Here is a 137,055-nt window from a genome sequence, read left to right as displayed (position 1 = left end):
TTTAGGAAGGAGAAAGGTTTATAACTGGGCATTGTGTGAGAGTTTAGGAGGAGAAATTGAGGTCAAAGTTATCTTATTGGGCAAACCTAACCCCCTTCATCAGTAAAACACAACCCAGGCCTGGGGGCTGGCAACACTGTTGTGGAACATTCTGGTAGCCCAAGCTGGGGGTAGGAGTGGAACATGGTGGGGAGGAAGTACTGAGGTCATGTGGTCCTGTGGGAAGGGTTTGCTTCCTGAAAATCAAGGGTTCAATTACCTGAGCAGCTCAGAACCCTGAGCAAGTCCAGAAACTTCTCTGGACCTGCTTTTTTATTTATTAGATGGGGTTGTTGGTGGGGAGTAAAATGACTGTCACAGTAAAGAGACTTCATAATCTCCTACTGAACTCTCCTGCCAGCTGGGGAACAGAAGTGGGGGGGCACCCCAGGCTCACCCTCTAGAGCATAGGTTCTCACTGGATGTAATTCTGACTCCCCAGGGACACTTAATAATAATATCTGATGGCATTTTTTGTTGTCACAACCTGGGGGTAGGAGGCTATGGCACCTAGTGGGTGGAGGCCAGGGGTATGGCACAACATCCTACACATCCAGGGCAGACCCCACCACAGAGAGCACTCTAGCCCAAATGTCAACAGTGGGGAGGTTGAGGAACCTTGTCCTAGATTGTCAGAGTGAGGCAGGAAGGACACTGACAAGGCCCATGCACAGAGAAATGGTCTGGAAGGGTCGAGTGGTGAGCAAGGGGAAGGAAGGGGACAAGAGAGCCAGGGGGGCCTGTGGAAGGGATGGTGTTTGGGGGTCCCTGGGTGGACAGCAGGAGCCATAGAGGGGAGTCTATTGACTATCTGGTCTGGGACTGCAGGACCTGAGGGCAGTGCAGAATTTCAGGCAGACACAAGGGTCCTGACCCTAGTGCCATGCACAGGAAGTTGCCTGGACAATAGTCGGGATTCCAGGAGAACTTGGAGGAAGGAAGATAACAGAAAAGGAAGGAACTATGGGACATGGAAGGATCCAAGAGAGTGGGTGAAGGGTCAATCAGAATGGTGGCCTTCCATTTTAGAGAAGCAGAGACTCTCTGGAAGTGGGGTTCTGCAGAATGAATGAGTTGGGGGGATGGGCCCTGGCCGGTTTGGCTCAGCGGTTAGAGTGAGTGTTGGTCCACGAACCAAAGAGTGGAGAACCACCCTGGTTCGTCCCCAGCCCTGGTCGGGGTCATGCGGGAGGCAACCAGTCGATGTGTTGCTTTTACTTCGATGTTTCTCTCTCTCTTTCTTTCCCTCTCTCTCCCTCCCACTCTATCTGAAGATAAATAGAAAAATATCCTCTGGTGAGGATTTAAAAAAAAAAGAGTTAGGGGGATAAAGAGGAGGGTAGATTGTGACAAAGGCCTGGCCTGGATATGTCTGCAGACCCAGGTTTAAATTCCAGCCCTGCATTTTCTTTCTATCTTTAAAATAAAAAAAATATTTTCTTTATTGATTTTAGAGAGAGATAGAAACATCAATGAGAGAGAACATCGATTGACCACCTCCTGCATGCTCCCCACTGGGATTGGGCTCACAACCTGGGCATGTGCCCTGACCGGGAATCAAACCAGCAGCCTCTTGATGCATGGGTCGATGCTCAACCACTGAGCCACACTGACCAAACTAATTTTTAATTTTTAATGGATTTTTAGAGAGGGAGGGAGGAAGAGAGAGAGAGAGAGAGAGAGAGAGAGAGAGAGAGAGAGAGAGAAATACTGATGGATGTGAGAGGGAAACATTGATTGGCTGCCTCCTGCCCTGACCAGGAATTGAACCTGCAACTTTTCAGTGCATGGGATGATGCCCAACCAGCTGAGCCACACAGGCCCTCAGGGCCAGCCCCACACTTGCCATGGGAGGGTATTGAGAACCAGGATAAGGAGTCCTTCGTGTCACAGCCTCCATTTCTTCATCGGAACCATGAGCACGAGGAGATCGGTGAGGAGATACTAGAATGCTGAGCACATAGTGGGCACTGATGGAGGTACAATCCTTCAAGATGATCCCAGTGGAGAAGAGGGCTGAGTAGGCAGTGGGGTGGTACTTGACCAAACCCTGTGGTTTTCTGGAAACATTTTAGAGCAAGGAGGCCTGGGTGTAGATGTTAATGGGTCCCAGACACTTTAGAGTGACACAGTGATACTCCATGAACTTCAAAGTTCTTTCTCCCCAAAAGGGACATTTATTAGAACTCAAAGATCCCCAAAATGACTGTCCCTCAGAAACTGATAGCAAAAATAAAAGATGCTACCCCACTCCATGACCTGCCCAGCTTGGGGGTGAAGGGGGGCAGCCTTGGAGCAACTCTGATGCTTCTGCACTCCCAAGGCTACCGCATGAACCCCCTGCCCCCTGGCCCCCTTGCCCTCCCCACAACCATCCCCTCCTCCCAACCATGAACCACCCCCTGCCCCCTGGCCCCCTTGCCCTCCCCACAACCATCCCCTCCCCGCAACCATGCTGCTAGGCTGCTCAGAACTGGCCAGGTCAGGGAAGCCAGAAGAAAACAGACGAGTCCAGGTTGTGGCCTAAAAGACAGTAAGGGGAACTCAGGGCAGAGTTGAGGTGGATAGAACACAGGCCCTGCCCCTCCATAAGCCTTGCCCCGCTCCTGGACCCCTCCCTCCTCAATGAGGTTCCTCTCTCTCCCTCCCAAAGACCCATCTCCTCAGCGCCCAGCCCACCACCCCGCAGGCAGGCCACCACCCCAGGCCTTAACTGTCCCTGACTCCCTCCCATCCCTCTCCAGCTCCCCCTCCTTACCCGCTGGCTTCCTGGGACCTCAGGCCAGCAGAGCCTGGAGGCTCACGGCCAGGAGTAAAGTGATCACACAGCGGCTGAGGATGTTTCCAGAGCTGGTGGAGCTGTTTTCCCCTCCTGAGGCCTCATTTTCTTTTCTAGGGTGAAGATGGGGACAACTCAGGCAGTTGCCAGGCATGGCCCACTAGTGTGGGGCTCGTCATCCCTCAGAACCTCTTCTCCTTCCCCACCAGGTCACTGGGGAGGAGAGTGAGCAGCTGCTACCCATGGTTGGGTGAGGGAATGCCACTTTGTCCCCAGAGCAATGGGAATTTGAAACCTAGGGGATCCTGGGTCATGGGGTTGGGCTGCAGGGACAGGGGTGGGGTGGGGTAGACGGGGTGTGGCTGGGGGTTTGTGTCCCAACCTTAGTTCCTGATCCAGGGATGTCTTCAGCTTCTGCTTCAATTCTTTGATCTCCTCTAGGGAGGGACAGAGAGTGTGTCAGCACCATAGCCACGCCGCTCAACTGGTCTGGGGAGAGGACCCCACCTCTGGCCCCACCCTCCTTGGAGCACACCTGGAAAACTTGGCATGCCCCCTTCCTACCTCCACTGGAGTCTGTCCTGTCCCTCTTCTGAATCCAACCCTGGGACCCTCTCTCCTCCCTCTTCTTCAATGCCTGACCTGCTTCTCCAAGTCCCCTTAATGTAACCCTGGGCCTTGTGTTTTTCTCACCTTGAAGCTTCTGCACTAGCTCCTGTTGCTTGCGGCTCTGAGCCTTCTCCGTCTCCAGGGAAGCCATCAGGGTTGCCTGGGATGCAGTGGAAGGGTGAGGGTGTTGGAAATGGGTTCTGTCTTTGGCAAGGTTGGCTGGGGTCCCTGGGCCCTGACCCCTCCCCAGGCGCTGGTGTCAGAGGGGTTCAAGTCCAAACTCCATCCAGGGTTCCCTCCAGTCCTCTTTGAACCTCTCTCACCTTGGAAAATGACCACAACTTTCCATCCTCCCAGGGCCACTGATAAGGGTGTGATCGTCAAAATGGGAATTTCAAGCCCTCCCCATAGCAATTTGGAGGCTCTCCATGCCCAAACCCTAGGAGAAATTTCCAGATTTCTTGGGCTATTGTGCAAGGAGATTTAGAGGTCCCCTCTAATCTAGAACACAGCGAGATTTCTGAACCCAAGTTAGATGTCCAGTGGGAGTTTCAAGGACCTCCATGTCAAGACCCAAGTGACAGTTTCAGCCTCTTAGGGATGCAGTGGAAATATCAAGAGCCTCTGCCTTGCCCTGGTCAGGTAGCTCAGTTGGTTAGAACATCATTCTGATACACCAAGGTTGTGGGTTCAATCCCTGGTCAGGGCACATACTAAGAATCAAGCAATGAATATAAGTGGAACAACAAATCAGTCTCTGTCTCTCTCTGTCTCTCTGTCTCCCTCTCTCTCTCTCCCTCCTTCCCCCATCCTATCTCTAAAGTCAATAAATAAAAACAAAAATAGATAAATAAAAACTTTAAAAAATTAAAAGGAGCCCTTGCCTTCTTCAAGATGTGGTGAGGTCCCCATCCTCACACCCAGAGGGGATTTCTGCTTCTCCAAGATTGTGCCCAGGGGGAGTTTCTAGCTCCTCCAGACCAATATCCTGGAGTCTGGAGATTCATCTGCATGTTAGTGAGGATACTGAGGCCCCTTATTTGGGTGCTCTGGGGAATTTAAGGCCCTGCCCCACACCAGCACCCCAGAAGAGTTTAGAGCTTCCCAAAACCCTGGTGGGGAAATTCAGGTTCCTGATATCGGGGCCCAGGGGCAGTCTCAAGGTCGATCTCAATCTCTACCTAGACCCTGGGCATCCCCAGGCACCTAGACCCTGGGAGTCCTCCCAAGCACAGGGCCCTCTCTAGGAGTGGCAATGGCTTACCACAGTCTGGTTGCAAGCAGCAGCCTGGGCCTCAGTCTCCAGTAAGACATCCTGGGCTCGGGTCAGCTGGTGCTCCAGGAGGTGGGTGCGGTTTCGACACTCCTGCTCAGCAACGAGGCCATTCTTGCAAGCGGTGCTGTTGAGCTTGACAGCCAAGACGATCACGCTCACTAACATACCCACCGATAGGAGCACTAGGAACACTACTAGCCACCGGTGGTGCTGCACCCCCTTCTCTGAGCACTGGTCCATGGATAGAGGCCTATAGTGGTAAAAAGTGGGAGCCATGTAGTGAGGTATAGGGAGCTTAGTTGAGATTCAGGAAAGGAAGCTGGAACCTTGTATTGTTTGGATCTGCCCCCTTATTAGCATAGGAGCCTTGCTGACCAATGAAAAGTTCCAAAGATGTCCCCGACTTAGAGATTTTTGAGTGGGGGATTTGCAGGAAGAGGACAGTTTCACTTTCCATTTCAGTTTCCCAGAAATGATGTGCGTTGTTACGGCCAAATTATGGCCTTGGCCTTTCTGGGCTGGGTGCTGCCCATGACTCCTGTGGGAGGGGAGACCCCATCGTGACTCCCTGCCCTTCTCCTGTGTTCCTGAGGGTGACCATTGCAGTTACTGAAAGCCTAGGGCATGCCGGCCTTGTGTTCCTGTGTACTGGGACCTGAAGAGGAGGAGCTGTCATTGGTCCAGTCCCCAGCTGGAGAAATTGAGGCTGAGAGGTGAGTGGTGGAATGGAGGTTGGCAGGGCCAGGGTCTGACCAAAAGATTGGGTTTTGTGTCCAGCAGTCTCCGTAGTGACCCAGCAGGAATTCACTTAGCATTCCTGCTGTTGTCTCAGAGGAGACCATAGGGAGCCATGGAAGGTAGCAGAGGAGGGACATTCTTCTACCTGGACCCCTTAAAGCCAAATGACAAGGGATGGGAGACAATCTTGCTAAAGAGTCCTAGAGGAGCTTGCGTGTCCCATGAGCAGGACCCCAGGTGCAAAACACAGCCTTGGGTAAAGCTGACTTACTTGAGCAGCACTGTGCTGGCCTTCAAACTTTAGGGCCAACTTGGGACCACAACTGTGGGTCAGAGGCCAAGGCTGTGTGTGAACAGCCCTGCCTCCCTGTGGGACTCTGGGCAAGCAATTTCCCCTCGGCCTCACTTTCCATAGCTGTAAAATGGGGATAATAATAATAAGAACAGCCCTGGCTAGTTTGACTCAGCACTTAGAGCATCGGCCGGAGGACCAACGAGTTGTGGGTTTGATTCCGGTCAAGGGGACGTACCTCAGTTGCGGTTTGTCCCCGGCCCTCGGGTTGTGCAGGAGGCAACCAGTCGATGTGGCTCTATCACATTGATGTTTCTCTCTGTCTGTCTGTCTCTCCCTCCCTCCCACTCTATCTGATGATAAATAGAAAAGTATCCTTGGGTGAGGAATAAAAAAATAAATAAAAATAACAAGATCATTTTCATGCCTCCCTAAATTTTCCAAGGTGGCGGTGACTCACCTTGCTCTAGTCCAGGCCCTGCAAACAGAAGGTGTGTGGTATTTCCCTCTAAAACAGTTATACCACCATTCTTCTGGGTTTCACTCAGGTTAAGGTCCAAGCACTTGTGACAAAGCTTGATTGGGAGCTAAGAGGTAGAATCTCTGGGAATGTGATGAGAACGAAGAGGAGGGTGTTGTGATCATTGATGATGCAGCCATGCCACTGAAACTCCTTAATAATAAGAAAAGCAAAAAAAAAAAAAGCAGTGTGCGGTGGAAAAATACCTTTTCCTTCCACCTTTCTAAATTTTTCTAGTTAACTTGAGACAGATTAACAGGAGAAAACCAACTTTATTACATATGACTTATTTTTTTACCTATGACAACTTTTTTACATACTTATATTGTGCCATAAGAATATAAGACCCTGGGACAGATTGGACATTTGAGACATAGGTGCCATCTGGAGTTAAGGAGAAGGGGGAGTTGTTATGAGAAGGCAAGCCAGACACAGACAATCCCCTTATCTCACAGTGCAGAGACCCCTGCCCCTGGCTCTTGTGCCCCTTACATCCAAATCCGCCAACTGCCTAAACTACAGCGGAACTAGAAGCCCCCAAACACCCAGAGGCTTATGTATAAAAGGGGCTGGAACCTGGGTGAGGGGCTCAGCCTTTGGCGGTGACTCCGCTGGGCCAGCACCAGTGCGCATTCAAGAGCCCTTTTCTAATCCTCTGAGTGGGTTGCAGTCTGTCTCTTCCTGCTGATTGAATTTCTGCTACAACAGTTTGGGACTTGAAAGGGGAGGAAGGCAGTTCACACATGAGCAAATGTTTGGTAAACAAATGTTTGCTGCGCCATCTGTAACAATGGGACTTTGATCTTTTCACCCATTGGATTCCTGGACAGGGCACGTGCCTGGGTTGCCCACTTGATCTCCAGTAGGGAGCCTGCAGAAGGCAGATGATCAATGTTTCTATCTCTCTCCCCCTCTCCCTTTTCTCTCTAAAATCAATAAAAACATATATATATATATTTTTTTTTATTTATATTTTTAATCCTCACCCGAGGATATTTTCCCATTTATCTTCAGATAGAGTGGGAGGGAGGAAGGGGGAGAAAGAGAGAGAGAGAGAGAGAGAGAGAGAGGGAGAGAGAGGGAAATATTGATGTGAGAGAGACACATTGACTGATTGCCTCCTGCACGACCCCATTCAGGGCCAGGGACCAACCGCAACTGAGGTACGTGCTCTTGACTGGAATCGAACCCGAGACTCTTTGGCTCGTGGGCTGATGCTCTAACCACTGGGAAAACCAGCCAGGGTGTGTGTGTGTGTGTGTGTGTGTGTGTGTGTGTATTTTTTAAAGGGCCTTGCTAGTTTCCTTTCTGTCTATCACACCTAGTTCATATTAAACTATAGTTATCTGTGATGATCTCACCCTTCCGGGAGCTGGTCCTCTTCTAAATTCCTTTTAGGCAGTTAGGGGGAAGGACAAAGCCTTTTCCTGAGTCTTTCTTTTTTTCTTTCCTTTTTTTCCTTTTTTCCTTCCTTCCTTCCTTCCTTCCTTCCTTCCTTCCTTCCTTCCTTCCTTCTTTTTTTAAATTGATTTTAGAGAGACAGGAAGGGAGAGGGAGAGAGAGATAGAAATATCGATGAGAGAGAACATTGATTGGCCGCCTCCTGCATGCCCCCCACTGGGGATTTGGCCCACAACCTGGGCACGTGCCCTGACTGGGAATCGAACCGACAACCTCTTGATACATGGGTCGATGCTCAACCACTGACCCACACCGGCGGGGCGAGTCTTTTGTTTCTTTAAAATAACCAGCTTAAAATAATTAATATCTCCAAAGGCATATTTTGCAGTGGCGAACTCTGCTCCCCTCAACAGTAACAACAACCCCAGCTGACAGGGCAGTCGGGGATTCAGAAAATGTTTGTGATAAGAGAACATACTCCCGCCTAGCTTATTGATATAGCAGCCAGCTTCCTGCAAAAGGCCAAGGGAAGTATGCAGGTGTGGTTAGTGCGGCTATGGGATATGTGGGGTGAGGCCTTTTCTCTGACCTGCAGGCGGCAGAGAGAATGGACAATGTTACCACACACCCTGCCCTCTGACAGCGCCTGCGTGGTGCTCAGGGGATTTAAGGTTCTCACTTCCTTCCAGATGGGATCATTTTATTCTGCTGGGAGGCTTGGCCCAATAAGGGGATCTTCCCTGGGCATGTGGTATAACAGAATGAAATGCTCTCTCTAACTCTTATTTCTAATCTGCATTTTTCCCATGGCCTTCAGGTGAATTCCTGCTATAGGTATGTTAATTATTAGAAAAAGTCTGAGGCTTGAACTTTTGGCAAAGATTTGCAGGAGCCTCAAGACCTAACCAGATCAGCAAAGGTCAATGGAGAACTGGGGAACAAAGAGATTTAGAGAATTCTGTGCTCTTCCTTGGATCCCTGTTGGAGCCTACATGCCACACACCTCTTGCCTATTCTCCCTTCCTTGACATAAAAAACAAACAAACCTGAATTCTGGGCTCTCTTAAGATGACTTTGTGGGAGCTTTAAGGCCCCCCTCTCTCAAGCTGGTGCCTTCTTGATCAATAAACCTTTTCTTACTCCAAACTCTGATGTTTTGAATATTGGCCTTTTTTTTGAAGCATCAAAAAAAAGCACACAAACCTTGACTCGGTAACCGTGGGACCATAGAAATCAATAGAGGAGGGCCCTGGCCGGTTTGGCTCAGCAGTTAGAGCATCCGCCTGCGGTCCGGAGAGACCTGGGTTCGGTTCCCGCTAAGGGCATGTACCTCGGTTGCAGTTTGTCCCCGGCCCTGGTTGGTCGTGCGGGTGGCAGCCACTCGATGTGTCCCTTTCACATCGATGTTTCCCTCTTTCTCTCTTCCTCTCCCTCCCTCCCACTCTGTCTGTACCAAAAATGGAAAAATGTCCTCGAATGAGGATTAAAAAAAAAAAAAAAAAAAAAAAAAAAAGAAATCAATAGAGGAGGAACAACACATTCTTAGGGAGCTGAGAATGATACAGGTCATCTACGCCTCTGTTTTTGAGGCCCTTGATCGGACCACATTCACTGAAGGAATGAAAATCAAGATACTTCAGTCTGCCACCAGCACCTGGTAAGGAATACAAATATCCACTCTGAGCCCAGTAATGTGACTGTTGGGAGAAAGCCCCAAAAGTCTAAATTCAGGATCAGTTCCAAAGAACTGACACATAGCTTTATTCATATTCATAAAAGCTTTTTTTTTCTTTATCCTCACCCAAGGATATTTTTCCATTAATCTTCAGATAGAGTGGAAGGGAGGGAGAGAGAGGGAAAGAGAAACATCGACATCGACAGGCTGCCTCGCACACAACCTCAACTAGGGCCAGGACGAACCGAAACCGAGGTATATGCCCTTGACTGGGATCAAACGTGAGACTCATTGGTCCTTGGGCCAACATTCTAACCACTGAGCCAAACCAGCCAGGGCCATAAGAGCTTTAATAGGAGAAACTTACATACAAGAGCACAACAGCTGTTTCATCCCAGTGGTGGCTGGTCAGGAATAAATCCATACTCCACCCAGGTCAGGATCCCCTTTTTTCTGTTTGTTAACCCTTACCTGAGGATATTTTATTCATTGATTTTTAGAGAGAGTGGAAGGAAGGGAGGGAGGGGGAGAGAGAGAGAGAAAAACATCGATGTGAAGAGAGACATAACCCGCACAACCCCAACTAGGGCCAGGGATCGAACTGCATCCGAGGTACATGCCCTTGACTGAAATTGAACCCACGACTCCTTGGTCCACGTCTGCCCACTTTTTAACACTTCAGTGCACAAACTTGAGAGAGTAATGTGTTGTTGAGACCTTTGGATGATATACGTGACTGAACCCAGGTAAGATCTCTATATAAACTTTTAAGATTCTGGCAGGCGGTATGAAGATCTACTCATCTTAGTGTCCAAGGCAAGCCTCATATATAAGTTCCCTTGCTTAACTGCTACCTAACAATCTGTAGTGGTCTGCCTCTTTTAGACATCTCTACTTGACTTCTGGGTATGGGGGCCAGTTTCAGATTTCACCAGGGGTACTACTGAGGTTTCAAACCAACATCCTTCCTAAAGTGGTGGAACTAATGGGGTAATTCAATGGGAACGCATGGTTTGTTCATTTCTGTATCTCATTGTTGGGTCACCTTTTCCAGGATGTTTCTTTCAGGCATTGACTTTTGAATTTCATATAGTTTTCACATGTTACTAAATATTCTTTTGATTTCTTGCCCAAAATCATTTACAAATATAAAAACCCTTCTTGCCCTGGCCAGGTAGTTCAGTTGGTTAAAGTGTTGTCTAGATATGCCAAGGTTATGGGTTCGATCCCTGGTCAGGGCACTTACAAGAATCAACCAAAGAATGCATAAAGTGGAACAATAAACTGATGTCTTACACTCTCTCTCTAAAAATCAATAATAAAAAAGAAAAACTTTTGTACTTAAAAAATACAGTCTTAGCTCACAGGTCATACAAAAACAGGCAATGGGGCAACCCATGATATTGTAAAAAACTGGAAAATATAGAAGAGTAGGTTATATTATGTTCTCCTAATTGTCCATATTTTCCCCCTGAGGGGTATAAAAACATGTTTCCATATTAAATACGTTTATATCTCATTTTTTAAAAAACCACTAATGGTGCCCAGCTGGTGGGGGTCAGTGGACTGAGTGTCCTCCCATGGACTGAGAGGTCCTGCTTTGATCCCCAGTCAGGGCACATCCCTGGGTTGTAGCTTTATCCCTAATAGGGGGTGTGCGGAGGCAGCCTAACAATGCTTCTATCTCTCTAAAATATCAATAAACACATATTAAAAACAAACAAGCCCTGACTGATTTGGCTCAGCGATAGAGCACCGGCCCATGGACCAAGGAGTCACGGGTTCTATTCTGGATAAGGGCGCAAACCTCAGTTGCGGTTTACCCCCCAGCCCTGGTCGGGTCCTGTGGGAGGCCACCAGTCCACGTGTCCCTCTCACGGGGATGGTTCTCTCTCTCTCTCAATTTCTGTCCCCCCCCCCCTCCCTCCCACTCTATCTGAAGATAAATAGAAAGAAAGAAAAAATCCTCAGGTGAAGATTAAAAAAACAAAAAAACTAATTGTATCTGTGAACAAGTACTCCAGTTATACCAAGTTTTCATGGCTATGGTTGTCCGTATTTTTCGTTACTTAAACTAACCCATTAAAGTTTCCTTGGCTTCCCAGAACTAGAATTATGGATTTTCCATATTTCTCCCTTAAATTTCCCGAGAAACCCAGAGAAGGTCTCCACAGATGCTCATAACGCAAGGACTTCTGGGGAACGTAGTTCTGGCTTGCAGCGAGCGAGGCTCCTGGCGCTGAGCCAGAACATTTCCAGAGGAAGTTGCTGGGCGGGAGAAGGAAGGGAGATAGTTTTCCGCAAACGTCTCCGTTCCCGGCGCACCACAGCGACGAATGGGGGCCTTCGCTCCGCGTCCCCACGCGATTGGCCCGCGGCTTTCCGAGCACCGGCAAGTAGTGCTTTACGAGCCTCGCCCTCGCAAGGCCATCTGGGAGTTGTAGTTCAGGCCCCTTCCTGAACTCGGCGGCCGGGCGGCGGCACCCAAGTCCGAGGCGGTCCACCGCCTTCGGCACTTGGCTTGGAGGATGGATCCCGGACCTGACGCGGCGCCGCTGGCTGGCCTGGCCTGGTCGTCGGCCTCGGCGCCCCCGCCGCGGGGATTCAGTGCGGTGAGCGGGATCGGGGGGTGGGGCAGGGGTTGAACGGGGGCAGGAACTGAACGGGGGCATTGGAGGCTGCGGCAGTGCAGGCGCCTGGCGCTGAACGACGTCTCGCCGTAGATCTCCTGCACTGTGGAGGGGACGCCCGCCAGCTTCGGTAAAAGCTTCGCACAGAAATCTGGCTACTTCCTGTGCTTCAGTACCTTGGGCAGCCTGGAGGTAAGAGGCGCTCCCTCCGGGAATCCCGGGATCCGCCCACTTCCCGCGTCCATTCGCCGGGCCCTACGCCAGGCGCGGCGTCCCCGCAGCTGGCTGACTCTGTTCTTCCCATCCAACCCCCAGAATCCGCAGGAGAACGTGGTGGTCGATATCCAAGTCCTGGTGGACAAGAGCCCCCTCCCGCCGGGCTTCTCCCCGGTCTGCGACCCCCTGGACTCCAGTGAGGCTGTGGGGAGGACCAGGGAGAGGGATGGAGGGATGACAGGCGCGCGATTTCTGAGCCTCGGTCACCCGCGCGATACACTGGGTGCTGACAGGGTTGGCTGAGGACTAGGAGCCTGTTCCAGGGCGGGGTAACGGGCCCTACCCTGAGTAAAAATGTGCAGTTGGTACAGTCTCTGTCCTAGAGTAACAACAGCGATCTATTTTATTACTGTTGCTGCTACATCTTCTTACACCGTAGCCAAGCTAAACCACACGCAGTTCTGTTTTTTTCATTTCCAGGCTTTTGCAAACTCCGATAACCAATACTTCACACTGCCCACTCCTCCTCCCACTCCTCCTCTTCTGGCCCTCAGAAGCCTTGGAGCTGACCTTCCAGCTCTGACCGCCCTGCTTTCTAACCGTCTGGCTCTCCTCGCCTCCCACCATGTCTTGTCATTTATATTTGATTCTCAGGGTATATCTACTGATACTGAAATTAGCAAACATTTTTTTAATATCTTTTTTTTTTTTTTGATCCTCACCCGAGGACATTTTTCCACTTTTTTTTTGTTAAGATAGAGTGGAAGGGAGAAAGAGGAAGAGAGAGAAACATCGATGTGAAAGGGACACATCGAGTGACTGCCACCGGCATGACCAGCCATGGCTGGGGACAAACTGCAACCGATACGTGCCCTTAGCGGGAACGGAACCAGGGTCTCTCTGGACCGCAGGCCGTCGCTCTAACCGCCGAGCCAAACCGGCCAGGGCAGAATTAGCAAACTTTTTATGTAAAGGGCCAGATAGCAAATATTTTAGGCCTTCCAGGCCAGGTGATGTCTGTTGCATAATCTCCCCCCCTTTCGCTCCCCCCCCCCCCAACCCTTTAAAAATGTAAAAACCCAATCAGAAAGAATATTGCCCTGGCGGGTTTGGCTCAGTGGTTAGAGCGTTGGCTGCGGTCCAGAGAGACCCGGGTTCAGTTCCCACTAAGGGCACACACCTCAGTTGCAGTTTGTCCCCGGCCCTGGTTGGTCGTGGGGGTGGCAGCAGCTTGATGTGTCCCTTTCACGTTAATGTTTCTCTCTCTCTCTCTCTCTTCCTCTCTCTCCCTCCCACTCTATCTGAACAAAAAATGGAAAAAAATGTCCTCGGGTGAGGATAAAAAAAATAAAAGCCCAATCAGAAAGAATATATGTACCCCTATGTTCGTAGCAGCACTACTCACAATAGCGAAGATCTGGAAACAGATGTCCATCAGTAGACGAATGGATAAAAAAGCTGTTGGTACATATACACAATGGAGTACTATGCAGCTGTAAGAAAGAAAGATCTCTTATCCTTTGAGATGACATGGAGGGACCTGGAAAGTATTATCCTAAGCGAAACAAGCCAAACAGAGAAAGACAAGTATCATATGATCTCACTTATTTGTGGAATATAATAAGCATAACAGTCTGAGGAATGGGGTAGTCCCAGAGACGTGGAAGTGGGGTACAGACTGACAATCCCCAGAATAGGGGGTGGTGGGGGAGAGATAAAGCACAGAACTTATATGCATGTATGCATGAACAATGGACATGGACAACAAAGCTGGGGACAGGGCAGGGAGGGGGGAATCAGTGGGGGGAAAAGGAGAAACATCTATAAAAAAATAAATTAATTTAAAATAAAATAAAATAACAATGTAAAAACCATTTGTAGGGAAACAGGTGTTGGGTGGGATTTGGCTCATGGGCACTCAGTTCTCTCTTAGTCCACAGCTACCCATTCTCACTGTGGTGCCCATGGTCACCCCATGAATGCTTCTTCATGTCACCAAAGATGAGCCTGCCCCAAAGGCTCCTAAAGGCTGCATGGAGTTCCCTAACACCATCCGGGTGACTGCCTTAAACAGTGCCTTGGTGACTATCGTCTTGGAGCCATCTTTTGGTCTCTTCATCTCCTAACCCCCCCACTCTCACCCCGCACCCCTAGAGGCCTCCATGTCCAAGAAGAAACGTCTCTGTGTGAAGTTGGTGCCCCTAGGAGCCGCAGATACAGCTGTGTTTGACATCCGGTTGAGCGGGAAGACCAAGACAGTGCCTGGATACCTTCGAGTAGGGTAGGGCTTTTTTTTTAATTGTAAGAAAATTTATTTAGAAAGTTGCAGAGATAGTAGAACGGCCCTTGGAACTTAGGAGAGGGAAAGGCAGAGGTAATGCACTTTGGGGGAAGAAGGCGAGGGAAAAGCATGGGCTTCCCCCCAGTATCTAGTCTCCTTCCTTGCCCTCCAACTCCCATTTGTTCACTTCTGACCCTCAGGGATGCCCCTGAGGCCTCCTGTCCCTTCTGCCACCTCTCTGTGCCTCAGTTTCTACATGTTAAAACAGGGACAGTTGTATTAGTCTTATAGGGTTGTCATGAGGAACAAATGTGTTGGTGTGTCTGAAGTACACAGCACAGTGATGGGACCCAGCAGTTGCTTATGATGTGGGCTGAGATGCTGAAAGGAAAATTCCCCAAAAGGGAGGGGTCACTCAGAGGTCCAGGTTCCTCCTTTCTTTTCCTGGCAGCTGTCCTCATCCCTGGCTATACCTTGGGTCAGAACCCTCTTTCTTCTTCTCTCCCCATCTAGGGACATGGGTGGCTTTGCCATCTGGTGCAAGAAGGCAAAGGCACCTCGGCCAGTGCCCAAGCCCAGAACTCTCAGCCGGGACATGCAGGGCCTCTCCTTAGACTCACCCAGCCAGCCCAGGTGAGTTCTTGGGCTTGGGCATGAGGTTGGTAATGATGGTCAGGCCTAACCTGAGCTGTCCCATCTCCACCAGCAAGGGCAGGTTCCCGGAGGGGACGATGTCAAGACTCGGCTCGCGGGCCTCCACCCTGAGGAGGAGTGACTCTATCTATGAGGCTTCCAACCTCTATGGCATCTCTGGTGAGTGCAGAGCGGAAACTGAGGGGTGGGGGTGGGGCACCACTGGCCAAAGATTTATACAGCCTGGAAGGGGCAGGGCCAAGGTTGGAACCAGGCCTGGCCCCACCCCATTCTGTAAAGTCTGGGCAGTCTGCCCTGGCCTATGTGGCTCAGTTGGTTAGAGCGTCCTCCCCTATACCAAAATGTTTCAGGTTCGATTAGGGTCAGGGCATATACCTAGGTTGCAGGTTCGATCCCCAGGTGTGGTGTGTATAGAAGGCAACTGATTGATGTTTTTCACATCCATGTTTCTCTTTCTCTCTCTCTCTCTCTCACTCTCTCTCCCTTCCTCTCTCTAAAATCAATAAACATATCCTCTGGTGAGGATGAAAAAAAAAAAAAAGACTTGGCTGGGGGGAGGGAGCATGCCAGGCTGGCCTTTGGGGTGGGGTGGGGGCAGCAGCCAGGCCCCAAGCCCCCTGCCCCTCAGCTCCTTACCCTCCACCCTGTGCTTTCCTCAGCCATGGATGGGGTTCCCTTCACGCTGCACCCCCGATTCGAGGGCAAGAGCTGTGGCCCTCTGGTGAGTCTGTGCCCCGGAGAGCTTGGGTCTGCTCCCACCCATTGCCTTTCTAGCATGGAAACACAGGGACCACCATCCATGTACCCAGCACCCCAGCACTGAGGCCCGTGTTTCTGGGTTGGGGAGGCTGAAGACCAAGTGGTGGGGGCTGGATGGCCTCTGTGTGGAATGCAGGAGTCAAGAGGGGCAATGGGTGTTGGTGGCTAGAGACTGTGGCAGGAAGAGGGAGGGGATATTCAAGTAGATATTGAGGGGGCCCTCCTTGAAGATGAGGGATTGGGGGTTCCAGGCAGGGGTCTAGGCCCAAGACTGACCTGCCCCTGCCCACCAGGCCTCTGCCTTTGCCGATCTGACCATCAAGTCGCTGGCGGACATTGAAGAGGAGGTAGGTTGCTGGGGTAGGGAGGAAGGGTGGAAGGGTACTGGGAGCCCCTCCCCAACCAGGCCACTTCAGTCTCCCCCAGCCATACACCACCTCTCCAGAGCTGGAGATCACTTAGTCCCTAAGTGGTCCCCCCATTCCTCATAGCACCCCCCACGACCTCTCTCTCACCCCCCAGTACAATTACGGCTTCGTGGTGGAGAAAACAGCAGCTGCGCGCCTGCCGCCCAGCGTGTCGTAGCCCCTTGCCTGTTCCAGGGAGGAGGCCCCTGGCCCACACCCCAGGACTGGCAGCTGGCCCACCCTAGCCCATGTTGGGGACCTTGGCAGAGCAGGGCATTCTGGACCCTCAGCCACCTGGAGAGCTGCCACCTGAAGTGGGTGGACCTGGCTGCTGGGTGATGGGGTCTCTTGCCCCAGGCCCTATAGGGCAGGGGTGGGGGCTAGATGTAAACCAGTGCCTTCAAGTCATTTGTGTCAAAACTTTCTGGTGCCCGGAGGCCACACTGCTGTCCTCTTGGCAATAAACACTATGCTGTCTGTTGTCTGGAGCCCTGATCCTGGCCTGGGAGTGGTTCATGGTCTTCACCTTGTGCAAGCTGGAGCAGCCACGCACCCAGCAAATGGGTGACATCCTGGAGGGGAGGTGGCCCTGCTGCTACTCCCTTCCACAGAATGGGAAACTGAGGCTCAGTGAGGCCTGATCCAGGATTCTAGATCACAAAGAAGACCTGGTCATGCTCTTCTATTTTTGAGTATAACAGTAATAATAGTAACAGCTATCATTAATCATGGGGACCATGTCCCTAACACCTTAGACAAAGTATCTCATTTAATCATGTCATAGCCAAGTAGGAAGACCATGTTTTGCTACCATTTTACAGATAGGGAAGCTGAGGCAGGGGACAGCTAAAGTCACAGCTGGGATTAGAACCCAGAGCCTGCTCTTGATCAGAAAACTGTTCTGTGCACCCTTTTCCTCTGCTGCAGTTTAGAGACAAATGGTTGACTCTCATTATTCACACTAGTTCCATTTTATAAAGTTGTGGCAAAAGTGGAATTAGTGAATACTGGATTCTTCTGGAAAACAGGTGGATTTCTACTAGTAGCTCTGGTCACATTTTTGTCAAGTGATTGATACATAACCTTATCTTGTGTGTGTTTCAAGAAACCTTGTTTATTATATACATACTGCTGATTTGTTAACATTGAACTCACTGCCAACAACTGTGTAACTGACACCTGAACAAAGCTAATGGAACACGCATATTCTCCAAAGGCACGTGGCAACCTTCTGGAGCTTAGGGACATCAGATAGCCCTTCAGCACCATGCTTGGGGGCCTTTTTAAATACGAAATGCCAAGGAAAAGCACAAAAAATGTGAAAGATAGACTGCAAAAAAGTCTTGTTTACAGTCAGTGAGCTGGAACCAGAAGGCAGAGTGTCACCTTGTTCCACCTCAGCTGGGAACATGTGCCTCCCAGGACTCGAATGTTTCCCTGCTCTGTGTATATCTTCCAATGACCACAAAAGCACCAGGAGTATTTTAATTTGGGGGTTACAAATAAATTTTAGCCTGTTAGAGAATTTGCAAATATGGAATCTACAAATAATAAGGGTTGATTGTATTTGTGAAATTAACTGCCCCAGGCCCACTGTCTTTCTGTCACGTGTGTGCTTCTCTCTTTTCTGCTCTCCCCTATATCCCTGTAGCATCAGGGTGGCTCAGGTTATGCTGCTGTCAGGAATGCCCCCAGATCTCTTTGGCTCAGAAAAGCTAAGGCTCATTTCTCATCCATGTCACATGCCCATGGCAGTGCAGCAGCAGACTCTGCTGGTCGTGCGGCAGCCACCATCTTCTTGCCCTGACAGTGGAGATGGGCTCAGGAAAGTGTTGCACTATCAGTTAGATGCCCTGGCTAGGAAGTACCTTGTTCAAGTTCTATTCACAGCTCGTTGGCCAGAATGGGTCCCATGGGACCTGAAGGGACAGACCAACCAACTGGACCCTTGGGTCTAACAATGTTGCCTCAGGAGTCTGAGGGGGGAACTGCCCTGCACAAAGGTGTGAGGGAAGAGGGTTCCTTAATCTGTAGTCTGAGGAAAATCAAAGTTCCACTTGAGGGGTCTGATAGGGGAGGCAAGCTTCTGCTCTTCAGTCTAAGGGAGGGGGCAAAGCCCTCCTCTGGGTTCTGAGAGGGGAGGCAAAGCCCCACTCTGGGGTCTGCGGTGGGGAGGCAAAGCCTTGCTCTAGGGTCTGAGGGGAGAGGCAAGCCCCTGCTCTGGGGTCTGAGGAAGGAGGCAAAACCCTGCTCTGGGAGTCTAATAGGAGAGACAGTTTTCCTGGAAGGGGTGGTATCCATGCAAAATGTACCCCCTCCCCACCACACTCAGCTGCCTTGAGAAAACTAGGCCTCAGGTGGTAAGATATCTCCTCCATCTCCCCCTCTGGGCTCTGCCAGCCCCTGCCAGGTCCCGCCCAGGCTGCTCTGGCGCCGGCCTAGGAATTCAATCTGGCTGGAAAGTAAAGGCTGTTTGTTTTCCCTGGTCACCTTCTTGGCCACCCAGAAACCAGCCCCGGATCACTTTCCAGGGCAACCATGTGTGATCGGATCCCTTGGATGACCTGTGCTGGCCTCGGGTCTAACTGGACCAGCCGTCATATGGCCCTGCAAAATCCCAGCCCTTTGAGTCCTGCTGGGCCTGGCCCCTTACAAGCATCTTGGAGGGTCCAGGGCCACATCAATCCAAACAGCCCCAGGCTGAACTGAGATCTTGGGCTACAGAGGGAGCGAAGCCTTACTTTTCCCTGCCTTTTGCTCGTTCCTGGGCACTGAGAGCTAGGCATCACGGGAACCTGGGTACGGGAGGAACAAGGGATGTTTCCGGAGAGACATGGCCCCAGCTCCACTGCTCACTAGCTGGTGAACCTAAGCAGTGACTTAACCTCTGAAATTCCAGAACATTTCATCACTCCAAAAGGAGACCCCATGAGCATTCTCTCCCCCGGCCCCTGGCAACCACTAACCTGCTTTCTGTCTCTCTGGATTTGCCTGTTCTGGACATTTCATATAGATGGAATCATACAGTGTGACCTTTTGTGTCTGGCTTCTTTCACTCGGTGTGATGTTTTCAGGTTCATCCACGTAGCGTGTGTCAGTGCTTCACTCCTTTTTATGGCTGAGAAATATTTCTCTGTGTGGATGGACCACATTTTGTTCTTCAGTTTATGGACAGTTTTGGTGATTGTGACTAGTGCTGCCGGGAACATGCATGTCCAAGATTTGTTTGAACACCTGTTTTCAATTCTTTATGTCTCCTAAAAATTTGTACTCCCACCCTGGTCCTGGCTCTGTGGCTGAGGCTGAGGGGTCCAGCTTCTTGTTCCCCTGACCAGTCCAGGAGATTAGATCCTCTGCACTGGCAGCCAGCTGGGGTCCTTCCTTCTCTTCTCTCTCTTCCACTCTGAGTCCTCAAGGCCTGGGCAGTTCTCGGAAACTAGAATCTCCAATACCTGCTCTGTCCTGGATCCCTATGTGATGAGGTTCCCACCATTGCTGCTGTGTGGCCTCACTTCTTGGGCCTCAGTTTCCCCATCTGTGAGTGGGGCTGTCCTGAAGATTAACTGGGGACAGGAAAGTGCCTGGCCTGTGCCTGCAGTACCAAGCATGTGATAAAGACATACCATTTATTTATTTTTTTTCAATCCTCACTCAAGGATATTTTTCCATCTGTCTTCCTACAGAGTGGAGGGAGGAGAGAGAGAGAGAGAGAGAGAGAGAGAGAGAAAGAGAGAGAGAAACATCGATGTGAGAGAGATTCATTGATTGGTTGCTTCCCGCACGACCCTGAGCAGGACTGGGACAAACCACAACCGAGGTATGTGCCCTTTACTGGAACTGAATCTGCAACTCCTTGGTCCATGGGCCGACGCTCTAACCACTGAGCAAAACTGGCCAGGGCCATACCATTTATTCTTATTTTATCCTCTTTGTTTGATATTCATCATGCTCATCAAGAGCCCATGCTCACTGGACACCCACATGTCAAGTGCCACATGGGATGCTCATGTACATTATCTCTTGACCCCACTCTGCTGGTGAGAAGGAAGTCTGAGCAGCTTCCCAGGGGTGCAGGGAGGAGAGGGCCAAGGCTGGTGGGGCACCTTGGTCTGTGATCAGCTGGGCCCCTACCTGGGGTCAGACTTGGGACCAGTCCTCCTGCTGGATGTTGTCACTTCTCTGCCCATTGGGAAGGGTCCCGGGAGATTCCTTTGCTATGGCCAAGCCTCCTCTGCTTCTTGGGCCCTGGAGTCCCTATGTAATTCAGGAAGGGACAGGCTGGAAAATTTTGGGAGACATCTGTACATTTGAGGTAGGGGTGGGGGAAATCAGTGAAATTTACAGGCATGAAGATTTGTGGGAGATGGTTCCCAGGGCAACCCCGTCTCCCACTCCTGCCCTCCTCACTCTCACTCCTGTCATCCCCCCTTTAACCCAAGCCTGAGCTTGGCCACGAAGCACATTCAGATTTGGTTCAAGTGACATGGAGATAGTGAGGGCCAGAGTTTATTTGCAGTCCTGCAAGATAGGAGTGGGGCTAGGGCCTCAGGAGACTCCTAGGGCTCTGAGTTATCCGCTCCAAGCCCTGTCAGTTCTGTGAGTCCCAGAAACTGGCCATCAACCCATCTTTTCCAGCTACCAGATGCCCCGACTGACAGCAGCGTGGGCTGACACACTGACGACCTATTGTGCACAGGCCCCGGAATGGCTTCGACGGAGTCTCATGGGAGCCCCAGGCAGAGGGACTGCTTCTGTCCCCATTTTATAGATGAGGAAACTGAAACACAGAGTGGTGAAGCCCTCAGCCACAGATCCACAGCCAAGAATCTGGATGTAGTCCTTTGGGCTGCTGTGGCCCTGGGCTGCTCTGAGCTCTACACGCAAAGCTTTCAAATGCTCGTAGACCGGAAGGAGTCGCAGAGACTTGCACTGTCAGCATCATGGGGGATACAGGACCTTGCGCTGATGCTCAGTACTGGCCGGGGGACCCCTGGTGAGGCAGTGCACTTCTCTGGGCCTCGGTTTCCTCATCTGTAAAATGGACGGAGACATTTAGAGAACCACTGCCTAAGCCTCACCCTCCTGTCCTGCCCATCATAGAACTTCATTTGTCTACACAGCTACATTTCCCAGTCTCCCCTTCAGTAAGCTGTAGCCATGTGCCTCTGTTCTGGTCAGTGAGGTATAAGCAGAAAGGTCCCAAGGCCTCCCAGGAAGACTTCCAAAAGATGCTGAGCCAGCCCTGGCCTCTGCCTCTTTGAATGAGGACATGAAGGCTGGAGCCCTGGCAGCCATTTTGTGCCATGAGGAAACCTTGAGGACAAAAGCCAGGCATGCTGTGACCTTAAAGAGAAATCAGGTTGTATTGCTACTGTGGCTGATCCTGGACATATCTACAGAGTGCTCTTTCTGCCGCCTCACACCAGCTCTCTATTCCTGACCCGAGTTCACACTAGTGTGGAGTCTTTCCCTGAACCCCCTGGCTTATGGCCCAACATGCTGCGCATCTCATGGGTGACCCCTTCCCAGTGGCCCCCACCAACCAACAGCATCTGGTGCATGTGGGATGCAGGCAGGCTGCTCTCCTGGCCACCCCCCATAGCTGCAGGTACCGAGGCAGTGACTGAGAGGTTCTGAGGAGTTCTGAGGGGGTCCCCAGGTTCTGGGCAGAATGAGTAGGGGGTTTGGTGGTGGGTACCCTGCTGGGGCTGAGCCCGGGGGCTGGCCTTGGACACTTCAGCAGAGCGGACAGGGTCATCTTCAAAGTGCGGTGGGGACAGCTCATGGAGGCCACGGCGGGTAGCTTGGGCAGCCCGGAGCAGAATGTGGGTCAGCACGGCCACCAGAGCCAGGGCACCCAAGCCGAGGATGGAGGCAGCTGCTGCTCCTGTCTCAATCTCAAAGAGCAGCAGGGCATAGATGGACAGTGCTGAGGAAGGAAATATTTCTCATTTATTCAGTAAACAAACATCTACTCCCCAAGTCCTGGGAGAGCTTCCCAAAGAAGGAGCAGTCATTCAAAACCGTCCAACATGGTAGGTACCTGGATTAACTGATCCAATCTTCTCACAACCCTCAAATATATCATCATGATGTCAATTTTACCATAAAAGGGTAAATTTTGTTATGTGTTCTTTACCACAATTAAAACAACCCAGATTTCAGGTTTTCTGGATCCTTGTGGTTGGCCTTCAGTGAATCACACCTCCTCTCTGGCCTCAGTTTGATGATGTGAACAAGACAGTTGGTAAAGTGCACATAACAAAATTTACCTGTACTGGTTCTCTGTCACTCTGTTCAGCATTCAGTTGGCACCATTCTTTACTGTGAGGACTATCCTATATATTGTAGGACATTTATCAGTGTTTACATACTAGATACCAATAGCACCCTCCTCCTACCCTGTTGTGACAATCAAAAATGTCTCCAGTTATTGCCAAATATCCCCTGGGGTGTAGAATCAGTCCATTCCCTATCCCCAACCTGGTTGCTGGTCTAGGAGCTCTGACCTACCCTTGTGGTGTCAATGATATGTAAAGTACAAGGTTTGGTCAATCAGAACATTGCTTTCCTAGTTGTAGTGATTGGTGCGGGGCTTTCACATGACCCACGCTTAGAGTCAGACCTAAGACTTTTGCTTGGGATATGAAGACTCGGTAATTTTCTTACTGCGGCCCCTGGGGAACTTGTAAGAGAGAAGCCCCGGGCTAATAGAGGACTTCTTGGCACTTTGTGGACTGTTTTTATGCCTTCTTTGGCTCTGCACTCTTGCTTTTGAAGATGTCACATTATATCATGTTTGACAAATTAAAGTGAGGTCAAGGACTTTTTTTGCTCTAAACTTTTTTTTTTTTTTTTCAAATTATAAAAGAAAGTTTATTTAGGAAGTCACAGAGGTAGAAAAGGTGAGCCAGCTTGGGCTATGTGGGCTTAGGAAACAAGTTACAGAGGCAAAAGAAGGGCCCTTGAAGCTTAGAAAAAAGAATGGCAGAATGGGCCTGGGGGAGGAGAAGAGGAAGGGCACAGCCGTGCTCAAGAGAGAAAGAGCGTGCCTCTCTAAACAGTTTTGAAAAGGTCTTTATAGTTATTCTTTTGGCTCTGGTTAGCAATGAATGGAGGACTGGCTGGACATACTGGGGAATTCTTGCCAAGTGAGATCACCTAACCTCAGAAAGAATCTAAGTTGGAGCTGAATTCATGCTTTTTTTTTTTTTATCCTCATTGGAGGACATTTTTGCATTTATCTTCAGATAGAATGGCAGGTCAGAAAGAGAGGAAGAGAGAAAGAACCATCGATGTGAGAGAGACACACGACTGGCTGCCACCCACACAATCCCAAACTGGGCTAGGGACAAACTGCCACCAAGGTACATGCCCTTAGCGGGAACCGAACCCAGGACTCTCTGGTCTTCGGGCTGACAGTCTAACCGCTGAGCCAAACCGGCCAGGGCTGAATTCATTCTTAATTTAATGCTTTATAAAACTGGCATAGCCCAAGCTGGTTTGGCTCAGCGGTTAGAGTGTCGCCTGTGGACTAGAGAGACCTGGGTTCGGTTCCCGCTAAGGACACGTACGTTGGTTGCGGTTCGTCTCCGGCCCAGGTTGGGGTTGTGCGGGTGGCAGCTAGTCGGTGTGTCTCACATCAATGTTTCTTGCTCTCTCTCTTCCTCCCTCTCTCCCTCCTGCTCTATCTGAAGATAAAAACAAAATAAAAAGTGTCCTCGGGTGAGGAAAATAAATAAAGTGAAAACAAAACAAAACAAAAACCTGGCATGGTCACTCCTGCTTTTGTGAGTTTTCTCGTATTTTAGAATGAGGATACTTTATTCTCTAAGTCTCCAAAATTTTTGTTGGCTCATGAAAAGAGTGGAGATTGTAGCCATTTTGTCAAAAGCATGGATACAGACATCTTTACTTAGGGGACAGCAAGTGAAGAGGTGAAGCAAGAGGCATTTCTAACGGCCTCATTTGAGCACCTGGATTCAGTCACACCTGAGGCCAACAATCCCTGATCTTTTCAGATACACGAGTCACTGCATCCACACTCTCACTTTTTTCCATCCTCACCCAAGGACATTTTTTTTTTTTTTTTTGCATTTATCTTCAGATAGAGCTGGAGGGAGAGACGGGGGAAGAGAGAGAGAGAAACATCGATGTGAAAGAGACACATCAACTGATTGCCACCCACACGACCCCAACTGGGGCTGGGGACAAACTGCAACTGAGGTACATGCCCTTAGCTGGAACAGACCCTAGGACTCTGGTCCGAGGGCCGATGCTCTAACCGCTGAGCTCAAAACTGGCCAGGGTGCTCTTTTTTCTTTTGTTAATCCTCACCAGAGGATATGTTTTTTCCATTGATTTTTAGAGAGAGTGGAAGAGAGGGGAGAGAGGGGGAGAGGTAGAGAGAGAGAGAGAGACAGAGAGAGAGAGAGAGAGAGAGAGCCATGGATTGGTTGCCTCCTGCACAGGGGATTGAACCTGTAACCCAAGAACGTGCCCTTGACTGGAAATCAAGCCTGGGACCCCTCAGTGCGTGGGCCAATGTTCTAACCAGTGAGCCACATCTGCCAGGGCCATCCACTCTCTTAAAAAACCCATATCTGGAACATTTTATTAAGTCAAACAACAAAAGTTATGCAGAGTTCCCTGAACTTTATATACTATTTCTCACAATGAGCCCTAGGCTCACATCTCATAAGTACATATTTTAAACATATCTCCTAAACTTCTATTTCTCTATTGTGAGACTAAGAAAAAAACAGTGATAGCAAATCCCTGTTTTTCATTCAACTGAATATTTTTCTTCCAGTAAAACAGATTGTTTATCAGGCTTCCAGGGATTTGTGTATAACAGCATGGAGTCTACAGACCATCAACACATTTTTCAAGATTACAGCAAATATGAGATGTCAGGAGTCTCTTTAAAGAAACTTAATGATTCGATGCCTTTACCAAGCAGGTGTGGGTGAGGGAACACTGATCTAAGGAAAGTTATTACAAGTCAGGGAAGGAAAGAGGGTGATGTGTCTTCTGGCACCCAGCTAATTCTTTTTACTCTGCTTCATGTTTGGGAATTTAAAATTGCATTTCTGTTTTATAAAGCATATTTCCACCTTAAGCCATTCTTGAGCTGGAAGTTCTGATATTTGTAACCAAAATGGTTTTTTGCTAAGGCCAACCTCTGAACTATCTCCCGAAACCACCAAGGGCATAGAGAATTTTGTTCAAACCAAATGTAGTAAACTGATGAATCAGAAGTGTTCTGAAGATAAGTACCATTTATGAATCTCTCCCTCCCCACTGGAGCCAGATTCCACCTTTGGATTTTTACAGGGGTTAACTCAAAATCCTCTTAGCAATTCTATGAAGCAATACATTGTTATTATCCCATTGTACTGATGAGGAAACTGAGGCACAGAGGGAATTTTCCCAAGGCCCCAGAATGAAAGTGTCATAGCCAAGAGCCAACACAGGCAGGGTGGCTCCAGAGTGACCCCAGTATGGGACCATTACCCCTGGCCATCCCAATCCATGGCCCCACACCCCATATCCTATCCCCCAGGACTCACCTGCTAAGTAGACAGTGACCCCGCAGCAGAATAGGCCAAGGGCCACATGTCTGAGGAGGCGGCAGTCGTAGAAAAACCAATCAGACCTAGGAGGGAGGGAGGCAGGAAGAAAGGGTTCAGGAGGTGGAGCTGGTTGGGGAAGGCTGGGAAGGGAGGGAGTGGCCCAATTTTGGGGAAAACAAGATCTATGTGAGGATGGATCCATCCATTCATCCATCTACCCACCTCTTCATCCACCCTTCCAGGTAAATGTTCACCACAATTTACCATCCATCCCCATAGATTATTCAACCATATAGTTACCCATCCATTTAACCATGCCTTATGAATCCATCCACCCATTAATCCATACATTCATCATCCATTCCCCTGTCCCATAACCATCCATATACCTCAGTCCATTCAAACATCAACGAAACAGCTATTATATAGGGACACTTGCTAGACACCTGACTTCCATTATGTTACAGACCATAGTTTATCTGGGAGATGAAGAAACATTAGTTAACTTGCTACCAATGATGATAAACAGAGTCCCAAGAGCCGACACTGAGGACCTAGATTTGAAGGTTGGCGCTCTCTCCCTTCTCCAGTCCCGTGAAAGAAATGGAGGCTCTAAGAGCTGCCATCGTCATTCACCTCCCACCAGTACAATGGAAGTGGCCTCCTCCCTGGTCTCTTCTGCACTTTAGAGCGTAACGTTCCCTCAATGACAAGCACTTTCAACACTAGAGCTAGCTGATCCGGGACTCTCTCTGAGCCTCAGTTGCCACATATGTAAAATGGGTGTGTGTGTGTGTGTGGGGGGGTGTCCCAGCAGTAGTTTCGCCGTTATGAATTTTCAACTAATATAGAAGGGAGGAAGGGAGGCAGGGATGGAAGGAAGGACGGAGGAGGGAAGGATGAATGGACGGAGGGAAGCAGGGAAAGATGATAAAGGGAAGGGGGAAGGGAGGGAGGATCTCCCCTAACCTGAGGCCCAGACCCTGGGCTGGGCGGAGGGACCAGGCCTCCTACCTGCCGGGCCCGGGCCCCCTGGCCAGCTCGGCGCCCAGGTGGCCGCAGAGAGCGACGAGCAGCAGGCAGGTGAAGCCCAGAACCAGGGCGAGCGCGGCGAGCGCGGCGGCCAGCGGCAGCAGCGCCCCAGCAGCGTCTTCGGGCAGCCCCGCGCCCACGTCCAACTCCGGACCCAGCCCGTCAGCGCGCACCCTCCGCAGCTCCGCGCGGCCCGCCTGCAGCTGGAACAGCAGCTGCGCGCCCAGCGCCGCCAAGACGGCCGCCGGGACGCCCAGCAGGATCATCGCAGCCAGCACCCGGCCGCTGTACGAGCGGGCCATGGCAGGGGTCCTGCGGGCCTGGGGGCAGTCGAGGAGTCAGAGATTTGGGGGGGCGGGCAGCCGAGTTGGGGGTGGCGGGGGTTCCGAAGGGGGCAGGGTCTCAGGGGTGGTTGAAAGTTGGTGGGGGTTTCAGGGGCCTAGAGGTACCGGTCGCAATGGGGACGAGGAAGCTCTGCGAAAACTTGAGGCAGTCTTTTCCTTTGGAGGGACCCTGCGGGCGCCCCCTCCAGGCCTCGGGTGCTGGCTGGGAGGGGCCGGCGCGGGGCGGGGCCTAGAGGGGTAGGGCGGCCCCACGAGGGGCAAGGGCGCGGTGACTCCCTCCGGGAATCCCTACAGGTCCCTAAACTCATTAAAGTACCGCTGGCCTAAGCACCTGTTTTAATCCTCACCCAAGGATATTTTTTCCATTTATTTTTTAGAGAAAGTGGAAAGGAGGGGGAGAGGGAAAGAGAGAAACATCAATTGATTGCCTCTCCCACAAGCCCCAACCGGGAGCTAGGGATGGAACTTGCAGTTTAGGACTGGGAATCAAACCCGAAACCCTCTAGTGCAAGGGCTGATGCTGTGACCACTGAGCAAGGCTATTGCTGTTTTATAAAAAAAGAAACTTGGCCCTGGCCAGGTTGGCTCAGCGGTTAGAGCGTTTGGTCTGCAGGTTCGATTCCCCGTCAAGGGCACAAACCTGGGTTGCAGGTTCGATCCCTGGCCCCATGTGGGGGTCATGAAGGAGGCAACTAATCAACGCGTCTTTCTCACATTGATGTGTCTCTCTCCCTCCCTTTCCACTCTATCTAACAATGGAAAAATATCCTTTGGTGGGAATTAACAACAAAAAGAAAAAGAAAAGAAAGAAAATTAAAAAAGAAACTTGGGCCCTGGCCGGTTTTCTCAGTGGTTAGAGTGTCGGCCTGCGGTCCAGAGAGACCGGGGTTCAGTTCCCGCTAAGGGCATGTACCTCGGTTGCAGTTTGTCTCTGGCCCTGGTTGGTCGTGCAGGTGGCAGCCACTCGATGTGTCCCTTTCACGTCGATGTTTCTCTCTTCCTCTCTCCCTCCCATTCTATCTGAACAAAAATTGGAAAAAAATGTCCTCGAGTGAGGATAAAAAAACAACAACAAAAAAAGAAACTTGGCCCTGGCCAGGTGGCTCAATTGGTTGGAGTGTCCTCCAGTACACCAAACAGGTTGCAGTCACAGTCTGGCCAATGTGGATCAGTGGTTGAGTCGCTGACCCATGCACCAAGAGGTCACTGGTTCGATTCCCGACCAGAATACATGCCCAGGTTGTGGGCCCGGTCCCCAGTGAGGGGCATGCAGGAGGCAGCCAATTGATCTTCTCTCTCATCGATGTTTCTATCTCTCTCTCCCTCTCCCTCTCTCTCTCTCTCTCTAAAATCAATAAAGGGAGAGAAAAAAAAAAAGGTTGCAGTCATGGCATATACCTGGGTTTCAAGTTCCACCCCAGGTCGGGGTACATACTGATGGATGTTTCTCTCCCACCTTTCTTTTTTCTTCTCTCTCTTCCTTCCTCTCTCTAAAATCAATAAAAACAATCTTTGGCTGGGGATTAAACAAATAAATAAACTTGAACAAATTTCTAAATAATTCACTTTGATAACCTGGTCTCTATCTGTGGAACTTGCAGTTGTTTGTGATCGCCTGTTTGCTCACCCTCTTTCAAGGCTTTGCAGAGATGTTGCCTCCTTGTCGAGGCCCTCCTGGACCCCCTCTTAGCCCTTCGCTGCTAGGCCCAGTTCTAACCACGGCACTTTTTTTTTTGTTACTATTTTTTTCTTTTTATTAAGTTTATTGGGGGTGACACTGGTTAAAAAAATTATACAGGTTTCAGGTGCATAATTCCACAATACATCATCTGTACATTGTATTGTGTTCATCATTCGAAGTCAGGTCTCCTTCCATCACCATTTATTGCCCCATTATTATTTTTTAAGTTTTAAAAATGGAGGTGAAATTTACATGATATAAAATTCACCATTTTATTTATTTATATATTTTATTTTATTTTATTTTTATCCTCACCTGAGGACATTTTTCCATTTTTTTGTTCAGACAGAGTGGGAGGGAGGGAGGGAGAGGGAGAGGAGGGAGAGGAAGAGGGGGAGAGGAGGAGGAGGAGGAGGAGGAGGAGAGAGAGAGAGAGAGAGAGAGAGAGAGATCGACGTGAAAGGGACACATTGAGTGGTTGCCACCCGCATGACTCATCCAGAGCCGGGGACAAACTGCAACCGAGGTACATGCCCTTAGTGGGAACCAAACCCGGGTCTCTCCGGACTACAGGCCAACGCTCTAATTGCTGAGCCAAACCGGCCAGGGCTATATATTATTATTTGTGAATCCTCACCCGAGGATATTTTTCTATTTATCTTCAGATAGAGTGGGAGAGTGGGAGAGAGGGAGGGAGAAAGAAACATTGAGTGAGAGGGACACATCGACTGGTTGCCTCCCGCACAATCTCGACCAGGGCAGGGGATGAACCTAAACTGAGGTACGTGCCCTTGACGGGAATCAAACTCGAGAGTCACTGGTCTGTGGGCCGATGATCTTAACCACATCAATTGGCCACCTCCTGCACGCCCCCCACTGGGGATTGGGCCCACAACCTGGGCATGTGCCCTGACCAGGAATCGAACTGGCGACTTCTTGGTGCATGGGTCGATATTCAACCAGTGAACCACACCAGCCAAGCACCATTTTAAAGTAAACAATTTAGTGGCATTTGGTTCATTCACAATGTTATACAATCATCACCTCTATCTAGTTCCAGAATATTGTTATCATCCCAAAAGGAAACCCCCATTAGCAATCCGCATTCCCTTTCCCCAGCTACTGGCAACCACTAATTGATTTTCTGCCTCTATGCATTTGCCTGTTCTGGACACTTCTTATCAATGGAATCACACTCAATGTGGCCTTTTCTGTTTAGCTTCCTCCACTCAGCAGAATTTTCGAGGTTCATTCATGTTGTAATGTGTGTCAGTGCTTCATTCCTTTTTATGACTGAGTAATATTCCATTGTATGGATGGACCACATTGTGTTTGCCATTCATCTTCTAGAGGACATTTGGGTTGTTTCCAACTTTTGGTGATTATGACTATTGCTGCTATGAACATGCATGTAGAAGGATTTGTTTGAGTCCCTGTTTTCATTTCCTTTGGGTATGTACCAGGAGTGGAATGGCTGGGTCATATGGTCATTCTATATTTAACTTATTGAATGGCTGGCAGACTGTTTTCCACAGTGGCTGCACTATTTTACATTCCCACCAGCAGTGCCCAAGGGTTCCGATTTCTTCATTTCCCAGCCAATGCTTATTATTTTGTTATTTTTAAAAAAAATTATAGTCATCTCTTCAGCTGATGTGGCTGAGTAGTTGACTGTCACACTCACCAAGAGGTTGCCGATTGGATTCCCAGTCAGGACACATACCCAGGTTGTGGGCCCGATCCCCAGTGGGGGGCATGCAGGAGGCAGCCAATCAATGTTCTCTCTCATCGATGTTTCTATCTCTCTTTCCCTCTCCTTTCCTCTCTCTAAAATCAATAAAGGAAGAAAAAAAAAATTATAGTCATCCTACAGATATGAGGTGGTATCTCACTGCAGTTTTGATTTGCATTTCCCTAGTGGTTTCTGATGGTGAACATCTTTTCATGGGCTTATTGGCCATTTGTGTATCTTTTTTGGAGAGATGTCTGCTCACATCCTTTGCTTATTTTTGAATCTGGTTGTTTATCTTTTTCCCCCTAAACACTTTGCATCCTGCAGTTTCCCAATGTCTGGGGCCCTCTGCTGGTGGGCTGCACCAGGACAGCAGGATGTCTGCCCAAGTGTCCACCAACATGTGTTCCCTTAATGTCTGGGACAGCACTCAGCAGGCCCTCAATAAATACTTGCTGAACCCATGAATGAATGAATGAATGAATGAATGGCCTGGTACTCGTGTTCTGAATTCTTGCAAAATGTGGAATATCAAATCTAGAAATGGTTTCACAGGTAACACATTCCTGATAGATCCAGAATAGAGTAAAATGAGTCATCCTGGCCTTCTGAAAGCAGGGCCTTGCCTTAATGCATTCAGGTCTGAAAGACAGCATAGTCATCTCTTGGGCTTTACAGACTTCCTAGGTCACACAGCTTAGCACAGGCAGGGTGATATTCGAACCCAGAAGCCTGGCTCCAATCCACTGCTCTATACAATTTCACAGACACACTAGTTTTGAATTTCCAGGTCATTTTTCTGACTTGGGGGGTCTTTTTTATTTCAAAATTTTGGGGTCTTCTGGGAAGAGTTTAAGGGTCCTGAGCCCTCAGCCCAGTGTCTTATGGGTAAAATGATCTTGGGGGAAACTATGGGGTGACCCTACAGCTCCAGGTGGGCTCCTTCTTTGCTGAGTGACTTTGGGCAAGTCCCTTACCTTCCATGTGCTTCCTCATTTGTAACAAAAATAAGTTCATTTACTCATTTACCAGGTTTCAGCCCAACATACCCAGTCTCTTCATGATCATAGTTAGGATGAATTTTCCATGATTTACAGGTAAGGAAAAGTCCCAAATTAAGGTAGCTGGGGCTCACTGACTCATTTGGAACAAAGCCCCAGCTCTGTTCCCTGTGTTGAAGATACACGAATTTAAGATAGTTACAGTTATTCATTCGACAAACACTCAGGGGGAGCCAACCCTGTGCTGGCTCCTAGGCTCTGGGGACACAGTGGCAGATATAGCTTGCCCTTCTGGGACTCATGGCCTGGTGGGGAGGTAGAAACACAAGCTAAACTGGAAAAGTAAACAGTCAAGTCCATACAACAGCCAAAGGTCATTATAGCACTGTCTTAGATTTTACCATTTTTTGTTGGGGGCTTGGGGAAGGTAGGTTCACAGATACCAAGACTTAGCCCTTTCATTTGTGTGTGGGTGACTTTCTAGTTTGGGGTATCTGGCTTCAATTTGGAAAATTAATCCTGCAAGTGGATGACACTCTATGGGCGATACTCTAAGGGTGATTCCGTCTGCCTTGGTCAGGCACCAAGTTGTCCCTTCCTCTCTGCAACTAAGACAGGTAGGAGTGGGGATGGAGGGATCATGACTTTACCAGGAACGATGAGACCTGGAGAGGGCCAGAGACTTGCCCACATCACACAGGACAGAGAGTGGACTCCCCTGTCTCACTGCCCAGGTGAAGGCTGGCCACTGAGTGCTGGTGGGAATAAAGATATTATTCATGGGTCTTATGTCCTGTGGTTTGCTCTGGAAGGCAGTTTATTCTAGCCCTGGCCAGTGTGGCTCAGTTGGTTGGAGCATTGTCCAGTACACCAAAAGGTGAAGGGTTTGATTCCCGTCAGGGCACATACCCGGGTTGTGGGTTTGATATCTGGTGGGGGGAATGTGAGGAGGCAACAGATCAAGGTTTCTGTCTCACGTCAATGTTTCTATCTTTCTCTTCCTTTCTTGAAAATATCAATTTAAAAAAATCCTTTTCTTCTGAAAGCTGCAACCTAGTATTAGGTATACAGAATTTAAGAGCCATTATCACACAGGGTCCAATGCACAGGTGGGTTTATTGAGGTCCACAAAAGGAAAACTGGCTGGAACCTGAAACAGGTGGCATCACCGACCTCATCCTCAATGTTCTCATCTGGAGACTGAGGCTTAGGAATGAGGATAAAATGGGGCGCTCACTAGTCCAGTGCCCAGGCCTCCCAGGCCCCAAGCAGCAGCGCCTCACCTTTTCCGGAGATTGGGCGCAGGAGGAGGGGCTTACACTTCATTTACATGTTTGGCTCCGCTTCCAAGAACGCGCCTCACCCTCCCGCCTTCAGGCGGCGCCAGAGGCAAAAGGAAGAGGCTCCTGGTTTGGAGCTAGCTCCAGCCCTGGCTTCTTGGCTGACCTGCCAGATAGGGCTTAGCCTTAGTGTCATTTTCAAGAAAGGAGGCTTAGAGAGGGGAGGTGACTGTCCTCCAGTCACACAGATAAGAAGTGGTTCCAGATTGGAGTTTTGATTTTTTAATTTCTCTATTCTGTTGTCTCTCCGGGAACATTCGGAACCCCAGCATCCATGGCACCAAATATTGAAATGCATCTCGAATAAACTATAAAGGATTGTTGTAGTCTTGCATATGAAATATATGGACAACTCATTTTTTTTCCTTTTTATTGAATTTATTGGGGTGACACTGCAAACAATTCCACAACATGGACAACTCATTTAATGTAAGGTGAGCTAAGCGTTCTCAGCACGATTAATAGGTTTTATTTGCATTTTCCCATTTGGGAATCAGTAACCATTCTACCTCACCCAGATCTTAAAAATATTACTGGGACCCCGGACAGAGCGCTCAGACGCGCGCCTCTGGAGAAGCAGGACAGGCCCTGGGTCCGCCCCCTCTTGGGGAGGGTATCTCACTTAGAGACCTACGTCCCGCCCTAGGCCCCTCCCTTCACCTGCGCTCCGCGTTTGGGGGAGGTCATAAGACTCCTTCAGTTCCCGCCTCGGGCCTCAAAAAGACCCTTACCCCTTCCCGTCGTCCGGCCTATCCCGCCTCCCCCACCCCCGGCCCCCGGCCCCCCGCCTCCCCGCTCTGGCCTCCTGACCAGAACGCAGAATGACCCCTCCCCTCGCCCCGCCTCCTCCCATCCGACCCAGGTGGGGCTCATCTCCTGAGTCCGCTGTGCCTGCCAGCCCCCCCACCCCCAACTTGAGGGGCTTAGAGTAGCTCCCGGCCCCAACCCCCACCAGTCCGTTTGTTTCTCTCCCACCAGAGGCTCAGAACAGCTCCGCCCCCCGCCCCCTCGGGGGTGTTATTACAGACCCTCACTCTGGTCCTCCCCCGACCCGGGCTCAGAACAGCTCCCCGGCTCCGCCTGCCGCCCCGGAGTCGCCCCCTCCACCCCCTCCACGCCGGCCGCGAGCTCCCCGCACCCCCCAGTCCACGCGGTACTTGCGGCGGCGCAGCGGCTCCGTGAGGCTGCGCGGCGCGGGGTCGTCCAGGTCCTCCGGCTGCAGAAAGCTGCGGTCCAGCACCTCCGCCGCCTCCTGCCAGTTGGCGAAGCAGGCGGGACCCAGGCGCCGGATCTCGTCCGCCGCGTCGCACGTGAGCACGTCCCCGCTGGGCTTGAGCACCACGACAGCCGGCAGCCGGTCCACCGAGAACTGGCGTCCGAGGTCCCTGCGGGGCGGACAGGTGAGTGACCCCGAGCCAGGGAGCCCCAGATGACTTCATCCAGTACTTACTGAACGCCTGCTGTGTGCACTGCCCGTGCTGGGCGCTGGGGAAGTCCGGGGCCAGGCCAGGCCACACTGGCCTCTGCGCTGTGCCTCCAACACCCCAGACTCGCTCTCATCTCAGGGCCTTTGCACTGGGTGGTGCCCTCTACCTGGTGCACTCTCCCCAGATCCAGCCTCAAATCACAACGCCTCCCTTTTCCTCTGCTGTTCAGTACCTCTCAGCATCCAACACATTGCATAGTTAATTTCTCCATTTTCTCCCACAAGAGAATGTAGCTTCACCAGGGAACGGATTTCTGTTTTTATTCACTGGTGTCCCCAGTGCATGAAACAGTAGGTGCTCCGGAAATATGTGGGATGAATGAATAAATGAATGAATATTGATAAATGCTATAAAGAAATCTGAGTAAGGGGGCTGGAGGTTAGGGAGGGCCTCAGCCAGCAAGGAGGTGACCTTTGAGCTGACATCTGCAAGATGAGAAGGGGGAGCACTGGGAGAAGGGTGTCCCAGGCAGAGGGCACAGCCCTTGCAAAGGCCCTGAGGTGGGAGGAGATTGGGGTTCTGACTTGATCATGCAGCAACCCCAGGGCCACGAGGAAGAGTTTACATTTTCTTTTCAGTATGAGGAGGAAGCCAGTGAGAAACTGTCCACAGCCCCAGTAGACCCAGGACCAACCCGCTGTCTAGGCCAGAATCCCTCACAGTCATCATGGAGTAAAGGGAGCTACCAGACTGGGCCCATCTCCCACCGTTCTTCTTCCTTTTTTTGTCTTCAAATTATAAGAGGAAGTTTATTTAGAAAGTTATGGAGGTAGTAGAAGTTAGCCAGCTGGGCTGAATAGGCTCAGGAAACAAGTTACAGAGGCAAAAGAAGGGCCCATGGAGCTTGGGAGAAAGGCAAAGGGGGAAACCACCTGTGTGGAAGAAGAGGGGGAAGGGAAAAGCACGGGTGAGCTCTTGTGAGAGGACGAGTGTGCCTCACCCATGATTCTTAATTTCCACCCACATGGTTCCTGGGAGGCCCTTTTCCAGGACTCCACACAGAGAACACATGGTACTTGCAAAATCCCACAGGAGTAGGTTACCAGACTTAGCAGATAAAAATACAGGACACCCTTGCCCAGCCTGTGTGGCTCCATAGATTGAGCATCATCCCATGGACTGAGAGGTCTTGGCTTGATCCTGGTCAGGGCACATGCTCGAGATTTCGGGCTGGATCCCCAGTGGGGGGTGTGCAGGAGGCAACTGATTGATGTTTCTCTCTCACATTGATGTTTCTCTCTCTCTCTCCCTTCCTTTTTCTCTAAAAAATCAATAAAAACATATTTAAAAAAATACAGGACACTCAGTTAAATTAGAATCTCATCTAAACAAATAATTTTTAGTATAAATGTGTCCCATGTAATATGTAATAATAAACTATTATTTATAGCTTGTGTGAAATTTGTGTTTTACTGGGCATCCTATATTTTATCCGGCAATCCTGTAGGTGGGTGGGGGTGGAGGGTGGGAACTGGTTCACTTTCTCCAGATACCAGCAGGGTGGATGTTTTGTTGGGAGGACTGCCTCAAATGAGGTCAGCATTTGGTCAATGTTGCCGTTTCTGGGGAAAGAACCCCTCAGCTGCAGAGGGCAGTGGGAGTAAGCCAGTGTCCAAACTTTAATTTGGGGTGAAGAATGAACTTCTCCATGACCAGAAGCTTCCAAATTTCTTATGTAGCAAAATGAATGAAATCAGAAAAATGTCACGAAGTCTGCAACTCACTTTCAAATGATTTAGCACAAACTCTGCAGGAATGTAGATAAAGCAAATATGGCAAAATGTTAACAGTGGTTGAGGGTTTCCTTGTGTTTCTTCCAACTTTTTGGTATCTTTGAAATTTTTCATAATAAAAAGTTGGGGTTTAAAAAGAATGAAAGTCTGCCCTGGCTGGTTTGGCTCAGTGGTTAAAGCATCAGCCTGCGGACCAGAGAGTCCTGGGTTCGGTTCCTGCTAGGGCACGTACCAAAAAAAAAGAATGAAAGTCTTACTGCAGAAAAGGGAAAAGTTCTAAATTAGCTACAAACTAAAACACCATTTATTGGGCTGCTCATTGTAAAGCTTGATTCCAACCACCTCTGTCTCAGCTCCAGCACCCTCCATGGCTCCCAGCTATGCTGAGGATCACACTCATTAAAGTGGTATTGGGGTACTGCTCCACATGGTGCCTGCTGACTTCTCACACCTGGAATTACTACTTATAGTTCCCTAAATTGGCTATCCTTGGAGCCTATGTACTGTGCTGTGCTCTCTGCCTGGAAATCCTCCCTTTTCCTCATATTTCATCCTCCCAACCTCCCTATCCTTAGAAGTCTCTCTTTCTTTTTATTTTTAATCCTCACCCAAAGACATTTTTTTTTTTTTTTTGCATTTATCTTCAGATAGAGGGGGAGGGAGAGAGGGAAGGGGAGGGAGAGAGAAACATCAATGTGAGAGAGACACATCGACTGGTTGCCACCCACATGACCCCAACCGGGGTTGGGGATAAACTGCAACTGAGGTACGTGCCCTTAGCGGGAACTAAACCCGGGTTTCTCTGGTCCACGGGTGGATGCTCTAACCGCTGAGCCAAAATGGCCAGGGTGAGGTCTCTCTTTTTTTTTATTCTCGCCCAAGGATATTTTTCTATTTATCTTCAGATAGAGTGCGAGGGAGAGAAAAGGAGAGAGAGAAACATCCAGTGAGAGGGAAACATCGACTGGTTGCCTCCCACACGATCCCAACCAGGGCTGGGGACAACTGCAACCGAGGTACGTGCCCTTGGCCGGAATCAAATCTGAGACTCATTGGTCCATGGACCGACACTCTACTGCTGAGCCAAACCAGCCAGGGCTAGAGGTCTCTCTTTAAAGCCACTTTTTCAATGAACATTCCCTGACCCCCAAATCTCAGCAAGGTCTCCCTATTATATCTCTACGTGGCATCCTTCCTTTGTCTCCAGAACATTACTGCAGTTTGCTGATATATATTTGAGTCTTTGTTTCATGTCTATCCCCCCAGTAGGTTGTAAGCTCCCTGGGGGCCGGATGGACATAGGCATGTGCACTTGCCCCTGTACCCCTCAGTTTTTGGTATGTGGACTGGCTGCTCAACTCCACATGGAGCTCTATCAATAAACTAATACTCCATATCAAACTGAAGAGAAAGCTCCTGCACAGCCAAAGAAACCATCATCACTCACTATATGAGAGAACATATTTGCCAATGATACATCCAATAAAGGGTTAATTTCCAAAATGTATAAAGAACTCAACAAAAGGAAGACAAACAGTCTGGTTGAAAAATGGGCAAAAAGCCTGGCCAGTTTTGCTCATTAGTTAGAGCGTCGGCCTGTGGACAGAAGAGTCTCAGGTTTGATTCCAGTCAAGGGCATGTACCTGGGTTGTGTTCGGTCCCTGGCCGTGGTTGGGGTCGTGCGGGAGGCAACCAATCGATGTTTCTCTCTCTCACTCTCTTCCTTCCCCCTTTCCACTCTATCTAAAAATCAATGGAAAAATGTCCTCAGGTGAGGATTTCCACTGCTGGTGGTAATGCAGACTGGTACAGCCACTAAGGAAAACAGGATGGAGTTTCCTCAAAATATTAAAAATGAAGCTGCCATTTGAACCAGTGATCTCACTTCTGGGAATATATCCTAACAATCCTGGAATACCAATCACAAAGAATATATGTACCCCTTTGTTCATTGCAGCGTTATTTATAATAGCTAAGATCTGGAAACAGCACAAGTGCCCATCAGTAGATGAGTAGATAAAAAAGCTGTGGTACATTTACACAGTGGAATACTATGCAGCTGTAAAAAGGGATCTCTGCCATGGATGGTTTGGCTTAGCGGTTAGAGTGTTGGCTCGAAGACAAAAGGGTCCTGCCAGTCAGTGGTGGAAACACAGGCTATGGAACCCCACACAGTAGGGGCAGCACATCCATCACCAGCTTCTTGAGAAGTGTGAATGGGCACAGAGGTCAAGTGGAAGAAGGCCAGAGCTCCAGAGCCCCAGAGCCCCAGAGCCCCAGCTTGCAGACCCACCATGCCCTGGATTTCAGTTCCCAGAACAAGTTCATATTTGCAAATACATCTATTGTTCTTTTGTGGGGGAAAAAAAAAGACAAAAGGGTCTTGGGTATGATTCCCGGTCAAGGGCACATACCTGGGTTGCAGGTTCAATCTCTACCCCGATGCAGGAGGCAACCAATTGATGTGTTTCTCTCACATCTCTCTCTCTCTCTCTCTCTCTCTCCCTCCCTCCCTCCCTCCCTCCCTTTCTCCCTCCTTCCTTCCCTTTCACTCTATCTAAAAAAAATCAATGGAAAAATATCCTTGGGTGAGGATTAACAAAAAAAAGAAGGATCTCTTACTCTGTGACACATGGATGGACCTGGAGATTATCATGCTAAGGGAAATAAGCCATTCAAAGACAAATATCATCTCACTGAATGTGGAATCTAATGAACAAAAGAAACTGATGGACAAAATAGGGCCAGAGGCATGGATGCATGGAACAGACTGACAGATCTCAGAGGGGAGTGCGGTGGGGGTGGGGGACAGGAAGAGTTTAACCAAAGAATTTATATGCATATATGCATGGCCTGTGGATACAGACAATAGTGTCATGAAGGCCTGGGGTGGGGTGGGATAGGGGCTAGGTGAAGGGGGGCAAGGATGGGGAACATCTGTAATACTGTCAACAATAAAAAACAAAAAAGTAATACTTCACTCAGAAACAGCCCCTCCTCCAGGAAGCCCTCCCTGACCTCTACTCCCACCTCACCTCCTAAGGTCATCCTCGAAGGGCAGGAAGAGCCACTTTTTGGGCATGTCCCTGAGGAACAGGTCCTGCTGCTCCTCTGTGGTGTCCTGAGACACATACACCAAGGCTATCTGAGCTGCCCGAAGCACATAGAATTCATCCGTGAGCCGAATGAAGAAGTCCCTGAGGACTGGTGCAAAGGTCTGGCACTCAGGGCATGACCCAGCCCCGAAGAACAGCAGCACCAGTCGGTTGTCCAGCCTGCGGCTGAGTTCCACCTCTGTATCCAGCTCATCCTGGTCACTGTTGTTTTGGATCAGAACTCGACCAGAGAATAGGGAGGCCATGGCAACCCTGGCTAGGACCTGGGGAAAGGGTGCAGGGAACTTGTGTGACCCTGGGCCTACTGGCTGGCTGCTGTCCCAGGATTAGTAAGGTCAGTTTAGGACCTCACTAATCTGCCTAAACCATGACCTGATTCTGCAGAGCCTCCCAGGGCAGGGGGCAGCTTTCTGTGGGCTCCTTCTCAAGGGACACCTGCAAATGCATTTTTAAAATGCACAGGATTGCAAAGGAAACACATCAGACTAACATACGGTGTGAAAACTTATGTGATACTGTGTGTATTTATAAAAATACATGCTTCTTCATGAACACATTAAGTAATCCTGATTCACCAGGGCTCTACTAATTATTGCAGTTTCCAAGTCAAGATGAGCATAAATGGTATTTTTATTAAATATGTTTTTATTGATTCTTTAGAAAGAGGAAGGAAGAGAGATAGAAACATTTACAAGAAAGAGAAACATCGATTGGCCACCTCCGGCATGCCCCCCACCAGGGATTGAGCCTGCAATCCAGGCATGTGTCCTGACTGGGAATTAAACCGGGACCCCTCAGTCCATGGGGCGACACTCAACCCACTGAACCACATTGGCTGGGCAAGCATAAATGGTATTTTGAGGTATCTGCCATGACCAAGATGTGATATGAAATTATCTTCAATTTCCATGGGTGAGTCACAGGACCAGCCTATGCCTGCTTTGACAGGACACGAGAAGACATGCTAAATTCCAATGAGAAGTTGATTAAAATAAAGATGATTTTTTCTTTCCCCAGAATTCTATCTGGACAGCCCACCTTAAGGTCCCCTGGTGTGCAAGGTTGAAAATCATGGCCACAGTATTATATGGCAGCCCCTTACATCAAGAGATGGAACCTAGTTCCCCTTTCCTTGAATCCAGGCTGACTTGTGTCTCACTTTGACCAACAAAATGTGGCAGAAGATGTGAGTTGACAGAATAATCCTTATGTCACCTCCCACTGTCACTGTCTTGGAATGCTTCCTCCAGATGCTCCAAGTCTAGGACAAAGGTCTAAGGTCTGGGCGGTTGTTATTCTCCCTAAATGTTAAAATGTAGTACAGTGTTTTGCAGACCAGCTGGAAACATGATGAGTTTGACAGGAACCTAGCCAGAAAAATTAACTGCAAAGAAGAAATCAATGTGTAGTTAACCAAATAGTGTATATAAACAATGGCTAAGCCTCCCTTAAGGGAAACAGAGCTTTGGATATGAATCCCCTGTCCCATTTACTTGCTTCAAGTAAATAAAACTACCTTGCGACAACCACATCTCATTCTTTAAAAAAAAAATTTTTAATTGATTTTAGAGGAAGGGAGAGAGAGAAACACTAATGTGAGAGAGAAACATTGATCTGTTGCCTCCTGCACACACCCTGGATCAGAGATTGAACTTGCAACATGGGTATCTGCCCTGACCAGGAATCAAACCCGCAACCTAGTATGTGCCCTGACCAGGAATCAAACTCACCACCTTTTGGTGTACAGGATGATGATGCTCCAATCAATTGAGCCACACTGGCCAGGGCCCATGTCTTCTCAAAACCAGTGCTGGGCTTTGAGTTCATTAACACAAGGAAGCCAGTGTAGCCCCGAGGTTGACAAGTCTTTTTAGTAAAGGGCCAGGTAATAAATATTTCAGCTCTGTGGTACATAGTCTCTGTTGCAACTTTAAATTCTGCCACTGTTGCCCCGCTGGTGTGGCTCAGTGGTTGAGTGTCAACCCATGCACCAGGAGATCGCCAGTTCGATTCCTGGTCAGGGCACATGCCCAGGTTGTAGGTCCAACCGCAGTGGGGGCATGCAGGAGATGGCCAATCGGTGTTCTCTCTCATCAATGTTTCCATCTCTCCCTCTCCCTTCCTCTCTCTCTCAAAATCAATAAAGAAAAATTAAAAAAAAAATTCTGCCACTGTCATACAAAGCAGCTCTAGATAATACGTAAATCAATTTATGTGTCTGGGTTCCAATAAAATGCTATTATGGATGCTGAAATTTGAACTTCATAGAGTTTTCATGTGTCATGAAATAGTAGTCTTTTGACTTTTTTCAACCATTCAGAAATGAAAAAAAAAAAATTCTTAGCTCGTGGTGAGCTGGATTTGGTCTTTGAGCTGTGGTTTGCAGATTCCTTTTCTAGCCTATTGGATGAGAGGCCACATGGAAAACTAGATGCCCAGCCAACAGCCAGCACTACCTGCCACACGTCATCCTCTAGCTCAGCCACCCAAAGAATGTTGCAGAGTGATTCAGTTCAGTGAGACCAGCAGAGGAACTGACCATCCAGGCAATCCATGGTATCCTGAGAAAGTTGGTGGCTGTTGTATTGAGGCAGATTAGTAAGAAGCTAGGAAATTACTTGGCAAGTGGAATGAGCAAAACAGACATATAGTTAAACAAGGCCAAGCAATTAACAGCCAGCTAATAAATCACAAGATCTTATCTTCTCTAACCAAGGACACTTAAGAGCAAATGGTTTATATTTCTCTCCCAACCAGAGAGTGAGTAGCTTAAATCATCCTAGTGAAGAAGATAGATGACAGGGACCCAGTTGATGCCTTTCGTGCCAGCCAAACCCCAGAACAGATGAAATCAAGGGAATGAATAACAAAAACAAAACAAAACAAAAAAACCCAAACAATTAGAGCCAGATAAATCCAAGATAAAGGTAAAGCAATGAAGCTGACCAGAGAATGATCCCAAATTCCCCTATAGGCTCATTTTGATGGATCAGCATCTCAAAGAACACACCAGGAAAGCCATTGTAATATTCTATTTAGACTTCCCTGAGACTTCCCCTAAAACTAACACCTTTAGAAAACAGATAAAGACTCTGGAGACAAAGGATGCCAGTGCATGCTCTCCCTTGAGCATGCCCATGCCCCACCCACCCGCCCTTGTTCAGGTGTGTATCTTTGCTTTTTTTCTCCTAGTTTCTAAGGATTTCCATGAGACTTGCAACCAGGGGAGTGGCTGGCAGCAGCAACTCATCCTGGGCTGACTTCCTAAACTTGTCTTCAAGGGCCTTCCTTTTGCCTCTGTAACTTGTTTCCTAAGTCCATGCAGCCCAGTGTGGCTCAATTCTGTTACTGTGACTTCTTTTCCTGAGTCGATGCAGCCCAGCCTAGGCTCACTTCTGCCTCTGCGAGTTTCTTTCCTAAGTCTAGGAAGCTCAGCTTAGGCTCACTCCTGTTGTTGTGATCTTGCCTCTTCTATCTTTTTTGTTGTTAATACTCACCTGAGGATATTTTTTTCCATTGGTATTTTTTCTTTAAAAAAAAAAAAAGTTTTTTTCTTTATTGATTTTAGAGAGAGAGGAAGGGAGAGGGAGAGAGAGATAGAAACATCGATGAGAGAGAACATTGATTAGCTGCCTCCTGCATGACTCCCACTGGGGATTTGGCCCACAACCTGGGCATGTGCCCTGACTGGGAATCAAACCAGCTACCTCTTGGTGCATGGGTCAATGCTCAACTACTGAGCCACACCAGCCAGGCTTTTTTTTTTTTTAAAGCACGTTTTTATTTTATTATTTTTTATTTTTATTGATTTTTTTAGTGAGAGAGAGAGAGATAGAAACATTGATGTAAAAGAGATACATCAATTGGCTGTCTCCTGAACGTCTCCTACTAGGGATTGAGCCTGCAACCTAGGCATGTGCCCTGACCAGAAATCGAATCAGAACTTCTCAGTCCATAAGATGACCCTCAATGCACTGAGCCACACCAGCCGGGCTCCATTAATTTTTCAGAGAGACTGGGAGGGAGCGAAGGGGAGAGAGAGAAAGTGAGCTAGTGAGAGGGGGAGAGAGAGAGACATCAATTGGTTGCCTCCCACACAGCCCTGGTGGAGGCCTGGGAAACCTGCAACCCAGGCATGCATCCTTGACCACAGTTGAATCCATGACCCTTCAGTCCAAGGGCCAGTGCTCTAACCGCTGAGCCAAACCAGCCAGGGCTGCCTCTTTTATCTTAAACACTTCCTTTGTGTCACTGTGCCCAGCTTTAATAAACATACTCTCAAAATTACTTGAACTAGAGTCATAAAATTTTCCTGCATGAAGTCAAGAACCCACACAATCCAGACTGTGCCACTGCAGACCCACCTCGATCCTGGTCTCTTTCTGGTGACAATGTGAAGGCACTGAGTTTGGGGTAATTTGTTATGCAGAGTAGCTAACAAGAATACCTGTTCTAGAAGATTTTTCAGGAAAATGTGGGAGACTCTGAAAGAAACCTGGTATTATTGGATTTAACCAATAAAAAAAACCCCTGCAAAATCCTCATTGCCAATAATTTAATAATACATGTTGCCAAGACTTCATGAATGGGTCCCTTCAGATGTGTCTGTTTCACTTCATTTAGAAACAATTTCCTAGTCAGATTTTCTTCACTTTGCTAGAACCCTGGGAAATCCAGGCCTGTTGTGAATTCAAGAACACAACCATCTTAACAGTGGAGAGCTCTACAATGCTGATGAGGTGCCAGGCTTGTGCCTCAGAACAGCTCTGCAAGGTCCATGCCACTTTGTTCCATTTTACAGGTGAAGCATGGAGGCCAGCAGAAGCTGACCCACATGACCAAATCATCCAGTAAATGACATGTGTCAGGTTGTAGAGCCAATTCCAACTCGACGAAAGCTATCATCCATCCCAGAATTCCCAAACTGCAGCACAGTTGCCGCTTAAGGCCCGATAATTCTTTGTGGTGTGGAGGTTGTCCTGTACATTATAGGAGGTTTAGCAGCACCCTGGCCTCCACCCACTAGATGCTAGTACTGTGCTTCCCCCTTCCCTAGTTGTGACAATTAAAATGTCTCCAAATGTGCCCTGGCCAGTTTGGCTCAGCAGTTAGAGCGTCGGCCTGCGGTCCGGAGAGACCCGGGTTCGGTTCCCGCTAAGGGCATGTACCTCGGTTGCAGGTTTGTCCCCGGCCCTGGTTGGTCGTGCGGGTGGCAGCCACTCGATGTGTCCCTTCACGTCGATGTTTCTCTCTCTCTCTCCCTCCCACTCTATCTGTACAAAAAATGAAAAAATGTCCTCGGGTAAGGATAAAAAATAAATAAAAATAAATAAATAAATAAATAAATAAATAAATAAATAAATAAATAAAATGTCTCCAAATGTTGTCAAGTGTCCCAAGGGGCAGTTGAGAACCACTGTTCTAACCCTTTATCCAACTTTAGTAGGTGAAATGATGGTCCCCAAACAGATATGACCAAGTCCTAACCTGCAGGACCTGTGACTGTGACCTTATTTGGAGAATGGGTCTTTGAAGATATAATTAAATTAAAGATCTCAAGATGAGACTGTGAATCGTGAGAGGAAAAAAAAAAGACACCTACTAAGAAGGGCTCCTGGGGCTAACTGGGCTCAAATTAAAAAACAAAACAAAAACAGAGCCTAGCCCTGGTTGGTGTGACGCTGTTGGGCATCGTCCTATATATCAAAGGGTCTTGGGTTTGATTCCTGGTCAGGGCACATACCCAGGTTGTGAGTTTGATCCCCAGTTGGGATGTGTATGGAAGGCAACCTATGTTTCTCTATCATATCGATGTTTCTGTCTCTCCCTCCCATTCTCTCTAGAATCAATAAAAAACATATCCTCAGTTGAGGATTTAAAAAACAAACAAACAGCCCAGCCGGTGTGGCTCAGTGGTTGAGCATAGACCCATGCACCAACAGGTTGCCAGTTCGATTCTTGGTCAGGGCACATGCCCAGGTTGTGGGCCAAGTCCCCAGTTGGGGGCATGCTGGAGGCAGCCAATTGATGTTCTCTCTCATTAATGTTTCTATCTATCTCTCGCTATCTTTCCCTCTCTCTCTCAAACATCAATAAAGGGACAAGAATTTAAAAAAAATAAAAAATAAAAAACAAACAAACAAAAAAGAGCCTAGCAGCCATTTCTGCACAGAGACCTCTTATGCAAATGCAGAGAAGCCTCTGAACTAGATCGCCTGTCTCTGTGCCCTAAATTGCTTGCCAGCATTGTGTTTCTGCCCAGCCAGTCCTTATAAAGGAGTTTCTGCAGTCCAAATTGAAGCAATAGGACTGAGACTTTCCCATCTGAGGAGAGCCGCACAGCTCTGACCAATCAGAGCAGCTCTATTCTGACCAATCAGGGACCAGGGATGAGGACTTCTGTTTATATAAGTCAGCTCCCCTCTGGCTTAGGGAGTGCACTATCCACTAAAGTTTGACTACTGTGCTTTCCTGACTGTGGTATCTCACAGACACAGAGAAGCAGACCATCTAGAGCAGAGCTGCCTAACTGAAGATGGGCCTGGCCCCAGGGCCACCTGATCTCAGGGAAGCCCCATAATCATGCTGTATGTAGCACTGTGGAGCTATTCCACAGCAGGGCTGTTTTCACAGTCATGTTGTATTACTGTTGAACTGTTTGCACTAAATAAAGTTTCCTTCTTCACCACACACCAAATTGGGTATTCATGTTGGTGTTGAATTGGTGCTGATGACATCAGTTGACAAGACCATCCTGGATTATCTAGAAAGATACTAACTTCAATGAAAAATGTCCTTTTAAGAAACAGAAGAGCCCTGGCCGGTTTGGCTCAGCGGTTAGAGCGTTGGCCTGTGGTCTGGAGAGACCCAGGTTCGGTTCCCGCTAAGGGCACGTACCTCGGTTGCAGTGTGTCCCTGGCCCCAGATGGGGTCATGTGGGTGGCAACCACTCGATGTGTCTCTCTCACATTCATGTTTCTCTCTCTCTCTTCTTCCCTCTCTCCCTCTCGCTCTATCTAAAGATAAATGCAAAATGTCCTCCAGTGTAGATTTAAAAAAAATTAATAAAAACATATTTAAAAAAAAAAAAAAAAAGAAAGAAACAGAAGAGAAGACACACACAGGAAGAAGGACATGTAAAGACAGAGGCAGAGATTGGGGTGATGTGGACACAAGCCAAGGATACCTGGAGCTCCAGAAGTTGGAAGAGGCAGGAAGAATCCTCTTCTAGAACTTCCAGAGGGAGTGCAGCAGTTGACACCTTGATTTTAGACTCTGGCCTCTAGACCTGCAAGAGAAGAAATTCCCTTTGTCTAAGTCATCTGGTTTGTAGTACAGTAAAACCTCAATATAATGGACTAATTCAGGTGAGAGGGTGTCTGTTAAAGCCAAAAGTCTGTTATATAATAAAGTAGGTTTTCTGAATGCCTATGTTAAAAAATTGACAAATTAGTTTGCCTGTGTGTTGTTGTTTTTTTTACAATCCTCGCCCGAGGATATTTTTCTATTTATCTTCAGATAGAGTGGGAGGGAGGGGGAGAGAGGTGAAAAGAAAGAGAGAGATATTGATGTGAGAGGGACACATTGGCTGGCTGCCTCCCACACCAGGGACAGGGACTAACCACAACCGAGACACGTGCCCTTGACCAGAATTAAACCTGAGGCTCATTGGTCCACGGTCTGACGCTCTAACCGCTGAGCAAAACTGGCCAGGGCTTAGTTTGCCAGCTTTCACTTATGTAGACACGTTTGTGTAATTATAATTAAGTGTATATGAAAAGTTTAATTTTACAGAAAAGTTTTCTATATATATTACTGTAATTTTAAGTTTATACTAAATAGGTCTAGTAAATGGGTGCATTCACCAGTCACCTCGAGTAACAAATGCACATAGCTGGGGTGTGGCTTAGTGCACGTGGGAACATCGGCAGGCTTATGTTAAAACTGCAGAAAGTCAGGCCATGGGATGACAGAACCAATTACCACCAGGGTGCAATGTGGTGTGATCGCGTGCTGATCATTCACCAAACATTGTTTACAAGTGGTTACTCTTGGATTTAAATATGTAGACTATAGTTGTAGATATATCTGCAAAATTACTAGTGGTTGTTTTGATTTTTAGAAAGAGTGGAAGGGATGAGAGGAGAGAGAGAAACATCAATGTGAGAGACACGTTGACAGGGTGCTGGGGATCCACCTGCAACTCAAGTACATGCCCTTGACCCAGAATCAAATCCAAAACCCTTTGGTGTCGGGCTGATGTTCTAACCACTGAACCACGTGGGCCAGAGCAGGGCTATTTTAAAAATTTTTAAAGTTTTTCTTTTTTGATTTTTATAGAGAGAGGAAGGGAGAGGGAGAAGGAGAGGGGGAGGGGGAGGGAGAGGGAGAGGGAGGGAGAGAGAGAGAGAGAGAATTATGGATGAGAAAGAACTTCGATTTGCCACCTCCTGCACGCCCCCATTGGGGATTGGGCCCACAACCTGAGCATGTGCCCTGACCGGGAATCGAACCGGGGACCTCTTGGTGCATGGGTTGACGCTCAACCACACCAGCTGGGCAGGGTTGTTTCTTAATTGCTCATTTGGAATCCCTGGGTGAGATTTTGTGAAAATAGGGGAAAACCTCAGTAAAATCAAGTAGGGAGGCCAGAAGGGGGCGCTCTCACACAGTATCTCTCCATGTCAGTTGCAGGCAGTATTGTCAATTACAAACCCTCAGAAAAAGATGTACAATCAAGCTACCCCAATAACCCAGCTGATGAAAAACTGCCATCTCTCTGCACTCTCCATGTTCTCCAATGGACTTTCTCTTAAAACAACCCTTCTTAACTTCCTCCTTTTTCTCCATAAAATAACGTTCCTCTCCTTCGTGAGACTTTACTATGGCTTTTGTTAAAGCTTGCTTGTACCGAACTGAAATTCTTTGTTGTTCCCTATTTTTACTGATGAAATAGCTGTTTTATTGTTAAGGTCAACATGTGTTTTGGAGTTGGGAATTTTTTCTATCTTAAGAAGGTAACTGAGGATGAAAGCTGCTGTGTTGCATGATGTCACTGGGGTGTGGGGTAGCCCTTATGTAGAGGGATAAATAAAGGATAAACAAGAATAAAAGAGGATAATTGATCACTGAAAACACTTTGGATCACCGCTGGAGTTCTGACAGCACCTTACAAAAAAGTTGGGCCCATCAGGTGTGGCTCACTGGTTGAGTATCGACCCATGCACCAAGAGGTTGCCTGTTGGATTCCTGGTCAGGGCACATGCCCAGGTTGTAGGCCTGATCCCCAGTGGGGGGGTGCAGAAGGTGGCCAGTTGATGTTCTCTCTCATTGATGTTTCTGTCTCTCTCTCCCTCCCCCTCTCTCTAAAATCAGTAAAGAAAGAAAGAAAGAAAAGAAAAAGTTGGGCTTGGCCGGTGTGACTCAGTGGTTGAGCATTGATCCATGCACCAAGAGGTTGCTGGTTCAATTCCTGGTCGGGGCACATGCCCAGGTTGTGGGTCAAATCCCCAGGGGGTCATGCAGGAGGCAGCCAATGTTCTTTCTCATCGATGATTCTATCTCTCTCTCCCTCTCCCTTCCTCTCTCTCTAAAATCAATAAAGAAAAAAAATTTAAAAAAAGAAAAAAAAAAGAAAAGTTGGGCTTCCAGAGCCTTTTGGATTTCAGGATTGGAACTGAAGACTCATAAGAGTATCTCCAGGCCCCGGTTTGGCTCAGCGGTTAGAGCGTCGGCCCGCGGTCCAGAGAGACCTGAGTTCGGTTCCCGCTAAGGGTACGTACCTTGGTTGCAGTTTGTCCCCGGACTGGTTGGGGTCCTGTGGGTGGCAACCAGTCGATGTGTCTCTCTCACATTGATGTTTCTCTCTCTCTCCCTCTTGCTCTATCTGAAGATGAATGCAAAAATGTCCTCAGGTGAGGATTTAAAAAAAAAAAGAGTATCTCCAGGGGCTGTGGGTAGAGTTGGGACTATTCAGTTTTGGCTCAGTGAACTTGGTGAAATAAGAGGAGAAAGAGGAAGAGGGGAAGCAGGTGGGAGGGAGAGAGGGAGGGAGAGAGAGAGAGAGAGAGAGAGAGAGAGAGAGAGAAGAGGAGGTATAGAAGGAGGTAGAAGGGGAAGAAGTGGGTGAAGGAAGGGAAGTAGGGAAAGGAGCAAAAAGGGAAGCGGAGGAAAGGGGGGAGGGAGGAAGAAATAAGAAGATGGGGAGGAGGATGAAAGAGGAGGCAGGGAGGAAGGGGTAAGAGGGAAATCAGGTCAAGAAGGAGGAAGGGGTAGAGAAGTTTAGGGAAGAAAGAAAGAGGAGGAGGAGGGAGGGCAAGCTCTGTGCCCACATTTGTGAATGAATGAATCTCAACTTTGAGCTGGTGTGACAGCTTCAGAGCTCAGTTTTTTACCTGTAAATGTGGGTAATCACAATAGTGCTACCTGGCAGTTCATTGCTGACTCCACTGACCCCTGCTCAAAAAAGTAGTGGGCCAGTGGCTGGCTCAGGGCCTGTCCTCTCTATCTGTCTCCTGGGGCCCATTCCACCCACCCTGGAAGGCCCAAAGGAACCAATGACAGCATGGGGGGTGGGTGGGTGAGCGCCTGCCAAGCCTTGTCCTCCAAATGGCTCTGGAAGCAGGCCCAGGCCGCCTTCCAAGGATTGCACTGGGAAGGTCTGCCAAGCAGGGAAGAAAACAAGCAGGGGCGTGGTGGGCAGGAGGGCAGAGGAGGGGGAGCTTGGAGAGAAGGATAGGGCAGAGGCGCTCATGGGTACAGCTCAGGAAAGCAGGATCCAGGAGTCTGCAAAAACAGAGGCTCTTCAGAGGGTCCACCAACTGGGACTAGGTTTGGGGTTTTCACTCTTGGACTAGTTTCTGCCTGCCTCCTGCCTGAGCTTCTAGGAGCCCACGAGGGAGCAGCCAGGACTGAGGCTCTGTGAGCAGCTCCAGGTCAGCCAGGAAACAGGGTGGTGGGCAGCCAGGCTGGCACCGGCTCCACCTGATCAGGATGGTGCTTTGTGGCTTCTGGGTTAGCATTTATGACCTTGGGGTGCCAATAAAGGACTCCTGTAGGAGGATGGGGATCTGGTATGTGGATTTTGTTCTCCCTGGGCTCCTGGGGTGTTACATTGAGATTTACCTGACAAGATTTTGGGATATAGATTTGGGATTAGCTGGATCCTTGTAATATATCTTTCAGACTAGGGTGGGGTTTGGATTTAGAAACTTCTAGGGCCCTAGGCTGTGAGTTTAGGACTCCCAAGGTCCCTGGAATGTGTGTTTTAAGATCGAAGAGGCGTTGGGACTTGTATTTGAAACAAGCTGGGGCAAGAGTTCAGTACAGGCAGGCCCCAAGTGAACTGGGATTTCCCAGGTCCGCCGGGTAGCAACCTTGGATAACTTCAAGGGGAGGCCACGAACGCCGGGAGGCCACGCCCCTCAGCTGCGGGACGCACGTGTTTGCTAAACGCACGGCGTGGGGCTGACGAAGTTTAGTTGTCATGGAGACAACGGCCGTCTTCGCTGGGCCGGTCTAACTCTAGGGTCTCGTTAGCCGTCGCTTCTCTGGCCCAGGCGCCCTCTTACGGTTGTGGCCTCCGGGAGGGGGGCAGGTCTGGGTTCTGAGGCTAGGGAGCTCCTAGCCAGACAGGTGGAGCGGGGCCTAGGGCGCTATATATAGGTGGACTGGAGTGAGTCCCCGAGGGTGGTGACAAGGCCTAAGACTGGGGAGGGGGCCGGTAGCCAGGGATGGAACCTGGGGCTGGAATGCGGACCAGGTCCGTGGCTGGGGGCGGTGTCTTGTTCCGAGTGGGCGGTGCTTGTGCTTTTGGGCGGGGCCAGAGGCCAAACGTGAAGGCGTGGCCCAATGAGTGGCGGAGTGGTACAGGCGGGACCTTCGGGAAACCAAGACTTGTTGCTGGACAGGTTTGGGAACAAGAAGTGGGGGTGAATCCTGGGACCGAGCGCAGCAGCTAGGTCATGGCGTGGGGGCGGGGCCTGGTCGAATAACTGGGAAGGATTTGGGTTTATGGTGTGGACAAGTGGAGCCCAGGTCTTGGGGCTAAGGTGTGAGAGGGTCTGGACACCCATAGCTAGGTCAAAGCATTGGGCGGGGCTTGACAGTGACTGACAGGGTGGAAGAGCTGTGTGTGGGGCGTGACCTGTACTGTGTACTAATAATTGGCAGAGAGGTGTGGGCTGGGCTAGGAGCAAGGAGGCCTGTGCCCAACATGGGAGAGGACGGAATCCTGGCCCGGGGGGGCGGAGTTTGGCCCGGACGTAGCTAATCCCAGACCTGGGGCAGGGTCTGGTTCGGAGCAGGTGGGCCTGAGGAAGGGGCGGGGCCCGGCTCGACTCTGGCGGCCTGGGCTCGCCCTTGGGCCGCAAGGCTGGAGCTTGGGGGCGGGGTTTGCCTCGTCGTGGGGCGGGCCCCGAGCGGCCAGCAGCCTCAGCGCTCTGTGCCTCCCCAGGATGCGGGCTCCTGGTGCGGGCTCGGCCTCCGTGGCTTCGCTGGTACTGCTGTGGCTGCTGGGGCTGTCGTGGACCTGGAGCGGAGTGGCGGCCCTCTGCGTGTACGTGGGCGGCGGCGGCTGGCGTTTCCTGCGCATCGTCTACAAGACCGCGAGGCGGGATCTGTTGTGAGTGCAACCTCGGCCTGGTCCCCTGCTGTGCACCCTGTGGGCAAACAGAAGAGAGCTGCAGGGGCTGATGTGGGGGGCCCTGAGGGCGTAGTGGGCATGGTTTAGGCACTGGAGGCGGGGCATGGTGAGGGCGGTGCTCGGGTGAGGGCTGGGCCAGGGGCTGGGGTAGGGGCTGGGCCGGAGCCTATCTGAAAAAGTGATGGGTTGGGGAATTAAGGGACTTGCAGGGGGCGGCTTGGGGGTCCCCAGAGGGACATGAGTAGGTTTCAAGTTTCTTGAGGCCACGTGGGAGACCTCAAGGGGGTATGAGCGCAGCTTGGGGGGGGGCGGTCTGTGGGCAGCCGGTAGGAGTTCCAGAGAAATGGAGCTGATTGTGAGGCTGTCGGTGTTTGGGAGTCTCTGTGGGGCTAAGGGCTCTTCAGGGGCTCACAGGGGCGACTCGGTGGTCTCTGGGGGCTGCCCAGACTGACTAGACACTTTGGGTCTATTAGGGCTTTTGGGGGAGGAATGAAAGGGCTTCTTGGGGCATCCGTAAAGGACTTTTAAGATCTTTGAAGGGTGTATGCCTCCTTTGGGCCATTGATAGCTTTCTCCGTGACCAGGTGCTCTTTGAGAGTTTGGGGTCTGTGTGGGACTTTGGGAGTTGTTTAGGGTCTGTGGAGATGTTGTGTATTCCAAGGCTTATTTGGTGGTCTCTGGAGACAGGGATCTCTGGGAAGGGGATTCTGATGTCATGTGCAGGCATCCTTGGAAGGTCTCTAGGGTGTCTCTGAGAGGTTTGCTCAAACAAACTGTTGGAGTCTTCTTAGGGTGAAATAGGTATTGCTGGAGGTTCCCATCAGAGCAGCTCTCAGCAGCAGCCCCCATGTTGAAGGAGTATGTGAGCACCTGCTATGACTCTGTCAGACTTGACGCCTTCACAAGTACCATCTCCTTTCAGGGACTTGGGGAGACCAGATAGAGCCTGTGGGTCCCACACACAGGAGCATAGCTGGCAGGCTATCCCTACCTTCTTGGGCTTGTCAAGGCCCCAGCTCTACCCCATGGAGCTGGGGGTATCCGTATCTGGTATCCTGTCTTCCCTGGGGACAGAGCAGGACCCGGGTCCACTCTGAGTCCCTAACACAGGGCTTGATACATTTTTCTGTAGGCGACAGCCTTGCAGATGGCTCCACCTCCTGGTCTTTTTTTTTTATCCTCACCCGAGGACATTTTTCCATTTTTTGTTCAGATAGAGTGGGAGGAAGAGAGAGAGAGAAATATCCACATGAAAGGGACACATGGAGTGGCTGCCTCCAGCACGACCCAACCAGGGCTGGGGACAAACTGCAACCGAGGTACGTGCCCTTAGCGGGAACCAAACCCAGGTCTCTAGACCGCAGGCTGAAGCTCTAACTGCTGAGCCAAATGGCCAGGGCCCACCTCCTGGTCTTTATGCTCTTATCTGTTTCCCTCCCTTTGAGTGGGCTGGACTTAGTGATTCACTTCTAATGAATGGAACACAAGTGAAGTGATAGGATATTAATTCTGAAATTAGATAATGAAAAAGACTGTGGTTCCAGTCTTGTGTGCCCTCTCTTGGGTCGTTGCCTCTGGGAGAAGCTGGCTGCCATATATGAGGCATCTCTTTGGAGAGACCCACATAAATGAACTTGGAAGTGAATTTTCTCCCAGTAAAACCTTGGGATGAGCACAGCCCCAGCTGACACCTTGATTAATGTGTCACAAGAGACCCCAAGCCAAATGACCCTGCTAAACCACTCCTGGATTCCTGAGCACAGGAACTGTGAGATAATAAATGTTTGTTGTTTCCATTGGTAATTTTGGGGATAATTTGTTATGCAGCAGTAACTAATGCAACTTGCTAGCCATCTCCATGCATCAGGCCTTGTTCTAATGCTCTCTATTAGCCCTGTAAGGAAGAAATGGTCATGAGTTCCATTTTACAGTTTGGGTCAACCAAGGCACAGAGAAGTGAGTACATTTGCCCAGGAACACACAGCCAGGGATGGGCAGGGCTTCTGAGTCCATGTTCTTAGCTGCTATGCTGTGCTGGGGTGGTGGGGAGAGCTGCATTTAGATCCTGGGTTCAGAAAATATTTAAGCACCCTGTCCCAGTTTTCCAAACTTGTCTTATCACTGTGGCATGAAATCTGAACACATTTAACCTTGTTGGTTTCTTCCTGCCCCCAGTAAAAACAGGAGGCGGCACAAGGAGCAGAGGGATGAGAAGAGGCCTTGGGAAGGACCCAGAGGCGGAGAGTGGCCTCTTTGTCCCCAGGGTGGGGATGGCTTGGGCTGCTGCCCAGGCATGTGGCCGGAGCTGAGCACTGGCGTCCACTGCTTGCCTATGGGTATGCTTCAGAGAGCCTGGGTCTAGGGCAGGATGGACTGGTGACAGGCCAAGAGGATTGGGACTGTACCTTGAGTGCTTAATGAACCCGAGTGTGACCAGCTGCAGCCTCAGTTCCTATTTCTTGCTGTGTCATTTGTGGATGGGGAGCCCCCATACAGGGGCTGCTTCCTGTGGTTCCCATCCTCGCTGATGACCCTCTCCTCGTGGCTGTTTCATTAGTAGCCCCTCATGGAGTTCTTCAGATGTTCTATCAGAGAAGCTCTAAGAGGAGAGCTGTGCACACAGTAGGTGCTCATGTGTTGCTGCTGATTGCCATCAGCTGGCAGTGGGTACCTTGGGAGCTATGTAAGCTGGTGTTTAGTAGCTTGGTGGCCAGAGTCAGCGTGTTTGCCTGGACCTTGGCTCTGCCCCCTGCTGGCTTTTGGACTGTCGCCCTTTGAGTCCCAGTTCCTTCACCTCCAAGAATAGTCTTTGTACAATACCTCTCCTTCAAGAAGCATGAATTGAGCACCTGCTTTGTGCATCATGGGCACTTGGCCTGCCTTGTGGCCAGCCTAAGGAGTCGCTTAGGGACCTTGCCAGGGGTCCTGGTTCTTGGTTATTCGGTCCGCGACTCTCTGTGACCTTGGGTGTGTTAATTTACCTTTCTGAGCTTCAGCTCATTCATCACCTGACAAATGGGGATCTTAGGACCCTACTTTGGAAGGTGGCCATAAAGTTAGCACAGTGTTCATCATATAGTAGTTGCTCAGTAAATGCAGAGGCTGTTCTTCGTAGCTACTCTATTTATTACTTGAATGGATGAGCCATGAGGATCTGACCAGGGAGATGTATAAACAGCTAACTTTTAATATTTTGCATCCTTAATTATTTTTTGTAATAGTTAATGCATAACATGTGGTACAAAATTAGAATGTTCTAGAGGGGTATGCAGTGAAAGTTTCCCTCTCTGCGTTGCCCCCAGCCCTGCAGTTCCCCTCGTCAATATCTCTTTTCCAAGATATGGTTATAGAAATCTATGCAGACCTTGTCTGTTCTCCTTGCCCACAAATACACACATTCTCCATCCTTTTCCTCACTTGGTGCTCTTTCTTCTTTCCACTTTCATTTGTAATTTTTACTTTTATTTAAGTCATACAAGCTTTGGGATGAAAGACACTAACTAAGCCTGATACCTCAAGTGGCAGCTGCCTGCCTCACCATCCATCCGCATTTTCCCTTCTTTACCCAGAGTGACTCTCACCTCTTGTGTAAATCTGACCAAGTCTGGCCCCATTTGGGATAATCTCTGCTGTAGTGGGGGAGCAGTGGGCACAGTGCAAGGGCTGACCCTTGGAAGGTTTCCTGCTGGGAGGAGTCCAATGAATGGGTGGGCATTTGGGCCTGTGCATATCTCATTGTGCTGGCAGGTAGCATGTGTGTGGATGCTGGGATTCAGCTAGGTCACAAAGACCACATAACCCTGGTCCCTTCCCAGGAGCAGTTGGAGGGGCTTCTAGAAGCTCCCAAGGTAAGCAGTGTGACCCAAGTAGGAAGTCTCATAAATGTCATCAGAACTCTGAACCCTTGTTTTTGAAAACTGCAGATGCTGCCCTGGCTGGTTTGACTCAGTGGTTAGAGCATCAGCCTGTGGACCAATGAGAGTGGATGGGTTCTATTCCGGTCAAGGGCATGTACCTTGGTTGTGGTTCGAACCTGGTCCTGGTCGGGGTCATGCAGGAGGCAACTGGTCTATGTGTCTCTCTCACATCAATGTTTCTCTCTTTGTCCCTCTCTTTTTCTCTTCTTCCCTCCCACTCTAAAATATCCTGAGATGAGGATTTAAAAAAAAACACTAAAACCTGCAGATGCCTGCAGGCCTGTACATTCTCTCCTCTAACAGACTTGTGTGCCCACCAAGTATCTCATCTCCCTCCATCTTCCTCTTGCCTCTGCTGTGGTTCTCAATTGTGCCTCATTCGCCAGGCCCATTACTACCTCAGGGCCTTTGTACCAGCTGTGCCCCAGCTTTACCCATGGCCTTTTCTTTTCACCTTGCCAGGCCCTGCTCAGAAGTCACTTACCTACCTCCCTTCAGGGCCATTCCCACCCCTGTTCTGGTCCACATCACTCTGGCTGCATCACGCATCAGATCCTTGTCACCAGCCAGCGATTCCCTCATGCTTGTTCATGTATGAGGAGGGGATCTCTCCTGGAAATACTGTGAGCCCCTGAGGATTGGATATGCTTGTGTCTGAGCCAGAAACAGTTCCTAGCACATAATAGGTGCTGGTACAAATCAGCTGCCTGCTAAGTGAAGGAGGGAGGGAATGAATAAATGAGTGAATGAATGAGTGAATAATGAATGTCAGTGCTGAAGTCTACTGTGAACGCGTTGAGTACAGAGATGTAAGGAAGCCATTACAGGAATCAAGGAGGCATGGGGGAGGCAGCAGGGGTGCAAAGAATGGATTTGATAAGGAATTTGATGATATACAGGTAGGACATGATGGCCAGATGAAGCCTAGTTGAGACTATGCCTGTGTTGGGCAGGGCAGAGCAAGCTGCTATAACAAACAGGCCCCTGTTGTCAGTGGCTTAGCAAGTTCAAGGTTACCTCTCAGATCCAGAGACTCTGGGTGACAGAGCAGGGAGCCACATAAAACCAGGGGAACCACTCATTTCTCTAGCCACCACACCAAGAAATTCTAGATTTTCTAGATTTCTTGGTTCTGTGATCGAAAGCGATTTTTGTTTACTTAACACAAAAAAGTTCATTTCTTCCTCATCTGACAGCCTGGTATCCTTGGTGGCTGCTTACTTCCACATGTTTATTCAGGGCCCTGGCTACTTCTGTTCAAGGTCCTGCTGTCCCCTGGGGTGTCTGATCCCCTCATATCCACTAACAGGTTGGGAAGGGGAAGTGAAACACCTGCTTCAAAAGCTCATTGAGTTGTATGCCCCCTATCTTGCCAACAGGTCTCTTGGCTTCAGCTGGGAGAAACTGCCCTTCCCCTGGCCATCTGTGCCTAGTGCCATCAAATGACTTGGGGGTGGAGCACTTGTCCAGCTCATGGCTGGACCCTGGGGTCTGGTTGGGGCAGGTGGAGCATGAGGAGTCCAGCTTGGTGTACTTGGGACATCCCAGGGAGAGAAACAAAGACAGGACTAGGCCTCAGCTCCCTCAGGGTCATGGAGAAAGCTGAGTGGAGGAAGACAGGGTGACTTTGGTCTGGCCACCTTAGAGTATTCGCTTCTTTCTGGGCTGGTTGGTTGCTGGACCTTAGTCCCCGAGAGACCCACCAACCAAAGGGTCCTCCTTGAACCCTTGCCGATCTTGGGGGTACAGGGGTCTTTTCTTCCACTTTCTCCAGATATGAACACTGAGGCTTGGGGTGGTCTCCTGGGGGCCTGGTCAGGTACCCAGTAATGCCGCCCTCTCTTTTCCTCTCCCAGTGGCCTCTCTGTGCTGATCCGAGTGCGCCTGGAGCTGTGGCGGCACCAGCGAGCCCGCCACACTATCCCAGGGATTTTCCAGGCAGTGGCACGGCAGCAGCCTGACCGGCTGGCCCTGGTGGATGCAGGCAGCGGCGTGCACTGGACCTTCGCGCAGCTGGACGCCTACTCTAATGCTGTAGCCAATGTCTTCCACCACCTGGGCCTTGTGCCAGGTGATGTGGTAGCTATCTTTATGGAGGGCCGGCCAGAGTTTGTGGGGCTTTGGCTGGGCCTGGCCAAAGTGGGCGTGGAGGCTGCTCTGCTAAATGTCAACCTGCGGCGTGAGCCCCTTGTCTTCTGCCTGGGCACTTCGGGTGCCAAGGCCCTCATCTTCGGAGGGGAATTGGCAACGGGTGAGGCTGGGTGCGGGCAGGGAATTGTTGTGGGCAGGGGCCTGATGTTACCCAGGGCAGGGAGACAGTGCATCCCAGACCTTCGGAGGGGCCTGCCTGTCCTTGACTATGACATGTCTATTTTGAGCTTCAGTGGTGGCTGAGGTGAGTGGACAGCTGGGGAAGAGTCTGCTCAAGTTCTGCTCTGGAGACTTGGGTCCTGAGGGCCTATGGCCAGACATCCAGCTCCTAGACCCGCTGCTGAAGGAGGCATCCACGGCCCCCCTGGCCCAGTCCCCTAGCAAGGGCATGGATGGTGAGTCCAGGTTGGGGCCTCTTTCCCCTACCAGTGCCCACTCTGTGCCCTCATCCTACCTGACCAGCACCTGGTTCCCAATAACCTCATCTCCTGCAGATCGACTCTTCTACATCTACACCTCAGGGACCACGGGGCTACCCAAGGCTGCCATTGTCGTGCACAGTAGGTGAGGGTCCATGTCTCCAGCCTGGTGGATGACTCCAGTCATCTCTACAGCCTGATCCCCCAACCCCAGCTCCTGTTGGGGTCTGTGGGTATCTTGATCCCAAACCCTTAAAATCCACTGCCTATCTGAGGATCTAGTAGTACTGCCCTGTCCTGGTGCTCTGGGGCTTCTCGTTGCTCCACCTCTTCCCCACATCCAGCCCATCAGCAGGGCCTGTCCCCTCAATTTGTCTACTTTTTCCCACACACTCCCACTCCACCTGGACCTGTCCCAGTCCCTCTTTGGCCTCCTGCTGCCCTTACTCCTGCCTCTGAAGGCTCTGCTCCCCTCAGTGGCCACAGGAGGGATTAAAATCCTAATTCAGACCACCCCTGTACCTGCCTTGGCCTTCAGAGTAAAACTTCATTCATGTTGTGTAGCCCTGCCACGTCTCTGTTTTCTTTCTTTCCATCCCTTGCTCACTGTCTTCTCGGCCCCTCACATTTCCTCAATCTGGTCAGGCCCCTCTGGCCTCAGGGACTTTACAGGTGCTATGTTCACTGCCTGGTTGCCCTTCCCTAGCTCGCCCCCTCATCTCCTTGCTAGGCCTCAGCTAATGTGTCACCTCTCCAGACAGGATCACCCACCCACCCTGGCTGTGTCACCTTCAGCCTCTCTCTGTCCCTTCGCCCTATTATATCCCTCAGGATACACAGCACCACGGACAGTTCTTTATTGGCTGCCTGTGCCTCTCCAGCCAGCCTGTAAGCACCCTGGGAACTGGGCTGGCTCTACCTGAGTACCTGCTGTGTCCCCAGTTCCCAGCACACTCCCCCCATTCCCATACCCTGGGGGATGTAGGTCCTAGCTCCTGCACTCCCTGCCCAGGTACTACCGCATCGCAGCCTTTGGCCACTATGCCTACAGCATGCGGGCATCAGACGTGCTCTATGACTGCCTGCCCCTGTATCACTCTGCAGGTACCGTGGGGTGCTTCAAGCGGGGGCAGGGTGGGGGTAGGGCACGAGACTGAGAACCCCTCACCAAGCTTGCCTTCTGCAGGGAACATCATGGGTGTGGGACAGTGTCTCATCTACGGGATGACCGTTGTCCTCCGCAAGAAGTTCTCAGCTAGCCGCTTCTGGGATGACTGCGTCCAGTACAACTGCACGGTCAGGCCCGGCCCCCTCCCGTGGATCCTCCAATGTAGCATGGCCCACTTTCCCACCTCCTTTCCAGGGCTTCTGGATGGGGACAGAGGGCTGACCAGTGTTTCTTGAGCATATGCTCTATATCCAGTCCAGGGCTAAACTTTCCACATGTAAACTCATCGGATCCTTATTACCCCTTGGGAGTGGGCAAAGGCATCACACTCATTTTGCAGATGGGGAAACTGAGGCTTGTAATGCAACTGCAGTTGGGCCCAGGTTGTCTGAACTCCCTAAGGTTCCACCTCCCTGTGCCCTGTCCCCCCTTCCTTCCCTGGTATTTCTTGCAGGTGGCTACATGGAAATGAGACCAGTGGGTACAGTCACCACCCTGGGCTGTTTAAGGCTACAAGGTGTGGGGGCTTCCAAGTGGGGTGAGCATGAGGCAGAGGTCGAGGGCATCTGCTGTTCGGTTCAGCAGAAGGGGCTAAACACATCTCTTCCTCTTCTTTCCCCTCCTCACTTGAGGATTTCAGCACTGTGATGGGGGTGGAAATACAGGTACTAGCCCCTTTGTTCAAGAAGAAAGAGGGGGAGGTGGGGAGAGAATGGGACTGGCAAATTGGCAGGTGCTACCCCACCATGGACAAGTAGGGCCCAGAGCGGTTCAGCCACTTTCCCAGGTCAAAAAGCTGGCTAGGGTGGGGGCTCTGGGCAGGGCATCCTGGGACCCCTTGGGGCAATGACTGTGCTCTTCTCTGCTTTTGAGGATTTACATTCTGCTTGTGGGGAGGTCTTGGGGAAAATTGCTAATCTGCATTTTGAAATGTAGACAGTCTAGATTTTAAACTTAATTATTGAGAGTTGCAAATGCATATAAATATGACGGACAGGAAAGTATAGGGGATTCCAGAGCACCTGTCACTGGCTCCAGGGGCCATCAACCACTGCTACCCAAATCCCTCCTTCTGTGAAGCCACCCAGAGAGCAGCATGCTTTCTGCGTAGATGTTTCAGTAAAACCTCTGAAAAATTACTGTTTTTTGTTTGTTTGTTTGTTTTTTATCCTCACCTGAGGACATTTTTCATTTTTTGTTCAGATAGAGTGGGAGGGAGAGAGAGGAAGAGAGAGAGAGAGAGAGAGAAACATCAACGTGAAAGGGACACATTGAGTGGCTGCCATCTGCATGACCCAACCAGGACCAGGGACAAACTGCAACCAAGATATGTGCCCTTGCCCTGGCCAGTTTGGCTCAGTGGTTAGAGCGTCAGCCTGCGGTCCGGAGAGACCCGGGTTCGGTTCCCGCTAAGGGCACGTACTTCGGTTGCAGTTTGTCCCCGGCCCTGGTTGGTCGTGCGGGTGGCAGCCACTCGATGTGTCCTTTCACATTGATGTTTCTCACTCTCTCTCCCTTCCTCTCTCTCCCTCCCACTCTATCTGTACAAAAAATGGAAAAAATATCCTTGGGTGAGGTTAAAAAAAAAGAAAAGATATGTGCCCTTAGTGGGAACTGAACCCAGGTCTCTCTGGACCCCAGGCCGACGCTCTAACCGCTGAGCCAAACCGGCCAGGGCGATGACTGGTTTTTTAAATTGAGGTGAAATTCACATAACATAAAATTAGCCATTTTAAAGTGAACAATTCATTGTCTAGTATATTCACAATGTTGTGCAGCCATCACTTCTGTCTAGTTCCAGAACATTTCCATCACCTCAAAAGGAAAATCTATCCCCATTAGCAGTCACTCCCCATCCCCCTCCCTTAGCCCCTAGCCATTCCTGTAAATGGAATCATATACTACGTGGCTGTTTGTGCCTGGTGAGAACTGTTTTTATTTTTCATAATTTAATCCTTTGAAGACTTTATTTATTTTAAAAATTTTATTTTTATTATTGAAAGTATTATAGATGGTCCCTCCTTTTTCCCCCATTTACCCCCTCCATCCTGCTCCTGCCCCACCCCCCCCCCGGCCATCACTGTACTCTTGTCTGTGTCCATGGGTTATGGCTATATGTATATAAGTTCTTTGGCTAATCTCTTCTCTTCCTTCCCCCCAAGGTTTGTCAGTCTGTTCCATGTTTCCATGTCACTGGATCTCTTGTTCATCAGTTTATTTTGTTCATTAGATTCCACATACAAGTGAAATCATGTGATACTTCTTTTTCTCTGACTGGCTTATTTCGCTTAGCATAATACTTTCTAGGCATTCCATGCTGCCTCAAAGGGTAAGAGATCTTTTTTTTTAACAGCTGTATAGTATTCCATTGTGTAAATGTACCACAGTTTTTTTGTCCACTCATCTACTGGTGGGCACTTGGGCTGTTTCCAGATCTTAGCTATTCTAAGTAGCACTGCTATGAACATAGGGGTGCATATATTCTTTCTGATTGGTGTTTCAGGATTATTAGGATATATTCGCAGAGCATGAAGACTTTTTAAAACAAAAGATTTGAAAGCAGAGTCTCAGAGAGATATCTCTGTATACCCATGTTCATAGAAGCATTATTCACAATAGTTAAAACATGGGAGCAACCCAAGTGGACATTCAGTGGATGAATGGAGAAGCAGATGTAGTCCATCCACATAATAGAATATTATTTAGCCATAGAAAGGAAGGAAATTCTGACACATGCTACAATGTAAATGAACCATGGGGACATTGTGCTAAGTGAGTAAGCCAGACACAAAGGGACAAATACTGTGTGATTCCACTTATATGAAATCCATAGAGTAGTCAGATCCATGGACACAGGATATAGAATAGTGGGTGCCGGAGGTGGGGGTTAGGGGCCTGGGAAAGGGGGATGAGGAGTTAGTATTTAATGGGACAATGTTTTAGTTTGGGAAGATGAGAAAATTCTGGAGATGGATGGTGGGATGGTTGTTCAACAGTGTAAATGTGCTTAATGCCACTGAACTGTTCACTTAAAATGGTTAAGATGTGCTTTTGTCTCTTCACACCCACTGGGGTGTGTACAATCGTTGTACAAAATCATCCTGATGCAGGGGGTCCTGGTTGATGATCAGCTCCCAGTGTCTGTCCAGGTACCCCCTGCAGGGGTGTCAATGAGCAGGTGACTTGGATGGCAGCTGGGTGGGGCTCGGTCTGTCATGATTTAGAGAGGCCGCATAGAGCATGTTCCTGCCAGTGGTCCCACCTGGGGGGCGGTGCTGTGGGCAACCTACGCTCAGCTGGCCAGGCTCTGGGGGACAGAGTAGAACACATGGGCTCCGGGCTGAAGTTGCCCTGTGGGGCATCAGTGCTGAGACTTGCCTTCCTGGCTTCCGTGCAGCACATAAGGTGTCCCCAAGAAGTGGCATGGGGGATAGAGAGACCATGGAGGGGTATAGCAGGGAACCAGATGCATCCACTTGCATAGAAGGCCAGCTCCAGGCCCCTTTTGAGGACTGAGCTGTTTCCCCATAGTCATTAACCTTAGGGCTTTTTTGTTCTAGTACCCAGTGTCGGGGTTGTCCTGGGTTGTCAGGCTTCATGGTGCGCTCCCTCTCTACCAGGTGGTCCAGTACATTGGGGAGATCTGCCGCTACCTGTTGAAGCAGCCAGTGCGCGAGGCAGAGGGGCAGCACCGGGTGCGCCTGGCTGTGGGCAATGGGCTGCGGCCTGCCATCTGGGAGGAGTTCACCCAGCGCTTCCGTGTGCGCCAGATCGGTGAGTTCTATGGAGCCACCGAGTGCAACTGCAGCATCGCCAACATGGATGGGAAGGTGAGCATGGCAGGGTGTCTGGCACGAGTCCGGGTTTGGGAACCACTGCAGCCCGGAGCACAAGGGCAGGTTAGGGAGGCTCCTGGACTGCCCCTGCACACGGGGACCCTCTTCTGGTGCGCACAGTCATATAACTGTCACCCCTGAGTTCAAGTCCTTGGAGTGGCTGTGTGCGCCAGGCAAGTGCCTCAGCTTTTATGAGCCTCAGTTTCCACTTAGGGAGGTGGCAGGGAGAGCAGGGTTCAGGGGCACCAAGGAAAGAGGTTGGGGTGCTGATCCCTTCCTGCTGGACAAGTCTCAGGCTCCTTGGGCCTCAGTATTTTATTCTATAAAAGGAGTTAACAGCTCTTGGGTGTGTTTTAGTCACAACATCCTGAGCTCAATGCAGTGCCCCCCACTGGCAGCTCTTTGCAAACAGATGCCTCCTCCCCAAGGCCAGGAACAGATGAGAATAATTAGAAAGCAAGGACCGGGGCATAAATTTTTTTTTGTCTCACTGGCTGCTGGGGCTCCAGCACCTGAACAAGGCCTGGCCCCCACCGTGCATATCTGTTGAGTGGACATCCCCAGGGGTCACTGTGGCCTCACTATCACAGGTTGCTTCTGTAAAACCTTCCTGACAGTATGTAGCAGCACAAACAAATTAGACAAGCATTTCTGCTTATAGGACTGATCTAGGCAGGTGACATGCTGTGGGCAGTAAGCAGAAGTTCTGCCAGTGCCAACACATGGCTCCAGGGTCAGTCCAGGTGCCCACTTCTAGCAGCGTAGAGGATTTTATGGACCAGGAAGTGGCAGCAGGCCAGCAGGTCTCCTGTGACTGTAAGAGAGACTGAGAAGGTGGAGGAGGAATCCTGGGGAAGTACTCTACTTAATACTTCCCTTTTTCAGATTACCCAAGGTCACAGAGCTGGGGTGGTACTGGAGGTGCTATTCCAGGCCCTGAGGCAGGAAAGGCAACGTGTTATCGGGAAGGTCACTGTTCCGCCTTGAGGCTCCTTGCCAACTCTGTTCTCCTTATCCCAGGTGGGCTCCTGTGGCTTCAACAGCCGCATCCTGCCCCATGTGTACCCCATCCGGCTGGTGAAGGTCAATGAGGACACCATGGAACTACTGCGGGATGCCCAGGGTCTCTGTATCCCATGCCAGGCTGGTGAGCAGGGCCCTCACTCAGTCCTCTGGGAGCTGGGGGTCTCTACCCTCTGCCCTCCTAGTGCAACCTGAGCATGGCCTCCTCCCCAGGGGAGCCCGGCCTCCTTGTGGGCCAGATCAATCAGCGGGACCCGTTGCGTCGCTTCGATGGCTACATCAGTGAGAGTGCCACCAGCAAGAAGATTGCCCATAGTGTCTTCTGCAAGGGTGACAGTGCCTACCTCTCAGGTGCGCACACCCTGGGGGTTGGCTGTGGAGATGGTGGCTGCCGTCTCACCTGCCCCTCCCTCCTCTGCCAGGTGATGTGCTGGTGATGGATGAACTGGGCTACATGTACTTCCGAGACCGCAGTGGGGACACCTTCCGCTGGCGTGGGGAGAACGTCTCCACCACCGAGGTGGAGGGTGTGCTGAGCCGCCTGCTGGGCCAGACAGATGTGGCCGTGTATGGGGTAGCTGTGCCAGGCAAGCTGGGCTTGTGAGGGTGGTCCTAGGGTATGACAGCTCCAAGGGAGTACAGGTGCCCTTGGGCAGTGCAAATCCTGGACAACTGCACACAACAGCCTGGTTGGCTACCATAGGAACTGGAGTCACTCCTCATGTACCTTTTGAACCTTAGTTTCCTCATCCAGAAAATGGCATCATGAAAGCAACTCTGGCTCAGGGTTGCAGGAGTGTAGCAGTAACTCAGTAAAATGTTTTCTGCTTTGGCCAGTGTTAGCCCAGGTGGAGGGGACTGGAGATCAGAGGCCAGGGGCTGCTGCTTGAGGGTGTATCTGGTCCCATGGTGGACTGGGGATGGTGTTCTCAAATGAGCCTCTGTTTCTAGGAGTAGAAGGCAAAGCAGGCATGGCGGCCATCGCAGACCCCAATGGCCAGCTGAGCCCCAATGCACTATACCAGGAGCTACAGAAGGTGCTAGCACCCTATGCCCGGCCCATCTTCCTGCGCCTCCTGCCCCAGGTGGACACCACAGGTTTGACACACTCTCCCCCCCTCCCCCCCCCCCGCCACCCCATCCCCTTATTTGTCCTGGTTCAGGCCCTCAGGTCAAGTCTGACATAATGGTTCATAGCCAGCTGGCACTATGGGCTTGTGCAGGATCCTCCTCTTGTTTTATTTACATATTTACTTCCATTCCTCATTCCCAACCCTGCTAGACATCCTGCAGTTTTCAGTGTGTCTCTTCATCTTCTACATTTTTCTGATGGAAGTTTGAGCAGTTCACCTCATACCTCTGATCTTTCTCGGATCTTTTATCCATCTTTGTATTGTCTTTTTCTCTGTACCGCAGGCCGACGCTCCAACCGCTGAGCCAAACCGGCCAGGGCTGTATTGTCTTTTTCTTTTTGATTTGTGGGGTGTTCCTCATAATGGTCTGGATGTTAATTCCTTTGCAATTTTAGACATTGTAAGTCTCTTGTCCAATTTGGGAGTCTAACTGAACTTTGTCCACTATAGCCTTTGTTGAAAAGAAACCCTTAGTTTTGTCACATACTTACCCCTTTTTTTTGTTAATCCTCACCTGGGGATATTTTTTCCATTGGTTTTTTAAAGAGAGTGGAATAGAGGGAGGGAGGGGGAGAGAGAGCGAGAGAGAGAATCATTGATGTGAGAGAGACACATTGATGGGTTGTCTCCTACTTGTGCTTCAACTGGGGCCAGGGATCAAACCTGCAACCCAGGTATGTGCCCCTGACCAGGAATTGAACCCACGACCTTAGGTGTGTGGGCCAACACTCTAACCACTGAACCATACTGGCCAGGATCATACTTATCCTTTTAAAGAATCTTACAGTTTATGCTTTTGAATTTTTGTTTCAAAAAAACAGAACTGCCCTGGCCAGTTTGGCTCAGCGGTTAGAGCGTTGGCCTGCGGTCCACAGAGGCCCGGGTTTGGTTCCTGCTAAGGGCATGTACTTCGGTTGCAGTTGGTCCCCGGCCCTGGTTGGGTTGTGCGGGTGGCAGCCACTTGATGTGTCCCTTTCACGTCAATGTTTCTCTCTCTCTCTCTTCCTCTCTCTCCCTCCCGCTCTATCTGAATAAAAAAGTGGAAAAATGTCCTTGGGTGAGGATAAAAAAAAAAACACCATAACTTCCCAACTCTAGAGCATGCAGGCATCCTCCCTTCATTACTTTTATTTTTTAAAACATTTTTAAAAATTTTATTTTCTTTATTGATTTGAGAGAGAGAGGAAGAGAAAGGGAGAGAGAGATGGAAACGTCAATGAGAGAGAACATCAATTGTGCCTCCTGCACACCCCCCACTGGGGATTGGGCACACAACCTGGGCATGTGTCCTGACCGGGAATCGAACTGGTGACCTCTTGGTGCTTGGGTCGACGCTCAACCACTGAGCCACACTGGCCAGGCCCTCCCTTACTTTTTTTTTTTTTTTTTTTTATCCTCACCCGAGGACATTTTTCCATTTTTTGTTCAGGTAGAGTGGGAGGGAGAGAGAGGAACAGAGAGAGAGAAACATCGATGTGAAGGGACACATCGAGTGGCTGCCACCCGCACGGCCGACCAGGGCCGGGGACAAACTGCAACCGAGGTACACGCCCTTAGCGGGAACCGAACCCGGGTCTCTCAGGACCGCAGGCCAACGCTCTAACCGCTGAGCCAAACTGGCCAGGGCTCCCTTACTTTTTAATAGTAACCCCAACCTTTGTCTTTTACAAAACCCTTCTTTAATTATCCACTGCAGTGAGTGCAAACTTCTCCTTAAACCCTAGGTAGTAAATCTTTTCAGTTTTGCAGACCATACACTCTCTGCCCCAACAACTCAGGTCTGCTTTATAGTACAAAATAGACATTGTGTAAATGAATGGATGTGCCTTTGTGCCAATAAAACTTTATTTACAGAACAGGTGGTGGGCTGAATTCGGCCCTTGGGCTTTAAGTTGCTGACCCCTGACCTGTGAGACAGACCCTCCTCTGCCTTGGTCTCATGGGGGGTAGACAGATAACTAGGCATGGAGTATATAGAGTTTCAGGCTGTGATGGGGGTGATCAAAGAGGCCTCCCTCAGAGGAGGGGGCATGAAGCTGGGACCTGAAGGATAAGGGGGAATTGGGCAAGCAAATGGGGAAGAATGTTCCTGGCCAAGGGGAGGGTCTGTGCAAAAGCCTGGAGGCATGAGAAGGGATGGTGAGTTGGGGTCTCCAGAAAGCCTCCTGCCTTGTCCCCACTCCCCACCTCCACCTGCGCCCCCACAGGCACCTTCAAGATCCAGAAGACACGGCTGCAGCACGAAGGCTTTGACCCATGCCAGACCTCGGACCGGCTCTTCTTCCTGGACCTGAAGCAGGGACACTACCTGCCCCTGGACCAGGGTGTCTACAGCCAAATCTGCTCGGGCTCCTTCTCCCTTTGAAGCTCCTCTGCTGGCCAGAGACTCCTGGCCAGTCCTCTCAAGCGAGGTGGGCTAGAGCCAGACAGCTCTGCCCTGTCCTGGGGCTGAGAAGCTGGACCCCAGGAGGATCCCAAGTCTCTTCCCCTGCCCTCATTCTCCTCTGCCTGGTCCCTTGAACTGTCTCCTTGTCCCTCTCTGCCTGTCCTCTGCTCCTGTGTCTGTGTTTATCGCTCCTCTCTGCTACCTGGCCTTGGCCTCCCTGCGGTCCCCATCTGCCCTTACCCTTTCCCTCTTTTTCTCCATCTCTCCATTCTCTTCTCCTCTGTTCTTCTGCAAAGTTTGGAGCAGACATTTCCTGGGACCTTCAGTTTGCTTGGGACCTGTGGTTTGCTTGGGGCCTCATCTGTCATCACCATTGGGTCTTAGATCCACAGTGGGACCTTCCCACTTCCCTCTCAGCTGTGCCTTAAGGAGCCCCACACAGTCCAGTCCTCCTGAGGCTGCTGGGTTCCAGGATATTGTAGCCCTGTGTGAAATCCAGGCAGGCCCTCTGCCCTCCTTGCCAAATGGAGGAGTCAGTGATCTGCCTTCCCCACCAGGGGGCATCAGCCAGGGACCCCCAGGTCGGCTGGAAATCGCTCCTAGATCGGGCCACTTCCCATCCATGGTGGGTCTCCCCTGCCTTGCCTGCCTTTCCTGATGCCCTGGAAGCTTCCAGTATTGACTGTGATCATTTGGATATTGCCCCTACCCATATGTCCCTGTTCAGTCATCTCCATTGAGCTCCTGCGGGAGGGACCTTGAAGACTGTGCTGGGTAGCTGCTTGGCCCACCACTCAGATGCCTCTTGGGTGTCCCCATCAAGTGTAGCTGCTGTGGGGCCCATGGGAATGGCAGCAGTGGGGTGGGAGGAGGTCTGCCACTGGTGGCATCTTAGATGGCCTCAGGGATTCCAGTTGAATATTTCCACTGGCCTTGCTAGTGACAGCCTGGACCCTGTGTTGGTGGTGACATCCTAGATAATCCAGCTGGGATGGCATGGATATCTGCATTGCCTTCCTTGGTGGCAACTCCTGTTGTTGGGGCTGGCCACTCTGCCTGTCAATTCCTCCGGCAGCACCATCCAGCTCCTAGAACAAAAAACAGTAGCGAGTGACCCTGCATTATTTTGCATGGGCCTTTCTAAGCACCAAGGTTTTGTTTCCTAGTTGAATTTAAGAAATAAACCTGCAGAATATCTGGTGTCTGATGGGAGCCCAGTCATTCACTGTCCCCATGTGGCATAGAAACCTTTCTGAGTCTCAGAAGGCAGGATCCTCACTGGGGATCATGCTCCACCAGACACAAGCAAGGCAAACTTGGCCTTTTCTTGTTGTCCTCTGTTGCCTGTTCTTACACCTGCAAGGCCTCTGGGAAGAGGGGCCTTGCTGCTTCCCTGTAGCCTCAAAAGCCCTGTACTGGCCTCAGTGTGGTCCTAGGGGAGGGTCAGCCAATCTGCCTGTGGGTCCCATCAGCTGCACAGGATGGCCCAGAACAGAGGGTGTGTCTTGGCACATCTTGCTGCCCCAGGAAGGGGGTGCTCTTCTGTGTATGGGGCCAGCAGGTATGGCTGTAGCTCTGGGTGAGAACTGCTGAGCCTGTTGTTCTGGGTGACTGAGCTGGAATTTTAACCCAGGACATCGAGCTCCAGAGTCTAAACTCTCAACTTTTACCTTCTGCTGTATCTCCCCCCCCCCCCCCCTTAGAATTAGTGTCTGTCTCATCTTGTCTCCACTTCAGAGGACAGAGGAAGAAATGTTTGTGGTGATGGAGCATTGACTGGGAGGGGGCACTGAGGGGGTGACACTGGGGTGTGTGTCAAGGAATGGACAAGGCCTTGGCTGAGTCAAGGCTAGATGAACCATCAGTGTGTTCATCATGTGGGGCAGGTCCTTGGATGCCCACAGTATGTAAGGAGAAGGGGGCAAGGTAGAACCCTCCAAGATGCCCAGTGAGAGTGGGAGAAGGGTCTGCTGTCAATGGGCATGGGGCGCCCCTGGTGCATTCTGGATAACATCTTTTGAATGTTAACCACCTCCATAAGTGTCATCATGGTCCTCCTTGTACAGATGGGAAACTGAGGGGAATGAAGTCATTGCCAGGGGCCCCTGTCAAGAAACTGGCCTGGTAGGGACCTTGGAGAGTTTCTAAAACCTGTCACTCCAGCTGCAAAGACCTAAGTTCTCTTCGAGATGGCAGTAAAAAATCCTGATGACATTTAGGATCTTTTTTTTTTTTTTAAATTCATAGACTTTATTTGAGTAGTTTTTTGTTTACAGACAAATGAGGGGAAAGCACAGAGTTCCTACCTACCCTCTCACCATTATTAACATCTTGCATTAGTGCTACATTTGTTACAATTGATGAGCCAACACTGACTCATTAACACAAGCCTGGAGTTTAAATTAGGGTTCACTCTGTGTTGTATGTTCTATTTCAACAAATACATAATGATATGCATCCACTGTTACAGTACATAAAGAATAATTTCTTACCCCTAAGCATTCTCTGCTCCATCTCTTCATCCCTTCCACCCCATTCTAAAGCACTGAGATATGTATGTGTGTGTGTGTGTGTGTGTGTGTGTGTGTGTATTCTTTTTTGGCTTTTTGAGTATGTGCCCTTAGTGGAAACCAAACCCGGTTCTCTGGTCCACAGGCCAATGCTCTTAACTGCTGAGCCAAACCGGCCAGGGCACCACTGATATTTTTTGTTTCAATAGTTTTGCCTTTACCAGAATGTCAGGCACTTGGAATCACAGAACGTGTAGCCTTTTCAGATCAGCTTCTTTCACTTGGCAAGATGCACTTAAGATTCTTCCATGGCTGGAGAGCTCTGCATTTTATGCCAAATGAAAAGATCTATTATTCTAGTTGTGCCAGTCTGGGGGCTCCTGCAGGCATGAGCCAGGGTGGAGGCCTCTGGGTCCTCAGAGAGTCAGAGGTCCCCAGGGAGCATATGCAGAAGGAATTCAACAAGTATGTTTTCAGCTTCTACTTTGTGCTAGGCGTAATTCAGGGGACTTTTGAAGCATCGATGAACACACAAAAAAATCCTGCCCTAATGGAAAAAATATATACTACACACACACATACACATTTTAAAAGTCTCAACCGGGGATGTTTTTTCCATTGATTCTTACATAGTGTGGAAGGAAGGGACAGAGGGAGACACAAAGAGAGACAGAGACAGAGAAACATTGACTGGTTGCCTCCCCCACCCCCAATGAGGGATGAACCTACAACACAGGTACATGCCCTTGATGGGGAACCAAACCCGCAGGCCATCACTCTAACCACAGAGGCCAGGCCGGAGCTTTTACATATATATGTATGTATATATGTGATATATCTATATATCTCTCTATACACCTATATATTTTTTAATCCTCACCTGAGGACATTTTTCTATTTGTCTTCAGTTAGAGTGGGAGGGAGAGAGAGACACATCCACTGGTTACCTCTGGCATGACCCCGACCAGGAACTAACTGGAACCGGGATACCTGCCCTTGACCAGACTCGAACCCCGATTCATTGGTCCCCGGGCTGCCTCTCTAACCACGGAGCCAAACCGGCCGGAGCTTATATTTTTTCTTAATTTTTTTTCCGGAGCTAATATTTTAAAGAAACAACTAGCAACAAGACAAATACATTAAAAGGTTCAGGAACTTCAAAGTCCACCAAAATGCACCCTCCAAGAAATCTCATAACTCCTTCCTCTACTCCATCCCACGTCCCCCTCTTGGGGTTCCCCAGTTCTGGGCTCCTCCTCCTGGCCTCACCCTAACAGTATGAGGTTGGGAGCAATTGCGCCGGCCCTGCCAGCCCCATCCTAGAACAGAACTTAGGTGCAGCGTGCAGAACAATCAAGGAGCGCGGAGGATCCTACTGCTCCGCCCTGCCTGGGCTTCACTTGCGGGGCTGCGCATGTGCCACAGCGGCCGCCCAGAGGTACTGAGCCCTGGGTGGCTGCCTGGCCGGTGCGCAGGCGTCCTGGACGCTGCCTGGAGCGCTTCCGCCTCCCGCCGTCGCGATGGCCGTGTCGGCCCCGGACCTCATCTCGGTCTTTTCAAGCCCGCAGGAGCTCGGCGCATCGCTGGCGCAGTTGGTGGCACAGCGGGCCGCGTGCTGCCTGGCGGGGGCCCGTGCCCGCTTTGCGCTCGGTCTGTCTGGCGGCAGCCTCGTTTCGATGCTGGCCCGCGAGCTGCCCGCCGCCATCGCCCCCGCCGGGCTAGCTGGCCTCACGCACTGGACGCTGGGCTTCTGCGACGAGCGCCTGGTGCCCTTCGAGCACGCTGAGAGCACGTACGGTCTCTACCGGGTGAGAACTACGGGGGCCGTCGGGGGCCACGCCGAGAGGGCCGGCCGCCTGAGCGCGGCTGCGAGGACCGTCTGGGATCACACTGTGCCCTCAGCCTCTTACTGCATGGGAGCTGGGAGTGGTCGGCCTAGTGCCCTGAGGTACCAACTGGGCTGCACCTGCACTGCCACTCGGATAGGCCGGTAGGGGCTTCGAAGCCCCTCTTCATGCCTTATCAGGCAGTCAGGCAGAGGGAGTGGAACCGCCTGGACAAAGGCGCGCAGTGAAGCAGAGTGGCCCAAGCCAGGGACTTCGGGAAGTTCCGGCGCCGCATCCTCGTGCGAGCGCAAGGTTACGGAAAGAGCCAGACGGGAGCTTCTGACGCGGAGCCTGGCTTCAGTTTCCTCACTACAGCCTGGACCAATTCTCCATGGTCTCTCCGCAGCTTGTGCGTTAATGGCCTCCGAGGCGGATTGTCTTTGGACCTGGGCCCCAGCGTTTTACAAGCAGGGAAACTAAGGCTCGGAGGAGCCGAGGTCTGCCCTGGGTGTCCCAGCCTCGTCTGTGTCCACTCCTGCGCTGCAGGAGGAAAACCTGCCCAGGGAGGTGTGGGAAGGATGGGCTTGACCAGGAGAGGAGCCTCAGGTCACTTGGGTCCTGGTTGTGTTGCTTTTTTTTTTTTTTTTTTTAAATCCTCACCCGAGGACATTTTTCCATTTTTTGTTCAGGTAGAGTGGGAGGGAGGGAGAGAGAAACATCGACGTGAAAGGGACACATCGAGTGGCTGCCACCTGCATGAGCCAACCAGGGCCGGGGACAAACCAACCGAGGTACCTGCCCTTAGCAGGAACCGAACCCGGGTCTCTCAGGACCACAGGCCGACACTCTAACCGCTGAGCCAAACCGGCCAGGGTGTGTTGCATTCTTTACGTATAGATGCTTGAGCTGATGATTTTCCTTTTTTTTTTTTTTTTTTAATAAGGAAGGTTTACAGATTACCAAGTGCTTGATCCACATATCTCATGAAAGCCCACAATAACCTATGAGGCAGGGGCTTCATAGATGGAGAAACAGGCCTGAAGAAGGGCACTTACCTGCCTGAGTCACCAGTGACCAGTGGGGGAACTGGGATTTCAACCTGCCCAGCCTGGTCCCCCAGTGTATAGTTTGTGTGTAGGCTGGAGTGGGAAGGTCAGCAGGGCCTCATGGAGGGTACAAAGGGCTGGGTTTTATCCCAAGTGCCAAGGAACCATGGGGGCTTTGAAACAGGGTTGTGGTGTGGCCAGACAGATGAAAGCCAGGGACCAGATATCCCCAGTCTTAATGGACTTGAAAGACCCATGGTGGATCGACACTGGGACCCACCAGGATCCTGATTCACACAGGCCTGGATGATCCATGTGGGCACACATACAAGCCCGTAATGCTTCGACCTGTGCATTACTGTTGGTGACACTGTCTGTCCATATGCCACAGACCCACCTGCTCTCCAAGCTGCCCATCCCTGACAGCCAGGTGATCACCATTAACCCCCAGCTTCCTGTGGAGGAGGCAGCAGAGGACTACGCCAAGAAACTGAGAAAGGTGAGTCCCTCAGAGCAGCCACAGGGAGACTTTTCCACACGATGGCTACTCCCAGGGCAACAGAGCAGTTTTGCAGGTAGCACTGTGTGATTGTCATTGGCAGAAACTCCCCTGGGGTCGGCAGACCTCGTCCCACCCTGGGTGGATCCCTTTGAGAATTATTCTTTGAGAGGCCATAGCCCTGCCAGGGTCCCCAATGGTGCCCTCACCCCTGACACCCTGATAGCTGGCCTGGGTTCTCACATCTTGGAGACAGTTGTGTCCCCAGACTCTTGGCCAGTTGGGCAGGTAAAATGTAGAACCTCATAGATTAGAGTCCCTTTTATGCAGGTGAGGCTAAGCATTACTCCCCGTGTTATATATAGCTTCTTGTGATTCTTTTTCTGACAATTGTGTCTGTGTCCTTCGAGCCCCTCCCTCACAACCTCTGTGAACTGTCTTCTTCCCCTGCCCAGGCCTTTCAAGGGGACTCCATCCCAGTTTTTGACCTGCTGATCCTGGGGGTGGGCCCCGATGGCCATACGTGCTCACTCTTCCCAGACCATCCCCTCTTACAGGTGAGTTCATTCACAAATGTCCCATTTGCACCTGAGCTCTGGCCTCTGCTGTCTGGGGCTTCCAGAGGGAGGCCAGGAGGTACCTACAGCAGAGGTTGAGTCAGCTTCCACCAGCAGGCATGCCCACTGGGCTTAATTCTTCAGAGCCTCAGTTTACCCATCTTATAATGGGGGTCCTTAAATCAAGCACCACAGGATTAGTAGAATGGGATGGTATAATGGATGAATTATGCCTGATATGTGTGAGTGCTTGAGAAGTTGAAGTGACACTGTCCTCCTGTCTTCACCTGGGCCCCTCTCTCCCAGGAACGGGAGAAGATTGTTGCTCCCATTAGTGACTCCCCAAAGCCACCTCCACAGCGTGTGACCCTCACACTTCCTGTATTGAATGCGGCCCGAAATGTCATATTTGTGGCAACTGGAGAAGGCAAGGCAGCTGTTTTGAAGGTAAAGCTGGGGCCCCATTCCCGAAAGGTTAGGGCATGTGAGCCTGGGGATAGAATATGACCCCAGGTGCTGTTGTACTGGAAGCACCATATCTCAAGATACTTCAGTGATTCTTGGGTTGAAGGGGAGATGGAAACTGCCATTACAGGCTGGTTAGGAATGAATAATTACAAAGTGAAATTGATGAGATGAGGCCAAAGCTGTAATCAGAGGTAAATTCATAGCATTAAAAAAAAATGTCCTCCTTTCACCTCCCTTGTTTTAATTCTCACCAGAGGATACTTTTCCACTGATTTTTAGATAGAGTGGAAGGAAGGGAAGGAGAGAGAGAGAGAAACATCAATGTGAGAGAGACACATTGACTGGTTACCTCATACAACCCCAGGGCTGGGGATCGATCTGCAACCCAGGTACGTGTCCCCAATCAGAATCGAACCTGCAACCTCTTGGTCTGCCAGTGGATGCTCCAACCACTGAGCCAAACTGGCCAGGGCTTAAAATGCATTTTTAAAATATTAAATAGAAAATTATTGAATAAGCAAATCAAGCACTTACTCTTGAATTTGAAAAATGAACAATACTATAAATCTAAGTAAAGTCAGCAGAAGGAATAAATGAAATCAAAGTCAGAAATTAATGAATTGGTTAATATTTTTTAAAGTTTAATGATAAAGAGGTCCAAAAGATAGACAAACCCCTAGCAAAGCTAATCAAGAAGGAAAAAATCATATGCAGGAATAAGTAAGAAACTAGGAATAAGAAAGAAGGTATAGTTATACATACTATTTTAAGAAAACATAAACTAAATTAAGATATTAAACTAAATGAGAAAATATTTTAATTGCCATAATTGAAAAGACCAATAACAATAGGACAAACTGGAAATATTTTAAAATATAAATAAATAATAATCCTTTCCCCCAAACTCTTGGGCCCAGGTGTCCTCACAGGGTATCTAATATTGGGGTTTGGGGTACAGACTCTAAAAAGTGCAGCAGACACATGTCCCTTCCAGTGGTGCCCACCATGGCCTCAGATAGCCACTCCCACCCCCAGACTCAACTTTCCCATCTATAAGGTGGGTCATGAGGGGGCCCCTCCCCATGGACCCCCTGAGAGAGGCCTCCTGGAGCCTTAGCTTTCCAGACTGTAAAATTGGGTGAGAACAACCCTGTCTGGTTTCGCTCAGCGGTTAGAGTGTCAGCCCGTGGACCAAAGAGTTGTGGGTTCGATTCTGGTCAAGGGCATGCACCTTGGTTGCAGTTCAGTCCCGGCCTGGGTTGGGGTAGTTCAGGAAACAGCCAGTCGATGTGTCTCTTTCGCATTGATGTTTCTTTGTCTCTCTCTCACTCACTCTCTCACCTTCTCTCCTCCTCCCTCCCTCCTTCCCACTCTGTCTGAAAAAAATGGAGTGACAACAGAGGCAACTTCATAGGGTTGTGATCAGAAGCCAGTGAGTTATAAGCACAGAGTTCTTGGGGCAGGCCCAGCTGGCAAAAGGCAGTACTTATAATGCCCACTCACCATGAGGTCACATCAGGGGTTAACACACCACAGCCCGTGGGCCAAATCCCACCAGCCATGAGGGTTTTTACCTTTTTAAGTGGTTGGGGGGAAAGAAATCAAAAGAAGAATATTCCTGGACAGGTGAAAATTCAATAGAATTCAGATTTCAGTGTTTACCAATAAAGATTTGTTGGAACACACACACCCATAAGTCGATGTGAGCCGAAATAGTGACTCTGGTCTTTGCAGAAAAGGTGTGCCAACCCTATATTATACAGTCACAGATAATAGAAGGGAAAGGACCTGTCACTGCTGACTGTTATAAGCTGGGACAGCTGGAAGGGTGACATAGAGTAGGAGAGTCTAGTCCGGGGGCGGGGATCTGAGAGCTCTAAGGGGCGCCAGGGGTGCAGCGGGGCCTCACAAACGTGTTTTCTCATGCAGCGCATTTTGGAGAACAAGGAGGACAGCCTGCTTCCTGCCGCCCTTGTCCAACCCCACACTGGGAAACTCTGCTGGTTCCTGGATGAGGCAGCAGCGGGACTCCTGACTGTACCCTTCGAGAAGCATTCCACTTTGTAGCTGATCCCTACGGATGCCACAGTTGAGACCATATTTGGCTTGAGGGGGCTGGGACTTTCTAGGGCTGGGCCCCTCCATTCCCATGCTCTAGGCTTCACTTTAGAAAAGCCACATGGTGCTGACAGGGCCTGTCCACCAGCCCTACCCAGATATTAAAAGGAGCATTTGCTCCAAATCTCCACTGTCTTGTGGTCTTTGGTGGGCAGTGGGACAAAGGGCTCACAGGCTGACTTGAAGCCCTTGTCCCAGCAGGTGGAGGATAGGGATGGGTACCCTCAATCAGTTTTCCCAGGGCTGTGTAGCAAAGTACCACAGAATTGATTGACTCAGTCCTGTAGGCCAGAAGTGTGAAATCAAGGTGGTGCCAGGGTTGGTTCCTTCTGGAGGCTCTGAGGGAGAGTCTGTCCCAGGCCCCCTCTCCTGGCTTCTGGGGGCTGCCAACAACCCCTGGCTTGTGATACCATCACTCCATTCTCTGCCTTTGTCATCACATGGCCTTCTCATGTGAGTGTCTCTCTGTGTTCTCTTCTGACATTGGATAGGGCCACCGTAAATCCAAGGTGAACTCATCTCAAGATCCTTAGCTAATTACATCTGCACAGACCCTTATTTCATATTAGTATGTGTGTGTGTGGTGTAAAGTACACAACATAAAGTTCACCATCTCAACCATTTTCACGTGTGTAGTTCAGTGGCATTAAGTACATCCACACTGTTGTACAACCATCCCCACCATCACCCAAAACTTTCCATCTTCCCAATCTGAAACTCTGTCCCTATTAAACAGTAACTTCCCAACCCCCTCCCCTAGGCCACCATCCATTCTAATTCTGTCTCTGAATTTGACTGTTTTAGGGACCTCATATAAATGGGATCATACAGTATTTGTCCTTTTGTGTCGGGCTTCTTTTACTCAGCATAATGTCCTCAGATTCATCCATGCTGTCACATGTGTCACAGTTTCTTTCCTTTTTATGGCTCAATAATATCCCACTGTGTGGATGGACCACATTTTGCTTCTCCATTCATCTGTCTGGACACTTGGGTTGCTTCCATGGTTTAGCTCTTGTGAATAAAGCTTCTATAGACATTGATGTACAAATATCTCTTTGAGACTGATTTCAATTTTTATGGGGATAGACCCAGAAGTGGAAATGATGGGTCATATGGTAATTCTGTTTTTAATATTTTGAGAAACCTCCATACTATTTTCCACAGCAGGTGTACCATTTTACATTCCCAATTTCTTTGTATCATCGCCGACACTTGTTATTTTCTGTGTTTTTTGATAGTGACCTGTGGATATATCTTTCTGGGGGACACAATTCAACCCACTATACACTCTGGCCAAGTTCCCACTGCACACACAGATCCAGTCTTGAATTCTGCATCTGCCCCTGCCGCAGGCCTGTTCAAAGCCTTGAGTGTGCCAATGTGCCTCTTTAGTCTCAGCTGTGCGGGGGCTGCAGCATTTTCATCTGTTGGACCCACCCAGCTTCTCTGGCTCAGTGGGGAAGGCTAGTGGGGACAGAGTATGGGGGTCTGGGGGTGTCCTGTAGGGGCACCTGAAGAGGACATGGGAACTGAAACCTCAAAACTGAAACCACAGAAAGAAGTTTCCTTCAACGTCTTGAAGTGAGAGTGAGGAAGTGGGCTAGGGTCCGGGCGGAAGGAAATTGGTTAAGAAAGCAGAGGAAGGAGCTGAAAGGAAGGCTGCCCGGCCCTGGGCTTGAGCAAGAGCAGGTGGACGTGACCCCTGGCACTAGTCCAGGGCAGGGGTTGCCAGAGCAGAAGGAAAATGATGACACAGGCACAGGGAACCCACAAGGTGGGGCCCTTCCTGAAGCATGTCACCTGTGCCCCTTGCCCCATGACAGCAGTTGTCCCTGCACCAGATCTGCCTGTGGCTCCCTTTCACCTTGAGTGAAACCTACCCTTCCTATTGGCCCATAAGTCCCTCTGTGGCCCCTGCAACCCCCATCCTCCTCTTCTAACATCTGCCCCTCACTCACCCTTCTCCATCCCCACTTTGTGCTGTTCCCACCTAGGGCTTTGTGAGTGTTGTGCCCCCTGCCACCTTTCTTTCCTCCAGCTTTTTGCACGGTTTGGGCCCTCACTTCCTTCAGGTTTTGGTGCAGCATCTCCTCCCTGACTCCTTCTTGCCCTTAGCACTTTGTAACCCCCTCCTATTCCATTTTTCTCCCTTACCCTTATCATTATCTGACAGTTTTGTTGGCATGCCTGTGACGGTCCATGGAGGCTGGGGCAGCTGCAGGGAACTTAGTGGGGCTGGGGGTGGTCATTGAGAAATGAGATGGGGGAGGGCTCTGCAGGGCCTCAGATTTCCCCCCAGGGTATGAGGACCTGTGGGAGGTGCTAGAGGTCAGGGTTGAGAATTTGGGATGTGCTGGAGGTGGGGGGCTGGTGCCTGGGAGTAAGGGTACCTTCAAGAGTCACTTAAAGAAGGAAATGAAGCCTGGCCAGTGTGGCCCAATGGATCGAGCGACATCCCATAGACTGAGAGGTCCTGGTTCAAATCCTGGTCAGGGCACATGCCCATGTTGTGGGCTCGATCCCCAGTAGGGGGCATGCAGGAGGCAACCAATGGATGTTTCTCACGTTGATGTTTCTCTCTCTCCCTTCCTCTCTCTCTAAAAAATAGTAACATTTAGAAAAAAAATAAGAATGAAATAGAGATGAGGTGATTGCTTGGTGGGGCTGAGGAGGGTGCTGGCGGGGGGAGGAAGGAGACAGTGGCTCCCTTAAATCTCCCTCTCCCACTGGGTCCCCATGTCCCTCCTCATCTGGGAGCCTAGCACTTGCTCCCTCAGTCCCAATACGAACCCCAGGGACTGGGGGTGTCTGTCCAGCTCTGTCTCCCTAACTTGGGGACTCCTGGGGGCTAAGCCAGGGCTGAATCCCCTTGCATTGCCCTGCATGGGGCAGGCACAGTGTGGGTGGGCACCAGGTGGGGGGTAGACACCCCATCCCTGCCCTGCACACCAACAACTGGTTGCCTGGTCCTGCCAGATATCTGCCTTGCATCCTTCCTCCAAAGCCAGCCAGAAATTTTGCCTCCCACCCCTGCACCCACTCTTGGAACTCCTGGGGAAGCCCCTACAGAAACCAGCATCTCTGGGGTCCTTGGCCCAAGGGGAGTTGGGAGGATGCAGGTGCAGGGTGGGTGGGGCAGGGGGCGGGTACCCTCACTTCCCCAACACACACATTGAGGGGCCATGCTCTGGCTTCTGACCCCAGGCACTGGTTGCCCTGTTCCCAGAGAACCCCTGACCTGAGGAACCTGGGAAGCTGTTGGGTGGAGAGGGGTGTCTGCTTCACTCTAGGGGATCTTGGGACATAGCAGCAGGATGGGTGGGCGGCCCTCAAGCCCCCTGGACAAGAAGCAGCAGCAGCACCTGAGGGGTGAGTGGGGTGGGGAATGGTGAGTGAGGGTGGGGAGAGGATGGGGTTTCAGGGTTGTCAGATACATGGGATACCCTATTAATGTGAATTCTAGATAAGCAATAAATAATTTTTTAAGTATAAGTATGTCCTAAATTTTGTATGAGGGTATAGTTATGCAAAAAAATTAATTATTTATTTACCTGAAATTCAAATTTAACTCATGTCATGTACTTTTATTTGGTAAATGTGGTAACCCAGTTGAGGGCATGGGTTTGGGGTAGGGGACATGGGCCAGGTGGGAAGTGCCCTGGCTTAGTCAGATCTTGGGGGATCATTCTTCCAAGTAGGCAGAGATCAATAGGATGATCCCTCTGTGTAGATCCTGGGGACTGAGTCACAGTTCTGATTTGAGACAAAGAATGGCCAGTGCCCTCCATCCTGCATGCACATGATTGAGTATTTGCTGTGTGCTGGGCACTGGGGATACGATGGACTCATGATCTAGATCAGGACAGAGGTCTAGTTATCATTACATGAATGGATTCAATAAACTATTCTACAAGTGTCAGTTGTTTTTTCTGTAGTGGCTTAAGGAAAGATTTCTCTCTCCTATAGGGGTGGATACAGTGGTAGGTAGGCTGATAAAAGTTAGATAACCCAACTTTTTCCATCTCATGGTTCTACCATGCATGGCTTCTGTGCCTGAGATCACCTCATGGCACATAAAGGCTGCTGAAACTCCAGCCATTGGGTCTACATTCCAGGCAAAGCGATGGACTGTATGTTTTACATACAATCAGGTGAGTTCATCTTAGGGGAACAGCTTGAAGAACTTTAACATCTGGTGATCATTTGTAGATCTTGGGGGATCTACACAGAGGGATCTGTTGATCCCTGCCTACTTGGAAGAATGATCTCCCGAGATCTGACTAGGATCTTAGATCAGGATACAGAATACTTCCATCACTCTAGAAAGTTCCTCAGTGGCCCTGGCCGGTTTGGCTCAGTGGTTGGAGCATCAGCCTGGACCAGAGAGTCCTGGGTTCGGTTCCCACTAAGGGCACGTACCAAAATAAATAAATAAATAAATAAATAAATAAATAAATAAATAAATAAATAAATAAAAAAGAAAGTTTCTCTGTGCTGGGATGATGCTTTTAAAATATTTTGAAAATTTCTCTAGGTAAGGGGTGTAAAAAAACTTTCAGGTGCAATGGAAGTGTTCATTATCTTTTTGTTGATGTTGTTGTTAATCCTCACCCAAGGATATTTTTCATTGATTTTTATTTAAAAACATTTTTTTTCTTTATTGATTTTAGAGAGAGAAGAAGGGAGAGAGAGATAGAAACATCAATGAGAGAGAACATCAATTGGCTGCCTCCTTCATGCCCCCTGCTGGGGATCAGGCCCACAACCTGGGAGTGTGCCCTGACTGAGAATCGAACCTGCGACCTCTTGGTGTATGGATCGATGCTCAACCACTGAGCCACACCGGCGGGGCTCCATTGATTTTTAGATGGAGTGGAATGGAGATAGGGAGAGAGAGAGAGAGGGAGGGAAAGAGAGAGAAACATTGGTGTGAGAGACACATCAATTGATTGCCTCCTGCATGACCCCAAACGAGGCCAGGGATTGAACCTGCAACCCAGGTAGGTGCCCTTGACCTGGAATTGAACCCATAACCCTTAGGTCTGTGGACTGGTGCTCTAACCGCTGAGCCAAACCAGCTGGGGCCGAACTGTTCATTATCTTGATTGTGGTTTCTGGATGTGGACATGCATGAAAGCTCATTAAATTCTATGCTTTATACAATTTTTTAATTAATTAATTATTTATTTATTTATCCTCACCCAAGGACATTTTTGCATTTATCTTCAGATAGAGTGGGAGGGAGAGAGGGGGAAGGGAGAGAGAAATGTCGATGTCAGAGAGACACATCAACTGGTTGCCACCCACACGACCCCATTGGGGCAGGGGACAAACTGCAACCAAGGTACGTGCCCTTAGCGGGAACCAAACCTGGACTCTCTGGTCCGTGGGCCAATGCTCTAACTGCTGAGCCAAACCAGCCAGGGCTATGCTTTATACAATTAAAGTTTGTTGTGCATCAGTTAGAAATTAAGCCAGAGTCCTTTAACTACCCTCTAGCCCTTGTGGATGGAAACAGACAGCAGAGGGTTAAGGTTGAATGGAATTTGGAACATATCTTGTGGGGTAGCTTTGGGGTCTGGGGTGAGGGTAGAAGCCCACTAATTTCTTTCATCCTGTTCTGCCTTCCCCTTGTAGGTGGCCTGATTCAGCCACCTCACTGTTCCCTTGTCCCTGCAGGCCAGGTGGATGCCCTGCTGAAGAACTTCCTGCCCCAATACCGTTTGCAGCTGGCAGCCTCTGTCCTGCAGCAGATTTCTCAGGAGCTCATCCCCCAGGAGCTGGCTGGATGCCAACTGCTTCACAGCAAAGTGGGTGCCACAAACAAGGGTGGAGGGCTGCTGAGTGAGTGAGACTGTGGAGGTTGTTGGTTCAGTGAGGAGGGGCCCTTCTCACACCATAGTCCTTGCTGGTGCCCCGCTCTAGGGTGGCTATAACATTCACTGGTATGTCCTGGGCTGGATGCTGGGGACACAGCAGAGACCAAGACATATCCCCCTCTGCCTTCTGGGGCTCAGTTTGATTGGGGAAAATGACCCCAAACAAGTTGACATGATGCAGGATAACTTCTGATAAGTATTAGGAAAATAAAAGGAAGGGCGCTGTTGGGTGCGAGGAGTTAAGATGCAGGGGGGCTGAGATGTAAAGGGTGAGAAGGAGCCAGATCTGGAGCCCAGAATGGGAGGGGCATTGTAGGCAGAGGGCACAGTCAGTGCAAAAGCCCTGAGGTTGGAAAATGCTTGACTTAGGTCTGAGTGCCATACTCAAGGGCACAGCATGACCACTGGATGCCCAAGTTTTTGCATGTGAGGTGACCTTGCCTGGTGCACTTTCCATTCCTCCATGTACTTCAGTTGCCACTTCTTCCAGGAAGCCTTCTTGGATTGCCATCACCCCCACCTGAGTTGGCACCTCCTCTGAGACCCCCATTCCACTTTTCCAGCAAAGCCCCAAGTCACACATTAATCACCTCTATGGATCTGCTCTGTGACAGCAAGGGCCAGGCTTTGTCTCCTCTTCCTCCCACCTCCACCCCCCATGACCACGTGGTGCCTGCACTTAGTAGGGGTGCAGGAATAGTTTGTAGATGGAGCGAAGGAGCCTGGAGCTGCCTGGTCCCACATGTCTACTCAAGTGGCAATGACACTCAGGTCTTCCCGTGCCTGGCACAATGTACTCAGTCCTCACCAGCTTGGAAAATGGGTCTTAAACCAGCAAGGAAATCGAGGCACAGAAAGACAAAGTGAACTGCCTGAGGTCATACCACCAGCAAGAGGCAGAGGCATGATTTGAACTCAGAGCTCATGTTCCTTACTGACACTGGGTCCCCTGCCCCAACAGGGCTCTGAGTTTTCCCACCTCTCTCAGATGCCTCTTCTCCCAGTTGTGCCTGCCCTGAGGTGGGGGCTCTCTGATGCTGTGGACACAGAGTCCCCTCCCAGCCAAAGCTCTCCCTGTCCCTCTTGGGCATCATGGAGCCAGGGTGTCACCCCCACTTGTAGCTTACACCACCTGCTGCTTTCAGCCACCTGGCCGGGGCACAGCTGACATTGGGTTTCAAGCAGTGTGGAGGGACTTCCCTTGCTTCAGTTTGAACATTTTATATAATACTTATTTTATATGTTTGTATTTTATATATAATTTCTATGATAACATTTTAACAGTATTTTTGTGAAAATTCTCAGACCTGGAAAAGGTACAGAGAATCATTAACAAACACACCTGAGTTCCCACCACCACCAAAGAATCAAGATATCACAATGACAGTTAATTAATTCATCACCTATTTATTGAGCACCAACTATGCCCCATGTGCTGCTCTGGGACCCAGTGATGACACAAAACACACAATTCAGGTGTCCAGGTAGTAAGAAGAGTGACAAAGGAACTGAAACAGGGGACAAAGAAAATGTCTCCCTCCCTGAGGGTGGAGTCTGTGGGCAGAGGCCTGGTCTTTTCTCATAGTTAAACTACACCTGCCATGACCTAGCAACCTGACTTGTATTGGTTAGTTAATGCTGTATAACAATATACTACAAATAAGTAGCTTAAAACAACAGATACTTATTATCTCACAGTTGCTGTGAATCAGGAATCTAGATGCAGTTTCCCTGAGTCCTTTCTTTCAGAGTCTCTCACAGGCTGCAATCAAGATGTTGGCCAGTCCTGGGATCTCATTTGAGGCTCAAGTGGGGAAGGGTCCACATCCAGGTGAAATGGAGATGACAAGAATGCCCTGTCTCAGGGCTGTGTGGAAGATCAGTTCCTATTTGGAAGGGCCACAAAAAGTGCATGCTATGAGTGTGCTTCATAAAGAATAGGAGAGCCACATAGCAGCACCCAAGCACCCTGTACAAGGTGGCACCTGGGACACTGGGAACTGTCCTGGTAGTCTGGACACCGGAACACTGGCCAGTGCCTCTGATATCCAAGAACGCCTCCTCCACAGAAACTTCCCCGAGTCCGTGAGCACCGAGGACCCCTGACCCAGCTGTGGGGCCACCCGCCCCAGTGGCAGCCAATCTTCTGTGTTCTGCGTGGGGATGGCCACCTGGAGTGGTTCAGCCACAGGGAGGTGAGTGGTTTGTGTCCCTTTGGCCTCCAGATTTTCCATCCCACCCCCTCCCGGAGTGGGTTTGGGGTCTAGCTACTAGCATAGCCCCCCTGTTTCTTCAATCATCTAGCCTGAATAGAAGGCCCCTGTGTGCTTGGCCAGGGGTGGGCAACCATCTCCTGTTGTGCCAGGTAGATAAACTGAGGCCCAGGACAGGGGAGGGGCTTACTCAGCAGACCCAAGATTGAAACCATGTTAGGCCCACGTGCATTATGCCCATGCCCTGCTTCCTGGCTGGGGAATTCATTCAGGTCGCTTGTTGCCCTAGGATGCAGTTTCCACCTCTGTGAAATGGGTGATGATGGTCTACAAAGCAAGGGACTGTGCTGATTCAATGGGATAATCCTCGTAGAGCACTTGGGACTGGCCCAGCACACAGTGGGGGCTGCATGCTCTACTATGGAGGAGGGGAAAGAAGGGTGAAGGCAGAAAGGGGAGGTGGAGGATTTTCCCAGCTAACCCAAAACCTTCCTCTGGTCCTACACTGAGACATGAAAGCCACAGTTTAGACCTGTCCCAAAGTGGTTCTTTGGACACCTATTGTAGGAATATGAAAATGGAGACCGTCCTCTGGGTTCCATGGCTCTGACAGGATACACAGTCCTGACTTCCCAGCGTGAATATCTCCACCTGTTGGACGCTCTCTGCCCAGATTCCTCAGGTAAGACTCCTGGGGACCCCAAAGCAGGTTTCTCTGCTTCAGTGCTGTTGACACTGGGGCCTGATCATTCTTTGCAGTGGGGGCCACCCTGTGCACTGCAGGGTGTTGAACAGCATTCCTGGTCTCCGCCCACTAGATGCTAATAGCAGCCCCTACCCCAAGTGTGACAACTAAATATGTCTCTAGACATTGCCAAGTGTCCCTTGGGGGACAGAAATGTTTCTGGGTAAGCATCCCAACTCTAGAAAGAAAAACAGCCACTCACCAAAGCGAGAGAGGTTGGTCACTTGACCAGAATCAAAGCAGCGAAGGGTAAAAACAAAACCTGGTGTCAGCAACTATGTGGAGAGATGGGCACTGGTGGGTGGGGGAATTGCACAAACTTGATGCTGGGTGTATTGTTCAGTTTAGCATTTCCAGGAGGGTTCTCCCTCCCTCCCTCCCTCCCTCCCTCCCTCCCTCCCTCCTTTCCTCTCTCTCTCCTTCCTCTCTTCTATTATCCCTTCTTCTTCTTCTCCCCTCCCTCCTCGTTCTCTCTTTCTAATTCCTTCCCTTCATTACCCCTTCTCCTTTTCTCCCTCCCCATCCTCTTCTCTTTCTCCTTTTCTTTCTTTCTTTTTATTCCTCACCAGAGGATATTTTTTCTACTTATCAGATAGAGTGGGAGGGAGGGAGAGAGAGACAGAGAGAAACATCGATGTGATAGAGCCACATCGACTGGCTGCCCCCAGCATGACCCAACCAGGGCCTGGGACAAACTGCAACTGAGGTATGTGCCCTTGACTGGAATCATTGTCTGCAGGCCAACATTCCAACCCCTGAGCCAAATCAGCCAGGGCTCTTTCTCTCTCCTTTTCTTCCTCCCTCCCATTGACATACTGTGTAGGAACAGAAAAAGGAGCAGCACAACTGGGCTGGATGCATTTGATGAGAGCCTGTATTGTCTCATATAATCTGCCCAGTAGGTAGCCCCATCACTAGCTACCTCATTTCCATAATCACACATAGGCTGAGGGCTGTCACACAGTAAGGGTCAGAGCCAGAATTGTACCATTGGCCTCATTGAGGAGTAATCTTGCCACCAAATGGTATATATGCAGCAATAAGGGCAGTCTACAGAAATGTTGAGAATATTATAAACATTGGAATCTACCCACATACTCATCTTTTGGGGTTGATTAAATAAATTATGGCCCAGCCCTTAGAAAGGAAAGTGGTGCTGCTGCTGGAGGTGTCCCACATGCATGCAGAGTGCAAAAAGGTAGACCAGAAAACTCCATCTTCTTACAACAATGCACCCCATGCAGCTTTGTGCAGATTTAAAAATCTGGAATAATTTTCCCACACCCCTTGGAGACTGTGGTTGAAAAGCTGGGATGTCCAGGAACTTCTATCTTCTGGATTATTATATTTTACTGCAGTTTGTATGTACTACTCTGGAAATCAGAACAAAACACTGAGGATTTAGGAGACCCCAAATAAATTAAACAAAATCAAGTGCACTCATTGTGTCCTCCCAACCATTCTAGATCATTGATAACACTTTTGAGCCCATTTTACAGAATCTGAGAGACGAAAACTGTGCCCTACACGTAGAAAATGGTTTGGCCAAATTTGAACCTGGGCATGGCTGGCTCTGGCACCCCACTTCAAGAAGGGCTCAGATCACGTGCCAACTAGGATAGGTTGTTAGAGGCTGCTGGGGCCACTATGCTGAGAAGGATGCAGAGGCTGGGTGGGAAACAGTGCTGGGATGAATTGCTCATGTCTGCCCCCCTGGCACATTTTCCCCAGAGACTGAGCTGGAATAAGGATACTGCAGCTCTAATAGCATGGATCACACATATTGAGCAACTGCCCATGCCAGGGTCTCCTCTAAGTATTTCATGGTTATTTTCTCCTAGTAAATGAATGATTATAGAACAAATGAATAAATGAAGATGTGACCTCCTCTGTCTGCTTTCAGGAGACCATACACAGGAAGAGCCTGATCCCCTCCTGGAAATGCCTGTGAACTTTCCCCTGTTCCTGCAGCACCCATTCCGAAGGCATCTCTGTTTCTCTGCAGCCACAGGGGAGGCGCAGCGTGCGTGGAGGCTTGCCCTGCAGGGTGGCATCCGGCTTCGTGGCACAGGTGGATGGGGGAAGGTCAGGCAGGGGTAGGGCTTGGGGTCTGGGGTCAGATGGCTCTGCCCCTGCTGGCTATGGGACCTACTCCAAGTCTCAGTTTCCTTATCTATAAAATGGGTTGTGGAGGGAGCCAGATGGAATAGGGCTGTAAGAGGAACAGCCTTGTGAGAGCTTCCTTTGGGGGATCAAGGAGGGCTTCTAGGAGGAGGGCTTCTGAAGCTGGGGTCTGAAAAAGGTGGGCCAACCAGGTGATAAAGGGCAACAGGATCAACACATAAAACTGGGCAGGTTGTTGACTGAACGTACCTAAATGGAGGGGCAGTGGGGACCCAAGTACAGCCTGGTCTGCGACTGCCGGAAGGGGTTGCCTTTTCCTATGTTGTATAAAAGCCCTTTATGGGCTGATGATGGTCTTAGGGGAGGGTTTTCCTTGTGGAGGGCAATTCTTGGGCAAAGGTCTGGAGGTGGGTGAGACCTGGGTGTTTGGGACATGGCGGGGAGGCAGAGGGCTTGCTGCCTCTTGGGGAGATGGGGAGCCAGGCAGATGTGAGGGCAGGGGAGGGCTGGGCGGGAACTAAGGAGCTGCCCACTTCCTCGCCCCCCAGTACTGCAGCGAAGTCAGGCCCCTGCCGCCCGTGCCTTCCTGGAGGCCATACGGCTTTACCGGCAGCACCAAGGCCACTATGGCCACGACGACACCACTCTGGGTTCGGACGCAGAGGTTAGTGCCGCTCAAGGCCGCACCCGGGACCCCAGAAACCCTCTGAGCCCTTAGCGGAGCCCACGGTCCCTTCTCCTGTAGGTGCTGACCGCAGTGCTAATGCGGGACCTGCTGCCGGCGCTGCGAGCCGAGAACCAGCCAAGCTTAAGGGGGACTGGCCGAGCCAGGGCCTGGGCCTGGGCAGAGGTACGTGCGGGATAGCGGAGGTGCGACAGAAGCACACGGGTGGCCGCCGGACCCGGACACCCAGCTCTGCCCTCCCCGCGTCTGTCGCCTAAACTGTCTCCCAATCTCTCTGCGTCTCTCTCTCTGTCGGTCCCTCCACCCCGCGCTCCTGGCCCGTGGAATCCCTTGGGCTGTTCGGGCAGTTTCTGGATGCGATTCACGCCGCCGTCCTGGCCGGGGCCTCAGCGGGTCTCCGCGCCTTTCAGCCTGAAAAAGACGAGCTGCTCGTGGCTCTGGAGAGGACGATCCGCCCGGACATGGACCAGATGCTGAGGCTGCAAGGGCGCGTGGCAGGGAAGCTACGGGGTAAAGCATGGATGGGGGGCGGGATGCGGAGCTGGGCAAGGCGGAGCCTAGATGGAGCGGGACTTGGCGGGGCGGGGCTGGGAGCCTGAGAGAGAGGTGAACAAGGGGGGCGGGGCCTGTGCAGGGACAGACGGGGTTGGGGGCTAAGGAAGAAGGGGAGCAGGATGGAGTAAGGGGCGGAGCCTAAAGTGTGAGACCGGATGACCCGGCAAGGGAAGGATGGGCGAATAAAAGGGCGTGGCGTGAGGGGCGGGGACTAGGTGGGAGAATGGGCGTGGCCTTGAAGCTGTGACTGGATCCGGGCGGGGTCAAGGAGGTGGCGGGGGGGGGGCGGCGAGGGGGCGGGGGGGCGGCGAGGGGGCGGGGGGGCGGCGAGGGGGCGGGGGGGCGGGGAAAAGGGGTCGGTCCAGGGTTGGAGCTGGTGAGACCAGGTCTGGAGAGGACAGGAGGTACTGGCAGTGGCATGTCTGACCCGGGTTCAGTCAGATGACGGAGGTGGCTCCCATTCCGCTAAGTTACAAAGAGAACTGGGCTGGAATCCGGACTGAAATCCGGACTCTGCCTTCCTGGCTGGACTGCTGAGCCCACCCCACTGCACTCGAAGCCTCCGTTTCACAGTTAAATGGGGTAGAGAGGGTGCTCAGAGTCTGTGTTCCCATCCACCTCATCCTGCTGAGCCTAGGGTCTCCCCACGACTCCATTTGCGGAGCACCTTGCGAAGGAGACCCAGGCCAATGTTTTCCACTCTCAGCCGAGGTCCGGGGCCCCCTGGAGTCGTGCCTGCGCAAAAAGGTGGACGCGCAGCTGCCCCGGGTCACGCAGACTCTGCTAAACACCGTGGAAGCAGCACTCGCGGCGGTGCAGACCCTTCTAGCCCAGGGCATGGACCGCTTGTCTCGCCACCTGCGTGGAAGCCCCTCCAGCGCCCGGCTGCGGAAAGAGGTGACCTCTAGTGGGTGAGGGTTTCATTGGGCCGAGTGTTAACTTCATAGAAGAATTACACGAACCTTGCATCTTTCTTGTTTGACAACCTTCTCTTTTGAAAAATCTCGAAACAACTTTATTTCTAGGCTGCCTTTTACTTATTGTGGACCACCATGCTATGGTCATTGGGGCACAGTTTAAAACGTGGGGGAAAGAAGATGACAAGGGTAGCACTTAATGATTTCATTCTGTAGTCATGTTTTCCCCAAACTCTTCTGTTTAGCTAGAGTCTATCCTGTCTCCAGAGAATTCTGCTCCATACAGGTCAGCTCAATTCTTCTGATATTAAATGAGCACCTACTATGCATCAGGAAACCTTCAACTCGTTAAGCATGTATTTCATAATCACCTCCTCCAGGAACTTTCCCTTGACCCTCTCTGTACCAGCTGCCTGTGCTTCCCTCCTCATGAAGGCATTTATACACTACTGTGGTTGATTGTCTATAGTCTCTCTCTCCCAAGCTCCGTGAGGGCACAGATGGTGTTGAGTTACTCCACTTATGCAGGCCTAGGGCCCAGCACACAGAGGCCATCAGGTGGTGGGTGTAGGTGCCACAAGGGCTGAGTATGCCCATTTCCCCTCAGTCTTGCCAGCACTGCATATTATCATTTTTCTAGGTCTTACCATTTTATGTCTATCACACTATACCTCACTGTTACTTTTATTGTGCATTTTTGTGACGATAACTGAGGTAAAATGTGTTTCCATTTGTGTTTTTCCTTTGATGAATTAGCGGTGAGGTCCCTGGCCCTGCTTTTCCATCAGCTGATGGTGTTTTTCTCACCTGACTGCCATTGGAGCACAGGTTTACTCATTTGGTGAGATGCCATGGGATCCAGAGCTGATGCAGACCTGCTACCATGAGGCTGAGCGGAGCCAGAGACGCCTAGGGCAGCTAGTGGTACCTTTTGGCTTCCTTGGAGCACGAAGTCTGGTGTTTGGGGCCCAGGATCTTGCACAGCAGGTGAGGGTGAATGGGAGGCTGGGAGAAAGGGAGGCAAAGGCAATAGCCTTCACTGAGCAGATGTCAGGTGTGTGCTGGGGAGATCATGATGACCAAGACAGAACTGGCCTTCCCTCTCTAGGCTCCCAGTGTCATGTAGACATGAACACATGTGGTAGACAGGGCTGTGGTGGGAATGCACAGGTGCTATGGGAGCCCCGAGGAGGTGCCTGACCCATCTTAAGGGTTGGGAGGACTTCCAAGCTGGAGCAGAAGTGGGAGAAATGGGGGATGGGACATGTCCTGGGAGGGAATAGTGTGTATAAATGCTGGGAGGTGAGAAAGCCCAACTGCCTTTGGGGAAAATAGAGCAATTTAGAAACATTGGGTTGCAGGTTTCAAGGGAGGGCAGAATGGTGAGAGATGTGCCAGTGAGGTGGGTGGACAGATGGGTCAGGTTCTTCAGCATGGGGTTAAGAGGCTGGGCTTGTCCCAAGGGCAATGGGGAGCCACAGCAGGTGTGTGAGCAGGGAAGGGGTGTGATCAAATTTAAAGTTAAGAAGCCATACCTGCCTGGGGGAGCATGGGCTATTGGAGGCAGGAGTGGAGAAGCCTGAACTAGTTGAGGGCTGTTGGTGGAGGGAAGTGGGGTGTGTTTTGAAGTCCAAGGGGTTGGGCCTGACCAGTGTGGCTCAGTGGTTGAGCATTGACCAAGAGATCACCGGTTCAATTCCCGGTCAGGGCACATGCCCAGGTTGTGGGCCAAATCCCCAGTGGGGGGCATGCAGGAGGCAGCCAGTTGATATTCTTTCTCATCGATGTTTCTACCTCTCTCTCTAAAATAAAAAAAAAAAAGAAGGCCAAGGGATTGGGACCTGCTAATAGGCATGGTAAGTGAAGGAGACAGGAATTGAGAAGACCTAGAGCTGCCTGGCACAGTTGTTCAATTTGCATACTGTTCAAGAGTGCTCAGCTGATGAAGCTGTCCCCAGGCTGGGCACCCTGGCACCATCCTCCAGAAGGGCAGCAGCTATCTATCAGTTTGCACATAGGTCCCCACTAACTGGATGATCCCTAGGCCCTGAGAGGAAGAGGAGCTATTTCTTGAGACAAGAAGGAGGTTGAGACCTGGCCAGCATGGCTTAGTGGTTAAAGCGTCAGTCCACACATTAAAGGGTCACAGATTCGATTCCCAGTCAAGGACATGGGTTGCAGGTTCGATCCCTGGTATGGGGGAGGCAACCAATCAATGTGTCTCTCTCACATAGATGTTCCTCTCTCCCTCTCTCTCCTCTCTCCTTCTCTCTCTCTCTCTCTCTCTCTGTCTCTCTCTCTTCCTCTCCCCTCCCCTTTCTCCCTCACTCCTTCCCTTCCTCTTCCACTCTCTCTAAAAAGTAGAAAAAATTTTCTCAGATGAGGATGAAAAACAAATTTTTTTTTAAAAGAAGAAGGTGGAGGAAAGTGGCTGGTAGAGACAGAGTGGCTGTGAGAAGATGTTAGCTGGGCAGGAATGAGTCTGATAAGGCCAGAGAGGGGATTACCCAGGTTGTCCCATTTCCTCCTCCCACAGCTCATGGCCGATGCTGTGGCCACTTTCCTGCAGCTGGCCGACCAGTGTCTGACCACAGCCCTGGACTGCAACCAGGCTGCCCAACAGCTGGAGAAAGTCAGGGGGCGTGTACTAAAGGTGAGGCCTGTGGGGAGGGCACAGACACGGGCCTGGGTCCCCAGATGGCCCCTGGACTGGCCACTGTGTATGTTGAGCAGAAGTTCCAGTCAGACAGTGGCTTAGCGCAGAGGAGGTTCGTCCGCGGGTGGCAGCTCTGCATCTTTTTGCCCTTTGTACTGAGCCAGCTGGAGTCAAGCTGCAAAATGGTGAGTGAATGAGGGGCATGCAGGCGGGTCCTGGAGGGCGGCCAAGCATCTGTCTCTCTATAAAGTGGTAAAAGTGCTCGCTCCCTCACAGAGCTCCTGTGACAATTAGAGACTTTTGTTCCCTGAGCTCTGGGGCTCCACTGGGTTCCCACAATGCCCTCTGCTTCTCCCATGACAGTGCTCAATATCTGTCACTTGAAAGCTGGGGTGAGGGCACTTGGATCACATACTAACATGTGACACAGGTTTCAGAGAAGAGAGGAGGCAGAGGGAGTGGTGTGTGTGGGTGTTGGGGGAGCTATGGTCATGGAGGCTCTCCCAGAGAAGATGACACTTGAGAGGGAGTGAGCTGAAGGCAAGAGCCAGGCCCGGGGAAAGGGCATTCCAGGCAGAGGCACAGCATGTGCAAAAGCCGTGAGGTAGACCTGTGCCTGGTGTGTTGGGGGAACAGTGAGACCAGTGTGGCTGGGGTCGGTGAGTGAAGCAATGGGAAAGAGATGAAGGGAGAGGTCACAGGGGCCTGGCCACAAAGGGCTTAGGGGCACAAGGCAGGGGTTGGCCCCACATGCTAACAACTCCTCTAGAGGAAGTGGCTGTGGGGGTCCTAGAGGAGACATCTGTGCTATTCCTGTTGAAGTGGAATGTACTTTGTTTCATCAATCTGCACAGCAACCTTAGGGAATATGGGTCAAAGAGTCCATTTTATTTTATTTATTTATTTTGTTTTTTATGTTTGTTTTTTAGAGAGAGAGCAATCGGTTGCCTCCTGCATGCGCCCCAACAGGGGATTGAACCTGCAACCTGGGCATATGCCCTGACCGGGAATCAAACCTGAGACTTTCTAGTGCACAGGATGATGCTCCAACCAACTGAGTCAGGAAGTGAGCCCATTTTAAAGATGAGGAAATTGAGGCCCAAGTCCACCTGGGTACCTAGGGTCAGAGCTGGAGCTGACAACAATGCACAGCCCACCCCTCCAGCCCAGCCCCTCCTTTCCAGGAACTGCCTGGGTTTGAAGGGGATGTTCTTGCTGTGGGGAGCCCTGCCCTGACCATCGAGAGTGTCTATGAGGATGTCATCCGGGGGGTCCTGCTGCAGAGGATAGATGGAGGTGAGACTGCAGATAGACATTCACACTTAGTCCTTCAACAATCCCTGCCGGGTTTTTGTGGGCTGGCATTGAGGCCCCAAGAGTTCTTTGCCTCTCAGGATTTCCTGCCCTGGGGAAAGGCTCCAGAACCATTTCTTCTTCCTTCTGCCTTGTCTGTTCACTCATGACCCAATGTCTGTGACTGCTGATACCTGTGCATTAACTTGGGGCTGAGTGGTGTGCAAGGGTGATTCAGGGTGAGTCACCACCTCCACATGGCCCACATAAAGGGAGGGAAAGACAACAGAAGAAGAGGAGGCTGGAGGCTGCCGGGCAGACATGCAGGGGCTTGAATGATAGGCAGAGGAGTTTATACTTTTTTGGGCAGGGAATAGGGAGTCATGTAGGGTGTGTGAGCAGAGGATGACTATGGCCAGATTGAAAATAAGGGAGAGGCTGAGGGCACGGTTTTGGGGGAAAATGATGGGTCCAAGCAGGGACAGCCACCAAGAGGATGGAACCCAGTGATGATGAGGCAGGAGCAGAGGTGCCAAATTGCTGGCCTGGGTGTCACCAAGTACACAGGAGGGGCCACAACCTGGGGATGGAGAGTAGAGAAAGGGGAGGCACCCCCGAGAGTCTGTATTTGAAGGACACAAAGAGGAAGAACAGATGCAGACAGAGCAGCCTGAACGGTGATGGCAGAGTTCTGAGAGCTAGGAAGTGAGGGTGAAGATGTGGGCTCCATCTGTGGGTAGCCAACACACACACACACACACACACACACACACACACAACGAGTTCTCTGGAGTAGGGAACACTTTAAATGGTAAAAGGCTATTCTCTGATTGGAAAAAAAAAATTCCAAAACAGGGAACACCTTTATTTCCAGAGATTTTTCATGTCCTTAGCAGTTTGATACTCAGTGGATTTGTGACATCTGCTTGGAAGGCAGTGTTGTGAGGTGGAGCTGGTAGCATCTGACTCGGTGAAGATGTTGGGATTGGCTAACCATGTCTGTCGGGTGCACAGGCATGGAGAGAGGCTCAAATAAGTCATCTGTTTAAGGTTCCTGGTTGTGCCCTTTCCTCCATCCTTAGCCTTCTTGTGTCTTCTTAGGGAGAATGTGTGGAAACCCTTTGATGCCTGGGCTTCTCCAGGTAGGTTCAAGGGTTATCTGTTGTTTTAGAATTGAAAAAGGCCCTCGGTGCCAATGATGTGTCCTGTGCTTTGGATGGCTGCTCTGAGGCCCCATAGGACCAGCCAGGAGCAGGTAAGGGCCTCACAGGTTCTTGGCTATGCTAGTGAATTGCTGGGGGGTAGGGGGAAGCTTTACAGGGTATATGGGATGGTTGAAAATGTAGGTTCCTAGCCCTGGCCGGTTTGGCTCAGCGGTTAGAGTGTCGACCTGCGGCCCAGAGAGACTTGGGTTTGGTTCCCACTAAGGGCATGTACCTTGGTTGCAATTTATCCCGGGCCATGTTTCTCTCTCTCTCTCTCTCTCTCTCTCTCTCTCTCTCTCTCTCTCTCTCTCTCTCTCTCTCTCTCTTCCTCTCTCTCCCTCACACTCTATCTGAACAAAAAGTGGAAAAATGTCCTTGGGTGAGGATAAAAAAAAAAAAGGAAACAAAATGTAGGTTCCTGGATGGAACAGTAGCCACCTGTCTCCTGATATGGCTGGTCTGGCCAAGCTCATGGTGAATAAGAGCCGTGAGGAGAAATGGAGTGTGTTGGAGCTACAGAGGGACCCTCTAAGCCCAGGCTCTGACATGCACATGAATTTGTGTCCATCTCATCTGGCCAACACTCACTGGGGCCTCTTCCGGCAGCTCCTAGTTCCCAACACTGAAAGGAGAGATTGTGGTGATGGGAGCCTTGGGTTCACCATGAGCAAGGGCTCTGTAAGATGGGAGCGGGGATTTTATAGTGGCTCAGCAATTCTTATGAGAGTTTTGGGAACACACCCAACTAAACTGATTCCACATTCTTCACCCACAGAAACTCTGAGATAATAGACATATGTTGTTTTCAGCTTCTAATTTTGGGGGCCATTTTTTATGCATAATATGGATCTGGGGCAGCATCCCATAGTCAGCTGCTTTAGAGAAACTGATGAATATCAGTTTCTTTGTTCATCACACTCACTGGGATAAACAAAAATTAAATAGTCTTACAAAGACTTCTGGGTATCAGAATGTTTTGTGATTTGTGATTGGCAATGAAAGATTATAGGTGAGTTCCTTAATTTTGATCAGAATCTAAGTGATGATGGGTTTTGCTTCTAGTCTTTCCCTCTAACAGTTAATGCCACAGGGGATGACTTCATATGTCCTTTTCAGGCAAGTGCAGGTCTTTGTGGATGAATCCCCCAATGTGAAATATCATGGTTTAGAGCATGTGTGCTTGTCATTCCAGTAGTGGTCTCCAGAGCTCCCACCTGGTTGCTGCCCCTCACCTGTGTGCAGGTGGCCCATTTCCCCACAGACTGCACAGGCTGTCAACTGACTTAGACTTTCTTACACCTTCTGGGTGGAAATTTGTGTCTTGGCTTCATTTGAATGAGCACATCTTCATGGAGATGAAAATAAGCATCTTTTTGTGTGTTTAGGAACTGTTTTTAGCTCTTCTGTGGAGCTCTGTTTCTATCCTTGGCTCACTTATGTTCTAGGTGCTTATAAATTAAATTTTTGTTACTAATATCCAATTTACTGAGCATTTATTATGTGCCATGCATTCTATGTATCCAATTCTTTGGCATCGTTGTAACACTTTCCATTTTACAGATGATGCTCAGAGAGAGTTGCCCCAAGCAGCCAGGCTCCTGCACTGAGGTCCAGCCACTCTGCCTACTGCCTCCTCCAGGGATGTTCTGGAGCTGAATCTTCCTGCAACTGTTTTCATTACCCATAGATAAATGTCTACTAGTGGAATTTCTGAGTCATATGACCATTTCAAGGCTTTCATAACCAAGTCACCTCCACCTCCTTTTCTGAAAGGCTGTGCCTTTTACATTCCCAGCAGCAGCATTTGTGCATATTCTCCATATCCTTTCCAAACAGTAGAAATTTTCATAAAAGAAAACAGTCAATTTGATAGGCACACACATTTCATTTTTTAAATTTTGATTTTTTTTATGACTAAGATGAGTCTAAAAATGTGTTTATTGGGCCCTGACCAATTTGGCTCAGCAGTTAGAGGGTCGGCCTGTGGACTAAAGGGTCATGGATTTGATTTCCAGTTAAAGGCATGTACCTAGATTGCAGTTTTGATCTCTGGCCCCAGTGGGGGTCATGCAGGAGGCAACCAATCGATGTGTCTTTCTCACATCTATGTGTCTCTCTCACATCGATGTTTCTCTCTCTCTCCCTCCCTCCCTTCCACTCTATCTAAAAATCAATGGAAAAATATCCTTGGGTGAGGATTAAAAAAAGTTTATTAGCCATTTAAATGTGTTTTGTTTTCTTTTTAAATTGAATTGTCTGTTCATGGGTTTCCTAACTTTTTTCCCTCAGATTTTATCTTTTCTTATTTATCTCTGATAACTCTGTGTACATTAAGGGTATTAACCCTTTGTATCCAGGTTACAGATATTTTTTCTCAGCTTGCTGTGGGCCTTTTGAGTTGTTTACTCATTTCAAATTTTAACTGGTTATTAAGTTTCTCAGCTGAGAGAACTTTTACTGACTTCCCTCTGCTTGCCAGAAAAGTCATCTGTTCACTCGAGTTTGGCAGGGTTCCCACATCACAAGCCTTCCAGCTGCTTCCGGAGCAGGTTCCGGAGGGACTTCCCCAATGTTCTCAATTCAGCTTTCAGAGGTGGACCTGTACACTCCACAGAGATGGTTTCCTCCTATTCTGTCCTGGGGTTTTGAGTCTCCCCCAAGAGAATATGCTCTTCCTTGCGTTTCCTGACTTTTCCCCTCCACCACCATCTTCTGAAATACATTTGTGCTTCACAGCCTTGTTCAGCTGGCTTCTTTGTACCCTGGATGTAGATGTTATTTTGGGAAAATTGCAGTAACAAGAATTTGTCATCCTGCCCACTTTGAGAAAACCAATGTTTGCCCTGGGGTCTAAATCCTTCCAGTCTTTTCTCTTGTTATCAGGACAGGATGCACTCGTCACCCTATTCTTCTTGCTTAATATGAAAGATCTTTTGTTGCCAGGTCCATAGAGCATAAAACTGTTTTTGTCTTTTTATTATGGAATGTTTCAAACATGCCCCCAAAGCAGAGATCCCCTGTGCTCCTATCAACAATGACCAAGTTTGGCCCCATCCCTTTTCCTCCACTCAGAGTCAATCATGTAACTAGTAAAGACTGGGCTGCATTTCTAAAATAGTCATCTTGTGCAGAAAATTGCTGTAGGAAATTATCGGAAAACAGAAGCAAAGGGCAAAAAAATAATTAGAGGAAAGGAATGGATAAGGAGAAGAGTGTGAAGAGGAGAGGCGAGTATCATCTGACTCTAGACTGCTGGGAGATTTGGGCTTTTCTGGTCAACCTCACTGCCCCATCTTGTGTCATCCTGTAATGGACAGCCAAGACACACAGCCTGTGCCCTGAATTTTACTTAGCAATATTAACCCCTTGCCATACATACATTAATAAATATACATCTGAGCATCATTCTTAAAACTTAATTTTTAAAAATGACCCCAAAACAATCAATTAGAAAATACATTCGAGTATTGGAAAACAATCTCGGTAGCATTTCTATGGAAAAGCCCATCCTTCCTCCGAAGCACGTTTAAAGCATCACTTGGCTCCTCTTCATGCCGACTCTGCGGGGTCAGTATAACCGTATTGTACAGGTGGACATATTAAGGCTCACACAGAGAGCCCACGCGGGTCGTCCCATGCGCTGAATGCTCAATAAGCCTTGATGGGGACCCAGGATGGTAAAACCCATGTTGCACCCAGGGAAACTGAGGCCCCAAATCAGGTCCTAATTTTCCGGGCCTGCCTGGTACAACTTGGGGATTGTAAGAATAGAAGTTGGACAGGGCATCAAGTGCTGTTCCCACGGTAAGCAATCGCTCGGAGGCAGGGCGAGAATTCCGAATTTTGTGCCTTTAAGGCTGGAGTGGGGCGGGCTACTGAGGGTAAACAGAGCTCCTTTCCTTTAAAGCCGTCCTGAGGCGGGGCCTGGAGGGCGGGCCCTGATGCCAGATTCTCGCCAGGCGGTCTCCTCCCCTTTAAGGCCGAGGCAGCGGCGGGGCACTGAGGTCCTTGTTAAGGCGCGGCCCTCCTCTGTCGGCAGAACGTAGCTTAAAGGTGACGCGTGGCGCGATGGCGGCGGCCTCGCGCGCGTGCCGCCGGTGCGGGCGGCCGCTCCCAGAGCTGCTGCTACTGCTGCTGGCACTGCCGCCTCCAGGGGGCCCGCGGGGTGCTGCCGCCTACTTCCCGGAGGAGCGCTGGAGCCCTGAGTCGCCGCTGCAGGCACCGCGCGTGCTTATCGCGCTGCTGGCGCGCAATGCGGCCCACGCGCTGCCGGCCACGCTGGGTGCACTGGAGCGGCTGCGCCACCCGCGGGAGCGCACGGCGCTGTGGTGAGTGCGGCGCCGCCGGCAGGTCCGGCCTGCTGCCTCGTAGTTGGGCCCACGCTGCTGTCCTGGCACTGGGCAGGGCGGGCCAGACCCACGCGTGCTCTCTTCTTGTTCCCCATCTGCGGGCCAGACCCACGCGGGCCCTCTTTCTGCTATTCCCCCCTGCATAAGAATGGTCTGGACCCTCGCTTCGCCTGTTGGCCCCCCATTAGGGCAGATCCAGGACTGTACCCAGGGCGGGCCGCCCTGCCCAACCTGCTAAACCCTTTTGGAAAACACACAGGCTCCAGGGAAGGGGAGCCTGGAGCACCCACTAGGGCGTTGCTACTACCCACCAACTGTATATTTTTCCACTCTGCTGCTGCATTGCCCCTGCAACCAGCCTGAATCAGGCCTTCTGACCAGAGTGGGTGGGTGGGGTATGACCCCAGGGTAAGTGGAACCTTCCTGGAAGGGGAATGGGACACAGCCATGAACAAGTCTGGTGACTTCCTTTCTCTTGCCTCAGTGTAGTCATTTGGAAAAAAAAAGTATTAATATAACTCTGGTTGGGTTTGTCTTGGAAGATTAACCAGTTAATAGGTGTGAAGCCCTTGTACTGGGCATCATGACTTGGTGTTCCATGACCAGAGCTGCCCTGATCATTGTTATCACTGCTGACCTTGTTGTCAACTTAGTAGCAGTTCATTTGGGAAAATAGCTCTGGGCTCCAAGGTCAAACTAGATTCCCAAAATGTCCCTCTTCTCCACCTTAGATTCCCTAGCACAGATAATCCAAGTGTATGTTGATGCTTAAGAAATGTTTGTTGAACGAGTTTGTCCACTCTGAGGTGGTGTAGTTCATAGGATAGAGTAGAGGAAGGTGGGTGGGACTGCATGATGTAGTAGTAGTTTTATTAAGTTGCACATATTTAGCACTTAACCGTATAAGATTCTATGTGCTTAATGGTACTAATAGTGTCTCGTGTTTTCTAAAATTAGGTTGTTTAATGTTCTCTGCATCTTAGTGAAGTGTCCTCACCCTGTGTTAGGAGGACACTGAAGCATGGAGTGGGGAAGTGCCTTGCTCCGGACTACGTAGCTGTTAGCTGGCTGAGTCAGGGTGCAGAGCCCAGGTGATGTGATGCTGCCCTATCCTGCTTTAGGCTCCCTAACCTCACTGATTGTTCCACTCCACAGGGTGGCCACAGACCACAACTCAGACAACACGTCAGCAGTGCTTCGGGAATGGCTGGTGGCAGTGAAGAGTTTGTACCACTCTGTGGAGTGGCGGCCGGCAGAGGAGCCCAGGTGAGTGCCAGGCCCTGCCCTGTACCCTCTCAGTCAGACTCAGCTGCATCCTGCTCACACACCCTCCATGACTCCCCATTATTCTGCAACAGAACCCTAGCCCCTCAGCCCCGGACTCTCCAGCTCAACTCTGCAGCCTTAAGTGCCTTTCCTGGCTACTCTGACTACTTGGATCTGCCCTCAGCTTCATGATGGGCCTTAATCTTCCCTCCCCCACCTTTGCTCTGGCCCTTTGCCCCAGCCTTTCCCTGCACTTAGAAGTCTCTCACCCCATGTCTTTCCAGTGAAGCCCACTGCTTTGTTCCCATCACCATCAGCCCAACAACACCAACTCTCCTGCTTAGCTTTCCCATAAATCCCTATTCCTGTCACTCTTTCAGGGTTTATTTCTGTACCCACCCACCGTTCAGGCCAAATTCTGAGTCTGGGAGAATAGGTTCCTTTTTTCTTTTGCTCTGTGTCCTCTCCCAGTGGCTCCCCCTTCCCTGAGCTTTATTCCTTCTCTGCAGATAGTCTGGACATTTTCCCCTCCCTGCCTTGGTACTTGCCATGTACCCTGCAGCAGACACACCTTTCTCCTCCCATTTTCTCCTTGCTTGCTTCCTCCCAGCCTCCATTCAGTTCTAGCTTACCCATCCCCTCCTCCAGGAAGCCATCTCTGACCACCCTGCAGCCTGGGTTCTCTCTGGGCTTCGATATTGCCCGTGCTTCCCACATCACAGCTACCTCTCCTTTAGGTCCTACCAAGATGAGGAGGGCCCCAAACACTGGTCTGACTCTCGATACGAGCATGTCATGAAGTTGCGCCAGGCAGCCCTGAAATCAGCCCGGGACATGTGGGCTGATTATATCTTGGTGAGTTTCCTGACCCCTGGATCACAGGAGGCATCTGGGGTATGCAGAGGGAAGGCAGAGCAGTGAGTATGGAGGCAATCCTTAAGTGTTTTACGGAGGGGAAAGTGAGGCCCGAGAGGGGATGCAAGTTGTCAGAGGTGACCTAGCTGCTTAGATGGAGGGGCTGGGATTCAGTCTGGGGCCCCTGGGCCCCTAACTGTCAGATTGTGTCCCCAACTGTCAGATTGTGTCCCCAACTGTCCTCTGTGGTTGGACATTTGGTTCATCTCCACTTTTTATTTTTTATTTTATTTATTTTTTATTGGTTTTTAGAGAGAGAGGAAGGGAGAAAGAGAGGTGGAAACATCAATGAGAGAACATCGATTGGCCGCCTCCTGCATGCCCCCCACTGGAGGTTGGGCCCACAACCTGGACATGTGCCCTGACTGGGAATCGAACCGGCAATCTTTTGGTGCACGGGTCGATGCTCAACCACTGAGCCACACCAGCTGGGCAATTCATCTCTACTTTTATCGCCATCACGAGTGACACCATATTTCCACACATTCTCAATGACACTCTCTGGGTCACTTCAAGAAACAGGCGGGTGGTTCTGGGACTGGGGAGACTTGGTGACGCTGAGCTGCTGAGGCCTGATTTTCACTTCTCCTTGGCCAGTGTTGTCTCTGGGAAGGAGGGGATGCTGAGTGTTGAACAAAATAATGTTGGATAAGTGCCCACAGGTCACGGGCTTCCCTGTCCTCTTGACCTGGGTGTGAGTCCCTCCCTTGGTGTGGAGGGGGAAGGTGTTGATGGCAGGGCCACTGGAGAGGTTGAACACAGTGGCTGGTTTTGTGTATGTGCCAGGCCCCGAGTTGACGTCTGTACCTTTTTTATTTTTCAATCAACACACATTTATGAGCCCCTGCTAGTGCCCTCCTGCTGGGCCCTGGAGACACAGTGAAGAATTGCGTAGGCTGAGCCCCGCCTTCCTGGCGTCCTGGGAAAGGTGGATGTGACCAGAAAAACCAAATTGTGTGATAAAACATCAGAAGACAGCCAGTGCTGTGACAAAGTTGTTGAAAGGCAATCGCTGGTATGTCAGTGTCCTGGGGCTCTGAAACAAAGTCCCCACACTGAGGGGACTGTATTTTGGGAAGTGTATTGTCTCAAAGTTCTAGAGGCTGGAAGTCTGAAATCCAGGTGTCAGCAGGGCTGTGCTCCCCCAAATAACTCCAAGGGAGGGTCCTTCCTGCCTATTCCAGCTTCTGGTGGCTCCAGGTGTCCTTGGCTTGTGGCTGCATCACCCCAATCTCTGCCTTTGTGGTCACGTGGACTTTGCATCCTGTGTGTCTCTTCTTCTAAGATCACCAGTCATTGCATTTAGGACCCACCCTAATCCTTTATGATCCCATCTTAACTTACATTTTTATTGCATCTGCAAAGATTGTATTTGCAGATAAGGTCATAGTCACAGATACCAGGGGTTAGGGCTTCCAACATTCAACCTACAGCAGATGGCATAACCAGGGTGGGGTGATGAGTGAGCAGGGTTGGGGGGCTTTCCTTAGGAGGGGACCCCAGCAGAGACCTGAAGGAGCAAAGGAGCCAGCCTTGGGGGAAGCTGAAGGACAGTATCTGAAGCAGGAGGAACAGAGCAGGCAGCAAGCTTCAGGTGTTGTGAGGAGGCCAGTGTGGCTGGAATGGCATGATGAAGGAGTGGTGGATGGGGTGATACTGAAGTGGTGGGTGGGGGCCGGCCTCTGCAGGGTGAAGGAGAGATTTGGCTTTTACTCTGATGGTAATGGGGAGCCACGGAGGGTATGTGAGCAGGGGAGGGCTGTGTTCTGATTTACAATGTTCAGAGCCCCTGTGGCTGCTGTGGGATCCTGGCCTTTTGGGGCAGGAGTAGGGACAGCAGGAGGCTGAGGTGGAGGCCTATATGGGAGGGGCTGTAGAGAAAGTCAGGTGGGTTCAGCCACTGCTTGGGGACTAGATGTGAGGGTGCCAGGAGGACCCCAGGCCCTTGGCCTGAGCCCTTTGGGAAGGAGAGAGCTGTCCCTTGGGAGGAGGAAGGTTCTTCTTGGCGTAGCTGTAGGTTGATACTTTTTTACTGTTTTACAGATGGGAAAGTGGAGGCTTGGATAGGGAGCTTTCAACTTGCCGGGTGGGGCACAAAGGTGGGACTAGCCCTTTCTGGAATCATTCTGAACAGGGCCACCTCATCTGTTTTGCTTTCATGGTTTGAGGTTGGCTGATTTTTACTCTTTTCCCTCAGCAAACCTGGGTAGAACTCCTTGGTTTGAAACTCAAAGAAGTTTTCTTTCTTTTTCCTTCTTCTTCTTCTTCTTTTTTTTTCTCCTAATCCTCATTCGAGGATGTTTTTCCATGGATTTTTGGAGAGAGTGGAAGGAGGGAGGGAGGAAGGGGGAGAGAGAGAGAAACATCGATGTAAGAGAGACACATCAATTGGTTGCCTCCCACGCAACCCTAGCTGGGGTAGGAATCCAACCTGCAACCCAGGCATGTGCCCTTGACAGGGCCAGTGCTCTAACCACTGAGCAAAACCAGCCAGGGCTCAAAGCAGCTTTTGATACACCATATTATTTTTGAAATTGGAAACTTTGGAAGACTATGTTGGAATGTGAAATTGTTTGCTCAGTGTTTTAAAATTATTATTTATTTATTTATTTATTTTGTATTTTTTTAAATTTTTTATTTATTTATTTATTTTTTTGTTACAGATATTTTACCTTTTTACCCCATTGGCACCCCCCCCTCCACCCCCCCCTCCACCCTGTCCCCGGCTTAGTTGTCCATGTCCATTGGTCATGCATACATGCATATAAGTTCTGTGGTTTATCTCTTCCCACCCCCCCACCCCCCATCCCCTCTTCTGAGGGATCTCAGTCTGTGCCCTACTTCCATATGTCTGGGTCTACTGTATTCCTCAGACTGTTATGTTCATTATATTCCGTATATAAGTGAGATCATGTGGTATTTGTCTTTTTCTGCTTGGCTTCTTTCACTTAGGATAATACTTTCCAGGTCCCTCCATGTCGTCTCAAAGGATAAGAGATCTTTCTTTCTTACCGCTGCATAGTATTCCATTGTGTATATGTACCACAGCTTTTTGATCCATTCGTCTACTGGTGGACACTTGGGCTGTTTCCAGATCTTAGCTATTGTAAATAGTGCTGCTATGAACATGGGGGTACATATATTCTTCCTGATTGGTGTTTCAGGCTTCCTAGGGTATATTCCCAGCAGTGGGATCACTGGGTCAAATGGAAGTTCAATTTTTAATTTTTTGAGGTAGCACCATATTGTTTTCTATAGCGGCTGCACCAGTCTGCATTCCCACCAGCAGTGTATTAGAGTCCCCTTTTCTCCACACCCTCGCCAACACTTGTTGTTTGATGATTTGTTGATGGCGGCCATTCTGACAGGTGTGAGGTGATACCTCATTGTTGTTTTAATTTGCATCTCTCTGATGATTAGTGATGTTGAGCATTTCTTCATATGTCTCTTGGCCATTTGTATGTCCTGTTTGGAGAGGTGTCTATTCAGCTCCTCTGCCCATTTTTTAATTGGGTTCTTTGTCTTCCTTTTGTGGAGTTGTATGAGCACTCTGTATATATTGGAAATTAACCCCTTATCTGATACATCATTGGCAATGATGTTCTCCCATACAGTGGGTTGCCTTTCCATTTTGATGATTGTTTCTTTTGCTGTGCAGAAGCTTTTTAGTTTGATGTAGTCCCATGTGTTCATTTTCTCCTTTATAAAATTATTATTTAAAAAGCCCAGCTGATGTGACTCAGTGGATTGAGCGTCATCCCATGGACTGAGAGTTCCCAGTTCAATTCCCAGTCAGGGTACATGCCCGGGTTGCAGACTTGATCCTCAGTAGGGGGTGTGCAGGAGGCAGCCAATCGATGTTTGTCTCTCACATTGATGTTTCTATCTTTCTCTTTCCCTTCCTCTCTCTCTAAAAAAAAAAAAAAATCAATAAAAACATTTTTAAAAAGAATCAAATGTAAAAGGCAGAATTACAAAACTTAAAAAAAATACATAAAAATAAAATTATTGCCTTGGCTCATTTGGTTCAGTGGTTAGAACGTCAGCCTATCGACTGAATGGTTGTGGGTTCAATTCCCAGTTAAGGGCATGTACCTTGGGTTACAGGTTCGATCCCTGGCCCCAGTCAGTGTCATGCAGGAGGCAACCAATCAATGTGTCTCTGTCACATCAATGTTTCTCTCTTTCTCTCTCCCTCCTTCCACTCTATCAAAGAAATCAATGGAAAAATATCCTGGGTATTTAAAAAAATATTATTATTACAAGGGCCTCTTTCTCTCTTTTTTTAAATTTATCTTTATTGTTGAATGTATTAACAGATGTTCCTCCTTTTTCCCCTACTGACCCACTCCTGCCTTTCCCCACACTGTTGTCTGTGCCCATTATTTATACATATGTGCATATATGTTCTTTGGTTTATTTCTTCCCACCCCCTTCCCTTTGAGGTTTGTGAGTCTAACAACCAATTTGTACTTCTTAATCCCTTCACCTTTTTCACCCATTCCCCCAACCCTCCTCCCATCTGGCAACCAACAAAACGTTCTCTGTATCTATGAGAATGTTTCTGTTCTGATTGTTAATTTTGTTTGTAGACTCAGTTATCGATAGATATGTATTTATTGCCATTTTATTTGTTCATGTTTTTATCTTCTTTTTCTTCAAGAAGACCCTTCAACATTTCATATAATACTGGTTTGGTGGTGATGAACTCCTTTAGCTTTTTCTTGTCTGGGAAACTCTTGATATGTTCATCAATTCTAAATGATAGCTTTGCAGTATAGAGTAATATTGGTTGTAGGTTCTTGCTTTTCATCACTCTGAATATTTCTTGCCACTTCCTTCTGGCTTGCAAAGTTTCTTTTGAGAAATCAACTGATAGTCTTTTTTTTTTTTTTTTTTTGGTATGTGCCCCTAGTGGGAACTCGGGACTCTGGTCCGTAGGCCGATGCTCCAGCCGCTGAGCCAAACCGGCCAGGGCTCAACTGATAATCTTATGGGAGCTCCCTCGTAAGTAACTAATTGCTTTTCTCTTGCTGCTTTTAACATTCTCTCTTTGTCTTGAACCTTTTGCATTTTGATAATGATGTGTCTTGGTGTGGGCCTCTTGGAGTTCATCTTGTTTGGGACTCTCTGTGCTTCTTGGACTTGTATGTATGTCTGTTTCCTTCGCCAAATTATGGAAGTTTTCTTTCACTATTGTTTCAAATAGATCTTCAATTTCTTGCTCTCTCTCTTCTTCTTCTGGCACCCCCATGATTCGAATGTTGCCCAGGGGCTCCTTACACTGTCCTCGTATTTTTAGATTGTTTTTTTTTTTTGCTGTTCTGATTGGGTGTTTTTTGCTTCCTTACATTCCAAATTGATGGTTTGCTTCTTGCCTTTACCTACTCTACTATCGAATCTGTGTAAATTATTCTTTATTTCAGTTAGTGCCTCCTTCATTTCTGACTGATCCTTTTTTATGCTCTTGAGGCCCTCACTAAGTTCATTGAGCATCCTTATAAGCAGTGTTTTGAACTCTGCACCTGTTAGATTGCTTATCTCCATTTCATTTAGTGCTTTTCCTGGAGTTTTGTTCTGTTCTTTCATTTGGGACATGTTTCTTTGTCTCCTCATTTTGGCTGCCTCCCTGTGTTTGTTTCTATGTATTAGGTAGAGTTGCTATGTCTCCTAGGCTTCCTAGGGTGGTCTGTTGTAGTAGGTGTCCTTAGGGTCCAGTGGCACAGCCCCCCTGGTCACCCACTGGGCCCTTGAGGTGCACCCCTCGTGTGGACTTCACACCCTTCTGTTGTAATTGAGTCTTGATTGCTGTTGGCATGTCAGTGGGAGGGTTTTTCTCAGGCTGATCAGGTGCAAGGACTGGCTGTGACCACTGACTGCCGACCTCTGATTACCTTGGATGATCAGCTGTGCAGGGGCCCAACACACAGAGCAAGACTTACTTCAGCAGTGCTGTGGTACCCCCCGAGTCCATTCCTTGAGTGTGTCACTTGTGGAGGTGGTTGGATGGTGGTTCTTAGAGGTAGTCTGAAGCTGTCCACTGGGTGTGCTGGCTCTGGGGCAAGGTCAGCCACTGTCTGTGTTCTATCTGGGGCCACCAGGCATAATCTACAAAGTGACCTGCCAATGGCTGCTCCTAGTGCTGGGCCTGGGGCCACTTAGTGAGAGGTATGGGGCTTGCTGAGGCCAAATGCTACTTTTTGAGAGAATTTAGGAAAATCTGAAGCAGGAGCCCAAACAGGCCAATGCTATGGTAAAGCCACTGGAAACAGCTTGGGTGGGCCTGGAAGTTGGGAGGGCCAGGCCTTAGGGAATCGCCAGGGCGGGGCAAACAGTGTAAGGCAGGTTGCTGGAGGCCCAGATGTGGTGCCTGTCTGCCTGCCTCAGGGAAGGGCTCACCAAAGGAGCAATGGCTTCCGCCAGCACATCTGTCCAAGAGAAAGCTGCCTCTCCAGCTCTCACCCTGATGCTAAACTACTCAGTTCTTCCCTGTATGTCTCTGGTGCCTTTCGAGTTACCTTCCATGTGCTGAAGCCTGGAGGGTGCGAGTAGTTCTCAGTGACCAGTGTGGGCCCTTAAAAGGAACTGTCTGGGGCTCCAGCAGCCGCAGCCTCCCTCAGCCTCAGTTTCTGCTGGTTTTTACAGCCAGAAGTTATGGGGACTTCTCTTCCTGGCACTGGAACCCTGAGCTGGCGACCTGGTGTGAGATGGGGACCCCTTACTCCTCAGGGAGGACCTTTGCAGCTGATTTTATCTCTTGATTTTATCTGCCACATGTGGGTCTAAGACTCCACCCCTCCTACCAGTCTTGATGTGGTTGCTTCTTTAATATTGTTGTAGGACTTCCATTCAGCTCAATTTCAGGCAGTTCTGAATGATAATTGTTATGTAGTTTAGTTGTAATTTTGATGTAGTTGTGGGAGGAGGTGATACTGGGTTTACCTATATCACCATCTTGACCGGAAGTTCAATTTGCAAGCCATTTTTTCTCTCTTAACAAACACTATGGGTGTTACTTGTAATAAAATATACAAGAAAAAAAATAAGGATTTTAGGAAAGAAAAAAACAAACTAACCCTGTAATCTTACCTCTCAGAGAGACTCACTTTCTGGCCTTTTTGGTATGTTTTTTAATTGAGGTGTAATTTACATAACAAAATTCACCTTTTTTAAAAAAAAATTAATTTTTTTTATCCTCACCCAAGGACATTTTTGCATTTATCTTTAGATAGAGCAGGAGGGAGAGAGGGAGTAAAAGACAGAGAGAAACATTGATGTGAGAGAGACGCATCTAATGGTTGCCACCCACACGACCCCAACTGGGCCGGGGACAAACCGCAACCGAGGTATGTGCCCTTAGTGGGAATTGAACCTGGGACTCTCTGGTCTGCTGGCCGACGCTCTAACCACAGAGCTAAACCAGCCAGGGCAAAATTAACCGTTTTAAAAAAATAGGTCTAAATGATTTTTTAGAGAGAGAGGGAGAGAGAGAAACATTGAAGTGAGAGACATACATCAATTGGCTGCCTCCTGCACGCCCCCTACTGGGCGATTGAGCTCACAACCCAGGCATGTGCCCTGACTGGGACTCCAATCGGACATTTCAGTCAATGGGATGACCCTTAATCCACTGAGCCACACTGGCCTGGCAAAATTAACCTTTTAAAGTGTTCAATTCAGTGGTTTTTGTTTTGGGTTTTTTTGACACATTCACAGTTTTGTACAACTGTCATCTCTGTTTAGTTCCAGAACATTCCATCATCCCAAAAGCATTCACTACTCATTCATCCTCCCCACCCCCAACAACCTCTGATCTGCTTTCTGTCTCTGGATTTGCCTGTTCTAGACATTTTGTATAAATGGAATAAGACAATACATGGCCTTTTGTGTCTGGCTTCTTTCACGAAGCTTGATGTTGTCAAGGCTCATCCACGTTGTAGCGTGTGTCGGTGCTTCACTCCTTTTCATGGCTGAGTAATATTCCACTATGTGGATGGCCCATATTTCGTTTATCCACTCACGTGTTGTTGGACACTTAGGTTTCTGCTTTTTGGCAATTGTGAGTGGTGCTGCTTTGGACATAGGTGTTCATGTATCTGTTTGAGTCCCTGTTTCCAGTTCTCTTGATCTATCCTCAGGAGTGGAATTGCTGGGTCACATGATAACTTGGTGTTTTTAACTTTTTGAGGACCTTCCAGTCTGTTCTGGCTGTTTTTACTGCACATATATTCAGAGGTCACAAATTTAAATGTCCTCAAGGGGCTGGGTGGGGAACATAACACAACTTACAGCTTGTCCCGGGGGCAGCCACCTCCTGTCTCCAGCTGAGGATTCCCATGCAGTGTGCTGTTCCCATAGTGCCAGAGAAGTCTGGAATTCTAGTTTTTGTTGTTTACCTCAAGTGATTCAAATGCTCTAAATATCCTGCATGGGTAACAGAAAGCATATCTGTGGACCAGATGCATTTTTTCAAAACTCACCTCCTAATAGTTCTGTAATGTACCATGATCTGCATGTTTTCCTATCCCAATAGACAGAAACATCCTTACATAATTGTTTTTTGTGGCTTTATTTTCAATTGTGATGTGATGGCAAGAATTTCTCTTACTGATTTGTTGAAGTCTTCCTTCAAATGCCACTGGAGCCTGGGCAGTGTGACTCAGTGGTTGAGTGTCAACCCATGCACCAAGAGGTTGTTGGTTTGATTCCTGGTCAGGGCACATGCCCGAGTTGTGGCCCCAGTCCCCAGTGGGGGGCGTGCAGGAGGCGGCCAATCGCTGTTCTCTCTCTCATATATATATATATATATATATATATATATATATATATATATATCCTCGCCTGAGGACGTTTTTTTTGTTTTTTGTTCAGATAGAGTGGGAGGGAAAGAGAGGAAGAGAGAGAGAGAAAGAAACATCGACGTGAAAGGAACACATAGAATGGTTGCCACCCGCACAACCCAACCAGGGCCGCACAACCCAACCAGGGCCGGGGACAAACTGCAACCGAGGTACGTGCCCTTATCGGGAACCGAACCCGGGTCTCTCTGGACCGCAGGCTGACGCTCTAACCGCTGAGCAAAACCGGTCAGGGCTCTCATAGATGTTTTTATTTCTCTCTCCCTCTCCCTTCCTCTCTCTCTGTAATATCAATAAAGAAAAAAAGCCAAACAAACAACAAAAAACCCAAATGCCACTAGACTCCTGGGTCATTCACAGTTCATGTGACAAACAACAACCATCCTGGTGTGGCCTTTCTGGAAGGTGTTGGTAATACATGGCTTTGGGGGGAGCAGCAGGCACCCCTCCCCCATCATGGTGATCCTGTTCATGGTTTGGTGAATTTAATTCCAAGCCTTTTTTTTTTTTTAATATGTTTTTATTGATTTTTTTTAGAGAGGAAGAGGAAAAGAGAGAGAAATACCAGTGTGAGAGAGAAACATTGATTGGCTGCCTCCTGCACGCCTCCTACTGGGAATCAAACCGAGACCTCTCAGTCCATGGGACATTGCTCAGTCCACTGAGTCACACTGGCCAGGCTCAAGCTTTTTTCTTTGCAACAAACAAGTTACCATCTTTTTACCCAAACATTCAAGGTATTAAAGAAAATTAAAGTTCCGCCCTGGCCGATTTGGCTCAGCGGTTAGAGCGTCGGCCTGCGGTCGAGAGACTCGGGTTCGGTTCCCGCTAAGGGCACGTACCTCGGTTGCAGTTTGTCCCCGGCCCTGGTTGGGTCGTGCGGGTGGCAGCCACTCGACGTGTCCCTTTCACGTCGATGTTTCTCTCTCTCTCTCTCTCTCTCTCCCTCCCACTCTATCTGAACAAAAAATGGAAAAATGTCCTCAGGTGAGGATAAAAAAAAAAGAAAAAAAAGAAAAATAAAGTTTCTATTTCTATTAACCTTTTTTTGGCATCTAACTCACAAAGAAAAGTGTTCCTCAAAGAGCTGGTCTCTGCCCCAACTGTCCTCCTCATTTACCAGCTCTTCCTATTATAAAAGTTCCCATTAATGGAGGCACATGGCACGCCCACTGTCATGTCTGATATCTCGACAGCATCATGTCTGACCCATTTGTGTTTTTGTGTGCTATGTGGTCTGTTCCTGCCCCTTCCTTAGTAGCCTGTTTCATTGTCTGAGTGTAACTTGGTTTGTTACTCAGGGTAGAGTTGTGGGTTGAGGTACTGGGTGGCTTCCAGGGTCACACATGCTACTCCAGGTTCCTCAGACCCCCAGTACTCTGCCTCTGTCCAATCATTATGAGCCGTGGCCCAGCCCAGGTTACTCCGGCGGCCAACACTGATGTTGGGTGTTTTGTAGTTTGTGGACGCAGACAACCTGATCCTTAACCCTGACACGCTGACACTTCTCATCGCTGAGAACAAGACGGTGGTGGCGCCCATGCTGGATTCCCGAGCTGCGTACTCCAATTTCTGGTGTGGGATGACTTCTCAGGTCAGAGGGCTGTTTGGGTGGCACAGGGCACCTGGCGGGGGGGGGGGGGGGGTTGAGGGCAGGGCTAAGCAAGTGGGGGCCTAACTTACTCTCACACCACACCACAGCTAGCTTATCACAGCACCATCATGATAATCCTTAAACAGCCCCTGAGGCAGGGTCCATCATTGTGTCCTTTCCCCACCTCTTCCCAGTCCTGAGGCAGAAACAGAAGCAGAGAGAGGAAGTGACTTGCCTAAACTCACACAGCTAGGATGTGGTGGTGCCAGGATGGGACTTCAGGCACAGCTTGATTCAGATGTTCCAACAGCATTCCTGTCTTCTTCCATCGCTTGGGTGGCTTCATTTTCAGACTCCTGGGTAGTGATCCCAGCAACATCCATCTGAAGTCCTCTCTGATTGGGCCTTGTCCAGTCTCCCATCTTACCTCTGAACCAATTACTGAAGCCAAGAACATGCCGGCCTCTGGTTGGCCAGGCCTGTGCCACACATTCTACCCGAGGGTTGAGGCTGCGGTTGCAGGCAGCCATGGGGCGGGGGTAGGGGGTTAAGAGGTGAGTGCAGGAGTGGGCCTATGCCAGGGGGGAGGGCTGGGTGGCTGGAGCCGGTAGGTTGACCTATCCTGTCTCCTGTCTTTTTGTTATAGCTGACATGCAATTCAAAAAAAAATAAAACTCACCATTTTAAAGTGAATAATTCACTGGTTCCTATCTTTAAAAATGTGTCATAGAAATCTAAATATATGCCAACAATTCTAATTTGTAAAGGGTTTGAGGAAGAGAGACCAACTCAGAATTGTTCCAGAAGCTTTTAAAACTTCTCTTCTAAATTGAATTAATGTTCAATTTCTGTGTAAATCAGAGGATGTCAAATGTCCAGTCCCTTTTCAACTTAAAAAATAATGTCTTTCCACACCTTTATTTATGTCCCCAGAAACATATAAACACATGCAGGATTTATTTCATATAAAAACCCATTGAACGAGACACATGTTTATCCCATCAGAACGACAGACATAGCTCAAACACATTTTTTTTAATCCTCACCCAAGCACATTTTTGCATTTATCTTCAGATAGAATGGGAGGGAGAGAGGGAGAAACATCGATGTGAGAGAGACACAGAGTGGTTGCCACCCACATGACCCCAACCGGGGTCTGGGGACAAACTGCAACCTGGGTAAGTGCCCTTCGTGGGAACGGAACTGGGGTCTCTCTGGTCTGTGGGCCGATGTTCTAACTGCTGAGCCAAACTGGCCAGGGCTCAAACACATTTTTTAAAATAGTCACATAACATTTCATAGTTCTTCCGTCCATAGGCATTATACTAGGTTTAGACCACTAAAACCAGTGCTGAATGTACAGATTTTAATTCTGTGGGATAAATCTCAAAGTGGTTTTCCTGCGGCACAAGTCATAGTCATAATTTTAATAACACTTGCAATATTAATTCCCAACGACTGGCAGTTAGCATTCTACAACATTGGATGTTACTGAGTTTTTTTTTTTTCATTGTAGGCCAGTTTAATGTTAAAACCTTTTTCATCTTTTTCATTTTCTCCTTCAAGTACTGCATTTCTGATCTGAAGTATGGGGCCAGGCCTGCAAGTAGACAGCTGTTTCTCTTTTATCTGCCATTGTCCCATTAGCTGAAGCCCTGGGGTGGAGACTGACACTGTGCTCAGGGATTGCCCACCATTGCCAGGAGTTGGCACCTGGGTCTTGCTCTCCAGGTGTTCCTTGTCTCTCATTGTCCTGGGTCTAAAGCCTCACCTTGGGGGACCCCCATGCAGAGCTCTGCCCCTTTCCCACAGGGCTACTACAAGCGCACACCTGCCTACATCCCCATTCGAAAGCGGGACCGCCGGGGCTGTTTTGCAGTTCCCATGGTACACTCAACTTTCCTGATCGACTTGCGGAAGGCCGCATCCAGGAACTTGGCATTCTACCCTCCACACACTGACTATACCTGGTCCTTCGATGACATCATTGTTTTTGCCTTCTCTTGCAAGCAGGCAGGTGAGCCCTCGGGAGTTTGCTGTCACAGCGGCATCATCTGTCCGGTTCCCTGGAATCTGTGCTGAACAAGTCCAAACAGCCCACAGAACCAAAATCGCAGGGTGCAGGGGTAGCTTCAGGTGGGGATATATCCAGGTGTTCAGATGATGGCCCCAGGACCCATTCTTTCTCCAGCCCTGGCTTTGCTGAGTGTCTTTACCTCCCAGATTTTTAGGACCTATTTATTGAAGGTTATTTGCAACTCAGTATTTTCTTACGTGGTTGAACATATTGTTTCCTAATTGTATAATTAGTGAAAAAAATGTTTAGAGAAAGAGAACACAGCCATATGCTAACCTGTCATTTACTTTAAATCAGGGGTTGGCAAACTAGCCAGCTGGCCAAATCTGGCTCATCATCTGTTTCTGTGTGGCTACAAGCTAAGAATGGTTTATATATTTTTAAATGGTTAGAAAAAAATGAAAAGAAGAATAATATTTTGTGATACCTGAAAATTATATGAAATTCAAAATTCAGTGCCTGTAAAGAAAGTTTCAATGGCATGCTGCCACACCCATTTAAAGTGTTGTCTGTGGCTGCTTTCATGTTCCAAGGGCAGACATGAGTTGTTGAGATAGAAACTGCCAGGCCAGTAGCCTAAAATATTTATACCATCTGGCTTGTTCTGGAAAAAGCCAGTTAAAATGAAAATTATTTTCATTGAGTTAATAACTTAAAAATTAAAAAAAATTTTTTTTTAATCCTCACCCAAGGATATTTTTCTGTTTATCTTCAGTTAGAGTAGGAGGGAGGGAGAGAGAGAGAAACATCGACATGAGAGGGACACATCAACTGGGTGCCTCCCACACGATCCCAACCAGGGTCAGGGATGAACCGCAACTGAGGTACGTACCGTTGACTGCAATGGAACCCGAGAGTCTTTGGTCTGTGGGCCGACGCTCTAATCGCTGAGCCACACCAGCTAGGACTGAGTTATTAACTTTTAAAAAAATATACACTCTTGCCAGGCTGGTGTGGCTCAGTGTATTGAGTGTTGTCCCATGGACTGAGAGGTCGCTGGTTCGATTTCCAGTCAGGGCACATGCCTGGGTTGCTGGCTTGATCCCCAGTAGGGGGCATGCAGGAGGCAGCCGATGGATGTTTCTCACATTCATGTTTCTATCACTCTCTCCCTTCCTCTCTCTAAAAATAAATAAATAAATAAAAAACAAAAAAAATATTTACACATCAGTATAAAAATTTAAGCCATCCAGAAAGTACAAATGCAGATGGAGGTAACGTTGCTAACATTTTATCCAACTGCATCCCCTTTTTATGCAGAAATGTGCATCTTTTTTTTTTTCTTCATTCTCACCCGAGGACATATACTTAGAGAGAGAGAAACATCGATGTGAGAGAGAAATACCGATCAGTTGCCTTCAGTATGTGCCCTGACCACGGATCAAACCCACAACCTGGGTAGGTGCCCTGACTGGGGAATTGAACTGGCGACCTTTCCGTGAACAGGATGATACTCAACCAGCTGAGCCAGTCGGGCCAGGCAAAATGTGCATCTTACTGTTCCCCTGTTGTTTTGCAGTTTGCTTTGTCATGGAATCCTGTAGGGATTGTCAGGGGTGGTGCAAGGGCTTGTTAACAGTTCTCGCCTGCCAGCGGGAACCCCTGTTCTGGCTCCAAGTCCTAGATGGAGATCTGAGGGGTTTCTGCTGGTTGCTGGGAACAGCAGGCTGCACTCCTTTACTTTCTAGCCCCATGCTGGGCTGTGAGGCTGATGCTGTGGTTAGAGGTGGCTACTGCCACCTTGTTGCTGTTTTCACAGTTTTCCATGTTAATTGTTGTTTCCTTGGCCCCAGAGGTCCAGATGTATGTGTGCAACAAGGAGGTGTATGGCTTTCTGCCAGTGCCGCTGCGGTCACATAGTACCCTCCAGGATGAGGCTGAGAGCTTCACACACGTGCAGCTGGAGGTTATGGGTGAGTCCACCCACCCCGCCCTTTCTCTCCCATCTCACATCCTTCTTCTGAACACTGATTGAGCACCTGCTGGGTGTTGTGCCTTTACTGGGCACTGGGAACTTGGCATGAACAAGGTGAACAGTTGTCCCTGCTCTCAGGGAGCAATGGTTTGTAGCAGCAAAGTGTGATGTTTAGGGTGGGCTTCCTGGAGGAGGGGGCCTTAAGATGCAGGCTGAGTAGGAGTTAGCCAGAGGGGATTGCAGCCAGAGGGAGCATTATATGCAGAGACTGGGAGGCTGGAGGGGAAATGAGCTCAGGGAGCAGGCAAGGTCAGCGGCTGAAGTGGGGCTGGTGAGCTGGGTGGAGCTGGCAGGACGAGGGCAGTGGCCTAAGACACTGGTGTTTTCCCCAGGGCAGTCAGGAGCCATGGAGGGTATGGGAGCAGGGAGGACAGCATGGGAGTGTCTAGGCCACAGCTTTTTTGGGCCATTTCCAAACCTCAGACCTAGTATTTATTTAATACAGCCCTGGCCGGTTTGGCTCAGCGGTTAGAGCGTCAGCCTGCGGTGCGGAGAGACCCAGGTTCGGTTCCCGCTAAGGGCATGTACCTCGGTTGCAGTTTGTCCCCGGCCCTGGTTGGTCGTGCGGGTGGCAGCCACTCAATGTGTCCCTTTCACATCGATGTTTCCCTCTCTCTCTCTCTTCCTCTTTCTCCCTCCCACTCTGTCCGTACAAAAAATGAAAAAATGTCCTCAGATGAGGATTAAAAAAAAAATTTATCTTATGTGTACACTTTTGTTTTACTTGAATACATTTATTTTAAAAAGCAAATTACATATTTTTACCATAGTTGCAAGCTCATTTCTTTCTAATAGGTAAACAAATAAATCCATAAATTATTAAACTAGCAGTCAGGCCTCTGGTGGGCCCCTGGGATGGGATGAGCACACAGGGCCCAGCCGCCATCAAGATGGCTTGAGGTGGGCCTCCTGGAGAGGGATGCGTCCAGAGCAAGAGGACAATGGTCCATGGTCTGCTTCATTGAGGCTTTGCCTTTCACTGTCACACACGTCTCAGAGAAGGCCTGGGAGGCAGCACAACCATTCACCCCACTGCACGGATGGGGAGGGTCCAGAGGGTCCAGGCTCCTGCTATTGGTCTCAGTTGCCCAACTCTTACCTGCTTCTGGAAGGTTCTCAGTGTGTGTGTGTGTGTGTGTGTGTGTGTGTGTGTGTGGAATAGCACACTCCCCTGTGTGGGGGGTGGGGGGGACTTTGGTCTTTTGAGGTGACATATGGAGGCTGCAAGGTCACCAGGTTGGAGACCCACAGTACCCAAGTGTTTGTCACGTGCAGATTCTCAGGCCTAGGCCAAGAACCCCACCGGGCCACTGTCATGAGAGGTAGGTCTCTGCTTGTCACCAATTCCCATCTACAACTAGACCCTGAGAAGCGTCCCTGTGGCTGCCATAATTTTCCTAATTTAAATTTTCACATGTATTTCTGTTACTGTGTCTGGTCAAAAATCATTAACACTGCTGTTATAAACTTGCCCATGACAGAGAAAGGAATATCTTCCTATTTCTTTCTTTCTTTTTTATTTATTTATTTTTATGTATTGCTTTTAGGTAGAAAGAGGTGAGTCAGCTGGGTTTCGTGGGCTCAGGAAACAAGTTATAGAGGCAAAAGAAGGGAACTTGGAGCTTAGGAGAAATAAAGGCAAAGGCAATGTGCCTGGGGAAAAGAGGAGTGTAAAGGGGAAGGAAGGAGAGGGGGAAGGAGAGGGGGAAAGGTGGAGGGCAAGGAGAGGGGGAAAGGTGGAGGGCAAGGAGAGGGGGAAAGGTGGAGGGGAAGGAGAAGGGGAAAGGTGGAGGGGAAGGAGAAGGGGAAAGGTGGAGGGGAAGGAGAAGGGGAAAGGAGAGGGGGAAAGGTGGAGGGGAAGGAGAGGGGGAAAGGTGGAGGGGAAGGAGAGGGGGAAAGGAGAGGGGGGAAGGAGAGAGGGAAAGGTGGAGGGGAAGGAGAGGGGGAAAGGTGGAGGGGAAGGAGAGGGGGAAAGGTGGAGGGGAAGGAGAGGGGGAAAGGTGGAGGGGAAGGAGAGGGGGAAAGGTGAGGGGGAAGGAGAGAGGGAAAGGTGTAGGGGAAGGAGAAGGGGAAAGGTGGAGGGGAAGGAGGGGGAAAAGTAGAGGGGAAGGAGAGGGGGAAAGGAGAGAGGTAAAGGAGAGGGGGGGGGAAGGTGAAGGGGAAAGAGAGGGGGAAAGGTGAAGGGGAAGGAGAAGGGGAAAGGTGAAGGGGAAGGAGAGGGGGGGGAAAGGTGAGGGGGAAGGAGAGGGGGAAAGGTGAAGGGGAAGGAGAGGGGAAAGGTGGAGGGGAAGGAGAGGGGAAAGGTGAGGGGGAAGGAGAGGGAGAAAGGTGGAGGGGAAGGAGAGGGGAAAGGAGAGGGGGGAAAGGTGAGGGGGAAGGAGAGGGGGGAAAGGTGAGGGGGAAGGAGAGGGGGAAAGGTGAGGGGGAAGGAGAGGGGGAAAGGAGAGGGGGAAAGGAGAGGGGAAAGGAGAGGGGGAAGGAGAGGGGGAAGGAGAGGGGGAAAGGTGGAGGGAAAGGAGAGGGGAAAGGAGAGGGGGAAAGGTGGAGGGGGAAAGGTGAGGGGAAAGGTGAGGGGGGAAAGGTGAGGGGGGAAGGAGAGGGGAAAGGTGAGGGGGAAGGAGAGGGGAAAGGTGGAGGGAAAGGAGAGGGGAAAGGGGGGGAAGGAGAGGGGGAAAGGTGGAGGGGAAGGAGAGGGGAAAGGTGGAGGGGAAGGAGAGGGGAAAGGTGAGGGGGAAGGAGAGGGGAAGGAGAGGGAAGGAGGGGGAAAGGTGGAGGGAAGGAGAGGGGGAAAGGAGAGGGGGAAGGAAGGAGGGGGAAGGTGGAGGGAAAGGAGAGGGGAAAGGAGAGGGGGAAGGAGACGGGGGAAGGTGGAGGGGAAGAGAGGGGGAAAGGATGAGGGGGAAAGGAGAGGGGGAAAGGTGAGGGGGAAGGAGAGGGGAAAGGTGGAGGGGAAGGAGAGGGGAAGGAGAGGGGAAAGGTGGAGGGGAAGGAGAGGGGAAAGGTGAGGGAAAGGTGAGGGGGAAGGAGAGGGGAAAGGTGGAGGGGAAGGAGAGGGGAAAGGTGAGGGAAAGGTGAGGGGGAAGGAGAGGGGAAAGGTGGAGGGAAAGGAGAGGGGAAAGGAGAGGGGGAAGGAGAGGGGGAAAGGTGGAGGGGAAGGAGAGGGGAAAGGAGAGGGGGAAGGAGAGGGGGAAAGGTGGAGGGGAAGGAGAGGGGAAAGGAGAGGGGGAAGGAGAGGGAGAAAGGTGGAGGGAAAGGAGAGGGGAAAGGAGAGGGGGAAGGAGAGGGGAAAGGTGGAGGGGAAGGAGAGGGGGAAGGAGAGGGGGAAAGGTGGAGGGGAAGGAGAGGGGAAAGGAGAGGGGGAAGGAGAGGGGGAAAGGTGGAGGGGAAGGAGAGGGGAAAGGAGAGGGGGAAGGAGAGGGGGAAAGGTGGAGGGGAAGGAGAGGGGAAAGGTGAGGGGGAAGGAGAGGAGGGAAAGGTGAGGGGAAAATAGGGGGGAAAGGAGAGGGAAAGGTGAGGGGGAAGGAGAGGGGAAAGGTGGAGGGAAAGGAGAGGGGAAAGGAGGGGGGAAAGGTGAGGGGAAAGGTGGAGGGAAAGGAGAGGGGAAAGGAGAGGGGGAAGGAGAGGAGGGAAAGGTGAGGGGAAAATAGGGGGGAAAGGAGAGGGAAAGGTGAGGGGAAAGGAGAGAGGGGAAAGGTGAGGGGGAAGGAGAGGGGAAAGGAGAGGGGGAAAGGTGGAGGGGAAGGAGAGGGGAAAGGTGAGGGGGAAGGAGAGGAGGGAAAGGTGAGGGGAAAATAGGGGGGAAAGGAGAGGGAAAGGTGAGGGGAAAGGAGAGGGGGGAAAGGTGAGGGGAAGGAGAGGGGGAAAGGTGAAGGGGAAGGAGAGGGGAAAGGTGAGGGGGAAGGAGAGGAGGGAAAGGTGAGGGGAAAATAGGGGGGAAAGGAGAGGGAAAGGTGAGGGGAAAGGAGAGAGGGGAAAGGTGAGGGGGAAGGAGAGGGGAAAGGTGGAGGGGAAGGAGAGGGGAAAGGTGAGGGGGAAGGAGAGGAGGGAAAGGTGAGGGGAAAATAGGGGGGAAAGGAGAGGGAAAGGTGAGGGGAAAGGAGAGGGGGGAAAGGTGAGGGGGAAGGAGAGGGGAAAGGAGAGGGGGAAGGAGAGGGGGAAAGGTGGAGGGAAAGGAGAGGGGGAATGAGAGGGGGAAGGAGAGGGGAAAGGAGAGGGGGAAAGGCACCTTGAGAACCTCTTCCTATTTCTTTCTTGAGGGCAAGTTGAATACACAGAACAGATGGAAGGGGGATTCAGGGCTTTCAGATATTTGTGTAAATCCTTCCTTATGTTCAAGGAAAACCACATTTTCTCTTCATATGTGTGCGGGTACCTAGACTAGGCAGTACATGTGACTTTTCACGTATTCAAAACTCTTTCTTACAATGAAATTTCAAACTTGCAGAAAGCTCAGGGTGACAAATCCCACCTTCCTACTGGCAGGTGCTCTGGCCATTTACACCCCAGCGTGGGGGTGGAGCAGAGGCTCAGAAAGGGAAGGGAATGGGCACCTGGGATTTGAGCCAGTGTCCTAAGACCACAAAGTCTTGCCCAAGGTCTCAGTTCTCCCAAGGAATGGGGGGCGGGGGGGTGGCCAGAAGCTGAAGGGCTCTGGATGGGAGGGAGCCCTGGGATGTGGTTGCCTTTGAGGAGACCCTGGTTATGAGCTGGAAGGTTCTGGGTGAGGTCTGGGCCTTGCCCAGGGCTCTTTCAGACAGAGGGACCTGTGTCTATCCCTTGAGCTCACATGGGGTCTTTGTTCTTGGTGAGGCAGACACCACACTTCCCATCAAGCCGGGCTTCTCTGGGCCAGCCTGGTGAGCAGGCAGGGACTTCTGCAGGCTCATATCTACCTGAGGGTCCGATCCTTCTGTGGGAAACCATCAAGGATATGCCAGGATCGCCCTAGGGATGTGGTCTGAGCACTGCTCACAGCAGTTAAAAGAACAGTCATGCCTACTCTGAAATTCTGGGCAAACTTTGGCTTGTAGATGTGTCAGTCAGATGACCATCTTCTCCCTGTGTGTTTTCCGTCTGTGTGTCTCCAAATTTTCCATTAAAATAATTCTCGCACCCTGGCTGGTTTGGCTCAGCGGTTAGAGTGTCGGCCCGCGGTCCAGAGAGACCCGGGTTCAGTTCCTGCTAAGGGCACGTACCTCGGTTGCAGTTTGTCCCCGGCCCTGGTTGGGGCCGTGTGGGTTACAACCAGTTGATGTGTCTCTCTCATATCCATGTTTCTCTCTCTCTCTCTTCCCCTCTCTCTCCCTCCTGCTCTATCTGAAGATAAATGCAAAAATGTCCTTAGGTGAGGATATAAAAAGAAAAAATCCTCACATTGATGTGAGAAATACTGACACATTGGTTGCTTGCCTCCCATACATGCCCTGACCGAGAACTGAACCTGCAACCTAGGTATGTGCCCTGACCAGGAATGGAACCCACAACCCTTTGGTGTATGGGACAGTGCTCCAACCAACTGAGCTACCTGGCCAGGCCAAATTTTCCAGTTTTATCAGGATCCCAGTCATAGTGATTAGGGCCCACTCTAATGACCTCATTCTATCTTGAATGCCTCTGTAAAAACCCTATTTCTAAATAAGGTCACATTCTGAGGTCCTGGGGGTTTGGACACCAACATAACTTTCTCTGGGAGTATACCATTCAACCCATACAAGTGTGATTTCATGGAATCATTTCAGGAGTAACTCTCTGAAATGTTATTAGCCCATTTTATAAATAAGGAATCTGAGGTCCAGATAGGTCAAGGTCACACAGATTGTCATCAATCCTTGGTTCAGTCTATGAGCAATTATTGAGTGCCTGCTGTATGCTGAGCCCTGTGTTGGGCACTGGGGATCCAGTGTGAGTGGACAGACCTGGTATTCATTCCTTGGTGCTCCCAGGAGACAGCAAGTTAGGATAGCAAGATGGAGGTTTCATCATGGAAGCCCTAGTTCTGTGGGGGCCTAGAGGAGGTACCTCAACCTAAGGGGGTTGGGAGACTCACCTCCTCAGTGCGGCATCTTAGCTGAGAATTGGGGTAGAGAGAGGAGGAAGGAAGGGTGTTCCAGGCAAAGGCCCAGCATATGCAAAGGTCCTGAGGTAGGAATGGGTGAGTTTGGTGTGCTAACAACCAGAGTGAGTAGGAGGTAGGGTAGAGATTAGCACCAGCGTTATGGGTAGGAACAGGTCAGGCAGATTCTCCAACCCCAGGCTGAGGAGCTCAGGGTGATAGGGAGCCATGGAGGGAATGGGGAGGAGGCAATGGAGAGAAGCTGGATTGTCCCCCACCTCATAACCCAAGCAACCCTTCAGCTTCTTTTTGCCCCACAGTGAAGCACCCCCCAGCAGAGCCCTCCCGGTTTGTCTCAGTGCCTACCAAGATGCCAGACAAGATGGGCTTTGATGAGGTGAGCCAAGCCTTCTGGGGTAGGGAGGGTGGAGGATGGCGGACTTAAGGCTGGAGAGTTCGACAGAGACCCTGTGCCACAGGTTTTCATGATCAACCTGAAGCGGAGGCAGGACCGGCGGGAACGCATGCTGTGGGCACTGTGGGCGCAAGAGATCAAGGTCCGGCTGGTGGAGGCTGTGGACGGCAAGTGAGTCCAACCCTGAGGGGAGGGGTGTAGACCATGCTGGTAGGGGCCGTGGTGGGGGGAAGTGAGTCCGACCTAGTAGAGCAGCTGACAGAGCCACACTTGGGCAGACCACCCCCTGCAGGCCTGGCCACGGGTCCAGGAGGGGTGCCAGTAGTTGAAGAGGGAAACAGCTGTTCGGCAGGAGGGGGCACTAACGGTGGAGTGGCAGGCAGACGGGTTTTCCATTGACCCCTTCCGTCCCCCTTTCCAGAGCCATGAACACCAGCCAGGTGGAGGACCTGGGCATCCAGATGTTGCCTGGCTACCAGGACCCCTACCATGGACGGCCCCTGACGAAGGGAGAATTGGGTTGCTTCCTCAGCCACTATAACATCTGGAAGGAGGTGGGTCCAGCAGGGGAGAGGCTCAGGCGAGGTGGGTAGGGCAGGGCCTTCCTCCGCTTTCCAGAAGCTCAGGGCGGGCGTTGCCTGCACCCCAGGCAGATTCTAAAGCTGCAGCAGGACCCAGAGCCTCTCTTTAGGGAATGCCCCTGCACTGTGCAGATGTGGAAACAGACTGGGGAGGGACAGGGGTGAGCCCAGTTTCTGAAACAGGTTGCGTTCGAGGCCAAGTGAGGCCTCTTCAACCCAGCTTCTTTCAAATGCCAAGATCCTGGACTCTGGCCTTGACATTTATTAAGTAACAGTCATGGTGACATTAATTAGTGTGGAGCTCATGCCAGAGGTAGCTCATTAACCCTGGGGTTTATCAGCCATATTTGGAGAGAGAGGCTGTGATAGGTAAGGATACCAGGCTGGGATTTGAACCTGAGACTGCCAGGCGTGAGGATAGAGGTGGTGTCCAGATGCAGGGTGGGAGGGTGCTTTTGAGGGGATGTCCAGGTGATTGGGGTGATGAGTGCTCACTTGGGTTGCTCTCCTTTTCTGAGATTCATTGTGGATGGCATGGGGCAGAGGTTGTGGTATCCAAGTGGCCCTGAAGCCAGGGAACATCTGGGTTTAAGTCCAGCTCTGTCTCTTAGAGAGGCGAGCTCTGTGAGCAGGAAGGCGCTTCCCAGCCTGAGCTTCAGTTTTCCCACAGACAGTCATCGCCTCAGGGGGCAGTCATGAAGATTCTCAAGTTCATTTATTCAGGGAACATTTGCCAAGCACCTACTGTGCTCCTGGCCTGGTGCGGGTACTGGGGACAGGGTAGTGACTGGAACAGATCCAGCCCCCTCCAGGGGGCTCACAGCCCTGGGAAGTAGGAGAACTGATGATAATCTACAAAGAAATAAATCAGAGTGAAATAAGTGAGATATCTCTAGAGAAGGGGCCTGGGGATATAAATTGTCCTCAGCTGGCAGCTTTGGGTGGTGGTCAGGAAGGGCCTTCTGGGTGGGTAGCATGGGAGCTGAAACCTGAAGGATGAGAATGAGTCTGCCTGCCACTGTGTGGGGGAGGGTGCTGTGTGTTCTCACAGGCCCAGGCTCTGGAGTGGGAAGGAGCAGCCAGGCCGAGGTGGCTCTGTTGTTGAATGTTCGAGGTGGCTCTGTTGTTGAATGTTCGAGGAGGTGGTGGCCCGGAGGGGAAGTTAGTCAAGACAGTGGTGGGGAGGAGTGCGTTTGCCTCTCTCCTGCTGCCCCAGAGCCTTTAAGCTGAACTGGCTTCAGGGTTAGGCTCAGCCTTGGTCTTCCTCAGATCGTGGACAGGGGACTGCAGAAATCGCTGGTCTTCGAGGATGACCTGCGCTTCGAGATTTTCTTCAAGAGGCGCCTGATGAACCTCATGAAGGATGTGGAGAGGGAAGATCTGGACTGGGACCTCATGTGAGTGTGGGGCCCCGGGGTGGGGCCATGCCAGAGGGCGTGGTGGGGGGGATAGGGCTCAGGGGCGCGGTCTGGAGTGGCTCGGAGCTGGAGCCTGGGGTGGGGCCAGAGCTCAAAAGGCCTGAGGGCATCCGCAGGGTAATAGCTTGGGCCAGCTCTTGGAAGTGTGGCAGAAAGAGTACTCTGTGTGTGTGCCGCGTGTGTGAGGGGTGGTCCTGAGAGCAGCCAGGACTTGGGCGTGGCCTCAGGCTGTGGGGTAGGACCTTGAGAGGATGATCTGGAAGTTTAGGGACCTGGCTGTGGGGATAGGGGTTCACAGGGGTGGGAGACTTGAGATGTGCTCTGGGGGATGCAGTGTGGCTAAGATTTGCTCAGGAAGTCTGTAGGCTGCCGAGGCTCTGGGGGTGCAGCCTGGGTGGATGTGGTCAGGACTTGCTAGCTAGCAGGAAGCTCCGAGCTGGCTGAGTGTGGGGAGTAGCAGGGAGCCTGGGTCTTAGCCCAGCCCCAGGTGTGGCCAGCATATTTCTGAAACAATTCTTTGGGATCTCATATAGGGGGAGTGGTTCCTCCTCCCTCCCTTCCTCCCTCCTGCAGCGTGCAGGGCTCTGACAGTAACTGCGCCCCTTCATTCCTGCTGTTAGCATCTCCTTGCACCTCACTCCACTGCCCACAGCCCTCTGAACCCAGGCAACTTCCCTCTCAGCCCCGCTCTTCCTCTGGCACAGCCTCAGAAAATGTCCCCGAAATTCCATTCTCCCCAGCTCCAGACCCTTCCATGGCTCCCTAGTACCCTTAGAAAAAACCTACCCTCTTCCTTGAGGGCCACAGACCCCTGTGGTCCTGCCAGTCCAGCCACATAGGCCTCCTGGTTGTGCCCCAAACACACCAAGCCTGCTCCCACCTCCGGGCCTGATGGGCTCGCTGGATCCCTGCCTTGCTGGGTTAGTGGTCTCTGGTGGGCAGAAGGAGGGTGACTGGGTCTCAACTCTGCACCCAGCTATGTGGGCCGGAAGCGGATGCAGGTGGAGCACCCCGAGAAGGCGGTGCCCCGTGTGAGGAACCTGGTGGAGGCTGACTACTCCTATTGGACACTGGCTTATGTGATCTCCCTGCAAGGCGCCCACAAACTGCTGGCTGCCCAGCCGCTCTCCAAGATGCTACCCGTTGATGAGTTCCTGCCAGTCATGTTCGACAAGCACCCAGTGTGAGAGGGCGTTGCTTCGGGCACTGGGGCTGGGGTCTCACTGTGCAGCTGTCCTGAGGGGGGTGGGCAGGAAGCTCTCACACCCCCAGGAAGGCGCTTTTTTTTCTACCCATTTATTCTGTGTTCCCTCCATTTCTGGCTCCATTTGAACCCCACCCCGTTCCTTCTCAATCTGTCCCTTCCCCTGACACTGCTGCCTCTCACTCCCCTTCCTCCAGGACCGAGTACAAGGCCCACTTCTCGCCCCGCAACCTGTTCGCTTTCTCCGTGGAGCCTCTGCTGGTGTTCCCCACACACTACACAGGGGACGATGGGTACGTGAGCGACACGGAGACCTCGGTCGTGTGGAACAACGAGCATGTCAAGACTGACTGGGACCGTGCCAAATCCCAGAAGATGAGGGAGCAGCAGGCATTGAGCCGAGAGGCCAAAAACTCGGATGTACTACAGTCCCCACTGGACAGCGCTGCCCGGGATGAGCTCTGAGGGGCAGCGGCTAGAGCGGCCTCCAGATGCTTGCTGGGGACAGCGGGCCTGCCGAGCCCTGGCTGCAGAGGACTCTCCATGCAGGGTGGTGGCCAGCCAGCTCTTGCTCAGCAGTCACATGCACACAGGCAGCATTAGTGGAGTGCCTACTGTATGCCAGGAGTAGTGTTTGGCACTGGGAGATTGGGTAGGAACAAGCCATCATTCATCTCCTGTGCGCCTGACCTTTTTTAAGCATTGACCATGTACCAGACTCGTGCGTGATAGCAGTGAATGAGGCATAACCATTTCCTCAGTGATGAGTCAGTCAGCCAGCATTTACTGACATCCCCCCAAGAATCAGGCACTAGCGATACACATTAATTTTTAAAATTAATTTAAGTATTTATTGAGTGCCTACTGAACGTTGGGCACCCTTTCAGGCTCTGGGAATAATAAACAAGACACTTTCATTTATTCAAATACATATCAGGCACCTACTATGTGCCTGGTACTTGTGACACAAAAGTAATTATTAACTCAATGCTTTTATTGAGTGCCTACTGTGTGCCAGGAGTTGAGCTTAGTGCTAGGGATGGAAATAAACATGGTGCTTTTCACTCTTTAATTGGTTTCTTCCCAATACATCTAAAGAGCACCACGTACTGTGTGCACCAGGCATTAGTGGTACAAAACAGTATAACTGTTCAGTCAGCATTTGATTACCACATGTGTGCTGGGCCACAGAGATGAACAAAAAGAGTCCTTTCATTTCTTCATGTGTTTGGCATTTATTAAGTGCCTGCTGTGTACCAGACCTTGTGGGCTCCCAGTGGGGTTAGAGAATGGTTCAGTTTGAGTCCTTATTTGTCCCCCCGTCACCTGAGCTATGTGCAGACCGCTGCCCAGGAGGGAAGGTGACTATTCTCTCACCAGGGGCTTCTGCTGGCCACATGCAGCCCCCCTGGAGGGGGTGGGGATGAGGATGGGGGCTGGGTCTCCCCTGCCTACCCCTGGTTCTGTTTGCTTGATCTCCTAGGCCTGCATCTCAGGTGTGGTCTCTGCCTGCTCAGTGGTATTCCTCTGTCCAAGCCCTCGGTGGGCTCAGCTGCACTGGGGTGCTGCCTGCAGCTTGGGCAGCGTGTTCTGCAGCCCAGGCTCAGGACTTGCTGTGCCTTCAGCCAGAAATGAATGTCAGAGCCGGCCAGCAGTGCGTTACTCTTAGGGATGGCTACTGCTCGCTGGGTCGGGTCCTGGATAACTTGCTTATTTTTTTATTAAATGTTCCTGATTGGTTTTTCACATAAATCTGTGTTTTCTTCTTTTTTTATTAACCTCACCTGAGGATATGTTTATTGACTTTTAGAGCGAGAGGAAGGAAGGGAGAGAAAAAAACATCGATGTGAGAAACATCAATGGGTTGCCTCCCATACACACCCTGACTGGGGATCAAAGCCACCACCTAGGTATGTGCCCTGACCAGGAATCAAGCCCAAAACCTTTTCAGTGTACAGGACGATGCTCCAACCAACAGACACCCAGCCAGGGCTGTGTTCTCTTGATCCAAAGCTCTGCTCACTGCCAACACACCACACCCAGTGTCCACCCCCGTTGCTGGCCAAGGTGTGGGATGGAACCGAGTGCTGGCGAGAGGTGGAGGGAGCAGCGAGAGCCCTGTGGCCCAGCCTGTCCCATGAAACATCCCCAAATAGCCCAGGGACAGATGGCCAGGCTGTCCCGTGGGGTCAGCTGCAGGACTGTTTCAGGTGACAGAATACGGAGGGAGACTTGCATGGTTTGGAGTTCTCAGAAAACATCCTAAGACGAGGATCTGGTGTCTAAGGAGTCACCACAGGAAGCCCCAGTGGGGTGGGGACATGAGACAAGGAAGGAGCTCCGTAGGGGGTGCCAACGAGCAGCTGGGCACCTGGGGACCTCGGGGCAACAACCTCCAGCAGGTGCTCAGTGGTCCCACCTCAGGAATTTGGATTTTCTGTGTCAAATATTTAAGGTTTCTCAAGATTCTTAAGCCCTTAGGGTGTATACACATATACCCAAGGCACTTACAAAGTACACAGACTACGTGTAATCCTTGTGGAAAAATTAGGACATACAACTAAACAAACTAAAAAAGCAAAATCAAGTCACACGTCCTCAGAGACGACTAACATTTGGTAAAAAACAAAAACCTAGTCTTACCCACTTGCATGGAGTATGTCTATACATGTGTTTAAAAGGACCATGTTACATAAACTGCAACCTGCTTTCTTTCCCCATGCAACACATTTTTGTTTCATAAACTTAGGATCAATTTTCTTTTAACATTTAACATAATGTGGACCTTCTAATCGAAGAAGATGTCTGCCAGTTCTTTTTGGGTTGTAACATTATTCTGTGATGAGGTGGACCACCAATTTTTGGATCATTCTGGTTGGAGAACATCACAGCCCACAGTGAACAGTATCATATTACACATCTTTGCTGCTGGCGTTTTTATTTCAGTTGGGTAAGTTGATAGCAGCTGGAATTGCTGGGTTAGTAGTAATATGCACTTTGAATTTGAGTAGAGGCCACTATAGTTCCTTCTCATATTAACTCCTCACCCTTCATCCATTGTGGATGATCTGAGTTTAGTAACCAGTCCCCTCTTATGGGACACTGGAGTCGCTTCTCGTGTGTTAACAGTCACATGTGATATTTTCCAATCTTATTTTAATCCAGTGAATCTCAGTTGGGAGTGATTTGGCCCCTCAGGGACATTGGACGATGTCCGGAGACATTCCTGGTGATCATGACCTGGGGTGGGTGCTATTGGTATTGAGTGGACAGAAGCTAGGGATGCAGCTGAGTGTGCAGCTAAGCATCCGACAGGGACAGAGCAGCCCCGTGACAAGGAATGATTGGGCCCCGAAAGTCCACTGTGCCAGGATCGAGATTCTTTGCACCCAGTACCATTCAGCCTCTTGGGGACATGAGTCTCTAGAAGGGTCTTCTTTGTAGCATGAGGTGGGGTTTTGGGGGGTTTTTTTTGCTTCAAAATGCCTCTGATTAAAACATAGCTTCTGCCCTGGTCGGTTTGGCTCAGTGGTTAGAGTGTCGGCCTGCAGTCTGGAGAGGCCCAAGTTCAGTTCCCGCTAAGGGCACGTACCTCAGTTGCAGTTTGTCCCCAGCCCTGGTTGGGTCGTGTGGGTGGCAGCCACTCGATGTGTCCCTTTCACGTCGATGTTTCTCTCTCTCTCTCTCTTTCCCACTCTATCTGAACAAAATATCGAAAAAAAAAAAAAAAAAAAAGTCCTCTAGTGAGGATTAAAAAAAAAAACACACCAAAAAACATAGATTCTCAGCCTCTGCCTCCAGATCGAAGAGGTTAGAAGTTTGTTGGTGGTGCCGGGGCATCTGAATTTCATTTTGAATGCCTCGCCCTCGCATCCAATCATCTAATTCAGATCTTTCCTCTTCTCTCGTAACCTCCAGGAGAGCCGCATGGTTCCTTTTATAATGTTCCATATAATATTGTGTTTTAATGTTATTTTAATTGAAAAGTGAGCACTGGCTGATATGGCTCAGCGGTAAGAGCATTGCCTGTGGACCAAAGAGCTTTGGGTTCGATTCTGGCCAAGGGCACGTACCTCGGTTGCGGTTCGTCCCCAGCCCGGTTGGGGCTGTATGGGTGGCAACCAATCAATGTGTCTCTCTCGCATCGATGTTTCTCTCTCTCTCCCTCCAGCTCTGTCTAAAGATTAATGTAAAAATATCCTCGGGTAAGGATAAAAAATAAAAATGAAAAAAAAGTGATTCATGTTCATGGAAAAAAACCTTCAGTTGGTCCATCTGCTCATTGTCTCAGTTTGCTATGGCTGCAATAACAAATTTCCACAAACTTGGTTACTTAAAACAACACACATTGCCCGGCTGGAGTGGCTCAGTTAAGCATCGTCCTGTGCACTGAAGGGTTGATGGTTCAGTTACCTGGGTTGCAGGTTCCATCCCTGCTCAGGGAAAGTGCAGAAGGCAGCTAATCTCTCTCTCCTCTCCCTCCCTTCCTCTCTTTTCCTCCCTCCCTCTCTCTACTCTCTTCTCTCTCTCTCAGCATGTCCTCGAGTAAAGATTAAAAAGATAAAAATAAAACAACACATTTATTCTTTTGTTATTCTGAATGCTGGAAGTCTGAAATTAGTTTCACTGAACTATAGTCAAGGTGTCAGTAGGGCTGCTGGCTCCTTGGGGAGGAACTAGGGGGAGAATCCCGTCCTGCCTCTTCCAGCTTCTGAGAATTGCTGGCATCCCTTGGCTCATGACCCCCTCCTGAAGCTCTAACCTCTTGCTTCCGTCATCACATCTACTTCTTCATCTGACCTTCTTTCATTCCCCTTGTAAGGCCCCTTGTGATTGATTACATTTAAGACCCACTCAAATAATCCAGAATAATCTACCCATCATCTCAAGATCCTTAATCTAATCCCATATGCAAAGTTCCTTTTGCCATTTAAAGTAACATACATATTTTTAAAAAATAGACACACAAATACATTAAAACAAAATAAAAGTTCATTTGTAAAAACAAGTCCTGGCTGGTTTGGCTCAGCGGTAGAACGTTGGCCCGCGGACAAATGAGTCTCAGGTTCAATTCTGGCCAAGGGCACGTACCTTGATTGTGGTTTGTCCCTGGCCCTGGTCGGGGTCATGCGGGGGGCAACCAGTCGATGTTCCCTCTCACACTGATGTTTCTCTCTCTCTCCCTTTCTCTCCCTCTCTCTCTCTCCCACTCTATCTGTTGATAAATAGAAAAATATCCTCAGATGAAGATTTAAAAAAAACAAAACAAAACCAAGCAGCGGGCCAGGTGTGGCCCAGGGGCCATAGTTTGCCAAATTCTGGTGCAAAGGAGCAGGGCCCAGGCTGGTCCTTTGGGAATGACACTGCAGAACTGGCTCACCAAGGGAACTGAGTCTCTCCACAGTCATAGAAGACAGGGCATCAGGGGATCCTTGAAACCTCCAATTTAGGGCACACTCCATATCTGTGACTCAGGAACAGTATCCATAACTGCTTTTCAATGCCCACCAACACTGGCTGCTGGCAGAATGAAGAGGAGGAAAAACCAAAATCGCACCAGTTCCTTCTTCCTTCTAAAGTTCCACTGGCGCCTCTGGCTGGTGGATCCAAATACATGCCTGGCAGCAGCTTTGCAGCCTCTGCTCCAAAAGGGGTTGGGTGGGGTTGGGCTGCTTTCTACCCACCACTTCCTTCTCGCTTATTACTGTACATTGTGGGGATGGTAAAAATGATGTGTAATTGTAGGATGCATGATCATAGCAACTATTATATATAATTGCAGGATTAGGAGCAGAGTGATTATTATGCAATGTAATACATTATGTAATGAAGTGTAATTTTATACAGATCAGAATCACATACTTGTGTTCTACCCTCCAGGAAACCGGGTGTGCATCTTGCTGACATTGCCTGGGTGATCCTGCCATGCTGGCAAGTGACACGATGACAAGGCATGACTAAATGGGGATGGGACTAGGGTAGATTAAGAGGGTGGGATGGAGAGTGGGAGGATGGGGTGAGGCTGGGGCTGAGGGTTCGGGTGAGAGTGGGGGTGGGGTGAGCATGAGGATGGTGCTCGAGTGAGGGAAAAGTGAGGAGGGGAAGTTGAAGAATTGATTAGGTCTAGGAGTTGGCATATTATGGTCCATGGACCAAATCTGGCCAGCCACCTGTATTTTTTTTTTTTTTTTAAATTGAGGTGAAATTCAGATAAAATAAAATTAGCCGTATTCAAGAGTATTATCTCATGGCATTTAGTACATTGTTCCACCATTAGCACTATCCATTTCCAGAACTTTTTAATTTTTATTTATTTATTTTAATCTTCACCCAAGGATATTTTTCTATTTATCTTCAGATAGAGTGGGAGGGAGGGAGAGAGAGAAACATCGACGCGAGAGGGACACATTGACTGGCTGCCTCCCGCATGACCCCGCAGGGCCGGGGATGAACCACAACTGAAATACGTGTCCTTGACCAGAGTTGAACCTGAGACTCATTGGTCCAAGGGCTGACGCTCTAACCACTGAGAAAACTGACCAGGACCAGAACTTTAAAAAAAAATTTTTTTTTTTTTTTCATTTTTAGAGAGAGGAAGAAGGGGAGAGAGAGAAAGAGACAATTGGTTGCCTCCTGCACACACCCCAACTGGGGATTGAACACAAAACCTAGGTATGTGCTCTTACTAGAACTGAAGCCGCAACCCTTCAGTGCACGGGATGATGCTCCAGCCAACTGAGCCGCACCAGCCAGGGCCACTTCTAGAACTTTTTAATCTTCCAAAACTGAAACTCTGTTCCCATTAAACACTAACTCCCCTTCTCCTCCTCCAGACCCTGCCACCTACCCATTCCACTTTCTGTCTCTATGAATCTGATTCTTCTAGGGACCTTATATAAGTGGAATCATTCAGTGTTTGTCCTTTTGTGTCTGGTTTATTTCACATAGCATAATGTCCTCAAGGTTCATCATGCTGTAGTAGGTGTCAGAATGTCCTCTTTAAAAAAAAAAAAAATCCTCACCTGAGGATATTTTTTCATTTATCTTCAGATGGGGTTGGGGGAGAGAGAGAAACATCGATGTGAGAGACACATCGACTGGTTGCCTCCTGCATGACCTGACCCAGGGGCAGGGCCTGAACAGCAACTGAGGTACATGCGCTTGACTGGAATCGAACTCGAGACTCTTTGGTCTGCAGGCTGATGCTCTAACTGCTGAGCCACACCAGCCAGGGCTGTCCTACCTTTTTAAGGCTGAGTAATATTTCATTGTATGGATGGACCGCATTTCGTTTATCCATTCATTCTTTAGTGGCACTCCAGTTGCTTCCATCTTTTGGCTATTACGACTAATGCAGTTATGAACATGGGTGTGCAAGTATCTTTTTGAGATTCTGCTTTCAATTCTTTCAGGTACATATACCCAGAAGTAGAATTGCTGGGTCACATCATAATTCTATTTTTAATTTTTTGTTGTTGTCAATCCTCACCTGAGGATATTTTTCCATTGATTTTTAGATAGAGTTGAAGGGAGGGAGGGAGAGAGAGAAACACTAATTGGTTGCCACCTGCACGACCCCGACTGGGGCTGGGGATTGAACCTGCAACCCAGGTATATGCCCTTGACTGGGAATCGAACCCGAGACCCTTTGGTCTGCAGGCCAACGCTCTAACCACTGAGCTAAACTTGCCAGGGCAAGATAGCTGCTATTTTTAAAAAAGTGTTATCAAGGATGTGGAGAAATCAGAACCCTTACGTACTGCGGGAGGCAACCAATTGATCTCTCTCTCACAATGATGTTTCTCTCTCCCCCTCCCCCCCACTTTATATGTAAAAAAAAAAAAAAAAAATCAATGCAAAAGTATCATTGGGTAAGGATTAAAAAAAAATAGTAGCCATCTAGCCCTGGCCGGTTTGGCTCAGCGGTTAGCGCGTCGGCCTGCTGTCCGAAGAGACCCAGGTTCAGTTCCCACTAAGGCCACGTACCTCAGTTGCAGTTTGTCCCCGGCCCTGGTTGGTTGTGCGGGTGGCAGCCACTCGATGTGTCCCTTTCACATCGATGTTTCTCTCTCTCTCTCCATCCCACTCTGAACAAAATATCGAAAAAATGTCCTCGGGTGAGGATAAAAAAAAAAAAAAAATAGTAGCTATCTTGATGGGTGTGAGGTGGAATCAACTTTTTAATTCTTAGTTTCATGCTTATTATTTTTTATTAATCACACTTATGTATCATTAAATTGTATCTCCGTGGGTGCATCTTGTGGGTATAAATATGTACAGTTTTTGAGCTTTATAAATGTGCTGTCTTGTTTTCTGATGCCCTCTGAGACTTACTTTTTTCACTCAACATCACAGCGCTAAGATTCACGCGTCATTTGTCAGAGAAGAATTTCACTCGCAGAGAATGGCGGGAGTGCACCTGTTCCTGGTTCGTAGGTGCAAGCGATTCAGGGGGTCAGAGCAAGATGGTTTATTTCTCACAGCACAACAAGCAGCATGTGCCTTGGTCTTTAAGCCCCAGGGGTGACATGATGGACCCCACATACTGAGGGACACAGGGCCAAGGGCTGAGCGTGTTTTGTAGCCAGCAGAAAGCAAGCCAGCTCCCCTTTGTCAGGGAGTCACACTGCACGGCCCACCTGACTCAATATGGAAACTGCTAGGCTTCGGGGAAAAGAAGAGGTCTACAGTCCGATACATTCACCAAGACTGTTCAGGGACACTCAGGGCCTCTGGCGGGCTGTCCCTTTGACATCATACAGAGAGCTGTTTTTATAGCTGTGTGACAGTCCCGCGTGAAAATACCGTGGCGCCGAGGCTGCTTTCAGTCTTTTTTGCCCACGTGCAAGTCTTGAGGGTGGATGTGCTGAGTTATGGGTGATCCCTGTGGTTTAGCCACTGGTTCCACTTTTAGCCCTTTTCACTTTTATGTGCACTAAAAGCATTCATGGAACCCATTCCCAATGGGGGGTCCCATAGCCTGGCTCTGGCCACTCAAATACAAAAATAGCCCAGATATTAGAAGGGGAGGCCCTGAATTACCAAGGAAATCCTGAGCTGAGTGAGACTCAGCTTCTGCTCCCTCATGGGATGGAGGCTCAAAACAAATTGAATTTAGCTGTAAAAAAATGAAGTTTTTGTTCTTTGCATTTCTGATTTTATAAAATGAGATTCTCACCTGCTACATCAAAACAAAACACAAAATCCCAGACAAACAGGAGGCTGTGGGTTGAAGTTTGGGGGTGTGTACCTGGCTTCTGTGTCCTAACTTGCCTGAGCTAAGAGCAACAGCTGCCAGACGTCCTGGATTCAAATCTTGACTCCACCGCTTTTCCTGCGCTGTGAATGGGTCAATGCTAGTTGTGGGAGTTGGTTCACAGGGGGGATGCATGTTCAACAGCATCTGCACATACTTGCTACATGAGTATTTTTGCATTTCTGGCAATGCAAACCACCACTATGCATCTGAGGCTGGGTGCTTTTTTTTTTTTTAATGTCTGCTGTTAATAAAATATTTTTACAGAGACCAAAAAATCAGAATAGTGCAAAACATCTCAACACCATGCATTCATGACCACTTTTCGTTGGCTTTAAACATTTGTTCCAAGTCACATATTTACAGAGAAATGGGAGCATCTGTGAAGGTGCTAGACCAACAAGATGGAATTAAAACAGTGTTTTGATTTCACATTTGCAATCACATGCTAAGAGAAGGTGTGTAGAGGAAGAACCTCCCTGGCAGGTTTCAGGATCTGAGGGGCGGGGTCTACCCACCTCTGCGGCTGCCCCTTGTGGCCGTGGGATGCATGGGGAACCCTAGCCTGTGACCGGTGCCTTCAGAGTCACTATGGCTGGGTGGGGTGAGGGGGTTGGGGGGGGGGCGGTCTTACTCAACACCCTCGACTGGATTTCTCTCGTTAAAAAAAAAAAAAAAAGGCAAAGAGAAAAGCAACACGTGTCAGCGAAGACAACTTTGGTCCTTGACAATTCCTAGGAAAGGATGTTCAGAGGGCAGACAGGGTTGGAATACAAACCAAGTCCCCAGCAAACTCCCTTTCCTCTGCACCCAGACAGCAGAGTTTGGGGTGACTCCAGGATGTTCCTGCTCTGTCCCATCCCTCAGTGTCCCCATCTGCAAGATGGGCAGTACAGGGGCTGGGTGTTGGGGACAAAAAGGTCCTCTGAGGTCCCAAGGATTGCTAGTTGGTATTTTTTTGCATCTCTGATGGGGGGGTATGGTGAGGTTTCAGGCTCTGGTACCTGAGTCACAGAGATTGGGGGCCATGGCCAGGTACCTCCTCATTTTAGGTAAATCCTTCTAGGTGAGACTGTAAGAGCCAGAAGAGTGGGTCACTGTTCCTTCTATGTCCCCAATTTTGACTTTTCACCCCATCTATAGATATCTCTCTGCCCCATTGGGGATGTGACCTCACTCTCCTGATTTATTTTTTTTCCCTCCTTCTCTGTGTCCTTACTCTGTATCTCTGTCCCTCTTGGAGAGGAGATTGGCTCAGTCTAAGATGTCCCTCAATGTCACACCCCTCTACCTCATCAGGGACCCACCCTACTTCATCTTTGTCTTGATCCACGTAAAACCTGGGCCAGCTCCTGGCATGAAGCGAGGTCCAATGCAACCCTGAGACCCCATCAGGGTTAAGAACCCTGGGCACCCCAGGTGTGGTGGCAAAAGCCTAGAGGTATCGTCCAAGGTTGGGCACTGCATACACTTGCTGGGTGGCCTTGGGGAAAGCCCTGCTCCTCTCTAAGCCTTGTTGTTCTAATACAGAAACTTCCTGATTTCAAACCCTTCTAGCTCCCTGGATTCCTCTCCTGTCTCTTCCATGTCCCCTCTTGTCCTCTCTTCACTCAGTGTCTTGTGACTCAACCAGTCTGGCTCAAACACCTCCTGTGTGCCCAGATCTGTGTGGGAGGGGAAGGCTGATAGGGATGGTCATGGACAGACACACATATGGATGTGTGGGCACACACAGATGCCCCCCAAGGCATAATTCAGCTAGGCATACCCTCTTTGTCATCCCTGTGCCCAGCCTGTGTGGGC

At 49.9% G+C, this 137,055-nt stretch overlaps 8 protein-coding genes across 14 annotated transcripts; 5 read left to right on the top strand and 3 right to left on the bottom strand.

Moving 5' to 3' along the window:
- Positions 1–2,454: 2,454 nt before the first annotated feature.
- Positions 2,455–5,059, bottom strand: BST2 (bone marrow stromal cell antigen 2). The gene is made up of 5 exons (XM_036240836.1): positions 4,692–5,059; positions 3,512–3,587; positions 3,201–3,255; positions 2,798–2,931; positions 2,455–2,562 (listed from the first exon to the last, which is right to left on the bottom strand). Exons 1-4 carry the CDS (start codon positions 4,977–4,979, stop codon positions 2,817–2,819), a joined length of 534 nt encoding a protein of 177 aa, XP_036096729.1. The 5' UTR covers positions 4,980–5,059; the 3' UTR covers positions 2,455–2,562; positions 2,798–2,816.
- A 101-nt stretch (positions 5,060–5,160) lies between these two features.
- On the top strand, positions 5,161–19,471 carry MVB12A (multivesicular body subunit 12A). Of its 4 annotated transcripts, XM_036240831.1 has the most exons (11): positions 5,161–5,416; positions 9,917–10,075; positions 11,481–11,941; positions 12,053–12,151; positions 12,275–12,371; positions 14,330–14,456; positions 14,970–15,089; positions 15,163–15,269; positions 15,770–15,831; positions 16,163–16,216; positions 16,392–19,471. In XM_036240831.1, exons 3-11 carry the CDS (start codon positions 11,858–11,860, stop codon positions 16,452–16,454), a joined length of 813 nt encoding a protein of 270 aa, XP_036096724.1. In that variant the 5' UTR covers positions 5,161–5,416; positions 9,917–10,075; positions 11,481–11,857; the 3' UTR covers positions 16,455–19,471. The 4 variants fall into 4 exon arrangements, with proteins under 4 accessions (XP_036096724.1, XP_036096728.1, XP_036096727.1 ...); XM_036240835.1 differs by lacking the exon at positions 9,917–10,075 and having other exon boundaries at positions 11,489–11,941; XM_036240834.1 differs by lacking the exon at positions 9,917–10,075.
- Positions 19,472–21,723: 2,252 nt separating this feature from the next.
- On the bottom strand, positions 21,724–27,185 carry TMEM221 (transmembrane protein 221). The gene is made up of 3 exons (XM_036240869.1): positions 26,866–27,185; positions 25,849–25,934; positions 21,724–22,205 (listed from the first exon to the last, which is right to left on the bottom strand). The coding sequence occupies exons 1-3, from the start codon at positions 27,183–27,185 to the stop codon at positions 21,724–21,726; spliced, it is 888 nt and encodes a 295-aa protein (XP_036096762.1).
- Positions 27,186–34,038: 6,853 nt separating this feature from the next.
- On the bottom strand, positions 34,039–39,611 carry NXNL1 (nucleoredoxin like 1). The gene is made up of 2 exons (XM_036241630.1): positions 39,237–39,611; positions 34,039–34,366 (listed from the first exon to the last, which is right to left on the bottom strand). The coding sequence occupies exons 1-2, from the start codon at positions 39,560–39,562 to the stop codon at positions 34,039–34,041; spliced, it is 654 nt and encodes a 217-aa protein (XP_036097523.1). The 5' UTR covers positions 39,563–39,611.
- Positions 39,612–50,074: 10,463 nt separating this feature from the next.
- Positions 50,075–68,045, top strand: SLC27A1 (solute carrier family 27 member 1). Of its 3 annotated transcripts, none has more exons than XM_036240777.1 (13): positions 50,075–50,251; positions 51,772–51,939; positions 57,734–58,128; positions 58,262–58,423; positions 58,523–58,592; positions 59,460–59,551; positions 59,634–59,743; positions 63,236–63,445; positions 64,472–64,598; positions 64,688–64,825; positions 64,897–65,061; positions 65,426–65,572; positions 67,815–68,045. In XM_036240777.1, exons 2-13 carry the CDS (start codon positions 51,773–51,775, stop codon positions 67,970–67,972), a joined length of 1,941 nt encoding a protein of 646 aa, XP_036096670.1. In that variant the 5' UTR covers positions 50,075–50,251; position 51,772; the 3' UTR covers positions 67,973–68,045. The 3 variants fall into 3 exon arrangements, with proteins under 3 accessions (XP_036096670.1, XP_036096671.1, XP_036096669.1); XM_036240778.1 differs by lacking the exon at positions 50,075–50,251 and adding an exon at positions 51,202–51,226; XM_036240776.1 differs by lacking the exon at positions 50,075–50,251 and adding an exon at positions 51,297–51,622.
- A 3,953-nt stretch (positions 68,046–71,998) lies between these two features.
- PGLS (6-phosphogluconolactonase) lies at positions 71,999–78,054 on the top strand. The gene is made up of 5 exons (XM_036241811.1): positions 71,999–72,311; positions 73,767–73,874; positions 74,330–74,431; positions 74,738–74,878; positions 76,829–78,054. Exons 1-5 carry the CDS (start codon positions 72,024–72,026, stop codon positions 76,964–76,966), a joined length of 777 nt encoding a protein of 258 aa, XP_036097704.1. The 5' UTR covers positions 71,999–72,023; the 3' UTR covers positions 76,967–78,054.
- A 2,150-nt stretch (positions 78,055–80,204) lies between these two features.
- NIBAN3 (niban apoptosis regulator 3) lies at positions 80,205–97,176 on the top strand. 2 transcript variants are annotated; one of them, XM_036240303.1, is made up of 15 exons: positions 80,205–80,389; positions 82,700–82,830; positions 84,969–85,094; positions 85,680–85,794; positions 87,761–87,928; positions 88,530–88,645; positions 88,727–88,831; positions 89,014–89,176; positions 89,928–90,118; positions 90,967–91,125; positions 92,675–92,791; positions 92,872–92,979; positions 93,979–94,090; positions 95,259–95,342; positions 96,853–96,961. In XM_036240303.1, exons 1-14 carry the CDS (start codon positions 80,335–80,337, stop codon positions 95,324–95,326), a joined length of 1,734 nt encoding a protein of 577 aa, XP_036096196.1. In that variant the 5' UTR covers positions 80,205–80,334; the 3' UTR covers positions 95,327–95,342; positions 96,853–96,961. The 2 variants fall into 2 exon arrangements, with proteins under 2 accessions (XP_036096196.1, XP_036096197.1); XM_036240304.1 differs by lacking the exons at positions 92,675–92,791; positions 92,872–92,979; positions 93,979–94,090; positions 95,259–95,342 and having other exon boundaries at positions 96,853–97,176.
- A 2,184-nt stretch (positions 97,177–99,360) lies between these two features.
- Positions 99,361–127,724, top strand: COLGALT1 (collagen beta(1-O)galactosyltransferase 1). The gene is made up of 12 exons (XM_036241276.1): positions 99,361–99,620; positions 100,797–100,907; positions 101,645–101,762; positions 112,140–112,274; positions 114,087–114,291; positions 116,145–116,264; positions 122,699–122,775; positions 122,858–122,964; positions 123,215–123,347; positions 124,644–124,771; positions 125,769–125,975; positions 126,194–127,724. The coding sequence occupies exons 1-12, from the start codon at positions 99,361–99,363 to the stop codon at positions 126,459–126,461; spliced, it is 1,869 nt and encodes a 622-aa protein (XP_036097169.1). The 3' UTR covers positions 126,462–127,724.
- The last annotated feature ends 9,331 nt before the right edge of the window (positions 127,725–137,055 follow it).

This window comes from Molossus molossus, unplaced genomic scaffold, assembly GCF_014108415.1.
Source record: "Molossus molossus isolate mMolMol1 unplaced genomic scaffold, mMolMol1.p scaffold_m16_p_4, whole genome shotgun sequence".
NCBI lineage: Eukaryota > Metazoa > Chordata > Mammalia > Chiroptera > Molossidae > Molossus > Molossus molossus.
The sequence above is the reverse complement of the archived record's forward strand: the minus strand, read 5'-3'. Positions and strand labels throughout refer to the sequence as shown.

Coding starts and splice junctions, on each gene's coding strand:
- BST2 (XM_036240836.1), bottom strand. CDS start 4,979: ATGGCTCCCACTTTTTACCACTATAGGCCTCTATCCATGGACCAGTGC. Junction 3,256..3,511: donor GCTAGTGCAGAAGCTTCAAG/GTGAGAAAAACA, acceptor GTCCCTCCCTAG/AGGAGATCAAAGAATTGAAG. Junction 2,932..3,200: donor TCCCTGGATCAGGAACTAAG/GTTGGGACACAA, acceptor TCTTCACCCTAG/AAAAGAAAATGAGGCCTCAG.
- MVB12A (XM_036240835.1), top strand. CDS start 11,858: ATGGATCCCGGACCTGACGCGGCGCCGCTGGCTGGCCTGGCCTGGTCG. Junction 12,152..12,274: donor GTACCTTGGGCAGCCTGGAG/GTAAGAGGCGCT, acceptor TCCAACCCCCAG/AATCCGCAGGAGAACGTGGT. Junction 16,217..16,391: donor TGGCGGACATTGAAGAGGAG/GTAGGTTGCTGG, acceptor CTCACCCCCCAG/TACAATTACGGCTTCGTGGT.
- TMEM221 (XM_036240869.1), bottom strand. CDS start 27,185: ATGGCCCGCTCGTACAGCGGCCGGGTGCTGGCTGCGATGATCCTGCTG. Junction 25,935..26,865: donor AGGGGGCCCGGGCCCGGCAG/GTAGGAGGCCTG, acceptor CCTCCCTCCTAG/GTCTGATTGGTTTTTCTACG. Junction 22,206..25,848: donor GGTCACTGTCTACTTAGCAG/GTGAGTCCTGGG, acceptor TTCCTTCCTCAG/CACTGTCCATCTATGCCCTG.
- NXNL1 (XM_036241630.1), bottom strand. CDS start 39,562: ATGGCCTCCCTATTCTCTGGTCGAGTTCTGATCCAAAACAACAGTGAC. Junction 34,367..39,236: donor TTCGAGGATGACCTTAGGAG/GTGAGGTGGGAG, acceptor TCCGCCCCGCAG/GGACCTCGGACGCCAGTTCT.
- SLC27A1 (XM_036240777.1), top strand. CDS start 51,773: ATGCGGGCTCCTGGTGCGGGCTCGGCCTCCGTGGCTTCGCTGGTACTG. Junction 65,062..65,425: donor GTATGGGGTAGCTGTGCCAG/GCAAGCTGGGCT, acceptor CTCTGTTTCTAG/GAGTAGAAGGCAAAGCAGGC. Junction 65,573..67,814: donor GCCCCAGGTGGACACCACAG/GTTTGACACACT, acceptor GCGCCCCCACAG/GCACCTTCAAGATCCAGAAG.
- PGLS (XM_036241811.1), top strand. CDS start 72,024: ATGGCCGTGTCGGCCCCGGACCTCATCTCGGTCTTTTCAAGCCCGCAG. Junction 72,312..73,766: donor GCACGTACGGTCTCTACCGG/GTGAGAACTACG, acceptor CATATGCCACAG/ACCCACCTGCTCTCCAAGCT. Junction 74,879..76,828: donor GCAAGGCAGCTGTTTTGAAG/GTAAAGCTGGGG, acceptor TTTCTCATGCAG/CGCATTTTGGAGAACAAGGA.
- NIBAN3 (XM_036240303.1), top strand. CDS start 80,335: ATGGGTGGGCGGCCCTCAAGCCCCCTGGACAAGAAGCAGCAGCAGCAC. Junction 80,390..82,699: donor GCAGCAGCAGCACCTGAGGG/GTGAGTGGGGTG, acceptor TTGTCCCTGCAG/GCCAGGTGGATGCCCTGCTG. Junction 91,126..92,674: donor CCCAGGATCTTGCACAGCAG/GTGAGGGTGAAT, acceptor CTCCTCCCACAG/CTCATGGCCGATGCTGTGGC.
- COLGALT1 (XM_036241276.1), top strand. CDS start 99,361: ATGGCGGCGGCCTCGCGCGCGTGCCGCCGGTGCGGGCGGCCGCTCCCA. Junction 122,965..123,214: donor GTGGAGGCTGTGGACGGCAA/GTGAGTCCAACC, acceptor CCCCCTTTCCAG/AGCCATGAACACCAGCCAGG. Junction 124,772..125,768: donor GATCTGGACTGGGACCTCAT/GTGAGTGTGGGG, acceptor CTCTGCACCCAG/CTATGTGGGCCGGAAGCGGA.